The following is a 143,514-nucleotide window of genomic DNA, read 5'->3' on the forward strand; positions in this document are numbered from 1 at the left end:
CAAGTAGAGCATTCAGAAGGTAATGCTCGTCACCCAAATGACGGAAAGCCTCTTCTAAAAAGGTCCTAATATTGACTGCACGACTTTCCACTGAGGAAGCAAGATTGAGGACCAAGTTTTGCACCAGTTTGACATCATGGCTGCTCATCTTGTTTTCAATCGTCAAGCACTTCCTCCTTGGCTAGACAAGGTGCATACATCAAAAAATTAGGGGCACTTCGGTTACTATTTGGGTAAATTCAAGTGTTAATGTCAGTTAGGAAACAAAAGTTGGTACCAATGCAATAAACAAATGTGAAACAGTTACAAACTAAACAATTGTTGCAATTTACCAACAATTGTTGGTTGCAATGTGTATGCCCTGTAAATTAATTGATCACAGTATCTGTCGGGGACCATAATTAGGGGTACCCTCAAGGCGCCTAATTCTCAGCTGGTAACCCCCATCAGCATAAAGCTGCAAAGGCCTGATGGGCACGATTAAGTCAGGGATCAGTCCACACGAGTGACTCGATCACGCTTCACCCGAGCCTAGCCTCGGCCAAAGGCAGCCGACCTCGAGAGACTTCCGTCTCGCCCGAGGCCCCCTTTTTATGGCGGACACATCACCGGCTCGCCCAAGGCCTTGGCTTCGCTCAGAAGCAACCTTGACTAAATCACCACACCGACTGACCAAACTGCAGGGGCATTTAACGCAAAGGAGGCCTGACACCTCTATCCTGACACGCGCCCCCGGCAGAGCCGAGGTGACCACCGTCACTCCACCGCTCCACTGGCCAGTCTGACAGAAGGACAGCGCCGCCTGCGCCACTCCGACTGCAGTGCCACTCGACAGAGTGAGTCTGACAGGCAATCAGGCCTTGCCAAAGGCGCCACGGCGAACTCCGCTCCGCCCGACCCCAGGGCTCGGACTCGGGCTAAGACCCGGAAGACGGCGAACTCCGCTCCGCCCGACCCCAGGGCTCGGACTCGGGCTAAGACCCGGAAGACGGCGAACTCCGCTCTGCCTGACCCCAGGGCTCGGACTCGGGCTAAGACCCGGAAGACGGCGAACTCCGCTCCGCCCGACCCCAGGGCTCGGACTCGGGCTAAGACCCGGAAGACGGCGAACTCCGCTCCGCCCGACCCCAGGGCTCGGACTCGGGCTAAGACCCGGAAGACGGCGAACTCCGCTCCGCCCGACCCCAGGGCTCGGACTCGGGCTAAGACCCGGAAGACGGCGAACTCCGCTCCGCCCGACCCCAGGGCTCGGACTCGGGCTAAGACCCGGAAGACGACGAAACTCCGCCTCGCCCGACCCCAGGGCTCGGACTCCGCCCTGGCCTCGGCTGAACGACTTCCGCCTCGCCCGACCCCTTGGCTCGGGCTCGGCCACGGCAACAGAAGGCAGACTCAACCTCGGCTTCGGAGGAAACCCCACGTCGCCCTGCCTAGGGCACAGACCGCCACGTCAACAGGAGGCGCCATCATCATCCCACCCCGAATCGACTCGGGTCACGGAGGACAAGACCGGCGTCTCATCCGGCCAGCTCCGCCAGAGGGGCAATGATGGCGCTCCACAAGCTCTATGACGACGGCGGCCCCCAGCTCTCTTACGGAAGCAGGACAACATCAGCAGGGACTCGACCGCTCCAACAGCTGTCCCTCCATCAGGCTCCGCCGCACCTCCGACAGCCACGACACCACACCAGCAGGGTGCCCAAATCTCTCCGGCTGCCACATTGGCATGTACCTAGGGCGCTAGCTCTCCCTCCGCTAGACACGTAGCACTCTGCTACATCCCCATTGTACACCTGGATCCTCTCCTTACGACTATAAAAGGAAGGACCAGGGCCTTCTCAGAGGAGGTTGGCCGCGCGGGACCGAGGACGGGACAGGCGCTCTCTTGGGGCCGCTCGCTTCCCTCACCCGCGTGGACGCTTGTAACCCCCCTACTGCAAGCGCACCTGACCTGGGCGCGGGACGAACACGAAGGCCGCGGGACTTCCACCTCTCTCACGCTCGGCTTCGGCCACCTCGCCTCTCCCCCCTTCACGCTCGTCCACGCGCTCGACCCATCTGGGCTGGGGCACGCAGCACACTCACTCGTCGGCTTAGGGACCCCCCTGTCTCGAAACGCCGACAGTTGGCGCGCCAGGTAGGGGTCTGCTGCGTGCTGACGAACAGCTCCCCGTCAAGCTCCAGATGGGCAGTCTCCAGCAACCTCTCCGGCCCGGGACGGTGCTTCGTTTCGGGACTCTCGAGTTCATGTCCTTCGATGACAGCTACGACATGATACTTCTTCCACCGCCGCGCGACTACGACAACGGCGGCCGACAACCCGCCCGCAGGCGGCGGAATCGACGACGTCTTCCCCGCGTGGTGGAAGAGCAATATTCGGGCTCGCTCCGTTCTCTCCCCCGCCGACGGAGGAGGAGGCGGAGCCGTCAAGGCCAGACGGGAGGCCGCGCTTCGTCGGCCGTCGAGCGAATCGACGCCCCCGACGCCCCGACGGAAGGCACGCCGGACGTCGACCTCGCGTTCGAGACGGAGGCGAGCGCCGTCCCCCCGCGGCACGCTGACCTTGAGCGAGAAGACGACGCCGGAGCGCTCGCGGAAAGCCTGCAGGACGTCGCCCTCGAACCAGGGATGACGGCGCAACCAGTCCCCGGTGTGACTACGTCGCTCCTCGTCGACCAAAAGGTAACGACTAACTCCCATCTTGCGTCATTTCGACTCGGCCTCAACCCGCCAAACGACCTCGTTTTGGCGGGCGCTCTCATTGAGGCGAGTGCAACCCCACTGAGGTTCTGTATGCGGTCACCTTGGGACCGACTGACGGACGTCTCGACCTACGGGCCCTCTGGGTCCGAGGAAGATGACGATCCCAGCATCGGTTGGGATTTCTCCGGACTTGGCAACCCCAGTGCCGTGCGGGACTTCATGACCGCATGTGACTACTGTCTGTCCGACTGTTCCGATGGAAGCCACAGCCTTAGCGACGAGAGCTGCGGCCCAGGCCGCGAATGTTTCCACATCGAGCTAGGGGATCCCACCGAAGGCAACCATCTTGGCATGCCGGAGGATGGTGACCTCCCCAGGCCGGTGCCTCGCGCCGACATCCCACGGGAGCTAGCTGTGGTCCCCGCTCCGGCGGGGGGTTACGACCCACAACTCGAGCAAGTCCGCGAGGCGCAGGCCAGGCTCAACGAGGGAACAGGAGCGCTTGAGCCGATCCGTCGGGACGTCGGACAGGCATGGGTGGGCCAACCCCTGGCCGGAGAAATACGTCATCTGCCCCAAGGTCTCCAGCACCGCGTCGCCAACGATGCCAGGATCAGGCCGCCGCCCGCATCCAGCGGGGTCGGTCAGAACCTGGCAACCGCAGCGATGCTCATCCGCGCGATGCCGGAGCCGTCAACCACCGAGGGTCGGCGAATCCAGGGAGAACTCAAGAATCTCCTGGAAGGCGCTGCGGCCCGGCGGGCCGAGAGCACTGCATCCCGGAGGCAAGGATATCCCTCGGAACCTCATGCCGCGACTTCCCGATTCATGCGGGAAGCCTCGGTCTACACCGGGCGCACGCGCAACACCGCGCCTGCGGCCCCGGGCCACCTCGGCAACGAGCACCATCGACGCGACCGTCGGGCTCACCTCGACGAAAGGGTGCGCCGAGGCTACCACCCCAGGCGTGGGGGGCGCTACGACAGCGGGGAGGATCGGAGTCCCTCGCCCGAACCACCCGGTCTGCAGGCCTTCAGTCGGGCCATCCGACGAGCGCCATTCCCGACCCGGTTCCGACCCCCGACTACTATCACAAAGTACTCGGGGGAAACGAGACCGGAACTGTGGCTCGCAGACTACCGCCTTGCCTGCCAACTGGGTGGAACGGACGACGACAACCTCATCATCCGCAACCTCCCCCTGTTCCTCTCCGACACTGCTCGCGCCTGGTTGGAGCACCTGCCTCCGGGGCAGATTTCCAACTGGGACGACTTGGTCCAAGCCTTCGCTGGCAATTTCCAAGGCACATACGTGCGCCCCGGGAATTCCTGGGACCTTCGAAGCTGCCGGCAACAGCCGGGGGAGTCGCTCCGGGACTACATCCGGCGATTCTCGAAGCAGCGCACCGAGCTGCCCAACATCACCGACTCGGATGTTATCGGCGCGTTCCTCGCCGGCACCACTTGCCGCGACCTGGTGAGCAAGCTGGGTCGCAAAACCCCCACCAGGGCGAGCGAGCTGATGGACATCGCCACCAAGTTCGCCTCCGGCCAGGAGGCGGTCGAGGCTATCTTCCGAAAGGACAAGCAGCCCCAGGGCCGCCCATCGGAAGAAGCTCCCGAGGCGTCTGCTCCGCGCGGCGCCAAGAAGAAAGGCAAGAAGAAGTCGCAATCGAAGCGCGACGCCGCCGACGCGGACCTTGTCGCCGCCGCCGAGTATAAGAACCCTCGGAAGCCCCCCGGAGGTGCAAACCTCTTCGACAAGATGCTCAAGGAGTCGTGCCCCTACCATCAGGGGCCCGTCAAGCACACCCTCGAGGAGTGCGTTATGCTTCGGCATCATTTCCACAGGGCCGGGCCACCCGCCGAGGGTGGCAGGGCCCACGACGACGACAAGAACGAAGATCACCCAGCAGGGGGGTTCCCCGAGGTCCGTGACTGCTTCATGATCTATGGAGGGCATGCGGCGAATACCTCGGCTCGGCACCGCAAGCAAGAGCGCCGGGAGGTCTGCTCGGTGAAGGTGGCGGCGCCAGTCTACCTAGACTGGTCCGACAAGCCCATCACTTTCGACCGGGCCGACCACCCCGACCATGTGCCGAGCCCGGGGAAATACCCGCTCGTCGTCGACCCCGTTGTCGGCAATGTCAGGCTCACCAAGGTCCTGATGGACGGGGGCAGCTGCCTCAACATCATCTACGCCGAGACCCTCAAGCTTCTGCGCGTCGATCCGTCCTCCGTCCGAGCAGGCGCTGCGCCCTTCCACGGGATCATCCCTGGGAAGCGTGTCTAGCCCCTCGGGCGACTCGACCTCCTAGTCTGCTTCGGGACACCCTCCAACTTCTGAAGGGAGACCCTGACGTTCGAAGTGGTCGGGTTCCGAGGAACCTACCACGCCGTGCTAGGGAGGCCATGCTACGCGAAGTTCATGGCCGTCCCCAACTACACCTACCTGAAGCTCAAGATGCCGGGCCCCAACGGGGTCATCACTGTCGGCCCCACGTACAAACACGCGTTCGAATGCGACGTGGAGTGCGTGGAGTACGCCGAGGCCCTCGCCGAGTCCGAGGCCCTCATCGCCGACCTGGAGAACCTCTCCAAGGAGGTCCCAGACGTGAAGCGCCATGCCGGCAACTTCGAGCCAGCGGAGACGGTCAAGGCCGTCCCCCTCGACCCCAGTGGCGACACCACCAAGCAGATCCGGATCGGTTCCGGGCTCGAACCCAAATAGGAAGCAGTGCTCGTCGACTTTCTCCGCGCAAACGCCGACGTCTTTGCGTGGAGTCCCTCGGACATGCCCGACATACCGAGGGATGTCGCCGAGCACTCGCTGGATATTCGGGCCGGAGCCCGACCCGTCAGGCAGCCTCTGCGCCGATTCGACGAGGAGAAGCGCAGAGCGATTGGCGAAGAGATCCACAAGCTAATGGCGGCAGGGTTCATCAAAGAGGTATTCCATCCCGAATGGCTTGCCAACCCTGTGCTTGTGAGGAAGAAAGGGGGAAATGGCGGATGTGCGTAGACTACACTGGTCTCAACAAAGCATGTCCGAAGGTTCCCTACCCTCTGCCTCGCATCGACCAAATCGTGGATTCCACTGCTGGGTGCGAAACCCTGTCCTTCCTCGATGCCTACTCGGAGTATCACCAGATCCGGATGAAAGAGTCCGACCAGCTCGCGACTTCTTTCATCACGCCGTTCGGCATGTACTGCTATGTCACCATGCCGTTCGGCTTGAGGAATGCAGGCGCGACGTACCAGCGGTGCATGAACCATGTGTTCGGCGAACACATCGGACGCACAGTCGAGGCCTACGTCGATGACATCGTAGTCAAGACACGGAAGGCTTCCGACCTCCTCTCCGACCTTGAAGTGACATTCCGGTGTCTCAAGGCGAAAGGAGTCAAGCTTAATCCTGAGAAGTGTGTCTTCGGGGTACCCCGAGGCATGCTCCTAGGGTTCATCGTCTCTGAGCGAGGCATCGAAGCCAACCCGGAGAAGATTGCGGCCATCACCAGCATGGGACCCATCAAGGACTTAAAAGGGGTACAGAGGGTCATGGGATGCCTCGCGGCCCTGAGCCGTTTCATCTCACGCCTCGGCGAAAGAGGTCTGCCTCTGTACCGCCTCTTAAGGAAGGCCGAATGTTTCGTTTGGACCCCTGAGGCCGAGGAAGCCCTCGGTAACCTGAAGGCGCTCCTTACAAAGGCGCCAGTCTTGGTGCCGCCAGCGGACGGGGAAACCCTCTTGGTCTACGTCGCCGCGACCACTCAGGTGGTTAGCGCCGCGATTGTGGTCGAAAGGCAGGAGGAAGGGCATACATTGCCCGTTCAGAGGCCGGTCTACTTCATCAGCGAAGTGCTGTCCGAGACTAAGATCCGCTACCCACAAGTTCAAAAGCTGCTGTATGCTGTGATCCTGACAAGGCGGAAGCTACGACACTACTTCGAGTCCCATCCGGTAACTGTGGTGTCATCCTTCCCCCTGGGGGAGATCATCCAGTGCCGAGAGGCCTCGGGCAGGATCGCAAAGTGGGCGGTGGAGATCATGGGCGAAACGGTCTCGTTCGCCCCTCGGAAGGCCATCAAGTCCCAAGTGTTGGCGGATTTCGTGGCCGAATGGGTCGACACCCAGCTGCCAACGACTCCGATCCAACCGGAGCTCTGGACCATGTTTTTCGACGGGTCGCTGATGAAGACGGGGGCCGGCGCGGGCCTGCTCTTCATCTCGCCCCTCGGAAAGCACTTGCGCTACGTGCTGCGCCTCCACTTCCCGGCGTCCAACAATGTGGCCGAGTACGAAGCTCTGGTCAACGGGTTGCGGATCGCCATCGAGCTAGGGGTCAGACGCCTCGACGCCCGCGGTGATTCGCAGCTCGTCATCGACCAAGTCATGAAGAACTCCCACTGCCGCGACCCGAAGATGGAGGCCTACTGCGACGAGGTTCGGCGCCTGGAAGACAAGTTCTTCGGGCTCGAGCTCAACCACATCGCTCGGCGCTACAACGAAACCGCAGACGAGCTGGCAAAGATAGCCTCGGGGCGAACGACAGTCCCCCCGGACGTCTTCTCTCGGGATCTGCATCAACCCTCCGTCAAGCTCGACGACGCGCCCGAGCCCGAGGTACCCTCGGCTCAGCCCGAGGTACCCTCGGCTCAGCCCGAGGTACCCTCGGGTCAGCCCGAGGTACCCTCGGCTCAGCCCGAGGTACCCTCGGTTCAGCCCGAGGCACCCTCGGCCCAGCCCGAGGTACCCTCGGCCCCCGAGGGCGGGGCATTGAACGTCGAGGAAGGGCAGAGCGGGGCCACGCCAGACCAGGATTGGCAGGCCCCGTACCTGCAATATCTCCGTCGAGGAGAGCTACCCCTCGACCAAGTCGAGGCTCGGCGGGTAGCGCGACGCGCCAAGTCATTCATCTTACTGGGCGACGAAGAGGAGCTCTACCACCGCAGCCCCTCGGGCATCCTCCAGCGATGCATCTCCATCGCCGAAGGTCGGGAACTGCTGCAAGAAGTACACTCGGGGGCTTGCGGCCACCACGCAGCACCCCGAGCCCTTGTTGGAAATGCTTTCCGGCAAGGCTTCTACTGGCCAACGGCGGTGGCTGACGCCACTAGAATTGTCCGCACCTGCGAAGGGTGCCAATTCTATGCGAAGCGGACACACCTGCCCGCTCAGGCTCTGCAGACAATACCCATCACCTGGCCCTTCGCTGTATGGGGTCTGGACCTCGTCGGTCCCTTGCAGAAGGCGCCCGGGGGCTACACGCACCTGCTGGTCGCCATCGACAAATTCTCCAAGTGGATCGAGGTCCGACCTCTGAACAGCATCAGGTCCGAGCAGGCGGTGGCATTCTTCACCAACATCATCCATCGCTTCGGGGTCCCGAACTCCATCATCACCGACAACAGCACCCAGTTCACCGGCAAAAAATTCTTGGATTTTTGCGAAGATCACCATATCCGGGTGGACTGGGCCGTCGTGGCTCATCCCATGTCGAATGGGCAGGTAGAGCGTGCCAACGGCATGATTCTACAAGGGCTCAAGCCTCGGATCTACAACGACCTCAACAAGTTCGGCAGGCGATGGATGAAGGAACTCCCCTCGGTGGTCTGGAGCCTAAGAACGACGCCGAGTCGTGCCACGGGCTTCACGCCGTTTTTCCTGGTCTACGGGGCTGAAGCCATCTTACCCACTGACCTGGAATACGGCTCCCCGAGGGCAAGGGCCTACACTGAACAAAGCAACCAAGCCAGCCGAGAGGAATCGCTGGACCAGCTGGAGGAAGCTCGGGACAGGGCCTTGCTACACTCGGCGCGGTACCAACAGTCCCTGCGACGCTACCACGCCCGAGGGGTCCGGTCCCGAGAACTCCAGGTGGGCGACCTGGTGCTTCGGCTGCGACAAGACGCCCGAGGGAGGCACAAGCTCACACCCCCCTGGGAAGGGCCGTTCGTCATCGCCAAAGTTCTGAAGCCCGGAACATACAAGCTGGCCAGCAATCAAGGCGAGGTCTACGGCAACGCTTGGAACATCAAACAGCTACGTCGCTTCTACCCTTAAGATGTTTTCAAGTTGTTCATATACCTCGCACCTACGCAAAGTTTAGTTGTCAAGGAAGGGTCGGCCTAGCCTCGGCAAAGCCCGACCCTCCCTCGGGGGCTAAAAGGGGGGAGACCCCCTCTGCGTCGAATTTTTCCTCGAAAAAGGATCTCTTTTTAGCAGGATTTCTTTCGTGCTTCTTGGCCACTTCGGAAAGCGGATCCTGGAAACGACGAGGTACACGTAAGCAGCCAAGGCTGACCGAGCCGAGGGACTCCTACGCCTCCGGGATACGGATACCTCACTCGTCCCTTTCTGTGATAAGTAACTTGCGCTCGGATAAAGCGACTCCGTGGACCGAACGAGTCATCACGTTCGGAAGCTCCCCTGCCGAAGCAGTCCTTCAAGCTTTCTCGACTAAGTCGGGGACAGGGCCTCATGGACGGGTGAAAGTACGCGTAAGCGGCAAGGCCGACCGAGCCGAGGGATTCCCACGCCTCTGGGATACGGATACCTCACTCGTCCCTTCCGTGAAAAGCAGCTCTTGCTCACACAAACATCCCTGTTACCGACGAAGTCCAGATGCTCGAAACAGGAGGAAAAAAGACGCAGCTTCGCAAGCGTGGCGAGGGTGTGTTCTTCTGGCCTCGGCGGCCGCAGAAAGCACACGCTACAAGATGATCTGATCCTGCAGGCTCGGGTCTTCACGCCGAAGGGAGCCATAGCACCCTCGGCATCGACGACGTCTTCAGCAAAGCCCGACCCAGCCTCGGGCGGCGCCGCGGTCCAGGGGCTCCTCTGGGAATCCGGGCCGAGCAGGCGGCTCAACCGGTTACCCCCGGGGCCTCGGTCAACCGGCTTCCAAGGGCGCCAGCCCGATCCGAGGCCTCGACTGACCGACTCTGGCGTCGGCTCCGCTGACGGACAACACGGCTAGGCTCCGGCCAACCAGGTTCCCCATTCTCGAGCCAACTCCGCCTCTGTTCATGCTGATATCGCTACCCCTGGCCTCGGTCCACCGAAGGGCGGCCGAGGGGTCTCTTCAACTAAGCTAGAGGAGCCCCAGACAACAAGGCCGAACGGGCCGAGGGATTCCTACGCCTCCGGGATACGGATACCTCACCCATCACCTTGACACGGGGCAACTCATGCTTGGTAAAGCGGTTCAGATAATCAAACAGGCGAGACTTAGTGCTCGAAAATGAGGAAAAAACACGGCTCCGTGCCAAAATTACATACACGTTCAGGCCTCGACAGCCACAATGAACGAACTCACTGGCATTCGAAGTGCCATTACAAACGGAACTCCGGTTCCCCCTCCGCAGGCACGAACAACCCCACTCCGAGGGGGAAGGCCTGCGGAGCAACGGAAGGCCGACGAACGGCGCGCCGTCACCTGCTCCAGCAGTGGCGACGACGGCGACTTCTGCTCCGGGGGGCCGAACAGCGGCAACGCTGACCTCAGGGTGGATGCCGCCGCCAGGAGGCCCCCGCCCGTGCCAAAACTCGTGAGGCAAGGACGGGCAGAAGGCCGTAGAAGTTGGAGGTCAGCCCGTGGCCGGTCCCGGCCGCCGCGCCGGCGGAAGAACCTCTTCCGGCTGCCGTGGCAGACGCCGACGCCGCAAGTGGCCCCGAAGCCACACGCGGCTGAAGACCAGGCACGCTGCAGCTGCCGGACGCCACGGGCAATGCCCGCTTCTCCCCCCATCACTGAGTGAAGGAGCGGGCCACCGCCCACGCAGGGGCCGACCCCAACTCGGCACTCTCCCCTCCCCAGCCTTGGTGATGAAAATCCTTGAGGCTGAGGAAGGGGCAGAGGCCGCAGCCCGGCTCGCTTTCCCCCACCGTCAAGCTGGAGGTCGCCATCTCGGGTGACCGCCAGTGAAGGGGTGCGACCGGGCTGCGTGATGAAAATCCTTGAAGCCGAACGATGGCCGAGAGGTGCCAACTCCCATGGAGTTGCGTTCCTCCAACGAGGAGGCGGAAAGGCGGCGGATACCCCCCATCCGGGGGCTTGGAAGACGGGAAGACCCGACGCTTAAGGGAGGAAGAAGACATGGTTGCCTTACGAAAGGAGCCTCCCTCCTTTTAAAGGCAACTCCCCCTACGTGCGCCCCCAGGCGCCGCGGGCCGAGTCTTCTCCAACACGCTCCAAGGCCCTCCCCTGCGACTCGGGGGCTGGGTCCCGCATGTCATGCAAGCCGGCTCAGGGCAGAAGAAGCCAAACCGCCGCGCATGGTGCGCACGACCGTCCAGCGGTTACAGGCGACCCCCCATTTTCGCCCAGACCAACGGGCAGAAGGGGCGGGCAGCCATGCAGGCGGCATGCAACCGCGCCAGATGGACGCGCTTCTCCGACTCCTGACACGCCAGCCTGGAACCCAGGCCCACGCGTCGAGCAACCGGCGCGCCAGTTGCTGCATGCAAGCAACCGCACCGCCACTTGTGCCACCATCGCGCCTCTTCGGTTGCGAAGCCTATGCCACGACTCGAGGCGACCCAACAGCGCCAGACTGGCGCGTCGGTCAAAGCGACCGAAAGTGGGCCGGCAGTAATAGCGGTGGCAGGCGGGCGGGCGCAGCGGTCACGTCGTCAGCCAGGCTCACGTCCCATCCTGAGACAGCAAGAGAGCCTCCTCTCACGGCGTGAAGACGGTGCACCCGTGACCCGTTCCTCAAACGGCTCGCGCACACGTAACGGCCGCCCCGCCAACCACTCGCCCCGTCGCATTAACTCCGCGGCGGGACACGCGGCGCTTCTGGCAGGAGGAGCGCGCGACGCCTCACCTTCGCCGTAATAACCGCGTCAGAAAAGGTACGCCACGTCGTCCGATTTCGTATCCTTTTCCGTTTTCCTCTTTCTCTATCTCTTGCAACAGGGACCGGGAAAGGGGGATACCCCGAAAGGGATCCTTCTCCGCGAAGGAACCGGGCTCCGAGCCCCCCATTACTGATCAGGGGTTCGAAGGCTGGCCCCCCGAGGGTTCAACAGTCGCCTCAGATCGCGTGGGCCCGACACCCACTACTGGTCAGGGGTTCGAAGGCCAGCCCCCCGAAGGGCTCCATGGCCGCCTCAGGCTACTCGGGCTCCGCGCCCATTACTGATCAGGGGTTCGAAGGCTGGCCCCCGAAGGGTTCACAGTCGCCTCAGACGCCGAGCGAGGGATGACCAGGGGTACGTTCGATACATAACCGAGGCTCGGGCTGCGCTCCCGAGGTACCCTAGGACATTTCCGAGACCAGCGGGAACGATCTTGTAACGGAATCCCATCGGAGGGAGGCATCGAGCCCTCGGACCCCGTCGCCAGGGGACCGGGTCCGGCAAATCACCCGCAGGTACTTTTGGGCGTGCCTCTGGGCCCCTAGCCGACCCCCAACGAACGGGGCACGGACGTCCACTCGGATTACCCGCTTGCAGCTCACCGGAGACACCATGTTCGGTGCCCATCGAGGGTAACATGGCGCACTCCCCCCCTCCTCCTTGCGGAAAGGCGACGTAGGGGCGTATGTAAAAAGCCGAGTCTGTCCCTGATCGTCCTCTCGCCCTGTGCAGAGGCTCGGGGGCTGCTCTCGCAAAAACCGGCTCCGGCCAAATCGTTGACAGCGTCAACATACCAGCCCGAGAGCTTGGGCCCCGACCGTGCACCCGGGCTACGGCCAGTTCGCATGAGGGAACGACCAGACCAGCCGAAGTATTAAGACCTCGAAGGAGTGTAACCACTCCTCCGAGGCCTCGGGGGCTACACCCGGCGGGTGCGCTCGCGCGCACCCACCGGAACGAAATGCAACCGAGAAAGGCTGGTCCCCTTGCAAAAAAGTGCAACAAAAGCCTCCAAGCGAGTGCTAACACTCCCTTCGAGGCTCGGGGGCTACTGTCGGGGACCATAATTAGGGGTACCCTCAAGGCGCCTAATTCTCAGCTGGTAACCCCCATCAGCATAAAGCTGCAAAGGCCTGATGGGCACGATTAAGTCAGGGATCAGTCCACACGAGTGACTCGATCACGCTTCACCCGAGCCTAGCCTCGGCCAAAGGCAGCCGACCTCGAGAGACTTCCGTCTCGCCCGAGGCCCCCTTTTTATGGCGGACACATCACTGGCTCGCCCAAGGCCTTGGCTTCGCTCAGAAGCAACCTTGACTAAATCACCACACCGACTGACCAAACTGCAGGGGCATTTAACGCAAAGGAGGCCTGACACCTCTATCCTGACACGCGCCCCCGGCAGAGCCGAGGTGACCACCGTCACTCCACCGCTCCACTGGCTAGTCTGACAGAAGGACAGCGCCGCCTGCGCCACTCCGACTGCAGTGCCACTCGACAGAGTGAGTCTGACAGGCAATCAGGCCTTGCCAAAGGCGCCACGGCGAACTCCGCTCCGCCCGACCCCAGGGCTCGGACTCGGGCTAAGACCCGGAAGACGGCGAACTCCGCTCCGCCCGACCCCAGGGCTCGGACTCGGGCTAAGACCCGGAAGACGGCGAACTCCGCTCCGCCCGACCCCAGGGCTCGGACTCGGGCTAAGACCCGGAAGACGGCGAACTCCGCTCCGCCCGACCCCAGGGCTCGGACTCGGGCTAAGACCCGGAAGACGGCGAACTCCGCTCCGCCCGACCCCAGGGCTCGGACTCGGGCTAAGACCCGGAAGACGGCGAACTCCGCTCCGCCCGACCCCAGGGCTCGGACTCGGGCTAAGACCCGGAAGACGGCGAACTCCGCTCCGCCCGACCCCAGGGCTCGGACTCGGGCTAAGACCCGGAAGACGACGAAACTCCGCCTCGCCCGACCCCAGGGCTCGGACTCCGCCCTGGCCTCGGCTAAACGACTTCCGCCTCGCCCGACCCCTTGGCTCGGGCTCGGCCACGGCAACAGAAGGCAGACTCAACCTCGGCTTCGGAGGAAACCCCACGTCGCCCTGCCTAGGGCACAGACCGCCACGTCAACAGGAGGCGCCATCATCATCCCACCCCGAATCGACTCGGGTCACGGAGGACAAGACCGGCGTCTCATCCGGCCAGCTCCGCCAGAGGGGCAATGATGGCGCTCCACAAGCTCTATGACGACGGCGGCCCCCAGCTCTCTTACGGAAGCAGGACAACGTCAGCAGGGACTCGACCGCTCCAACAGCTGCCCCTCCATCAGGCTCCGCCGCACCTCCGACAGCCACGACACCACACCAGCAGGGTGCCCAAATCTCTCCGGCTGCCACATTGGCATGTACCTAGGGCGCTAGCTCTCCCTCCGCTAGACACGTAGCACTCTGCTACATCCCCATTGTACACCTGGATCCTCTCCTTACGACTATAAAAGGAAGGACCAGGGCCTTCTCAGAGGAGGTTGGCCGCGCGGGACCGAGGACGGGACAGGCGCTCTCTTGGGGCCGCTTGCTTCCCTCACCCGCGTGGACGCTTGTAACCCCCCTACTGCAAGCGCACCTGACCTGGGCGCGGGACGAACACGAAGGCCGCGGGACTTCCACCTCTCTCACGCTCGGCTCCGGCCACCTCGCCTCTCCCCCCTTCGCGCTCGCCCACGCGCTCGACCCATCTGGGCTGGGGCACGCAGCACACTCACTCGTCGGCTTAGGGACCCCCCTGTCTCGAAACGCCGACAGTATCCATGCCTGGGTGACTATGTTCGTGGCTTCTAATAAAATGAACTTGCACAACAAACATGGGAGCACAGACTTCAGACATGGACAGTACACTTAACAAGTTGATTATAAACAAATAACTAAAGCGAAAAAGGATTTAGAACCTCAGTTAGTTGAAGTGGACGTCAAATAATGAAATAAATATTTGAAGCTGCATAATAAGTGAAGGTTTCGTTAGTTGCATGCAATGTTTACTGATGTATCAAACAAAGGGGTTGTATGTTAACTAAGTGGAGTTCATAAACAGAGTAACTTATTAGAATGCAAAAAAAGGGATATGCATCAAACAAAGGGGTTGTCATGAGGAAATGAACGGTAATTCGTGCTTAGTTGTTGGCATTCCAATATGAACAATGAATTGTGTACCAGCAAGACTGAGCAATGAACATACAACTGACATGAGCACATATTATTTGAGCTGATCGACTTAGGTGCTTGAACAAACAATAAGCACGCCACGATGACGACTATGAAAATCACACCCGACTCTTCGTGTTGTATCGTATGCTCGAAAAACTATTAGGCTTGCACATGCTCTACAAGATAACGACGGATCAGGTAAGTGTAAAAGCCTAACAATAGGCGATGGGGACAACCAGTAAACCCTAACTGGCCAAATCGCCATGAACAAATTAATCCAGCTACTAAATTAAGTACATGTACATGTAAACGGTACGGTTTAAAGACACGGAGATGTTTTTGGGTCACGGATTGAATCCGACATGAAAAACTGGGAGGAGAGAAAGGGGCGTACCTTCGACGTCGCAGCTCGAAAGAAGCAGATCTGGTGAGCGTCGATGTGTCGCCGATTGGAATATGTCGCCTTGACGTGAGTCCCGCAGACGACGAACTGGCGTGCGAACACGACCGACGGCGGCGTCTTCGCACGGATCGACCGGGTCGCCGCTCGGCGAAGCTGCCGAGGGGATCCGCGTGGACGACGGCGTCTGCTGCTCGCCGCCCGGAGCAAGGCAAATCAATCGCGGCGGATGGCGGATCCACGGCAAATATCTCCGGCGGTGGTGCGGTGTCCGTGGAGTCGCCTGGAGCTCGCTCCTCGGAGTTTTCCGACCGCGCGGGCTTCTCTGGGAAGCTAGCAACCGGAGGGCACGCGAGCGCCGTAGCGTGCCCATCCATTTAGCGGGAGAGAGAAGGAATCGGGAGGGGAGAGGAGGAGGAGGAGGAAGGCGGTGAAGAGAATAGGGGCGCACTGTAGCCCCTAAAACGGCTACAGTTTTAGGGGAGGGGAGTGGTAGCGGCGTCCGTTGAACACAGTCTAAGGCTAGGGACATGTTTCGGAATCTGGCAGCATTCTGACCAGTCAAAGACTTTCCTTCTCCGTTTATGTAAAAATCACTCATATCAACGTCCGCTAAATCGTCGTGATGAAAGGATTATGTCCCTTTCTAAACTATAAACCGTGCAGCTCCTTCGTCTTCCTCCATATTTTCGAATTCTCGTGACACGGAGCTAAACTTTAGATTCAGGAAACCAAACCCTCTGGGCTTGTTTGGGTATTTTATCCATGTGTATTAATAATATAGTACCTAAAAATCTTAGCTTTTAGGGTATGTTTGGTTTGTTTAGTTCATAGACTAAAGTTTAATTAGGAGACTAAAGTTTAGTATAGTATCTAGCATGTTTGGTTTCAGAGGCTTAAAAATATTTAGAACACATTAGATGATTCATAAGAAGGCCAAAATATTCGTTTAACATTTTCTCACTGTTAGGTGTTGTTTGGTTCGCGAAATGTAACGTAAATGGTAATGGTAACGATTTACACTCAAATATCGGCGGTAACAAATTTGAATGAGGCGGTATCCATTTGTAGTGTGGTATCAATTACTGTTGAACTTAAACAAAAATGATTTAACGTTATCGGTTACCCATTGCGTTACCAATATGTGAACCAAACGGTACCACTTGTAACTGAAATAAATGAGAGACAAAAGGTTGAATTAATATGGATTAATCCTTTTTAGTCACCATTTGAGTGACTAAAGACTAAAACAGTTTACTTCTTGTTTTAGTCTCATCATTTAGTAATTTAGAGACTAAATATGATTAAAACGGAGAGACTAATTTTTAGTGCCTCGACTCAAACATGCCTTAATACCAAGTGAAACAAGGACCGACAGAAAAAAAATAGACTTCATCAGGGACAAAACCTGAGGGCAAGGACAATCTGGGGATTACCACGAAGTCATGGCTGAAACATCTGCTCATCGACAAACGAAGGAATCAAGAAGGTTGTGACTATATGTTAGTGTTTTGAAACCCAATGCCCATAAAAGTAGGAGCTCTGATGCACTGTCATCAGATCTCATGGGAAAAATAGACAAAGCAAAAGGTTAAAACACAAGATGACAGTGAAGGTCGAATATTCGAATATGACATGAACATTCAAATGGGTATAGTGGTAAAAACTACAAAGTGTTATCAGAAAAGTTCACAACTAGTTTAGATAATCAGCCATGGCCTTAATAGTCGTTTGATGGATATTGTCAGCTTCGGAAATGATGGATCGATCTTCAACATTCATGCTAGTTACCACTTGGTTATTACACAGGGTTTGTAGCTCGAGACTTCCTTCTTCAGTTGTTCTGGTGAATAATACATGACACTTGGTGAAGCCTGCCTTCGAGTTTAGATTTCTCTTTTTCTCATTTTTTTAAGTTGGATTGAAATAGCCGACGTTTCAGCTTTAAGCTTCCAGAATGGCTTTTGCTTGGTTTAGCCAGATACAATGATTTTCTATGTCAGTTCTTAGAGGAATTTGGACTTGCCTGGTGGCTATGCGATTCAAAGCTATTTTTACCTTGCCTTTGAAGAAGCCAAAATGTCCTACAGACCAAAGTGCGCTCTAAATTCTCTGAGTCTTTTACAGAAGTTATAGATTGCTCAGACTAGGTAGCAGTTCATCCGGCCGGTCTACAACTAAACACACCACACTTAGGCTGAGTCCAGTGCACAGCCTCTCTCTCGCCCCTGCCACGTCAGCTCTCGCCTCCACTCTCGCCTCTGCTGCTCCAGTGCACAAGCTGTAGCAGGCTATAGCCTCGACCCACATCCACATCAGCTTTTCTATTTCAGGATTAAATAATTCACACAGATTTGTTTCAACGTTTACAAATCACACAACATAATATTTTTTATTGAATTTAAAATTACAAAGTGTATAATAATTAAAAGAAAAGTACATGACAATTAAAAAATTACATAACAATTAATAGAAAATTACATAAATCTAATTATGACCTCCAACAGGTAGGGATATTTACAGATGGATTGGGAATGAAATTTGTGATTTTTTGCAATTTTTTTCGAATTTTTTGGACTCCAAACGGTAAAAAACGGCTAGTCCACGTGGCACACATGGACCAATCACGTCGCGCCACCGCACTCTCGCCCGCCTCACTCTCGCCCCGTCAGTGCGTCGCCCCCCCTCTCGCCTCCCTCTTGCCTCCCTCTCGCCCAGACGCGCGCGCCAACGCGGGCGAGAGCGGGGCGATATCGCCCGCTCTCGCCGAGCGTGAGTGTCGTCGCCCTCTCTCTCCCTCTCGCCTGCCTATCGCCTCGCGCGGGGCGGTAGAGGGCCCTTCTCGCCTCCCTTCTAGCCCCCATTGCCACCAGCCTTACATGCCATGAGCCTGGTCGCTCTGTAGCTGGACATCATGTAGTGTAGGCACACAAGAAAGATCATTCAAACAACGGAAAAATGGACAGTATAACCTTTTTTATTGTCTCGGTCTCATATCAAATGGTGTAGTACAAATTAAGATCGAATTTGCTTGCTGTGATCTAATGTGGTACGTATTGACCAAGATAAAGTGAACCCCAAAAAAAATACAACCAAAAGTAACAACAGCATCAACGAAACAGAAGCATGTTTACGTCACCATTCATCATCTCCCTGCAGCCAGGGCTCAGGATGATCATCAGCAGTATATAATAAGCTAGGAAGAACAAGTTCAGGGCAGGTCTTCCTTCATGCCACGGGCGAACTCCTCGGAGTGTTCCTTGGTGACGCAGCTGGCGAGCATCCTGGTGCCGTCGAGCGGGAGCGGCGCCTTGAGGAAGACGACGGAGGCGATGAAGTCGTTGTTGACGAGCGGGCCGGCGAAGATGGGCGGGCCGAAGCCGTAGTCGACCTCGGAGAAGCCGAGCTTGCTCCAGTCGGAGACGTAGATGGACTCGTAGTTGAAGGTCATCTGGAACGGGTCCTGGTCCGTCTCCTCCCCAGCGAAGCGGGAGAACTCGACGGCCATCCTGTCCTTGGCCTCCCGGATGATGTCGACCACCTCCACGAGCGAGGAGGCCAGCACCTTGTCGGCCGGCGCGGACATCTTGACGGGGAAGATGGAGTTGCCGTAGTACCCCCGGTCGAGCTTGAGCAGGTGGCGGACGCTGGCGAAGAAGCAGAGCTTGACCTCGGCGGCCGGGTCCAGGGCCAGCGCCCGGGTGCGGCACTGCCAGAGCTTGGCCGTGAGCACGTCGAAGCCGGAGCAGAACCTGCCGCTGTGCGCCTTGTACTCCCGCTTGAGCCCGTCGATGTAGGCCGTGGGGAAGTCGAGCACGACGTAGTCCAGCGCCAGCACGGGCAGCTCCGGGAGCGGGCCTGGCTTGATGCTCGGGTCCGGGAACTTCTCCCGGTGCCACACGGGCAGCACCCTCGGCTCCGCCAGCCCCCGCGCCATGTCCCCCACCGCGTTGATGAACTGCGCCGCGCCCATGCCGTCCGCCGACGCGTGGTTGAACCGCAGGCCCATCACGAAGCCGCCGCAGGTGAACTTGGTGATCTGAGAGCATGCAATTGACGTTATTTTTTTTTTCTTTCTTTCTACACAGGTTTATTTTGTTCAGATCCGAAGCGTGCGTCTTAATTAATCGTCTCTCGGTGGCAAATCAGTCGCACGCAACCGTGAAGAAAGGAAAGGGTGTGCAGTCGGTGGCAACCACTGGCAGCAGTATGAAAGGTGCAGTAGTTGCGAAAGTTGTGATCTATACTGACACGGCTCTTGTCCAACTACCCCCCGCAAAGATGTCGGTGGGCCGTGGACGAAAGCAGGAAAAGAAGCTAAAGCCATGGCTGATCCCTGAACCCTGATCGCAAAGGCAACATCCACGTACGATCGAGTAAACTACCGGCAACGACAACGACAACAACCGGTCAGCTACTGGTCATGCCCGGTCGGCACTCGGCACCAACACCACGGGTACAATTTTGTGGCTAAATATGGGTGTATGGCAAGATGACCACTACCAGCATCTACTACTGTCATAAATATATTGAAAACTAGGACATGGCAAGATGACCACGGGTACAGTTCGTCGTGCCTTTATAAGGGCAGGGCAATATATACGGCAAGATGACCACTACCAACATGTACTACTACCAAATGGCAAATTGGAGCGTCGTGGACAGAGCAAGCCCAGTTCAGCACGCCTCTTCTCCCCGCTTCTTTGTCCGGGGTTCACATCGTGGCGCTGGCACCGCTTTCGGGCACCGAGTTCGCGGCAGCCGTCTACGCCAGCGCGGACCTACCTACCAGCCGCCCACCCTACCCACCCACCCACCACCCAAGGTCACGTTGGATAGTCGACGCAAGGTCACGCTGGAGTGTGACGTAGCGGCTTCTGTCGGCGGAATTGAGAATTGGCCGCAAGTTCTCCACTGCTGACCTCAGACGCCATGCGTGTCAGACGACCAACCTGGGCTCGTCTGCCGGAGCACGGACGCGAGCACGGACGCTCACGCATATCCAGATCGGCGCGGATCAGCCTCACCGCCCGCATTCAGTACTGTACGGTGGCCATCCGCTCCCACCGCCACCGCGGCGTCGAGGGAATCTCCCTACAGCCGCTGCTAGTACTACTAGTAGCCGTTAACCCATTAATCGTTCTCGCTGCCTGTCCGGTAGTCCCTCCCTGCTTTTTACCTGACCGTTTGGTTTCTAGGATTTTGTCTCACTATTTTATTTCGGAAACTAAAACTATGTTTTAGGCATTATTTTTTTCGATTCAAATGCAAGAAGAAAATAATAAAAAAAAAACAGTACTATGGAAGCACGATGTGCGTGATTATGCGACGGCGGGAATCTGGCAGCGTTGGTCCCACTTGCCATCCTGATTAACCGACACGGTCAACCTCCCTAGGTGGCCGTGAGCGCGCCTTCTCTGACCCTGGGCTTTTGACCCCTCGCCAGGCTGCAGCTCCCCAGATCTACCGCGCGCGCGTGCCCGGATCTGGCCCGACGAACAACGGATCCCTCTCCAAACAAAGCGCGCGCGCTGAGCTGAGCTCGTCGGCCGTCGGCGGGTCGTATGGTCCAAACAAAGCTCGCTGCGGAATTGACTGACGGGATGAGGTGAGGCGAGGTGTGGTGTGGTCTAAGATACCTGCATCATCATGATGGTGTTGTGCGGCTCGACGGGCCAGCGGTCGTCGCCGGGGTAAGGCACGAGGTCCTCCTTGGGCAGCAGCAGGGGCCGCTCCAGGAAGCGCACGTCCTCCAGGCTGCAGTCCGCCTCGGCCTCCGCGAAGTAGACGCCGTCGGCGGTGCAGCGGATGGCGGGGCGCCCCGGCTGCTCCCCCTCCACGATGCGGCCCGCCAGCGGGTAGAAGAAGGCCAGCGCCTTGGCCAGCGCCGCCCGGATCACGGCCGGGGCCTCGCCCGCGCCCGACCGGAAGATGTGCATCGACTCCACCAGGCCACGGTGCGTCGGGTACCGGTCCACCCAAGCCAGCGGCAGCGTCTCCTCGGGCGTCGCCGACGCCGGCTTCACGGGGCCCTCCGAGATCCGCGTCACCTTGAACCCCGCCATGCCCGACGACGACGACGACTCTGCTCTTGGGCTGTGGCTTTGTGTGGATGGTGAGAATGGCGTCTCGGGAATTTGTTGGGTGGACTGGAGGCACCAGGCAGGCGGCTTAAATGGAGGAGGAGCTGGACGGAACTTGCCTTGCAGCTTGCAGGCTGCACAGCGCGTCGTGTACTGGTTGTAGTGCAGAAGGGGCCTGTCGGCGGGGCCCGTGGGATAACGAGTTGAATTTCCGGTGCCAGCCGGTTCGGTGGCTGCGACGACGGCCGAGATGGACCGCCGATTGCGCGGATCGGAATCGGGTGGATGGATGGTGTTGAATTAGTAGTACTAGTACGTAAATAATCCAAGGAGTAATTCAAGTTTATGCCAGAAACTCCGCCACCAGCTACATAACTGCAAGGGAAGAAAAAAAAACTGCACGCTCAACCAACCAATCAATCAATCGTCTGTATGTTTAGTAAGTAACCAATGGTTTGTCCGCTCTAACGCTAAAAAATAATAAAGCAGTATTCAATCAATTAATCATGATCGCAGAGGGCTCGAACCCTAACCTGGTTGGGATGCTCCTGTTTGAGCTTGTGGGGGACGCCAGGAACGATGACAGCTATGGTGGCTCGCGGGTAATGATGACAACCTCGATGACCATGCAGGCATGTGCATGAGGTGACGGCGGTAGGAATGGCGTCCGGCCGTCCGCGAGGATGGGGATGGCGGTTTCCTCTCGTAATTGTTTCGACCAACAATCCGTAACAAAGGCCTAAGGGTTTTTGGTTCTGATTGTCGTCCTGCATCGTAACCTATTATTCGGTTACTATAAGCCAGACTCCACACGTGCAAGAGGTGTTTCGTCTGGTTGATTACTTGTATATAGATGTAGAACAAGACTTGCACAATTCTTAGAACACCTTAGGCTATACTCTGCAGAAACATTTATTGTGGTCTCTTGTAGACAAACAACTGTTGGCTGAATTTGAAGAAGATTTGTTCTCACTGCCTCTGACATTCCAGCTTAGAAAAGTTGTTTGTAGACTCATATTTGAAATAGAGGAACAACACACAGGGGGGTCTCCAAGAACAGACCCGCCTGGCAAAACAAACTGGGAAGAACGTTCTTGCCAAGACAATAAAGGAGAAACAACTAAAGCCGCAACATTGCTAACGAAGACGCTAATCATCTGGAACAGAGGAAAACTTGACACATATTGGGGACAAGGGTCGCCATGGCCGCCGTGGCATCCGTCACCGCACCATTGGCCAACTTTGAAACAACCCGTAGTGCCTGCATTGCCCTCTTGTTTGGGTAACTGATGTTTGAACATCTCGGAGAGTTCCTTGACTGCTTCATCACCAACTGGTTCCTCGTTGCCAGCCAGATCAAGCTGACGAATGACACGCTGCTTCTCTTGGCGCTCACTTCGACGGGTTGGTTCCACTGATGATGCACGCTGCCTTGGTGGTCGACGCTGGCCCGATGGCAGCGGCAGGAGGGCAGGGGTCGTGCTCTTGAACACCGTGGACATAAGCACTGAAGCCGCAGTGGAGCAGCCTTCGGCAGGCGCGCTGATGCTTCCGTATCCAATTTGCGGACCCTATACCTTATCATCATGTCTATACATCGCCTCCTCTGGAGGCCTTCACGGCGTTGTTTGGTTTTGTCCAATCTAGCCACACCGCAACATACCTTCCAATTCCACGGGCTCTGACATCGATTCCAAATGCCATCCCTCTTCTGAGAACTTGAACCAACTTCTTACTGTCACGACCTAGCCATGCTGGGCTGCTGTATACCTGTGTTGGCAAAATACGGGCTACGTTAGTATTTCGGGTCTGTTGTATGGTCGACTGACTACCGGCTTGCTTCCACGTGCAGACATAAGACGCGGCAACAAATAACCCAGCTGCTGGTCAAGGACACATCAGACAAGCTTAAACAAGCTAGCGAGGCCGACCATCGTGTCCAAGTCAGCGTATCTCTCCTACACTCGCATCATCTTCGTGCTCCTTTCGTTCAATACCGCTTGTTTTATTCTCCTCCTCATGGTTGCTTCTCATTGTGTGGCGAAATGAAGAGCTGCCAGTAAACCTTGGATTCATGGGTTGTTGTGACCTGAATTTATCGTGTTGGCTGTCGCATTATTCATCATTCTCTTCTTTTATTTCGATAACTCGCGTAATCACACATGTGTTGGTAGTCCATCTTCTTTTCTGTTTCATGAAATTGGGTTCATAACCATGCCTCCAACTGCAGGCTACCAAGAAGATTGCTAAGGATTTCCAAGCAGTCCTAAAAGAATTCCAGAAAGCTCAGCGATTGGCAGTATGCACCGTTTGTTTCTCAAGCGGGTCTGCCACAGAGGTGATTTTTTTTTGCTCTGCTTTGCCTTTGCCTGCACATCTAGTCATTATTTCTCATTCCTACCTGTTACCTAAATTTTTGTTGTTCTAAATGAAATGTGTATCTTGTAATATTCTGATGATAGGATGTCTGTAAATTATACTGCGTGTACCATCTATCTCTCATATATATAGGCTAACAGAAGTGTATTGAATGAACTGTGAAGATTTCTGAGTTTGTATATGAATTGTGCTTGATGACCTTTCAGAACCTTGTGATTTTTTTAATAAAAAAAAACACCTTCAAAATGTTCAAACACACTTTTTATTGGACTATCTGTTTCCTTCAGTCTTGATGTACCTTTATTTTGGGGCGCTTTAAGTTGCTCTGGAAAGTTGTTTATAAAGAGTAAAAAAAATAATCCAACTTTGGTATCGTCCTCAAAATAAGAATCTGTATGAACAACTGTAGCCTCTCTCTAATCCAACTCTGGTAATATGTCTTAGATATTATCAGTTACAAAAATCATTAAACTATCAAAGCTGCTGCACTTTGTGGCTACCAGTTAACTAATCTAGTGTGGATCGTTGTTTGCAGTTATAACTCAAGCGAGTCAAATAATGGTGCTGATAAGTTGGCCGAGCAGCGCACTCAGCTCCTTGAGTCAAGAAGGTGGGATGATTGTCTTGTGCATGCTGTTACTTTGTATAGATTTATTTATTTGCTCTGCACTTATATCTGTTTTTTACTGTGCACGGGAATACATACAACCTTCATTTTCCATGTCAAAAATCAGAACCTTCTTTTACCTGTTATCCTTTTTGTCTGTATTCCTGTAAGGTGCTAACTTTGTACTCCTTGCTTCAACCATAGTCTTCTTGGATAATGCGACAACTTGTTGAGGAGAGGGATCAGGGAATACAAGAGATTCAGCACCAAATTACTGAAGTAAACGAAATTTTCAAAGATCTTGCTGTGCTAGTTCATGGTCAAGGAGCAATGATTGGTATGTGACCTGACGTATGAAATTTCTGCAGTTTGATGGGTTTGAGCACTTGATTTTGTTATTTCATCAATTTATCTAATTATATTTCTTCTTGTTTGGTTCAGATGACATCGACTCCCATATAGATAATGCTGCGGCATCGACTATGCAGGCCAAAGGCCAGCTCTCAAAGGCTGCTAAAAACTCTTCTCTGGTACATCACGAGCTCTTTGATACACTGCTAATATCTTTAAATCTTCCATTATTCTTAATCAGTAACCCTCCGTCTTGCTTCTTGCAGATATGCTTGTTGCTGTCCAGCTCATAGTGATAATAGTCCTTGCAGCCTAAGCTTGGAACACCACTTGAGGCTCCGGAATCTGACCAAGCTCAAAGAATAAGTTATTTTTGCTGTGCAGTCAGGAATGTCTCCTGGAGGTTGGCGTTCTTGTTGTGGTATGGTGGTGATTTGTCTGCAATGCATGGTTTACATCTGTACTGGTTCCCTATCCTTATAGTGCTTGTCTCAAATGCCCGCTTTGTTTATATATATATATATGTAATGTATCGAGAATGCGTGCTTTAGAACAAGTAGATTTGGATCTGTGCTATAGGTTCTTGGTTCCATGGTTGATACATATCGACCTGTAGCAATACCTCTCCTTTTTCCTCATTTCCTGTTGCTGTGGGTGAATCAATATCACTAGCTACTACCTATTAGGTCCATTGTTTCTCAATGCACGTATCATCTGAGCGGAAATAATTTTGTGACTCCTTCGGGGCATTCTTTTTCTAGACTGTTTGTCGTTACATATGACTTGGTGCCCGGGTCGCTTTATATATATATATATATTTTTTCCTTTGTGTTTAGATGTAATCAAACCGATAGATGGTGTTTGGGTCTGCCTAGTTACCTATTAGGCAGCAGCATTCATCAAAGTCATCTATTTTTGCGTAGTTACTTACGGAAAGGGTAAACCAGCGGATTCAGCCATCTCTCATTTTTTTTATTGCCGGTAGATAAAATATAGCATTTCAGAGTGTCTGCACATGCGCTTGCGAGAACAATGAGGCCCCGTTTGGAACGCAAGAATTTCAAAAAAGTAAAGGAACAGGAAAAAATTTCCGTTTGGAAAAAGGGTTCAGTATTTCAAGCTGAATGTACATGCGCTTGCCAGAACAATGAACTTTCATGATTACTATTATACATGTATAAAGCAATAACATACAGCTTGTACGACAGTAAAAAAACATACAGCTTGTACAACACAACAAATCAGTAAAAAATGGGAAAAAAAAAACAATACACGCCACATACAGTATTCCGGTTTCTTTCCGAAATTTACCCCTCTTCCGGCCAGCTCACAGGAAAGCAAGGAACTAGCCGCTTGGTGTGGGTATCAACGCCAACATTTGATTCTTTATAATGCCCATGCACATCTCAATCTCCCTGAAGATCGGGATGTTCTGGGAGCTGCACGGTTGTAGGCGTGACAGGGCCGAATCAAGGATGTGTGCAACTTCGGCAGGATGATACTGCTTTTCCGTGCAGTTCTACGAATGGAAGCAGCAGCTGTAAGATCACTAGACGTGGGAGCGCTGAGGTATTCTCAAATCAAACAGTGCATGAGTCTTGGGCGATTTACCTGAATCATAAGTATCGTGGCTACGCAGGACGAAATCAAATCAGTAGGAACCTGAGCTTCAGAATCATACCCGTTGGGCAATCTTGGACCTGAAGAGTTGATTGCTGCAGGGGCAGGCGTTCCGTTATCTTGAAAGGATGTATTTGCCTTCCCTGAATCGGGAGGTATCCGTCTTATTCCTAGTATGCTTGAACCAGAGCCTGTGCCACGACTATCGAGATCATCTAGTGCTTCACCGATTTTAGCAAAGGCGTTCTCTCCTTCCCTCACTTTGCACATCGCCTGGCAAATTGAGTAAGCAAACTAAGGTGAGTTGCACATCACTCACTGTTTGTTCAATTGGAAGAACTTTCTTCGCAAAATACAGAATATAAACATGAGTTGATGAGATCCATGAGGAATCCTAAATCAGATAGCACAAACATGCAAATAATTCTGACATACTGACCTGAACAGCAACATCAACCATCATTTTTGCTTTGCACCTTGAAGTCTCAATAACTTCCATTACTTGGGAACCGGATTCTGGATTAATATAACCAAAACGGTTATATGGATCTGGTGCTCCAGTAATGGTTCCACCATTTTCCATGGAAATAGGATATGACGGTAATTGATTTCCATGATACGTGTTACGTTGCCGCAGAGAAAGCAAAGCTGAGGCTACCTGTTCATGAGAGCACTTTGTGTCATTCACCTAAGCATATGAAAACTTAAAACGAGATATTGGGACAAAGGCAGGTTACTTGATCATTAGAATCTCTTAGCTGCACAAGCACCATAGCATATTGCGTCCTGAAATGCTTCAACTCTAACAGTCTCACCATCCTTTTGCTTTCTGGACACTTCTTCATTCATGTGCCTCAACTCTACCAATAAAGCTTCCTAAAAGAAAATAGCAATTCATTATAGCCAAAACATCTAAAACATATTTAAATCTATATTTTTATGATGCAAATATCCAAAGGATAAATGTACAAACAAACAATAATACCATGCCAATTAGGTTTTTCATAGTGAAATACAAACTGTCGTTTCTGTTGGAAGGTGTAGAGCCGCAAGACTTGATGATTATATTGCAGAAGGGTTACATTTATAGGGAGGAGAACCCTAATGAGGGGCTCCTGGTGGCGGCACACTCAAGACAGGGAGGAGCGGCTTACCCAACCAGGGCTGGTACGTACACCATGGGCTGGGCCCTGCACGCTTGCAGGAGAGGAGCCCAGCTCGGCAATATACGGCTAAATACAGGAGACGCAATATGTATTATAACAGTTTTTTTTAAAAAAAATGCAGCTCCAAAACGCTGCAGGAGAAGAATGTTAGGTGAGTTCCTTGTCTGAAGAACACAGCAGAGGAAATTGGTGCTGCGGCAGCAGCAGCTTTCTAGTTCTTTGATTGAATTTAAATAGGGAAATATATTCACGACATGGCCCTACATGACTAAGTAAAGCCTTAGTGGCCCCTAAACCTGGGCATGACCATGAACCTAGATACATGCGCCGACTACTTTCAAACTGAACAAACTGAAAAACTTGATACGAGACTGCTGACAGGTAACTACTGCATGTGTGCAAAATTATCATTAAATTGTGCAACTGAAATATAGAACACTGATGTAAAAATCAAACACGAGCCAGCTGAATTGTCAGCACTACCATGAGTCAGTTAATAGCACTGCTGTAAAAACCAATGTAAACTCAGTTATGCCAACTGTATTGTGAGTGAATGGATTTTAATCAAATCTAGTTCTTTGTTGCAAGACAGAACTTTTTAAAGAAAGAAACACGGTTGGTATCTAGCCATGTTTTATTTTGTTGCTACTTTCAAACACTACAGAAACAAGAATGAGGCACAGGCCTTTCTGCACTTGCCTTTTTATCAAGGGCACGTGATAGTTCAGCAAGAGCTCTTATATCAGCTTCTCTTTCCTGTATCTGTGAGAGACTGCATGGCTGATTGTACATTGCTTGTTGTGCTGCAATTGCAACCTCATTAACTGTAGCTTTGGCCTGTACAATTGAATCAACTGTGCCAACCTATTATGCAAACCAAAAGGGAAACAGTTAGCATATTCTATATATGAAGGTAATTAGCATCAACATCAAATATGCTACCTTTGCTTGCTTCGTTAAACTATTTACCGGGTGGCTAGAAGGTATTTGGAACGCTGCATCGCCACAATTCACATTCACATTTGATGCGAACCTTGCTGCACCCCCACTACCCAAGTCATTCATCTGATCCTCAAGTTTCACCTCGGATAAGTATTTATTCACGATGTTTTTTTGCCTGAGGGACTCATTTTCCATGGGATGGAGGGGCATACAATCAATATCCTGTAAAACAATTCCTTTCAATAGCAAACCTTATATTTCAAAATAGAGGTGAAACATGTTTTTTTTCTTCTCGAAAGCGTGAAACAAGGTCAAGGTCAATTGTTGAAATAGTTATTAAGAGGAAAAAAATAATCTTCCAAAACTTTCACCTAGATCTATTGCAATACATACATGCAATCATGCATAAAGTAAATTAAAATAGTACAGTGTATACATAGTATTAGAGTATAATGGACTGTGTGTCATTCATGATTATTTATATCATAACGAATATAAGCTGGTAAGTCTCAAGATTACTTTTACATAGCACTTTCATTCAACATTTTTTGATACATAACTAGGAGACAGAAAGCCACAACATTAATGTAGAAACTATAAGTCCCATGGAATAAATTGTTAGAAATAATCCTTGTGTTTCTGTTTTAGTTGTTTCCTTAGTGATTAAGGATGCTATTGCTAGAAAGATCTTCATGTTTCTAGCTAACTAGGAGTAGGAATCCAAGTTGGATTTGGTTACTTGAAGTTTCTAGGTATTTCTTTGGTTGTCTTTAGGTGTGTTAGCCTAAAAGAGATTAAAGTCAAATTGGATTTGCTCTCTAGTTGGCAATGAGTTGTAGAGATGAGTTGTGCTCATGTATGACGGTTTGTAAGTCCTATAAAAGGACATGTACCCCTCCTTTGTAAGTAAGCTTGTGCCTCAATGGAAACCACAAATAGCTTCAAGCTAGAAGGAGTGATTCCTATAGTGTTTGTAGAGCTGAGAAAGTTGTAACCAATTTCATATAAGGAGAGATTCCTATATAAGTGTTGTGTGTATTGAGTGTTTGTGATAATCACTTACGTGAGAGGGAGAGATTTCCAACAATTGGTATCAGAGCCTGTTGATCTTGGAGGAGATTTTTGCTGCCCGGTGCGATGTAGAGATTGGCGACGTCGGTTGTCAAGGCAGCGGTGCAACGCTACAGCAATATTGCAAGTTTTGCGTGACGAGATGCTATGGTGTTATGGCAAGGCCCAGCCATAAGAAGATGTTGCCATGAACTATGGTGTGAAGCCGTGTTCATGCAAATTGTTGTGTGAAGCTGCATGGTGATGTGAAGTCGTTACTTGGAGGAACTGGCGTGAAGTCATCCATGGTTGAAGTGAAGTCATCTATGGCGGACTATCGGTGTGATGCTGGTGCAGGAAGAGTTCGTGTGATGATGACCATGGTGGTGCAAAGCCGTGGTTGTGAAGAGTCGGTGTGAGGCCAACTCCAACGGTTGTGTTGCTGCTATGTTGGTGTGATACCGACAAGAAGAATGGCGAAGGTGACAACATGAAGCTGTCAAGGGGCGAGAGGTCCAAAAAGAAGAGAAACTTCTCATGGCAAGTACACATGATTCGTCGTGAGGGCGAGGTCGTGGTCATGGCCGTGGTGAAAAAGAGCAGTTGATGATGTATACGTGTGATGCGTATATAGCTGCAGGTGATCTTTGATGTCGAAGTGTTGCGTGCTATAGTGCACCATGTGAAGTGGTGCTGGTGCGAGAAGCAACCGAATGGAAATCAAAGATAGGTTATGTCAGCCGAGGGAATCGGTCAGTGCAAGGATTGAAATGGTCCAAATCAAGTGAAGAACACAAGGATTAGGGGGAGAATGTTAGAAATAATCCTTGTGTTTCTGTTTTAGTTGTTTCCTTAGTGATTAAGGATGCTATTGCTAGAAAGATCTTCATGTTTCTAGCTAATTAGGAGTAGGAATCCAAGTTGGATTTGGTTACTTGAAGTTTCTAGGTATTTCTTTGGTTGTCTTTAGGTGTGTTAGCCTAAAAGAGATTAAAGTCAAATTGGATTTGCTCTCTAGTTGGCAATGAGTTGTAGAGATGAGTTGTGCTCATGTATGACGGTTTGTAAGTCCTATAAAAGGACATGTACCCCTCCTTTGTAAGTAAGCTTGTGCCTCAATGGAAACCACAAATAGCTTCAAGCTAGAAGGAGTGATTCCTATAGTGTTTGTAGAGCTGAGAAAGTTGTAACCAATTTCATATAAGGAGAGATTCCTATATAAGTGTTGTGTGTATTGAGTGTTTGTGATAATCACTTACGTGAGAGGGAGAGATTTCCAACATAAATAAGACTCCACAAGACAACAGCACATAAACCAAACAAGATCTTGAGAAAGCCAAGGACATACTTGACCTAAGCATGCAAATACATCAAAGGAGAACACTAAAACAAAACATGAAGATATTTGTTGTTCCAGTATCCAAATTCAGAACAAAATTCTTTTCGTTATGTTCATGGTTGGGCACAGATCTCAGGATCGAGTGCCGGGCACTTGCACTTGCAGTCTTCTTACTATTGGGAAAACTTTCATGGGATCTTGACTATTGAGAGCTGCTAAGACCAAGAGGAGAATAGGAACTCTACTACTATTCTGGGTTGGAAAAAAATTCTAGGCTCAAGGCACACAGCATTGTGTCTCAACACCAAAATTAAACAAATAAGTCCTCTTCCAACTGGGAGCCATTGTTCATGGAATCAACGAGGGAAAGAACAAGACCCCATGGTTAGTCTTGTTACTGTTACTTGTAACTAGTGATACACATGTAACCAGATTTATTGTTACAAAGACCATATATTTAAGAACAGAGGTGGTACAAGCCATGGACATATCTCTAATGCAAGTAATCTAAACAATCAGCAGAAAGCATTGTAAATTGAAATAAGATGAAACTTCAGGTTAAGTACTGAAAAAAAAAGTTAAGAAAGATAGTAAATGGTTACCATCACAAACTCAACACCCAGCTCAGGCCGATCAAACTGAACCCGACAACGATTATTGTCAACTGTCAGAATATTCCCATCATGAAGTTCCCTTGTTCTAGGATGACAGGCTATAACACGCTGTCCAACTGCAAGAGGTCGTGCAAGATCCGTGGGTAGTCCTTCTCTAACACCAGATCGAAGTTCAGCATAGTGTTGCCTGACTGAATCGCGATATTGAGAAAGCTTCTCTCTCTCCTCATGCAAAAATTGTTTAGACAATCGGCGGGGCTTCCCAAGAGAACTGCAAAAGCAGTAAGATTTAGGAAACGATTACAATAAAGCTATAGAGGAACTGAAGATTACAAACCTCCTTATGACACCCCACTCAACACGAGTCAGCCTTGGAACATGACCCAGCTTGACATGATTCAAGTACTCCACAAATTCACTTTTTGCAAACCATGGATAATCAATTGCACTATAGAACCATTCAAACATACACCACCTCCGAAGCAAACGTGAGGACAAGCAGTGAGAGAGTTTGTCCTGCATCAGAATAGATTAAATATCAGTTTTCATTATTGCAGATTACAAAAAACATCCCTATGTGAGTTTAACTAGATAAATGGAAGTAACAGACCTTAAGATCAATAACATTATTCACTGAGTGAGAAAATTTATCACTTCCAGTATCATTGGCAACCTTGGTTGATTTGCATTCTTCAATTAGTGCTTGCTGAATGCCTATTTTACGGCAGCTTTTACCCTTTGATGATAAGTCAGCTTGTGTTGTATCACCTTGTGTGGTTGTCCCTGCGATATTCATGGCTTTTTTCTAAAATCAGTATGAGAATATTCCTGTGTGAACTTACTTAAAATAAATAAAAAATGGGCTAACATGAGTTGCCTACCGATATTAGACGACACCTTCCCTTCTTCAGCAGAAACCTATGGAACAAAATATGCAGGAACAAATATTATGTTGCATTAAGTAAGCAAAAAGAGATATGCAAAAGGTAAAACTTGATCCTTTCTTTTAATCGGAAACCCTTGCGAAAGCTGCTTTCCATTGCACATAGCATGAAACATATATGTTTGTAGCTATGTTATTTATGTATTAAACAGTGAAAGGCAAAGATCAATCACGTAAATATGTAACAACAGCAATAGTTCTAAGTTTATGTGATCTTACACTTTCATTTCAGCTTGCTCATTACAACAACAACAATATTTATGCGATACTAGACACTTATTGTGCAGACAAATTATAGGTTGAGGTCACATATATCACAAGCTGAAGTTGATGTTGCAGATTTAATCCAACATATAGTACATGTTATACTCGTCGATGCAAATCATTAATCCCACATTGGGCATAAATGCAGGTTCACAAGCCAGATCAGGCATCGACCAATTTCCCTCTATTGACCTCCAATTGTAAAGAAAAATACTTTTCCTTACAGAAATGATCAACAAATAATAATTTGGGAATTACCTTTGTCGTGGATGATTTCCTCTTCTTTTTCTCTGTTTTGACACCACATGTACAAGCTTGCTGCTTTACATCAGAAGTGGTGCTCCCATCGTGATGAGGATCTTTAGTAACTTTAGCTTTTTTCCTAGTGACCATCTCTGAATTTGAAATTTCAGGCTGCCTTTTAACTTTCCTTGCAGTGCTTTTGGAGTTAACTTTCTGCTCATACACTGATACTGCCGCAGGCATGCCAGGCCTGTCATCAGAATCAACATCTTTGTTTTCATCCTTAATTTGGGCTGAAGATTCTGGAAAATCATTAGAGCAATTTAGTAACCTATCATTAATAAGAATGTTTCGAAGATTGACAAAAGCTATTTTTTTATACTAATATTAATCAGAATTTTTGTACGATTTCTCAAGTGGCGGGCATGGCTGTTACAAAATATCCATAACTAGAAGCCAGTACATGGATTTAAGGGTTGTGGTACAAAAGGATAATTCATCCCTGTAATAATTGCAAGAGGACACCACCAAGGTAATAAATAATGGGTGATACTATAATACAGCAGGCATTTCTAGAGAACAGGTCGATTAAAATAGTTATCAAGTCGATAAGGTCGACTAGTCATTGACTTGCCAGTATAATGGCTGTTTATTATCATACTTTGGCCTATTTTGGACCTAGCTCTTCTCTTCTTAATGCAATTAAGTGCAGTTCTCCTGCGTTTTCAAGAAAAGATATAATGGCTTATATACTATATACACTTTCAAATTTGCTGGATCTTTACGCTTGGCATTCTCTGATGGATCAATCATAGGATTCAGGTTGCTCACCCACATCTGTTGGGCTGCCAACACTGCAAGAGAGAGAGGCGGGGTGGCGCATGGTATGGTGCCATCAGGCGACACAAGGGAGCAGCGGCATGACACGAGATGGGTGAGCATGGGAAAGAACAGATGTGAGGGAGAGGGTTAGGGTTGCCTATTGTCGCTGGCCATTGGCAGGCAAGTCGCTTGACTTGCAAGGCAGACTAGACAACTAGTCACTGCAGGTCGAGCTGCTTTTGCAAGTTGTGCTCCCCGACGAACTGGACAACTAGTCGACAACTTGCTAAGAGGGTCGATTAACACATTAGTTAACAAACTTTGAAGAGGGATTGTTCGAGACCTGCATGGGCCAGATATTCAAACTTTGAAGAGGGATTCATTTAGAGCCAGGATTTTTTTTTTGTTATTGAAGAAGCAAAGTTGCACATCTATATTTGATCATGGGTTTGTAGCTGCAGAACTTTTTATTGCGAACACAACACATGGGTGCTAGTTAAGATTCCACCCAAATAGGCACAAATGTTAGTAATCCTTGTGTGTGTTGGAGTCTGTTACTGGATAGTCTTGGTGTAAGGCTGGCTGATCATAACAACCTGGCAAGCCCTAGTTTGAGGTTGGATTGGAGTCCTAGTTTGTTTGGAATAGCAAAGTCCTAGTCATTTTGGAGTAGAGAGTCCTAGTTGAACAGGAAGTTTGTGTCCATGTCAGACTGTGAATAAAGTCCTAGTAGAATGTTGTAACTCCTATATAAGCAGAGAAATATAGCTCAAAAAGATGGGCAATCTGCCAGCTCCAGAGTTCTAATCTGTTGCATAAGGATCCACCTTTTTTTTTACTCTGGAACTGTAGGGGTTTCCCCTACAGTGGTACATAAGCATCCAGTTTTCTCTCTGTTGCACTAAATAGAGGCTGTTCTCTGGTGACCGACCTTGCTGGGAACTCCAAAAGCAGCCTCATTCTGGACCCCTTTTTATTATTATTATTATTATGAGAGTCCATTTCCTAGCATATTGTTTGCACACAATCCTCCAGTGACAAGTAATTTTGTTAAAAAAAAATCTTGGCTGAATCCGAATGTTCAAAAAGACAGGATACAGCACTGTCAAGCAGCTTAACGCAGCTGAACATGTGTTCAGAATTTGCTCAAATTTATATTTAGAACAGTCATAGAGCAGACATAAATAAATGCAAAAGAAATCAACAACTGTATCATGCCAAGATAGAGCCATTGCATCAATCTGCCAGCTCACCATTTAGTTTGAGAAGGAACAAAAACAGTAAAGCAATAAAATGATTGAATAAGAATAGTTTAAAGATTAGCAGTAAAATATTACAAACAATAAGGTAAGACTAACCAGATTCCATTACTGATGAAGGTGGTAGGATATTCACAGATAGATCAGCCAATGTATGCAAAACAAGGACATATTTTTTCTCGAACACGCAGGAGAGCTGCGTATCTTTCCATTAAAGATAAAAAGGGAGTACAAAACACCACGACACACACACACAAACACACACCCAAACAGCCCAGCGACCACAAGGTCACCAGAACACAACCCACAAAACACAGCACAACTCACACACAAACCCAAAAACCCAAAAACTCAAGAAAAAACCCCCACCCTGGATCGAACACAAAAACCAGGGCTGACAGCAGGTTGAGACCTTTAGCACCAGCGAGGCTCCACATCCTCAGCTCATCACTAGCAAGGGTGATAGCCGTGGTCACACTAGGTGACATGCCATTGAAGACACAGTCATTGCGGGGACGCCAGATACTCCAAGCGCCAAGGATCACGATAGAATTAAAGCCGGCTTGAAGGTCTCCAGGCAGCTTCTCAGCAGCACTATTCCACCAACTGTCCAGATTGGTGGCATCCAAGTCTGGGGAGAGGTTCGGCAGCCCCCATCTTTTGCAGCAGCGTGAACCAGAATTGTCTTGCAAAAACACAAGAAATGAGAAGGTGTTGGATTGTTTCCGCTTGCTGATCACAGAGAGGACAGACCGCAGGGTGAGGGAGATCCCTTTTTGCCAAACGATCTGCTGTCCAGCATCTGTTATGCATGACCAACCACAAAAAGAACTTGCATTTGGCAGGAGCCCAAGTTTTCCAAATCCTTTCAAAGGCCCGAAGGCAGTGGAGCCAAGGAAGAACAGCTCATAAGCTGCCTTCGCAGAATACTGGCCAGAAGTGGAAAATCTCCAAAAGTGCTTGTCGGTGGTCCCAGCCTGTAGATGAACTTCTGTGACAGCTTCGCACAGGATCAGGAGATCGAAAATAACTGCCCAAGAGATGGTCCCCCTGATATCACTAATCCACGCCATACCCTCAAGGGCCTCCGCTACTGTTCTTTTGTTAGCAATCCTGGTAGGAACAAGAGCAAAAATATTAGGAGCCAGGTCCTCAATCCTTTGTCCCATAAGCCACCTGTCCCGCCAGAATAAGGTGTTACTGTGACTAACCTTGGATTAGGCGAGATAATTACCCCCACGGGTACTGTAGCATATATATAGGCATATAGGCAATATGGGCCTTATGGGCCTTAACACCCCCTGTCAAACTCAAGGCGGAAGTGGAGGATTTGAAGCATTGAGTTTGATTAGATGAAACTGATGTTGTGCCCTAGTTTGTGCTTTTGTGAAGAAATCCGCAAGCTGTAATTCTGAGGGCACATATTGAAGATCAATGGTCTTCTGATGACAATGAGATCTAGTGAATGAGACATCAACACCAATGTGTTTTGTGAGTTCACGCTTCACTGGATCATGACAAATTTGTATAGCTCCAGTGTTGTCACAGCGAAGAAGTGTAGGCGAGTCACAAGAAACGCCTAGATCAGCCAAGAGCCAACGAATCCAGATAATCTCAGCAGTAGTAGTAGCCAGGGCTCGAAGTTCTGCTTCAGTACTAGATCTAGATACAGCAGCTTGCTTCTTGGATTTCCAAGCAATAGGGGATGATCCAAGAAGAATACAGTAACCAGTGATGGAGCGACGATCTGTAGGATCACTGGCCCAGGTAGCATCAGAGTAAGCGTGAAGCTGAAGTGGGGAATTTGAGTCATAAAATAAACATTGTGTTTTGTCCCCCGTAAATATCTAAGCACACGAAGTAAGTGCCCATAATGAACTGATGTAGGAGCAGAGACAAACTGACTCAAGATCTGAACCGCATGAGCAATATCTGGCCTGGTGACAGTAAGATAAACTAAGCTGCCAACAAGATGTCTGTATCGAGATGGATCCTCCAAAGGTGTCCCATCAGTCGGACGAAGAGATAAGTGTAGATCCATAGGCGTGGCAACAGTGCGAGTATCACTAAGACCAGAACGATCAAGAAGATCTTGTATGTACTTGGCCTGAGAAAGATAAATACCATTTTGAGTCTGCAAAACCTCAATGCCCAAGAAATAACTGAGTGCCCCCAAGTCAGACATTTGAAATTCCTTACTCAGAGACGCCTTCACATGAGCAATATGGTCTGGATCATCGCCTGTAATCAACATGTCATCAACATATAGTAATAACAACGTGCGTCCTCGTGAAGAAACATGAATGAACAATGCAGGATCATGATCACTAGAATAGAAACCACAAGCCTTGATGACAGAAACAAATCTCTCAAACCAAGCACGAGGAGCTTGTTTGAGACCATACAAGGCTCGACGGAGACGACATACATGCCCTGATGGAACCTCTATCCCAGGAGGTGGATGCATATAGACTTCCTCATGTAAATCACCATGAAGAAAAGCATTTTTGACATCCATCTGAGAGATAGTCCAAGAAGATGAGGCTGCAACAGCAAGTAAAGCTCGGACAGTAGTCAGATGGGCCACAGGTGCAAAAGTCTCATCATAGTCAATACCCTGTGTCTGTTGAAAACCTCTGGCCACAAGACGAGCTTTATATCGCTCAATAGACCCATCAGATTTGGTTTTAACCTTGAATACCCATTTGCACGTGATAGGTACAACACCAGCAGGTAACGGAACAACATCCCATGTACATGTGCGATGAAGGGCATTTAATTCATCAGTCATAGCAAGCTGCCACTCAGGTATACCAGACGCCTCTTTATAAGATGATGGTTCAGCAATGACTGCACCAGCACGGGAAAACCCATAACGTTCTGGAGCTGCAATAGTGCCACGGTCACGAAGATGATACCCCTGATTAAAAACAACATGAGAGTCATCATTGTTAGTACAAGTATCAGCAACAGGATCGTCATCAGGACTGGCCGTGGGAGTAGAGCGAGGACGACGAATGTAAGTCTGAGTGACAGGTGGTTTGGAAGAGTAAGACGGAGATGTTGTGGAAGTGGAAGGTGGTGTGATGGGAATAAGGACATCTGGAGTAGAAACAGTAGGTGGTGATACTGATGAAGTTTCAGAAATGGGAGGAAGGCTCATGAAGGAGGTAGACTCTGTGGAATAAAAAGAAGAATGAGTGGAAGAGTTGTAAAAGAAGGGACGATTTTCATTGAAGCTCACATCTCGAGAAATACGCATGCGACGAGAAGATGAATCATAACATCGATAGCCTTTATGTTCAGGGCTATATCCAAGAAAAACACACTCAACAGATTGAGCAGTCAATTTAGTACGTTCACGAGGTGATAATAGTACATAACACGTACATCCAAAAACTCGAAGGTGGTCATATCGTGGAGGAGTTCCGAAAAGAACTTCACCAGGTGTTTTGCCAGAGAGTTTGGATGACGGTTGTCTATTGATGAGGTAAACCGCAGTAGAAACTGCTTCACCCCAAAAATGTGACGGGACAAAAGAAGATATCAACAAAGTGCGAGCAGTTTCTATAATGTGACGATGTTTGCGTTCAGCCACACCGTTCTGTGCATGAGCACCAGGGCAAGAAAGCTGAGCAAGAGTACCCTCTGAAGTCAAAAACTGGCGGAAATTATCAGATAAATATTCACCACCAGAATCAGAACGAAAGGTTTTAATGTGAGTGGAAAATTGAGTGTGAATCATACGAGCAAAGGTTTTATAAATAGAAATCAGCTCAGAGCGGCGTTTCATGAAATAAATCCAAGTGTAGCGAGAATGATCATCAATAAAAATAACATAGTATTTATATCCACCTTTTGACACAAAAGGTGCAGGACCCCAAATATCAGAGTGAACCAAATCAAAGGGTTGAACAGAATGAGAATGACTAGTAAAATATGGAAGTTGTATTTGTTTTCCAAGATGACAACCCTTACAATGAAAATCAGACTCAACCGAAGTATGACCTAAGCAACCTGACTTTATTAGAGTAGACAATCTAGATCCACACAAATGACCTAGACGATGATGCCACTGGGCAAAAGACGCAACAGAAGCAAGGGTAGCTGAAAGCACATGCGCTGGAGATGTAGCCAAGGAAGGAAGCCGCAAAGAGTCCAAGATGTAGAGGCGAGGAGCAGCTCTACGGCGACGGCCAGTCCCAATCACTTCCCCTGTACGAAGGTCCTGTACAAAACAAGATGAGTCATCAAATCCGACAAAGCAATTATGATCCGTAATTTGGCCTACTGAAAGAAGGTCCATAGATAGCTCAGGAACAAAGAAAATATTAGGTACTGTAAAGTGTGGATCTGAAAGATAACCCTTATGAGTAATGTGGCATACAGTACCATCAGCTGTCTGCACTGAAGCACCATCTGTGACAGGTGTAGTAGAAGCCAACTTTGACTGATCAGATGTGACATGAAAGGAAGCTCCTGAATCAAGTACCCAGGCCGACTCTGAAGTACAAGCGGACGAAGTGGCAGCAACAGCAACTGAGCCTCTATTAGATGGTCCTGGACCACGACCACGAGCAGCACGTCGTGCACGGAAATCAGTCAACTTCTCAGGAAACTTGACAAAGCAAAGCTCAGATCGATGATTGGTCTTGCCACAATGATCACAAGGCTTAAAAATATTCTTAGGTTTCTGGGCAGCAGCCAACACACTGTGAGGATTACCACCATTAGAGGAAAGAGAGTTAAGACGAGTCTCTTCAGCAAGTAAATCAGACAGCGCCTTAGCCATTGTGAGAGTGTCAGAACCCTGAAGTAAACGAGCACGAAGAGAATCAAACTCGGCCCGAACACCCATAACAAATCTGTAAGTGAAGAACTTCTCAATAAACTTATGAGCCGGACATGGATCAGCAGTACAAGCAGGCACCATTGATGTCAAAGCACTCATCAGGCGATCAAAGGCTGAGTAGTACTCATCAATACTCATATCATTTTGCTCAATAACATGTGTCTGCTGCATAAGGGTGTGTAATAGAGCACCACTATCCTGAACAAAACGCTCCTTCAAATGAGACCAGATGGATTTAGCAGTTTTGAATTTAGACAAACTCATAATCATAGACGGTTTGACGCTGTTCACCATAGCAGCCATCACTTTACCATCATTAAGCTGCCATGTTTTGATATCAGCAGCATTGCGACGATCATCAGCAAGAACAGGTGCCGCATCAGTCAAATGGAAGAGTAATCCATGTCCCCGGAGTGCAGTCTCAACACAGAAAGCCCACTCCGGATAATTTTGACCATCGAGAGTGATATTAACCACAATAGCATTTGTCGTCATATTGAATTCAATGGAAATAAGTGAAACCAAACAAACCAGAGGAGCCGCAACTGAAAGCAGCTCGAGTTGGACGAGTTGACGGAGGTCCTGGTCGCGGAAGCCGAGTTGGACAGTCTGCCCGCAATGGCAGCCACCGGCGCACGGCGCAGATGGCGACGAGGCAGGGCACAGCAGACGGCGGCGCAGATCCGGATCCGCAGACTGTTTGCGGCGTGATTATCGGGTCGATGGCAGTTGCACAAATCTTCTCCTCTGCAATGACTGTTTGTGCGTGCAGCAGCCAGCAGGCGGACGACGGCTGAGGACGGCAGCCGGGCGTAGCAGGCAGGTGCGGACGGCAGACGACGGCTGCCGGGGATGGAAGAAATCGCGGCTGGGCGCAGCAGGCAGGTGTGGACGGCGGAGAGCAGCGGCCGGGAAGCCCAGATCCGCACGCGGCAGAGGCGGGAAGGGGCGGGATCCACCCAGATCCGCACGCTACAGAGGCGGGAAGGGGCGGGATCCGCCTAGATCCGCCCGCGGCAGAGGCGGGAAGGGGCGGGATCCGCAACGGCGGACGGGCAGCAGCCGGGATCCGCGAGGACGGCCGCGGATCTGGATGGTTTCCGCGACGGCGGAAGGGCAGCGGCCGGGATCCTCGATGACGGCCGCGGATCTGAACGAGAGCGGCGCAGATGAGCCCGCAGCGACGGGATCCGCGACAGCAGACGGGATCCGCGATGGCGGATGTGGACAGGGGCGGCGCAGATGAGCCCGCAGGCAGGAGGAAGGTGGAGGGAGGGCCGCGACGAAGCGGCGGCCAGCAGGCCGCGACGGCGGCCAGGAAAAGGGACCCGCGGCCGCGACGGCGGGCGGGAGTGGAAGGACTGCGACAGCAGCCGGAGAAGAGGAAGGAGCTGGCCGCGAGGACAGCACAGCAACGGCGCGACGGCGACGAAAAATTGGATCAGGGTGGGCTTAGACGTAAACCCTAACCCTAACCTCCTCTGATACCATGTGACTAACCTTGGATTAGGCGAGATAATTACCCCCACGGGTACTGTAGCATATATATAGGCATATAGGCAATATGGGCCTTATGGGCCTTAACAGTTACAACCATCTCCAACATCTGAAGACATGGCTGCATAAAGAATAGACTTCAACATGCCGGAGCTTTGAATAGGAAGATGAGCCCATGGCTTAGAGGGGTCAGTTTTTTCCAACCAAAGCCACCTGACCCTTAGAGCCCAATTTAAACGTTGCAGGTCGGATATACCAAGACCTCCAAGCTCTTTTGGCCGAGTCACTTTACCCCAAGCAACAAGACAATGACCACCTTGGGCATCCTTACGCCCTCTCCAAAGAAAATTGCGCCGAATTCTATCCATGGCTTTGATCGCCCATCTAGGCAAATCCAATGCCATAGCATGATATAAGACATATGAATTATGAAATGTTTGCAGAAAATGCAAGCAACAAATGGAATATAGATACAATTTAGCAAGCATCACCCGAAAAGGATTACAGTATATGAGTGTATAGCAAAGTAAAAACATTGAATTAGAAAGAACAATAAATCATCAACTAGCAGAAACTTTTCTGAATATGATAGCTGGTAGCAATGTACTCCCTTGTCTTAAATTGTTGAAGAACAACAACAACAACCAAAATGACAAGACCAATATTCTACAAAATAAATTGGATGCCAATAAATGTCTATGGAACATGTTTATTTCTGTGTTATGCAAATAGAGAAAATGCTGTGCTGAAACTTTCCCATTGCACTAGATGGCAGAGATCATTTGCACTTTCATAACATTGGTCATAATCTATAGTCTATACTCTATACACAAATGAAACGCATGTTTTTTGAGTGGTTTTCCCCCACATGTGTAAACCTTATGACATACTCAATGCAAATAAAGTGTGGTGATATACCTCTAAAATATCCACCTTCTATCAGATGTTTACATTCATGCATTATATTCGTTTAGAGATAACAATTATGACTAAAATAGTCATTCAAAAGTCTGATTAATCTATGTGCCATGACAAAGGGCTTAAATTTGTGGAAGGAGCTATGTGGTGTGCAGCTTCACTAAACAAATTTACCCATTACTTGACTTTCAGATTACTTTCGTGAACAACATTATTGGAATATGATAGTTTGGTATTGCTCAACAAAATTAAGACTAATTAGAATATGGACATACCACCAAAAAACAATTGACGACTTCTTTTATTTGACGTGCTAGACGGCCATCCCAATGACTCCAGCTCTGAGTCTTCTTTAATCTTTATCGACCTATGCCCTTCATCAGTTCCACTACAAGCCTCTCTGTCATCCTCGAACTGATCACCTGTTTTATGTGCAGCTTTTTTCCTCCTCTTCTGAGACTTTTTTCCCTTCTTCAGAGGCTTACCAGAACCTTCATTTTTCGTCAAAAATGATGAACCTTTGCAATATTCACCAGTCTCGGCCTCCCTGCTTCCTAAGCTACCTTCGGGGTAATCAGCATCCAAATGAAACCCATGCAACTTTGAGCTTCCCATCTCTGAATCAGCATTCTGCAAGTGCATTGTAAGTACCTTGTAATAAAGTTACTTTACCAAGTGTAGGAGCAAGAAAAATGGGGGAACACGTATATTCTAGCTTCTTACTTTTCTGTCACTACTTTTAACAGGAGACAGGAACATGTGATCACCATTTGGATGTTTCAGAAACCTGAGGTGAGCCTCCTCTTTGAAATACCTCTGCCAGAGCAAGCGCAGCTACATGAGCTCCTTCATCATCACCATTGTTAGCAACTGTTTTTGCACGCCTATCTGTTACACCCCTGTCATCTCGATAGTATATACTTGCACCAGGTACTCTTGGAGTCCTTTTTCCAACAGCACGAGGCCTGTTCCCTACAAGCAGATCTGGGAAGATTCCACGGCAATGTTGAGAATGTGAAATTACAACATATTTCGAACTGCAGTGCTAGGTACTATATGTTACAAAGAGGAGATTGTTACATAATATCAGATAGTGGATGCAACTGCATGAACATAAGGATCAAATATGAACAACCTATTAATGAAAAACAGAAATTGAAGGTTAATGGTTCTGGATGGTAACCCAGATTGTGTGTATAATTCTTCCTAGTTGAACAATAACTTATTTCGCAGAATATGTGTTAACTGTCAAAGATACAGGTTACGATATTCGGATCTTGAGGTTCGGAGTAACTCAGAGTATGAATACAATTCTCCACAGGTGTACCAAACATTATTCATGCCCTGTTCATAAGACAGACGTCACAGACCATATGCATATGGGAATGTCTCAAATTACCTCCAGCACATTTTTTCGTCAACAACGAAAGGCAGCCATAGCTTGATGAAGAAGGCTGAGATTGCCCTAGATCAGCATAACGTGCATCAGATGTCTTAGAAACAGATTGAAACCTAGCACGACCACGCTTCTGTGGCTTCCTTGAAGCTTTTGGTGAATCATTGCTTTCATGATCACTGTTACTTCCATCCTGTAGTTCAGAACAGGATGTCCTTGTGAGTATTTTCAATAAATGTCATAGAAATACATAACACGATTTTAAAGTGTAAACAAAGACTACTCAAGTAGCATATGCCACTACATAAGTAGACCTACCATTCTGCAACCACATCTCAAATAATGAATCAATGTCTCAGCAAGTGTCAAATGTTTCAGAAACCAATTGAAATATTATTGCTAATAAATGCACATGCAATCTGATAACTGCCAAGCATTTCGGTATATCTACACTGATGAATACCTCAACAAAATATAATTCTGGATATATTTTTTTCTCTAACAGGCAGTAGACCCGTGTATGAGTCTTTTTGTATATTAAAGGAGAAAGGGTAGAACCCACACAGAACACAGCCATAAACACTCAAACCATCAGTTATTCAACACAAACACAACTGAGATTGAATCGAAAATAACCATGAACTAAAAACCTAACGCAAGCGCTTGACAGGTTGGGGATAGCGGCACAGCACCATCGAAGACAACAGTTTTGATTTCTCAAATTGTAGTTCTGGGTCTAAGAACTTATGCTTGATGCCAACTTAGTTACAACTTTCCCATGGACTAATAATCAAATAATTTAGTATATCAGAAACACTCTTTGACAATGCATTTTACTTGATACTCACAAAAAGGTAATCAGGAAAGATATTACTTGCTCAAGCTTTAACTTTAAGAGATGCAGGTTTTCGAATGTGGTCATTCAACGCATAAAGTTCTATAAATGATATATGTGATAGGCCTGTGGTACCATTAATTCAAGAAAACTAATCCAATAATGCATGAGATGGTTGAGACATCTAACAAAGGCCTCCAGAGGCAGCAGTGCATTGCACAATTATAAGGTGTGTTATAATAATGTAAGTTGGCTACAATGTAAAGAGACAGGGTCATAGTTTTTAAGGCGATAAAGCGAGGTGGGGCGTTCAACCCCCTTCCAGCCTTTTAAGCATATAAAGCGTGAGGCGAGGCGAGGCCATACACATATACTGATTAGCACAAATAAAACAAAATACACCCTTTCAGCATAGCAGTCCAGACCAAGAAGGCCACTATCCCAATAATTATGTAGCCAGTAACCAAAAGCCCTAGGTCATTCCATGCTAGCTGTTTCTCTCCCGCAACCGCCACAGCACCAAGGCTCTCTCCCAACGGTGCTAGCTGATGAGAAGCCTTGCAGAGGAGAAGAGGACCAGACTACAGAGGAGAAAGAGAGGAAAAGGCAGGGGGGCACAAGGTGTGCGGTGGCCGCAGGAGCAGGACACGTGGAGGCAAGCAAAATGCGTGCAGTGGTGAGGTGCGGCGCGACAGCTCGTGTGAAAGACTACGGCGGGTTCAGGTCGCCTTTCTCCTCTGTGCGGCGTCCAGGGCAATGCTTTTGTCGCAAGGCAGACGCCATCCGACGCCATATCCGGCTGGACTAAGAAGGTGTCGATGCTCCAGTTTTCTGAGCGCCCCGATGCCTAAGCGTCGCTCCACGGACGCCTTAAAAACTATGGACAGGGTCACCAAATCTCACCTGTAAATAGAGACTTGAAGGAATGGAATAACCCCAAAGACATATCCATGTATAGGCTAGGACACTATATACCTAGCCACCAGAATCATGATTTAGGCATTACATTTAACCCTATTACTATATTTAGTATCAGTCATATGTTTAAAATTATCTTGCAGCCATTTTTTTATCTGGAACTAATTGCAGTTTAACTGTAGCCTACCCTAACTTTCTTGGAGGTAAAAGGTTTTGTTGTTGTGTCAGAATTCAACCAAAGAACAGTTCATAAAGTTTTCTAAGTGTTTGATAAGAGAATTACATAAGCTGAGATATAGTAAATCCTTAAGTGCGTAAACATTTAAAATATGATCTCACCAGAATATTGTAGTGATCGGTCATCATTGCTATTAACCCCGCAGCAGTAGCTGTTCCCTCTGGAAGAGATAAATATGCCTGTATAGGTCTCACAGCTTAATTCAGTACAACAAAACACATGTAGAATACAAGCTAATAAGTGGTTTATCAGACTATGACATAGAAATTTAGGTTATTATATGGAAAAGGAAGTTGGTTACAGGATTTACCTTATTAATGTTGTAAAGAGCCTCCACCATTTCAGATGTCCTATCACGTATTGCACCAGCAACCTAAAAAGTAAATGAAAAATCAGTATAATGAAAAGTCGCAAGCTATATACAAATTTGTTAGGGTATCATACTAAATGTATTTTTATGTCTCGGTTCTGTCTAGAAGGGCATAAAAAAAACTTTCTCCAATCTTTTCCATATTTTCTGTAGGCTCCATAGAAGCGCTCGAGCTCATCTTTGCTCCATTGAGACCCAAGCATGTCAGATAACTTTTTCTTCTGCAAATGAGTTTCACTTGGATCAATATTCAATGATGAAGTTAAGGAACTTAGGTACTACTCAACTGCATTAGCAGTATCAAAATTCATTCGTAAAACAGTTTTTCCGTTGAAGTCATAAGGCATCCCAAAAAATGGCAATTTTGTGACACCTGACAGTTCCACTTATAAATACATAATACAGCATTATCATTTTAACAAGAAGTCAATTACGCCATTTACATAACGATGATGACAAAGCAAAGAGATTGAATGAAGGCTAAATTTACAGACTTACTCGCACTTTACTTTTATGTACATTTGTCTCATCTTTATCCTGCCAATCTTCGTTGATTTTGGTGTAGCGTTTATTTGCATTCCTCACTTTTCGCGACGAAGCCATTGAGAATTGAACAGCCTACCTGAGAACACAATTAACTCGAGATCATTGCTAAATTTCATCACAGGATCTTTAGTGAGCAATGAAACAAGGAGAATTTCAATTTCAATAATATAAGTGGACTGTGAGCCTTATTAAATAAATGAAGATTCAATTTTTCACGTGTACATGTTGCTACATGTACATTTACAAACATAGCTCAACATTGATCCAAACTTTCGATGATCAGAGCATCATACCATCTTGTAATCGTTGATCAAGCAGAAAAGAAACATGCTGTTTGGAATTTTTACAATAATCTCCTTGGGGTTGCTGTTTCTAGGGAATTTACCCTCAATTTGGGAGTCTTCCACCGACCAGCCAGCAATCTTGAAGTACTGGATCATGGATTTAGTGAAGAAGAGGTCTGGAATACTATCAAGTCTATTCCTTCGGACAAAGCCCCGGGCCCAGATGGTTTTACTGGGCGTTTTTATAAGTGTGCCTGGACGGTTGTCAAAGGGGATTTCTTGGCAGCCCTGTCAGTAATTCTCCAGGGGGACTCTTCCAAGCTTTATCTCCTTAACTCGGCGTATGTGACTCTCTTACCAAAAAAGGCTGAGGCTGTGGAGGTAAAAGACTTCAGACCGATTAGTTTAATTCACAGTTTTGCCAAGATTCTCACCAAGATTCTGGCCAATAGGCTTGCTGCAATCCTCCCTACTTTGGTCTCCCCCAATCAGAGTGCATTCATCAAGGGAAGAAGTATTCATGACAATTTTATGATGGTTAGAGAAACTGCAAAAGCGATTCACAGGCAGAAAATTCCTAGAATCTTGCTGAAGTTAGACATTGGCAAGGCCTTCGACTCAGTTTCGTGGCCTTTCCTCCTTGAAGTTCTGGAACATGTGGGATTTGGTCTATTCTGGCGTAATTTAATTGCTAAGCTATTGTGTTCCTCCTCTACTCGAGTGCTAGTTAATGGGGAACCAGGAGATCTCATTTGTCACCAGCAAGGCCTGCGGCAGGGAGATCCTCTCTCCCCAATGCTCTTTATATTAGTAATGGATGTGCTGAACTCTCTTTTTCAGAAAGCAAATGAGGTTGGGCTCTTGGGACCTTTATTAAGAAGGGGAGGGGGCCAGCGGGTCTCTCTTTACGCCGATGATGTTGTATTATTTGTTCAGCCTAACAGAAATGAGCTGAGTGTGGTCAAGGAGCTGTTGAGGGTGTTTGGCAAGGCATCAGGGCTGATTACAAACATAAATAAGTGCAGTATGACACCTATTCAGTGCAACGAGCATATCATTGCTGCTGCTCGACAGATGTTACTCTGCAATGTTGTTCCTTTTCCATGTAAATATCTAGGTCTTCCTCTCTCTGTTAAAAAGCTCCCTAGAAGATCCTTTCTGGAGCTTATTGATAAGGTGGCAGCAAAGCTTCCTGGCTGGAAAGCTGCTAATCTTAACCTGGCCGGAAGGGCAACTTTGGTTAAAGCTGTGCTCACTGCTATTCCCATTTATCATCTAATTGCTTTGCAATGTCCAAGGTGGGTAATCAAGGCAATAGACAAGATTCGCAGGGGTTTTCTTTGGAATGGAAGAACTGACATTAGAGGAGGACATTGTGCCGTTGGGTGGTCCAAGGTCTGTCGTCCCCTCTCTCTTGGTGGGTTGGGAATTCACAATTTGGAAGTTATGGGATGGTCTTTAAATTTGAGATGGCTTTGGCTCCAGAAAACTGAACCAGCTAGGCCTTGGGCAGATTTTAAAATAAAGGTGCACAGATTTGCTTCAGCTCTCTTCGCAGCCTCTGTGTGTTCGGTGGTTGGTAATGGGGCAAACACTCTCTTCTGGACAGATAAATGGCTTCAGGGCCAATCTTTGCTCCAGATTGCCCCCGCTCTAATAAATCGGGTGCCCGCGAATATAAGACGGCGCAGATCTGTCCAAGCCGCCTTAACAGCCAATGGTTGGGTGCAGGATATCTCTGGAAGCCTTACGGCGCAGGTGCTGTTTGAATTTTTATTGGTTTGGGATTTACTCCAAGAGGTGCAACTGTACCCTAATGTGGAGGATCAACATCGGTGGTTGCCATCCTCCTCGGGGCTGTATTCCGCCAGCTCTGCTTATTTGCGCTTCCATGGTGGTGCAACAACCTTTGAGCCTGCTACAAGAATCTGGAAGACTTAGGCCCCCCCGCGCTGCAAGTATTTCATTTGGCTTGCATCTCTCAATCGATGTTGGACGGCTGATCGACTGGCACGTCATGGAATGGATCATCCAGATAGTTGTCCCTTGTGTGATCAGCAGGATGAGTCAGTGCATCACTTGCTGGTGGATTGTGTTTTTACGAGGGAAGTTTGGTTTACAACACTAAGCAGGCTAGGTTTGCAACATCTTGCTCCCACGTCTGATGCTACAGGGTTTCAAGATTGGTGGAGTGAGGCAGAAAGACAAGTGTCTAAGCATAAGAAAAAAGGTTTCAACTCTATTGTAATTTTAGTAGCTTGGCAGATTTGGAAGCATAGAAATGCGTGTGTGTTTGACAATGCTTCCCCAAACATTCACGCAATTTTGCTGTCCATCCATGATGAGGCTTTATTATGGGGTCTTGGAGGGGCTGCTGCTCTTAGGCAGGTTTGGTTGTAGTTTGATTTTTGGTTTTTTTTTTTTTTGGGGTGCTTCCTGGGCACCTTTGTACTGGGTCTTTTCTAGACCCTTTTTCTTATCTTCTTAATATATATTGATGCGTGGTTCTCCCACGTGTTCGAGAAAAAAAAATGTCAATGCGCAGATCTTAAGACATTTCAGAAGGCTAAAACTGGTTCTTGGAATTTTTCCAAGCATGTATGCAATGGATTTAACAAATCAATGGCCAAAGGAACTGGCTAACAAGCCTAAATGCTTGAAATTTCCAAGCATTTGGTTGCATCAGACAAAAGATTCCTTAACTCCTCATGGTTTATAAAACATATGAATTGAAGGGGTATATTATGAGAAATAGATAAGGGTCAACGCATATTATCAGAAGATAAAAGAACACTAGAGACAAATTTTATGTCAGTAACGATCTGCACATGAAAATATCTGCTTCCCTCCACAAAGTTGTTGTACAGATATAGTTTATATAACACATAGAGGATGACAAAAAGGAATAAACATAGCAATAAACCCTCGGGTGCAACATGCAACGTTAATAGCTTTTCTGCTGCAATCTCAGCATTTTTTTTTCACCTTCTCACTATCAATCTACAATTCTACATTCTCTAGACCTCCCTCAATCTATAGTTAGGACCTGTTGCATCTGTCATGGGAATGGCATTGTAACTTGTAAGCAGTATAACATTTTATGTATTTGTTTACACATTCAATAGATGGCAATGTACAGGTGCCATTTACAAAGCGAGTGTACCAACAGTAAAATCAATGATGGAAGGTTTTAAGTAGGGTAGAATCATGAATAGTAGTACAGTTTTTTTAATTATCATCCACAGCACAAGTAATAAGCACTTCCCTTCCATGGATTAGGTGCAGTGACATTAAGGGATGTTACTACAGATCTAACGAAGCAATTGGATTTTAAATTTAGGAATAGGATAACCATGTGACTAATTGAATACAAATAGCATATGTGCTTGCCTAGAAGATTTCTTACTTCTGTAGAAGGTGATAACATGATGATGACAAATTATTTAAGAGGTCCTCAATCCACATAGTGTCTTTAAACACTTTTTGGTTTGTTAGTTTCAGTTTGCTTTTAGAACGGACAGGCACACACAACAGATGAGAAGAACAGAAAGTTTATTGTTGTCACATTGTTACAATAGGGAAGACATTCCACATCGAGGTACAGGTACTTAGGACTAACCGTGGTGCCTTCCTAGCATGACTACTCCCAACAACCAGAATCATCAAGGATAAAGTGTTGCCATTAGATTTAGCCCCGAGAATGAGTATCAGCTTCAGACATGTTAATATTCAAAATATAACAGCTAAAATCTTTTTACATGCACTATTCTCAATTATGTCATTTAGGCACTTCCAAATAATTTTCAAATCAAAGACAGACAGATAGGTTAGAAATTGAATTTGAATGAGAAAATTCAAAAATTACAGCACAATTACTTCTAGGTTCTAACACATTTATCCGTTTTGAGAAATTCTTTAGATGGAGATCATTGAAATCTAATGCATGTAAAATTTTCACGCAATGTTCAAAAGGCATACTATTCTCAATTATGCCAAAAAGGTGATTTGCTACCTTGTGACCAGAAGAAAGGTTCTAAATTCTAATACCAGAGACAAGCTGTTATGGTTGCTAGATCGGTGAGGGATTAGAGAGGTGTATCGATGGGCAGGAACACCGGCCGGGGGCCTCTGCCCACGGCCGAGCAAGAGGAGGGTTTCTCCCTTCTAATTCTTGCCTGCTTTATTTCTCATCCATTGATTACATAAATAGGCCGGCTGACCGTCCCTATCTAACTAGAGATCCTTATCTCCTTAAAACTCTCCTAAAAACTCTCAACAAACTAACTGATAACCTTCCTAGATAATCTCAACTAATCTCCTAATTAATCTCAACTAATCTTCTAATCTTATCTCTAACTATCCTTATCTAATCCCCTTGGAGGGCCCATGGTTGCTGCTGCTGCAGCCTCTCCGTGGGCCTCCTTAGGCCCTAACACTACACCCCTCCTGGACAAGCAGCTCGTCCTCGAGCTGCAGCATGACGGGTGCTCAAAGATCGAGTCTACTTGACCCAAAACTAGACACCTAGAAGACAAGCCTTTTATATCTCGGCTTACCTTATTATTCGAATCTGAATTTTTTTTACCCCATAAGATAAGGCGGACACCCTCCGCGTATTGGACTTGCACGTGTGCAGCCACCTGGATCCCATGGACGCCATCTGGACGAAAGGGGAGCGCATGGACGGCCATCTGGAATAGGTCGCAACAATAACCAGCGGAGGCACCCTCGTGGTGGCCGGTAGCGAAATGTGGTGGCGCTAAATAGTGCGCCTTTGCCTATGACGAGGGGAGTGCCTTCCCTACCGCCGCTGCCGTAGAGTTGAAGTTCGTCGCCCGCGGGACTTGTACCATGCTCGCACTTGGAGATAGCGGCCCGGTGCCGCTGCTGATGGTCGTTCGACAGGGCGAGGTCGCGCCCCCGTGTGCCGAGGTCAACCGTCACCAAGGCTGCCTCGAGCATCTGCCGGCGCATCTCCCGCACTCTCCGTCGTGCAAGGAAGCCACGAGCAGCAGCTTGTATGCCCACAGCCGCGGACGTCTGGAGCCGTGCGGACAACACCAGCTGGTGCTGCTCATGTTGCACTGCTGCCTTGATTTGCAGCAGCCCTTGCTCAACCTTCTGGAGCGTGGCTTGCATCTTTGCGAGATCAACCCTTATGTTGGTCCACAAGTCCCCCATCGATGGAGCTGGTGATTGTTGAGCCATGGCTGCCCTTAGTGGCGTTGTCCATGGGGACGGAGACGCCGTCAACAAAGATGATGTGACGAAATTTGGCATTGTCCCTGGAGATGGGCACGCCGACGTCCAGGATGTGTTGACAAAATTGGCAGGCGATGTTGCCCATGGAGATGGGGACACCGGTTGCCAGGATGGCGTGACGAAGGTGGCATGCGGCGCAGCCCATGGAGATGGGGACGCCGGTTGCCAGGACGACGTGACAAAGGTGGCATGCGGCGCAGCCCATGGAGATGGGGACGCCGGTTGCCAGGACGCCGCCGCGAAATTGGCAGGAGAAGCCATGGGATCGGATCGAAACCCAAGCTATCTGATACCAGATGTTATGGTTGCTAGATCGGTGAGGGATTAGAGAGGTGTACCGGCCGGGGGCCTCTGCCCACGGCCGAGCAAGAGGAGGGTTTCTCCCTTCTAATTCTTGTCTGCTTTATTTCTCATCCATTGATTACATAAATAGGCCGGCTGGCCGTCCCTATCTAACTAGAGATCCTTATCTCCTTAAAACTCTCCTAAAAACTCTCAACAAACTAACTGATAACCTTCCTAGATAATCTCAACTAATCTCCTAATTAATCTCAACTAATCTTCTAATCTTATCTCTAACTATCCTTATCTAATCCCCATGGAGGGCCCATGGTTGCTGCTGCTGCAGCCTCTCCGTGGGCCTCCTTAGGCCCTAACACAAGCCATATTCAGTTCCTATCCAGCTGGATTACGATTTACAAGGCAATGGGTTCGAATGGTCTATCCCTAACAGCTCGGTACAAGGTGCATAACAGGAAAGTTAGCAGGTATGATATTGTTTAACCAGATAATAACATGTATGCTTTTGTGCGAATGCCGAATGGCATGGCTTGTTTGTTTGATTGGGGATGATGCTTGGGTAGATGGATGATAGGCAAGGGTATATTACATGTTAATTATTTAGTCAATAGCAGGTATACCCATTCATCAAATAATAGTGCGTTCTTAAAGGCAGGCTAATAGACATAATTAAACTGGTAGTCGAAACTAATATTCGACATGACAAAACATATGGTAAAAAAACTTATATCTCATTCTTGAAACAAACAACCGGTGAAACTGATATTGTTTTATTTTACTGATCATTAAACAATAGAGAAACCGGTGAAGTAAATAGAGCATAAAACTTATATCGTGGAGAGTAAGTACACTTTACCATGCTCATCTCCTTGATCCATCTCCCATTGGCTTCCCCCTCATCCCAACCGCCCCAGCCTGAAATCAAATGAAATTACTCAAGATGTGGTGATGTGTATAGCGAAGCATGCGATTGTAGAGCACAAACTTTATTTAGCTCTGCTGTCCGGCCAATGATGAAGATAGGTTGACAGACCTGAAATTCTCGGATTGGAACACATGTTCCATCGCGGCAAAGCAGAACAGCGTCCCCGACTTATCCTTGTTCTACAAATCACTGCAATAATAAGAAAACTAAACATAAACCGTTGATAAGAGAGAGTAAGCTGAATCGTAGATAAGGGAGAGTATACGGTACCGCAGACAGGGGAGAGTGCTAATCCACTTGATCGATCCGGCGTTGACTCTTCTGGATCTCCCGCATTGGGAAGCTGGGATCCCCACCGTCTCTCGTGTGCATCCAACTCATGAAGCGGATCCTCTCGGCCTCCCTTGCTCCCTCCTCACGTAGGCACACGGCTCAATCTCGGCATCCCGTATGAGCTCGAGCTGCGCGCCCCCCGTCTCGAACAGCGGGATCATAGCGTTCTCCGGCGCGAGCCCAATGACCACCTCGCTCGCCCGCCTCACAGTCGCCGCCACCAAATCCGCCCTATACCACTCCGGAAATATCGGAAGCGAATGAAGCTAGGGTTAGGGCATGCCGAAATTTTCATTTATATATGCGATTTCGGTAAATCGTGGCCATTCAATCGAAATGGATGGCGAAGATAAATTGGGCCAGCTCCTGGGACGTCTGTGGGCTACGAGCCCATGCGGGGGGGGGGGGGGGGGGGGGCAGGCAGCTTTAGTGGACCAGGCAAAATTCGGTATGAATTTGTAAGTTTATTCGGCCCCCACTGGTCATTTGTTTTTCTTTTTAGTTTTTAATTATTTTGTGCAGCATAAAATTGAATAATTATGTGCATTAATCATTGGGTTGAAACATGCTTAATCTTTCTTTAACTTTCATAAAATATAAATAAATTAGTGTTAACTAATTTTCAACATTAATTAATTATTGCTGGTCAATAATATTGTACGAAGGCAAAATTTGCTCGTAGAGGTCCTTCAAGTACGCTATTTGCCGTTGGACACTATAGATATGTGTATTTAACAAAAACACTACTTAAGTGGGTTAATTTGCTAATAGATTATGATTGAATAAATTTTAATACACAAAGAGTTTATGTTTTCAAAGGCAATTAATATAGAAGAAATATTGCTTTATTTTTGCCCAATGATGATTTTATATTATATTATACTATAATATTTACATAATGTGTTAAAATATTATTTAATATTAAAATTATGTATCTTATTATTCTAATATTATACATGTTTGATGAACCTTTTCGTTCAATATCTATTTTCCTGTTGCAACGCACAGGCTCACAACTAGTTCTATGGGAAAAAGTACTCTTTTGGTCCTCTTAAGTGTTGTGCGAATCTATTTTTGTGTCTGCTGCACAAAACCAGGTACAACTACTAGTTTTTTAACTTTCAAAACCGTCTGATTTTGATCCCTCAGACGATTTTGCAGGCAGTTTCGCCTAGGTGGCATCCTATGTGGCGTTGTGAAGAGGCTGACAAGTGGGTCCTATCAATTTTTTTAACTAAATATCTGGTCCTTGTTGACTGATAGAACTATTCATTACAATTTTACTTTTGAACACTTTTGCTAGTTTGGTATGTATTTTGAACTAAAATTTAAATTCGAATTCTGCTCTCAGAACTTCAAAGGTCTAAGAGCTGAATTCGAATTTAAATTTAGTCAATATTCCTAGAAAATTCACCAAATATTTTATATTTGAATTCAAATTTAAATTTTAATTCAAAATATAGAAAATACATGAGTTTTAATTAACTAATCTCACTCCTTAGCCACCCCTATATGAGTAAGACGTTCAAACATAAAATGCAGTGTCATTTCTTTATGACTGGATCACTATCAATTTTTATGCAATAGTGATTGTATTTTTATTGTTTATTTCAGGGATTCGTAAAGAAATGAAATTATCTGGTCAAACCCTTATACTTTGTAAGGTGACTCACTTATTAAGGAGGTGGGGGGCTTTGCCCTTGTGCTAAAAAAAATCTGGTGAAACCCTTCTCTGATCTGAGTCCGAAAAAATCATGCTCGGGATCATTTTTCTGGCACTAAACTGACTACAAAACAATGACAATAACAGTAAAAAATCGTGTAATATTCAAGGAAAAGGCAAACGAATCGATCCCAATAACACAGATAGGAACGGACGATCCATAGAATCAGGAATGAATCAAATTATCATACCACGTTAATCACTTGTTTCATAGACTAGCTTAAAACCCGTGCGATGCACGGGACCGATAGACGAAAACATGTAACTAATTATTTTAAGCTTATCAACATAATGTATAATTACTTTGTCATATACTAATGCTGTTCAGATAAAAAATCACATGCATTTGGGGCTAGTTGATTTAAATGCTGAAAAGCCATCACCAATAGGATTTTGAATATGATCATTGTCAATATCAATCAACAAAACTTTCTCCTGATTTACTTGCATTAAATTGACAAAGACGCCCTGCTCCTCCAAAAGAACAAAAAAGAACATACAGAACGTGAAGGGAGAGAGGACTCTTCTTGTTAGCATTATTACTAGGATGGCAGGCGCGCTTCGCCGCGCCCGTATAATTCTACATTTTTTGGACTTGATTATCTCATATCAACAATGTATTGTGTAATTTTTTTTTATTGTTGTTAAATGACACTAATTAAGAGTCTTAAATATAATATAATATACAACAATATTTGCATGAACACTATGTAGACACAAATCTATAAAAGTTAATTTCATTAAGTAACCAAGAAAAGTGGAAAGTTAACTTATACATCAACATTATTCGAATGAACACTATGAAGTCCTCTATCTGTCCCACCATGTGAAAATATACAGTTAATATAGTTAATGGTTGCAACACAACATAGGAACTATCCAAAAATGTCACATAAATGGTCTAAACTTTTTACTGATTTTCGAATAGTGAAGCATTATCACTGCTAAACTTCTCTAAGCATTATCCAACACAGGAACACAAGCCTGATGCATTAAAGCCTTTTCTAGCACCAAAACATTAGCTTGAACACTGTTACAAACAATGAAAGGTATGCTTGTTAGAGATGGGGAATGCAATATATATTGGGACTTGCTCTTTGTGCTCTGAAATTGTGTATTCATTCACCGTCAAACCATATTGTGCCTATTTTAAGTTTTTTTTTGTTGTTGTGGACAATAGGCTGCTCGTATGGTCCAAACATTTCTAAAATAGTACTCTATCCGATCTAAAACACATGTTGACGATTAGCTCAAATCTAAACTAACCGGCGACATGTATTTCAGACCAGAGGCTTACAAATGATATGCCTTACATTGAAATAGATACAGGTACCCAGGGTAACATAAGTCGAACTTACCTCTGTTGCTTTAAGTTTTTTGCCAACCTAGCAAAGCGTTGAAGCTCAAAATTGTCGTTTTATCACTCCTCAGTTACTTTCTGGAACCACAGCAAATGATTGATTTAGGAACAAAAAGTGGCAATAAAAAAATATCACAAACACTTATCTTCCGATCATCTTCAATTGAAGTAGTCATCTTCTCAATTTGATCGATCTGCTGTAGCGTTCACAAGATAAGAAAAGTCAATTCAAGAATGGAAGTAAAAGTATTCCCCAACAGGTTGACTTATAAATGCAATTTGTGAGTTTGAGGGTGAAAATAAATCTATTCCCCAAAGTATTGATTTATAAATGCAATGTTAAACGTTACCATTCACTCATGGAGGGAAAATGTTGATTGAACTTCTTATACCCTGAAAAGGTTATATATAACTGACAAACTGTAAAAATAGTTGCACATTAAGTCTCGAATAATCGATGGACCTTGCTTTTTACCAACCTATTATGTAAAGATCATACAAAGGCAAAATTAGCATCTGAATAAATTGCAATTGACATTCCATAAAACAGATGGGTAGCCCTTCTCAAATGCCTGAATGGTCATTTTTCCACATCAGTTGGAAAAAAATTCTCCCAAAGTTTAATTAGCATGAAAACAGTACATACATTAATGAGGGATTAACGGAGTAAATTAACCGGCTAGTAAGAATTTAATTCAAATTTTCATTATTTTTTAACATACAATAGGAAAAATGTAAAACCTAAATGTTACATGATCTGTTGAACTTTGAACCTGGAAAAAGTAATTTTTGATGTTTGGACCATGTGGTTATCCTGTGCGAGTATAGACTTTTTTTAATCAAAACTGACATCAACATGCAAAACCAAGGTACTGAAGAATAATATACTTGTGTATCGTCGCGGTTGCATTGTCCTCCACGTGAAGATCAATAAGCGCCTGCATCGCTGCATCAACTTGCATCTCAAGGTCAGTGAGCACTTGCATCGACTTGCATTTGAAGATTAGTGAGAAAGAATAATAATTTTGAAATCAAATAAGTCAAATATTGCATTCATAGGTGTCCCGAATTTTTGTTTAAGAATTTTACAGCTGATTGTAAAAGGATCAGAGAAACTTGAGCTCGCCCACACATCAAGAGGCGTAGAAAAGAGAGACTTTTGCTCGTCGTCCTTGACAACCGATGGAACAATACTTCTTTCGTGAAGTTCTTGGACTTAGTGTATTCATTCAGATTCATTTATGTTTTTCAGCAGCTGAAGACTTCTTTTCTGCTATGATTGATTGATGGGGCTGTGTCTTCACCCAGTTCTGCCTGTGGCTTGGGCTATTTTATCTTCCTCTGCGCATTATGTTTTTCGGCTCACTTTCGAGCTTGTATCCCCGGTATTGTAATAACATTATTCAGACTCTGTAACTATTTGAAGTAATGAATGTGGTTAGTAGCCTCCTGGGACTAGTAATTATATCACATTTGAGTCCCAAAGGATCGGGACGCTTCAGGTGGTATCGGAGCCTATAGGACTGGCCGTAGACCACAACCCTGACCTTAAAAGTTGCCTTAACAAGAAAACACCTCTTACCTCCAAGAAACACTCTTTCCCCTTTTCCCCGATATTAATAGACCTTTCCTTTCGTCTACCAGATGGAAAACCCCTGGGTGATTAGGACTTCCTATTGCTCAGAGGAGGAAGGCTTTCCTCACCTTCTTCGAAGCTGCGCACTGCGCTTGGGGATCCGCAAGAAGCCCGAATATGTCTGGAAAGAGTACCGTGAAAATGGAATGGAAAAGTGCTCTATGGGGGTCTACTTGGGAGAAAGCCGGAACTACCCAAACCACCCTCCTTTCCAAATTACCTTCATCGGGCACCGCTTCCCAGACACATGCCAGAGCGTTGCTCGAAAAGCCCTCAAACAACTATGCCAAAACTATAGCCGAGAGACCTTTGAAACTCCCCTCCGATATTTCCCACCCAGCAACAAAAACACCCCAACCTGGAAGAAAAGACTCCAGGCTCTGTCAGGAGGAGATTCCATAGAAGATGATCCCACTATCGTCTACATGGCCGGATACCTCCACACCCCCGACAACCACTACGATGAGCTCTCCTCCCATTGTACCCACCTAAACTCCCGAGTGGAAAGCCTAGAGCAGCAAGTCAAAGAGCTTACGCAAGAGAAGGTATCCCTCCAGGAGAGTCTCAGCATAGTGGAAGGCGAGGAAGCCAACACCCGTGAGGCCTATCGGACCTTGAAGATAGACTTTGACAAGAAGCTAAAGGCACTCGCCCCCAAAAAGAAGATCCAGAAGAAGACCACTAACCAAGGATGACAGACAGAGAAGAAGAAGGCCCCTCTAGCCCTACCTCCCCCTAGAATCGATGACTGGTCCGACGAAGAAGATGTATCCCTAGCTAGCCTCGATGATCTTCTCAAGGCATTTGGGGACACCTTAGACAAGGAACTCGCTAGCACCTCGAAGAACGCCCTCGTGTAGTCTTCCCCTGTAGTAGTCTTATGCTTGTAATGTGATGGTGTGATGAATAAAATAACTTGGTTGAGAACAATTTGCATGTGCATGATAGTGACTCTCTTCCCTGGCAGATGGCTTCGGATAAAACCACGCCTACCGCCTCAGGGATTGGAGCAGGTTTCCCCCGAAGAGCTGAAGGGGAAGTCGTTAGAGAGGAAAGTGAAACCCACCTCCCCGCACCTCCACCCCTACCCTTAGACCTAGCCCAAGTTCTAGCAAATCAGACCCGACTCATCGAGGTCCTCACTCGAAATCTGAAAAATCAACGGCCAAATGGTGGAAGACCGCAAGACAGAATGAGAGACTTCCTGAGACTCAAACCTCCCACGTTCGCCGGATCAAGCAACCCTCTCGATGCAGACGATTGGATGCGCACGATCAAAAGGAAGCTGGAAGCCATTGGTTGCCCAGAAAACCAGCGTGTTCAACTGGCTGCCCACCAACTCTCTGGTACTGAGGAGAAAATTCAAAAGATATGTACCTATGGTTCAAATATTTAGAACAGAAAATCTGAGAATAAGATGAGAAAATCTGAGATCAATAACAGCAATGAAATCATTAGTTACCTGAGGTTCAAATATTTAGAATAGAAGGTATGGGCTTTAAGCGGTTCAGCCCAAGCTTATGAAGCAGACCTTCAGTCTTGAAACCTTCAAGAGCATATTGAGCATAATTTGGGAATATATAGCGAAGTAGGCGAATGACTTCCTCCCTGGTGTACGTGTCAAGTAAAGGGTCCTTAACACCTTTGAAGCTTGCCTTACAAATATCGTTGATCAACTTGTTTTCAATGGAATGCATGCAACCAATTCGCATAGTATCCACCAAAGCTGACCCTATCGGATGCAGAACTGAGGGGGGTCGATATGGCAATATGTTCAAAGAAGGATTGTTATGATACTGCCCAGCAATTGGCTTCCCTTTAACCAATTTGGAATGTACCCCAAGAAAATTGGATAACATGAAGTGACCCTGGCAAGTAAAGATAACATCTTGGTCATAATATGCCACATTTAGATGTGCACAGATTGAACATGCTTCAGTTCCTTGATTCCTCATCAACATCTCATGACGAACGAGACGGTGAGTGTGAATGCATAGATTAGAGAACTCTTCATCTGAGAGAAATGCTGGATGGTATATGGCATCATGCAACTTATGGGCAGGATTTTTCAAGGTCTCAAAAAGCGAATCCCGATGCTCAGGTAGACTTGAGATACTACATGACAACTCCTTCTGCAGAACCATCTCCATAAAATCTTCAAAGAGAGACTCTTGTAAAGGAGAGCTTGAAGAATCTTCTGAAGGAGAACTTGTGGACAAAGATAAATTTTTCAAGCACAGCATGTTCAGTCCATTAATAACTTCTAAGTTATCATAACTAAGAAGGCCCTTCAGTGAAATCTTTCTTGATTTTGCAAACTCTATCTGAATTAGTCCTGTCCAAAGCACATGCCTGTTGTCATCTAACATCTGATACTTTCTGTCAGCCAGCACAGTTGTTATCAATCTTTGTGTTGGAATAAGTTCCATGACAGGCCTTGCTTTGAACCAATCCTCCAGCGGGGTACAGTGTCGAGCAGGTCTCCCAAGGTGAGTCCTTGCCTTTTTTTCGTTGACGGGTTGTAATTTCTCTGTCCCTGTGCGCATCCTTCAGAGCCGAGGAGCAACCCTAATACCCTATCCTGTCACATTGAAGCTGAGGAGGAGTCGCCGCCCTGTCACCAGAAGCAGAGGAGCCGCCGCCCTGTCACCCAGAAGAACCGAGCAGACACAGAGGTACTCTCTTCATTCTGCTTGTATTCTGGAATGACGAAAATGAAATTAAAAAATTTTGTGTGGTAAACACCATCTCTTCCTCCATTCTGCTTGTATTATGTAATGACGAGAATGAAATTAAAAAAATTTGTGTGGTAAACACCACGGTTACACAATGAGTTAGCCCTTGTTATGATATCATTCTTTTAGTTTAGCAGTTTTCTGTTAATATGGAAGATTTATTGTTGTCCCTGCTTTTGTAAATTTTGTACGTTTTTGGATGATGTCCCTATATTGGTTCTTTTTAATGAAGTTGTATATTAGTCTGATGGATAGCTTATTGCAGAAAATGGGCCTTTTTGCAATTGTGAGGGCGTCGAGGCGGTTTACTAGGAGGTTCAGTACAGTCAGTTGTGACTCCTATACCTTAATGTGTGTTTTTTATCCTTATTACTCATAATTTGCATTTAAATCTTCTTTTTACTTATTAATGTATAACTATCATATATGCAGCGGCCGCAGCATGAATATTGGCATCCCTGCTCGACACTGTACCCCGCTGGAGGATTGGTTCAAAGCAAGGCCTGTCATGGAACTTATTCCAACACAAAGATTGATAACAACTATGCTGGCTGACAGAAAGTATCAGATGTTAGATGACAACAGGCATGTGCTTTGGACAGGACTAATTCAGATAGAGTTTGCAAAATCAAGAAAGATTTCACTGAAGGGCCTTCTTAGTTATGATAACTTAGGAGTTATTAATGGACTGAACATGCTGTGCTTGAAAAATTTATCTTTGTCCACAAGTTCTCCTTCAGAAGATTCTTCAAGCTCTCCTTTACAAGAGTCTCTCTTTGAAGATTTTATGGAGATGGTTCTGCAGAAGGAGTTGTCATGTAGTATCTCAAGTCTACCTGAGTATCGGGATTCGCTTTTTGAGACCTTGAAAAATCCTGCCCATAAGTTGCATGATGCCATATACCATTCAGCATTTCTCTCAGATGAAGAGTTCTCTAATCTATGCATTCACATTCACCGTCTCGTTCGTCATGAGATGTTGATGAGGAATCAAGGAACTGAATCATGTTCAATCTGTGCACATCTAAATGTGGCATATTATGACCAAGATGTTATCTTTACTTGCCAGGGTCACTTCATGTTATCCAATTTTCTTGGGGTACATTCCAAATTGGTTAAAGGGAAGCCAATTGCTGGGCAGTATCATAGCAATCCTTCTTTGAACATATTGCCATATCGACCCCACTCAGTTCTGCATCCGATAGGGTCAGCTTTGGTGGATACTATGCGAATTGGTTGCATGCATTCCATTGAAAACAAGTTGATCAACGATATTTGTAAGGCAAGCTTCAAAGGTGTTAAGGACCCTTTACTTGACACGTACACCAGGAAGGAAGTCATTCGCCTACTTCGCTATACATTCCCAAATTATGCTCAATATGCTCTTGAAGGTTTCAAGACTGAAGGTCTGCTTCATAAGCTTGGGCTGAACCGCTTAAAGCCCATACCTTCTATTCTAAATATTTGAACCTCAGGTAACTAATGATTTCATTGCTGTTATTGATCTCAGATTTTCTCATCTTATTCTCAGATTTTCTGTTCTAAATATTTGAACCATAGGTACATATCTTTTGAATTTTCTCCTCAGTACCAGAGAGTTGGTGGGCAGCCAGTTGAACACGCTGGTTTTCTGGGCAACCAATAGCTTCCAGCTTCCTTTTGATCGTGCGCATCCAATCGTCTGCATCGAGAGGGTTGCTTGATCCGGCGAACGTGGGAGGTTTGAGTCTCAGGAAGTCCCCCATTCTGTCTTGCGGTCTTCCACCATTTGGCCGTTGATTTTTCAGATTTCGAGTGAGGACCTCGATGAGTCGGGTCTGATTGGCTAGAACTTGGGCTAGGTCTAAGGGTAGGGGTGGAGGTGCGGGGAGGTGGGTTTCACTTTCCTCTCTAACGACTTCCCCTTCAGCTCTTCGGGGGAAACCTGCTCCAATCCCTGAGGCGGTAGGCGTGGTTTTATCCGAAGCCATCTGCCAGGGAAGAGAGTCACTATCATGCACATGCAAATTGTTCTCAACCAAGTTATTTTATTCATCACACCATCACATTACAAGCATAAGACTACTACAGGGGAAGACTACACGAGGGCGTTCTTCGAGGTGCTAGCGAGTTCCTTGTCTAAGGTGTCCCCAAATGCCTTGAGAAGATCATCGAGGCTGGCTAGGGATACATCTTCTTCGTCGGACCAGTCATCGATTCTGGGGGGAGGTAGGGCTAGAGGGGCCTTCTTCTTCTCTGTCTGTCATCCTTGGTTAGTGGTCTTCTTCTGGATCTTCTTTTTGGGGGCGAGTGCCTTTAGCTTCTTGTCAAAGTCTATCTTCAAGGTCCGATAGGCCTCACGGGTGTTGGCTTCCTCGCCTTCCACTATGCTGAGACTCTCCTGGAGGGATACCTTCTCTTGCGTAAGCTCTTTGACTTGCTGCTCTAGGCTTTCCACTCGGGAGTTTAGGTGGGTACAATGGGAGGAGAGCTCATCGTAGTGGTTGTCGAGGGTGTGGAGGTATTCGGCCATGTAGACGATAGTGGGATCATCTTCTATGGAATCTCCTCCTGACAGAGCCTGGAGTCTTTTCTTCCAGGTTGGGGTGTTTTTGTTGCTGGGTGGGAAATATCGGAGGGGAGTTTCAAAGGTCTCTCGGCTATAGTTTTGGCATAGTTGTTTGAGGGCTTTTCGAGCAACGCTCTGGCATGTGTCTGGGAAGCGGTGCCCGATGAAGGTAATTTGGAAAGGAGGGTGGTTTGGGTAGTTCCGGCTTTCTCCCAAGTAGACCGCCATAGAGCACTTTTCCATTCCATTTTCACGGTACTCTTTCCAGACATATTCGGGCTTCTTGCGGATCCCCAAGCGCAGTGCGCAGCTTCGAAGAAGGTGAGGAAAGCCTTCCTCCTCTGAGCAATAGGAAGTCCTAATCACCCAGGGGTTTTCCATCTGGTAGACGAAAGGAAAGGTCTATTAATATCGGGGAAAAGGGGAAAGAGTGTTTCTTGGAGGTAAGAGGTGTTTTCTTGTTAAGGCAACTTTTAAGGTCAGGGTTGTGGTCTACGGCCAGTCCTATAGGCTCCGATACCACCTGAAGCGTCCCGATCCTTTGGGACTCAAATGTGATATAATTACTAGTCCCAGGAGGCTAGTAACCACATTCATTACTTCAAATAGTTACAGAGTCTGAATAATGTTATTACAATACCGGGGATACAAGCTCGAAAGTGAGCCGAAAAACATAATGCGCAGAGGAAGATAAAATAGCCCAAGCCACAGGCAGAACTGGGTGAAGACGCAGCCCCATCAATCAAGCATAGCAGAAAAGAAGTCTTCAGCTGCTGAAAAACATAAATGAATCTGAGTGAATACACTAGGTTGGGGGATAGAGAGGGAGATGGGCTTCACCTTGGGTGTATGGAGATGGGCCACGGTTGACACCCCGCACGAGTTGGCATCGAAGAGGAAACCGCGCCCTGACTGGTCCATGCAGAAAACTTTGCAGTCCGAAAACGGGAAGCAATCCAACTTCCATTCTTTGCTTTCAAATGACGCTGAAGATCGGAAGCTCATTACCGGCGTGGGGAGCCGAATGATATCCAACGCGCGGGGCCGCACCATGTAGTCTTCTTGTCCTGCTGCGGACTCCAATCGATCTCCGTTTGGTATTGGCGCTGGCGTTGAGTTAAAGATGCGACCCAGGCCGATGCGGTGCAGCGACTTGACGCCAGGGGAGTGGTTGGCCGCGATCAGATTCAGAAACCGCCGAGAGAGACCCGTCGTCGATTTGAAGGTCCGAGACATATTGAACTACACAGTAAAAACCAGTGGGGGTGCATTATAGTTACGAAAACTGAAGAGTAACGGGCAATTATTGAGAGGCAATCCATCCCCTCGACTAAAGAGATTACTAACTAGCACCAAGATTCAGCACGATCAAGGAAGAAAGTATGTATACCTCTCGCAGCTAGCAGCAAACAGATCGCTGGAATCCCTTCTTCCGCCAATCAAGCGAGAAACGTTTCAGCCTGCAGCAGTGCCTTCAATCCCGGAGAAAACCCTAACAAATACTGCCAGAAAGAAGGATTAGAGGAAGAAAAGGAGTCGGCTTTGGATCAAACAGGATGAAGGTACTGCAGATCCGCATGGCGGCGGGGAGATTCTGATGAGTTCTTGTATCTAAGTCAAGCCGTCAAGGTCATCTATTTATAGAGTATATGTTCGTCGCGCTCTATTTGGGCCGTGACAAGGAGACGTAATCTTCCGTCTGTGGGCTTCTCAAAATAGGCCTCGAAATGGTTATGCAGTTGCTTAGGTCCGTCAATCTCTTTACTCCTTTAAAGCGTCACTTGTCGTCCCGTCGTGCGTCCCAGTGCGAAGCGCGCGTCCACCCGCCAACTGACGCCACCACGCGACCGGTTTTACTCCTGACCCGGTGCCAGTCCACCCACGTTCCCACGCAACCGGTTTCTCCTGAACCGGTGCCAGACCACCTGATCCGATTTTAATGCACACTCTGACAATAGGGCCTGCCAACCAGATTTCACGCTTTCCACACCCCCCACCTCACTCGAATTCACTCGGTTATGGCAATTTTTTAATCGGATCTTGCCGCTCTCACAACGCCTCACGTCCCTCTTTATTCTTTACATATATTTTGTTTCACTATAAATTACATACGATGTTCCTTTTCTTTTCGGTTTTGTTCATTTGCCTTTGGTGAGAACTCTTCTATTTGTCACATACATCCCCTATTATATTCATCTACTAAACCCTTCACCGTTATATGTTATGTTGAAATTGTGTTCATCGCCGTCTTCATTGCAGCGGGTTGAAGCGTCATGAAAGTTATGGTCTGTTGAAGCTACCTTCACCAGGAAGTCGTCTAGCCCTGTAAGGCCTTGTTCGGTTACATGGGATATAATCCCACCATGGATTTAATTCGGGTATGGATTGGGTGAATCCATATCTCACACCCAATCCCATGGTGGGATTAAATCCATCAACAAATCAATGCAACTTTCAAAGCTAGTTATTCTTTTGATCCATGGATTCTAATGTAAACTTGTGCAATATCTCATGGATTTGTTCCATACCTAATGGGCTATGGATAGAATCCATGTCTTCCATAGTTTAAAAAATTCTCAAACCTTTGGGTTATATTCCATGATGGGTTTAACCGAATAAAAAAAATTAACTAGTCATGGATTATTTTGGGGCATGGATTGAGGCATGGATTTAATTCCAATCCATGCTAATCCAGAGCGGGATTGGTGTAAACGAACAAAGCCTAAAGAGGCAATTTTCCAAACAAGTGTTAGTAATTACAATTCTACATAGATTGACAGCATGCTTAGTTAATTAACAATAGTTTAATAGACTTTTTTAGTCTTGACCTTGTTTCACTCTTAGACTGCACAACATTCATTTAGAATAGGGATCTTGGTTTTGCTAATTTCTTAGCGTGCATGTTTATTAGCAGTAGCAGATAATGCTTAACATTACTTAGGAAATGATTAATAAACAGCATTATAGCAGTAGCAGGTATGATATTGTTTAACCAGATAATAACATGTATGCTTTTGTGCGAATGCCGAATGGCATGGCTTGTTTGTTTGATTGGGGATGATGCTTGGGTAGATGGATGATAGGCAAGGGTATATTACATGTTAATTATTTAGTCAATAGCAGGTATACCCATTCATCAAATAATAGTGCGTTCTTAAAGGCAGGCTAATAGACATAATTAAAATGGTAGTCGAAACTAATATTCGACATGACAAAACATATGGTAAAAAAACTTATATCTCATTCTTGAAACAAACAACCGGTGAAACTGATATTGTTTTATTTTACTGATCATTAAACAATAGAGAAACCGGTGAAGTAAATAGAGCATAAAACTTATATCGTGGAGAGTAAGTACACTTTACCATGCTCATCTCCTTGATCCATCTCCCATTGGCTTCCCCCTCATCCCAACCGCCCCAGCCTGAAATCAAATGAAATTACTCAAGATGTGGTGATGTGTATAGCGAAGCATGCGATTGTAGAGCACAAACTTTATTTAGCTCTGCTGCCCGGCCAATGATGAAGATAGGTTGACAGACCTGAAATTCTCGGATTGGAACACATGTTCCATCGCGGCAAAGCAGAACAGCGTCCCCGACTTATCCTTGTTCTACAGATCACTGCAATAATAAGAAAACTAAACATAAACCGTTGATAAGAGAGAGTAAACTGAATCGTAGATAAGGGAGAGTATACGGTACCGCAGACAGGGGAGAGTGCTAATCCACTTGATCGATCCGCCGTTGACTCTTCTGGATCTCCCGCATTGGGAAGCTGGGATCCCCAACGTCTCTCGTGTGCATCCAACTCATGAAGCGGATCCTCTCGGCCTCCCTTGCTCCCACCTCACGTAGGCACACGGCTCAATCTCGGCATCCCGTATGAGCTCGAGCTGCGCGCCCCCCGTCTCGAACAGCGGGATCATAGCGTTCTCCGGCGCGAGCCCAATGACCACCTCGCTCGCCCGCCTCACAGTCGCCGCCACCAAATCCGCCCTATACCACTCCGGAAATATCGGAAGCGAATGAAGCTAGGGTTAGGGCATGCCGAAATTTTCATTTATATATGCGATTTCGGTAAATCGTGGCCATTCAATCGAAATGGATGGCGAAGATAAATTGGGCCAGCTCCTGGGACGTCTGTGGGCTACGAGCCCATGCGGGGGGGGGGGGGGGGGGGGGGGGCGCAGGCAGCTTTAGTGGACCAGGCAAAATTCGGTATGAATTTGTAAGTTTATTCGGCCCCCACTGGTCATTTGTTCTTCAATTACGTCACCACAAAATTTGTTTCAAATTTATCGTTGATGCGTTGTGTCATGTTGTTCCATGCTTCTTTTGTCCAACCATTTTGGGCACGATATCTTGGTGAATTGTACTCCTTCAGTAAGCTCACAAAAAAACAAGTTCTTGTTTCATTCCATTCTGCCCTCATTTCTATTCTTCCTACAAACAAATAGCAATCAACGAATTGTTAAAAACCTAATGTAGCCACTGGAGCAAACAATCAAATCTCAAACCTAACAAATCTAAACTGAAATCTAAACTAATCAAATCTGAAACCTAGAGCAGTCACAAACTAATCCAAACTGAAACCTAAACAAATCCAATTTGAAACCTAGAGCAGTCACAAACTAATCCAAATTGAAACCTAAACAAATCCAATTTCAAACCTAGAGCAGTCACAAACTAATCCAAACTGAAACCTAAACAAATCCAATTAGAAACCTAGAGCAGTCACAAACTAATCCAAACTGAAACCTAAACAAATCCAATCTGATGAAGCAACAGCAAAATCTGAAAAAGAAATAGGAGGATGTGGGGAGGGGCTGCTGCAGCGGCATGGAGGGAGCAGGGAGTGGAGGCCAGGGGGAGGAGGTCACGGGATGGAGGCCAGGGGGAGGAGGTCACGGGAATGGAGGCTAGGGGGAGGGTGGTCGCGTGGAACAGAGCAGGGAGGGAGGTCGTGGTGGGTGGCAGGATTGAGGCCGGCGGGATGGAGGCCGCAGGAAGGGAGGGGCCGGCGGGATGGAGGCCGCAGGAAGGGAGGGGCCGGCGGGATGGAGGATGCAGGAAGGGAGGCAGCGGCGGGAATCCATGGGGAGGACAACATGTACGTGAAGGAATGGTGCCATGGGGGAAGAAAGAAGAAGGATCCGTACCTGACTTGGTTTGCTTCATCTCTCCACGCATCTCCCGTGGTGGTGGCGGCGCTGCTAAGGGCCTTCCGTCGGTGGTGGCAGCGCTGCTATGGACGGGAGTGGAAGGGAAGGAGGAAGCTAGGGCGCGCCGCACGCGGGAGAAGGAAAAAATACGCGCGCTCGGAGGTATCCACGCGCGCGAGCGACCGACGCGTGAGAAAACAGAGGTATGGACTGCAGTATTGAATACTGCAAAAATACCATGGTATTGACAAAACTGTATTATTGAAAACTCTGTTTTTTTTTTTTTGAACAAACGCAGGAGAGCTGCGTGTCATTATATTAAGAAGAAAAAAAGAACATAGGAGAGACAAGACTTGTCAACCCCTAATTACAAAGGCCCCTAGGCCGAGACCCCTCCGGCAATAACACAACGCACCACACACACAAGGTAACAACCCGACCAATAACGACTACCAGCAGGAAAACTGCTAAGGTCCCCTAGGGAGCTGGCGCAGCAGGAGGTCCTGCAGAGCTGATGCACCAGCCAAACACCAGACGTTGCCCTCCTCAATCACAGCACTCTGAACTCGCTGGGTGCAGGGCACAACCCCCTCAAAAACACAAGCATTACGATGCTTCCAAATCTCCCAAGCAACCAAAATGATCAAGGAATTAAGACCTTTTCTTAGACTCTTCTCCACTTTCTTGATACTTTGGCACCACCAATTTGAGAAACGAGTGCATCCATGCTGAGGCACAATGGCAAGGAGGCCTAAATTGTGTAGCATGGACGTCCATATCTGCCGAGCGAACACGCAGGAGACAAGAGTATGCTGGATGGTTTCCTCGGCCTGATCACACAGAGGGCAAGCAACTGGATGGGGCAGACCTCTTTTTGCAAGTCGATCAGCTGTCCAAACCCTGTTTTTGATTGCCAACCATACAAAGAATTTGCATCGTAAGGGGGCCCAGGTCTTCCAGACACGTCGCCAAGGGCCAAAAGGGATAGAGCCAACAAAGAGAGCATCATAGGCCGATTTGCTACAATAAGTACCATGAGCAGAGAGGCGCCAGATGTGTTGGTCTGCGATGTCAGGTTGCAGAACTACCCCATCAACCAAGTTCCATAGCTGCAGATACTCTACTAGGACCGTTACAGACAATCCTCCCCGAATATCTGACACCCATTGACGATTTGTGAGCCCCTCAGCTACTGTTCTTCGCTTTAAAGCCCTTCTAGAAATCACTTGGATAAGGGTTGGACAGTGTTCAGCCACAGTTTTACCAAGGAGCCAACGATCAGTCCAGAACTTCACAGATTCACCACTGCCTACCACTGAGGTAATAGCCACATCAACGAGGGCCTTTGCATTACGGTGCACTCGGATAGGGAGACCAGCCCATGGCCTTGACGCGTCAGTCTTTTGTAACCAAAGCCACCTGGCACGTAGGGCCCATCCAAACATCTCCAGGTTGAGAATACCCAGACCACCATACTTGAGAGGCCGCTGGACAGCTTCCCAGGACACAAGACAGTTACCTCCATTTGCATCACCTTGCCCCTTCCAAAGAAAGCCTCTTCTCCTCTTATCGATTGCCTTAAAAACCCATTTAGGGAGTTCTAAAGCAAGCATAAGATAGATAGGGACAGAAGACAACACTGTCTTAACCATGACAAGACGACCAGCCCGGCTGAGAAGATTAGCTTTCCATCCTGGAAGTTTATCAGCAACTTTATCAACAAGCGGCAGGAGATCAGAGTTAGCAAGCCTACGGATTGATAGAGGAATCCCCAAGTAAGTGCAGGGAAAATTTTTTGTAGCACATGGTAATAAGGCAGAAATGGTGGTCAGCTCATTCGCTCCACATTGAATGGGCGTAACAGAACTTTTGGAGATGTTCGTTTTTAACCCAGTAGCATGACCAAAGATGTCTAAAATGCTGATAATTGCTGAGATATCCTGATGAGAGGGCCGCATGAACAAAACAACATCGTCAGCATAGAAGGAGATACAATGTTTGACATGTTGATTTGCAATCGGCTGCAGCATATGTTCCCTGAAAGCATAACTGACCATAGCATTCAAAGCCTCCATGACAAGGATAAACAACATGGGGGACAAATGATCGCCTTGCCGAAGACCCCTATGATGCAGAATGTATTCCCCAGGCTCGCCATTGACAAGGATCCGTGTAGAGGAAGTGCAAAGCAACAGACTAATAAGGTTGCACCAGCTTCGACCAAAACCCAAGTGTTGTAACATGTCAAGCAGGAATGGCCAGGATATCGAGTCAAAGGCCTTGGAAATATCCAACTTCAGCAGGATGTGAGGCTCTTTTGAGTGGTGTAATGATCTGATAAGTTGCTGCACCAGTAGGAAATTGTCTTGTATACTCCTTCCTTTGATAAAGGCACTTTGGTTGATAGAGACCATACTTGGCAGGTGGGGTGCCAACCGAGCTGCTAGCACTTTGGTCACCAACTTAGCAAAGCTGTGAACAAGGCTTATTGGCCTGTAATCCTTGACCAGCAGGGCATCCACCTTCTTAGGCAGGAGGGTGATAAAAGCCGTGTTGAGGAGTTTGAGTTTGGAGACATGCCCACATTGCACAGCAAGCAAAGCACCCATCATATCCTCCTTGATGATATCCCAGCAAACCTTATAAAAACGACCTGTGAAACCATCTGGCCCAGGAGCCTTGTCCAAAGGCATATTTTTAACAACTGACCAAACCTCCTCCATAGAAAAAACAAGCTCAAGATCCCCCAAATCATGTTGTTGAATGCCCAGGCTGTGTAGGTCCAGGGTGTAGTCCCTATGTTCAGCTGTACCTAGCAGGTTATCATAAAAATCCAAGGCTGCTTGCTGTTTTTCTTCCTGTGAGGTGACAATACGTTCCTCAACCTGGAATTTTGCAATAAAGTTCTTTTTCTTGCGGTAGCGGGCTTGCTGATGGAAGAAAGAAGTATTTGCATCACCCTCTTGTAGATACAAAATGCGAGAGCGAAGCCTCGCAATAGTGCGCTCCAATGATGCCAAACCGAGGCAATGCAGTTTCAATTTTTTTCTAAGTCATTCCTCCCCGGGTGAGAGCACTCTATTGTCCCTGGCAATCTCAAGGCGGTGCAGAATTTCCTTAGCAGTAGCAAGTTGCAGCTTTACATTACCAACCTTGTGATGGCTCCATTTTTGCAGCCCCTTGCTAAGTCGCTGCAGTTTTAAGAATATACCCTCAACAGGGCAAGCAGTGGAGACCGGAGCATTCCAGCTATGGCTGACAGCCTCAAGGAAACCCGGCAATTTGGGCCAATAACTTTCAAAGTGAAAACGCCTCTTCTTATGGGTTTGGACATTAAGGCTGAGAATAAGAGGACAATGGTCCGACACCCCCGAGGATGCACTTTGCAAGAGCGAATTAGGAAAGAAATCTTCCCAATCATTGCAACAGAACACCCTATCAAGTCGTACAAGAGTTGGAGAAGACCTTTCATTTGACCATGTAAATTTGCGACCATGCAGTGGAATTTCCTTAAGAAGGCAGTCATCAAGAAACCTTCGAAATCTGCCCATCAAAGCTCTATTCAGTTTAGCATTATTTTTGTCAGCAGCTTGATAGATCATGTTAAAATCCCCAGACAACAGCCAAGGACCACTGCAGAGGGTTCTGAAATCAAGAAGCTCCTGGAGGAATTGAATTTTCCTATCATCTTCCTGCGGGCCATAAACACCAGTGAACCACCAATTCATACCATCCATCCTAGCAAACTGAACTGAAACCGAGAAATTATCAATACGAGAGGAGATGACTTGACAAACTGCTCCCTTCCATGCAATTAGAATGCCACCACGAGTACCAACAGCAGGCAGGGTCAAGAACTTATCAAAATCTGAACCACACACAGATAGGAGCAGATGGGAAGAAAACGACGCCACTTTAGTCTCTTGGAGGCAAATAATATCAGCTTTGGAGGATAGAATTGTGTCTCTTACATAATCTCGCCTAGCCTTATTATTAAGGCCACGGGCATTCCATACAAGAATGTTTGATAGATTCATTGAAAAAACAAATAAACACGACCAAGGACAGCAGGAATTAACAGCCTGCCAGGAGAACTGGGCTGCTGGAATCATCAAATCGCTCAGCCTGCCAGCCAAAAATAGCAGCAAGTGCAGCAAGATGAGAGTCCGTCAGGCGCCCCTCGAACAGCTTAAAATAGTTGTCTTGAGCTTTTTGATCAATGGCTTCTTCCGTGGCTGCGAGACCCAAACTCCTGATGACTTTCTTTTGGGCTTCAGTGATGATCGGACCTGGAGAACAAGGCTTGACACCAGCCACCCTCCTACTCCGACGAGGCACAGCAACAACAGTCTTACTGCTTCTAATCTTGGCAACCGGCATGGGCAGCAGCTGTACCACTGGCTTGATGATTTTCTCCAGGTCATTGAAAGAAACAGCAGGCGCATCCGGCGCAGAACATTTCTTAGAGTGACGCTTTCGCCTAAAATATACCTGAAGGTTGGAAGGGAGGCCACCTCTGCGATTAATGGCAGCATCCTGCGGCTCAACAGACCTATGCCTCTCAACAGGGTGAGGAATACCCTGGTTAGACACAATGTCTGGAACCACAGCAGCACCAAGTCTATCCTCTTCCCAAGTAAGCAGAGGTAAATTTGCGGAAGGAATAGAGGTGACAGCTATAGAATCCTCAGAACTGGGCGCCAGCTGCTCCACGGTCCCTGGCTCATCAACAGGGTCCAAGGGACCCTGGATATGCTCAGGGCCCGGAGCCATGGCCCCCAACATAGCAGTAGTAGACATGACAGCCTCAACCGGAGGAGACAATAATAATAAGGCCTCAGACGGAGTCCATGGGACTTCCACATCCAAGGCCTGAAGAACCGCAAGGTGCTGGTCCGCGCTCGCCTGAGGTGGGGAGGAACCAAGCATTGAATATGCCCGAACAGCAGCCAAGTCTTCTTCCCTAGGCTGAACCGCAGACCCTGGGCCTAGACGTTGAAGAGCAGATTGTCTGCCCTTATGCACACCGTCATCTGCAGAGCCCCTCCTACCATCACGGTCCCCAGGTGGCGAACGTGAACGGAAGCGCCTCCTCCGCCGTGCAGAATCATCCAAATCAGATGGGACCTGGGTGGGATCTGGTACAGCACGTTGTCCCACCAACACTTTAATCTGAACATGATAGGCAAGAGCTAGCCTACCAACACCTGGTCCAATTCCCAGAGGGTCGGTAATCCAAAGGTCTCTAGTCTGAGGGATTAAAGCCAAGTCATAACACCAACCGTAACAACGAAAGACATCCAAATTCTTGAGTTGTAAAGTATCATCATGCACCTCCTGGACCCAAGCAAAAGGATTTAAAAGCTGTTGGACAGTGGTCAGCTCCCAGGCATGCATTGGAATGCCACGTAGCTCGAATTCCACAGGGATAGGCAAACTTGCACTCGAAGACCCAAAGAACTTGGACCACTTTTTACAATGCAGGGAAAAAGCGCCTGCACGAATAGTGTTCCATCTCACTGTCAACTGGTCAGCAAACTGCAGGGAGGGAAGCATGAGCAGGAAATGTCCATGGGCCAGTTTCCTCAGAATTAGCGAATCAGAACTGACTTCAAGCTTTTGAGCAACCGCATCTGCAATATCAGCATCTGACACAGGCACATCACTGACCACAAAGATAGATACTGCAAACTTCAAGTCCTCCTCTGCTTTTTCCATCAAACTGTTCCAACCAATCACACAAGGTTGCTGATGATGCGCTGACCCAGTTTCAGTCAGAAGCGCCTCCTCGTCTGTTTCACAACAAGCTATCAAACACATACACCCTCAAAACTGTAGTATTCTAGAATACTACAGTATTTGACAAAAACTGAAAAAATACTGTACTAACAAATAGGCACTACGTGTTTTCCAACAGCACACTCTAAAATGTATTGCAGGGTTTATATTTACTCATGCGCAGTACAATATGAAGCCCATAAATATATTAAATTCTTTATCTTCTAGTAGTAAATAGATCCCCTCACAATGCAGTCTACTTTTGCATATTCTCTCTTTTGCAATGCAAAATGGAAAGGGTATTTAGACTGTGTGTTGGAGATACTTTCTAAGTACTACAGGACATGTTATAGTCTATTTTTTGAAATAAACTTCACTTGACACTATGCATTGGAGTCAGTCAACCTACAGTAATGTACGGAGTACTAACTCTACACAACTTGCAACAGCAACAACAGCTCACGCTGCTGATTCCATCAGGGTTCAGGCCACCTAGGGCCTTGTTCGTTTGTGTCGGATTGGTGGGTCGGAACGATTCCTAGACGGATTGCTTCTCTAATTTATATAAACTTTGATTAGCTGGATCGATTCCGAGTGCAATCCGACGTAAACGAACAAGGCCTAGGGCTCCTTTGGGAGCACGGAAACCGACCGGTTTCCTCGGGAGCCCGTCACACCGTGGCCTAGAATGCCCGTGGCGGTCATTGGGCCATTTGGGAGATCAGTCCGCGTGGTAGTAGGCCCTGGGCGCGACGGGTTTCGCTGGGTCGCGCACGTCTCGCCTCCGGAGGCCGGGCACACATTCCCGTCGAGCGTCGTTCCCGTCCTTGACTCTTCGCTCCCACCTCCACAACAACGACATCGCTCGAGCAGATAAAACAGCCGAGGGCAGCAGGGCCGGGGCTGGTGTCCCAAACGGCAGCAGGGCAGGGCTCACCTGCGGAGGACGCACTCCCGCGGGCAGCCAGGCGAGCGTGGCGGGGGATGCCTGGGTTGGCCTGCCCCGGCGTAGCCTGTCCTGGCTGCCAAAGGAGCTCTTTCCTCAACCCGCGCCATCCTGGGCCGCGTGCATTTCGCCGAACGCTGCTTGGCCTATTAATAGTCCAATTTTCAATTGATGTTGTACAACATTTTTCATTCAAAAATGAAATAAAAATTGCTGTCCCAACATCATCATGAAAACCAGAGGGGTATAAAATAAGGGGAAATGTTGAGAGACAAGGATACAGTTATTTGGACTTACCATGAATAAACTGCCTAGCTTGTTCTGCTATGTCCTGTTTACCATATGCAAGAACCTAAAATCCAAAAATAAATGTACTCATAACAAAAATGGGAAATAAACATGAAGCTCAAATTACTAATTTGACGTTACTCACAACAATCTGTTGCCTCAAGTTCATCAGGCAGACCACTGACGATGTATCCATGGAGAAGGAAGACAACCTTCTTTTCATCTGCATGCAAACTAAACGAGATAAGTACGTACTCCGTACCATTCATTTTGTACATATGTTGCAAGATTCAAACACATGGAAACAAATGGAATCCTTGAAAGTGCAAAATTCAAAACAAGGAAACAAATCGACTCCTCATAGTACGAGAGTGAAATGCTGCATCTATGTATAAGAACTTTGACTTTACCTTTATATTGAAGAAGAATTTCAAAACTATTTCCAACTCCTGCGAATTTTGTGAACTGTAGGGTGCCGGAAGGGCGCCAAATATTCTAGTAGGGTAGATTTGCCACTCTAACAAAAAGTCATTAACCAATTGCAACTCTTACAAACAGTATTAATTATTTGCCACTCTTATCGTTAACTTCTTAAATAATTGCCATCTAATCCCATTTAAGCATCCTAATCCAAGTCTTAGCCTCTAAGATGGATCCAAACAAATAGACAACAGGATTGTACGAGCAGCAACACACGTACGAGCAGCAACACACGTACTAACTGCAATTTGAACCATTGTTAGCTGTCAAGCACTCCTTCAACTAGCAGACACCTCCGCAGGACACTCCACAACATGCTAGTCAAGCCTCGTGAATATCTGGCTGACCTTTTCTTCACCTCTTCATTCACTTACATATTCAAATGACAACCAGACAATATTATAATGACAACTCAATTTATTTCAAAAAGTATCCTTACATTAACTTCAATGATAACTCAATTTATTTCGCAAATCATCCTTACAGTAACTTCAATGAGAACTCAATTTATTTCAAAAGCATCCTTACAGCACTGAAAGAACTGTAATTACAAATATCACCAAATAAATGAAACAATCCAAATATTGACAACACAAATATGTAAACAAGATGCATCCCTTCAGAATCATTAACAATTTTGTCCACCACTTGCAGTTCTTGCATGTAACTCCTCAAAGGTATCACCATCCGACGGTCGTCTTTCACCTGCCCAAACATCAACAAGACAAGAACAAAAGTGTTGTTGCATCAACATGAACTTATTAACATGAACAAAAAAAAGGTGATATCAACACCACACCTGACTTAGTATCATGTTCAACTTGGACAATCGGTTTCCTCCTAGGTGTTAGCTTCTTTCCAGAAGATGAAGCAAATTGAGCCCATTCTTGGGACTCATTAGTTCCCTCATGTAGTTGCAAGTCATCTGGTGTCGTGCTTGCATTTTCAACTTGCTCTACAAAAATAGGTCATCTACGTCGTTTTGGTACAGAAGACTCCCCGCGTTGATCATCGTCATCAACATAGATTTTAGGTTTTGCTCCAACCTTTGCATTTACTTTCCTGCACCTCTTCCTACAAAAGTTCAAAATTCACTAACATGTATGTCATTTAAAATAGATTAAGAAGAATTGTTGAGTACCTTGTCTTCGCGCCTGTGTATCGACACTTTGCACTTCCTGTTCTGTGGCCATACTCACCACATACACCACACTTTGACTGTCTTGTAGCTTTTACTTTTCCCTTATCAAGCCTGCATTGACAATCACATCTTATCAAGCCTGCATTGACAATCACACTCACAGTCAGTTCAGCATTGTTAATAAGACTAATTGACAATCACACTCACATATTTTAACAACTCACCCAGGTGGGAGATGTTCAAAAAAAAATATCATCAGGCAATTTGCCCCATTTGCTAGAAGTGACACCCTCCAATGAGATATCCTATATGCACCACACAATATGATAAAATACATATGAATCAATTCATCATAGAACCAAAGCAACGTTGAATTCAGTGATAGAAACCTGCACGTTGCTAGTGGTGACATTTGCAGAACCAGAGAATTCTTCATCAAAGTCCTTCTCATTGCCATCTGCCATCTGTGGCACTACAAAACATAATCAACAATAATCGCATTAAACTATGCCCAAGTACTCTATATGTTGAAATATCATAGTCCAAATATGATATGCAGCTTGACCGTGAAACAAAAACAGATGCATCTCTTTGTGATAAGCTAATAAACCAAAACGAAATGATGCGTCCTTGCCAAAGTATCCTATGCATCAGGCTGACCTAAGACATGAAGAGGCTCATGCATCATCTGTCATGGATCGATGATTATTTGCAAGGTTTCCTCTTACGATCAACATTGAAACATTAACAGTAGGCAGACCAAAACGCATTTGCACAACAGAACAAAAATCTCTTCTTCTGCCTGCAACATCCATAAGAACAACGAGGCTACAACCAAGAACAGATGAAAGAATCCAGGAGCTGAATCTTCCCAGACAGATCCAATCCAAGCACAGGAGAAGATGGGAAAGCACGAGGACGCAATGAATCACCTGAGTGGGGCGGGTGCGGGAGGAGCTGGGTGCCGCCTGGGGGTGGGGGGTGCGAACGGAAGTGGACGCCTTGTCTCCGGCGGGCGCAGCGCTGGGCGGAGACGGATGGCTCCAGTCACTGAACTAACTTTCGATTTGTTTGGATCTAGTGATCCTATTCTTACGGTGAGATTCAATTAGGATGGTTAAATGGGATTAAATGACAATTATTTAAGAGGTTAACGATAAGAGTGGTAAATATTTAATACTATTTGTAAGAGTGGCAATTGGTTAATGACTCTTTGTTAGAGTGGCAAATCTTTAGGGCTCGTTTGGCAGCCTGGTTTCCCTCCGGGATCCCGACCCAACCCCCTGGTCACGAATCCACGGGCTCAAATCTCCCCCGGGGGGAAAATTTGCATTTGGCTGCCCATTTCCCGGGCCCGATTCGCGTGAGGTCGGGCAGGAAACCCTCGCCCATCGCGGCGTCGCGGATAATGGCAAAATTGCTAATGGCTCCTCGCCCAGCCGCCGCCTCCGCCCCTCACCCAGCCGCCGCCTCCGCCCCTCACCCGCCGCCTCTCCGCCTCTTCCTCCCCTCCCCCTCCCATCGTGATCGCCCCCCTCGACCTCTCCCACCTGCCGCCATACGGCACTTCCACCCGACCGGCTTGTAGTTGGAGAGCGCCGCCACGAGCGGCACCGACGACGACGACATCGTGGGCATCTGCACGGCCGTGCACGGGCTGCACGCGTAGCACAAGCCGCGGCAGCTCGGCGGGCTCGACCCCAGCCGCACCTTCTCCTCCTCCTCCTTCGCCGCCGCCGCTCCGTCGTCGCCCTGCTGCCGCACCATTGATCCGTTAGCGTGGCACAACATTAACTCCGGCCAAGCACCCACCTGGACTGTAAGTCCCGATCCAACTCCTACCGCCTCTCCCGATGACTCTATCCATGTGATTACTTTTCTTGATGTTGTTTAGGCGCTGTAAATTTTGCACAAAGTGCTACCTGATGTTGTTTAGGCGCTATAAACTCTTTACTAATGAGTTAACTATTCATGAAAGAGCTGAGTGTCGTAGCTTATGGTATGAAAGAGCAAGAAAATTCTGTATTATTCTGGTTTTGGATGTTTTGCACTCATGAACAGCATCATCATCAGTAGCTTCAGTTCCAGATGATATGTAACATGAGTTGATTCTTGCAGTGCCGCTTTATATGTAGCTTTCGTGAAAACGTGAAAAAATTTGGACAGCTCTGCTATGTAACATGAGTTGATTCTTGCAGTTCTGATATGTAACACGAGTTGATATGTAAAGGACAGCTCTGCTATGTAACATGCTATGCAAGAATTCTGATATGTAACATGAGTTGTTAACTTTGCACAAAGTGCTACCTGATATTGACAATGTGAAAAAATTTGGACCATATTTATTAAAAAGCTGTGCAAGTGTTAAACACTAGCTCATATTGTTTGAAGTAGGGTACTCATTTATTTACTGTCCTGACATAGAACTCTACTCTATGACTGGTTTTACTTGAAGTTGAATTCTTAACCAATGTGGTATACTCTGGAGTAGATATAGAAATAGAAAAGCTGCTTAGGTATTTAAATATTGCTCATGTGTTCGTTTGAAATGGGCTGCTCACCAGTTATGCGTTTCATGTGTTTCCATTCATTCATGTGTTTCCTCGTTGATTAAAAACTGCATTTGTATGAAATGGGCTGCTCACCAATTATGTGTTTCATGTGTTTCCATTCATTCATGTGTTTCCTTGTTGATTAAAAACTGCATTTGTATGATTAGTTGGTTTTCTGGCCTTAGATTTGAAGTTAAGAATATGCTGCATTTCTATTTAGTCATGCCCTTGCACTTGGTAATAGATCATAATTTAATGGATCACAAAATTTAATGGATAGGAGCACTTATTAGTTCTATACAGGTGTGCTGATTTATTGTCTTATGTACAGGTTGAAACAATCGCTCACAGGCAACATTATCAGGTAATGTTGATTCTCACTAATGTTGCATAAATCAGTTGTTGCATTTGGTGCTGTTCTCTCACTCCACCAGAAAATGGCACATGAGTAGATGCATTTGGTAGAACTGTGTGGTGACCTTGCATTCCAGAAAAAGATTTTCTAGTGGAGTGAGAGAACAGCACAATCACTTTACCCCTCAACCATACCATGTATGAAATTTTTTATTCTTTCACATTTGAGAATTCCTTGATATGAATCAGCGATGACATTTAATATCTATGGGCCAATTGTGCTTGTATTGATCTGCCAAAATTATACTTAAGGGTTATGTGTTCAAAAGTGATGTAGCTTGTATTGATCTGCCTTGTATTTTACTCACCAGTTTATATATCTTGTGTGATCTGCCAATTATGCTTGTATTTTACTCACTAGTTTATATATCTTGTGCGATACAATGCTTTTTATTTTACTCACCAGTTTATATATCTTGTGTGATCTGCCAATTATGCTTGTATTGATCTGCCTTGTATTTTTAATATATTTGTTCTGCCTTGTATTTGTGTTTTATAATTATCTGTAGTCCATATATATTTCTAAAGTCCATATAATCTGTAGATATTAGATAATGGGCTCAAGGAATGAGATTATGGAGTGTAGAAGGAAGAAAATTCTGAAATTCATGGAAATGGAGGAGGAAGAGGATGAGGAACTATTTTTTATCATCATTCCTAGCATACTCGAAGGACTTAATGAAGAAAAAAGGGCAGTACATACTTCTGAATATACTGGTGCTAAGAAGATTAGAGAAATTTTAGAAGGCCACGAGAATTGGTGTATGAGCGAGTTTCGCATGGAGCCACGAATATTTAAGGCAATAGCTAATTATCTAGGCGGGAGAGGCTTTTGCGCGATACACGCGGAGTCACAATTGAGGAACAATTAGGAATATTTATGTTCATGATATCACACAATGCTAGTAATGGGAGGCTACAGAAGACATTTCAGCATAGTGGCGAAACAATCCATAGACATGTGAAGGCCGTCTTCAATATAATTCCTACCCTCACATGTAGATTTGTCAAACTTCCTACTTCCTTGGAACCTCATCCTAAGATTGCCTCGGACTCCCGATTTTGGCCATTCTTTCAGGTAATACACCATATCAATCAATTTCCTTGACTCTTTCTTCCCATTACCTTTGTCACCCAACACTTTCTTTCCTTTATGTGCAGAATTGTATAGGTGCTATTGACGGTACTCACGTCCCTATCACAATTTCAGAAGAGAAAGCCCCACCATATAGGAATAGAAAAGGAACATTATCCCAGAATGTGATGGTAGCGTGTGACTTCAACTTGAACTTCACTTTTATCTCATGCGGCTGGGAAGGATCCGCATCAGATGCTGGGGTGCTTAAATCCGCTATTAGCAAAGGTTTTCATGTCCCAGAGGGCAAGTTTTACCTTGTCGACGGTGGATACGCAAACACACCATCATTTCTTGCTCCATATCGTGGTGTGAGATACCACCTTGGTGAGTTTAGGTGTAGTATGATGGAATAAGTCTTGAGTCTTGAGCATCTAGAGGACAGCCTGCTTTTGACTGTCCTCTGTAGTCCTTTAGCATCTAGAGGACAGCTTGACTGTCCTCTGTAGTCTCTTTAGCATCTAGAGGACAGCAGTCGCTTTTTGACTGTCCTCTGTAGTCGCTTTAGCATCTAGAGGACAACAGTCGCTTTTGACTGTCCTCTGTAGTCTCTTTAGCATCTAGAGGACAATCCTGTTGTGTAGTGTGTGTGAGAAGGTGTGGTAGTGCAGCCCCTAGGGCTATAAATATGTGTCCCCAACCCCTCTAAGGGTATGGCATTGTGTAGAGTTTGATGAAATAAACAGAAAATTGCCCCAACTCATAGTGTCATCCTCTTGATGAGAGTTAGAGTCCCTCTACTTACAATTGGTATCAGAGGCAAACTATCCTGCAGCCTAAACATCTCGTGCTCATCTCCTTCCCGTGCCTCTCCCCACACTCAGTCGGCAGCAAGAGCTCCAACTGTTCCTTCCTCCCCTGCTCAGACGAGCAGCCTTTCGTCTGAGACAGCCTCTTCCACACGCAGCGACCCCTCACTAGCCCACCATGTCCCTACGCTTGGCCACTTCGAGTGCGCGGCGCCAGCAGGAGGCCGAGGTCGCCGCGGCACAAGAACGCGAGCGAGCAGCAGCAGCGGCTGCAGCGACAGCGGCGAGGGCAGCACGGTTGGCGGCGGCGGAACTGGCAGCGGCGAGAGCGGAAGTAGAAGCAGCGGAGGCGGCGGATGCTGCACGTGCGGCGGCAACAGAGCTCGAGGTTCTGCGCGGCAGTAGAGCTGGCAGCTCTGCTTCTGTCGACGACAACACCGACGACGAGCTCAGGCTGGCGAGGGAAGCAGCGCGAGAGCAGGCGGCACAGTGGGCAGCCGCGCATCCCCATGGGGGCGCGCGTGGCGGCAGCCCGGATAGGCGCCGACACGCTGACGGCGCTCCAGGCGGGGGCGCACGCGGCGGCAGCCCAGACGGGCGTAGACGCGCCGGCGGTGCTCCCGGCGGCGGCGACCGAGTCGACGGAGATCGCGGCCTCTACAGGCGGCGCGGTTCTCCCTCCCCGGATCGGTACCATGGTCGCCGCATGGCCCAAGCCATTGTCAGGGACATCGGTCCCGGCGGTGGGTGGCCTACCCTCACCAAGACCAACTACGTCGAGTGGGCCGCGGTGATGAGGGTACGGCTCCAGGTTCGCCACATGTGGGAAGCAGTTCGTTACGACGACGTCGACTACCACGAGGATCGGCGGGCGCTGGATGCCCTCATTGCTGCAGTCCCGCCCGAGATGCAGTTTTCGCTTTCCCAGAAGCGGACTGCCAAGGAGGCCTGGGACGCCATCGCTGCGACCCGCATCGGCAGCGATCGTGCCCGCAAGACCACACTGCAGGCACTTCGCAAGGAGTGGGAGAACCTGGCCTTCAAGCCAGGTGAGGATGTTGATGACTTTGCTCTCCGCCTCAACACTCTGTTGCAGAAGATGGTGCAGTTCGGCGACGACACCTACGATGAGGAGAGAGCTGTTGAGAAGCTCTTCCGTTGCATCCCCGAGAAGTACAGGCAGATTGCTCGCTCGATCGAGTCTCTGCTAGACCTCTCCACGATGACGATCGAAGAGGCGATTGGTCGCCTCAAGGTGGTCGACGGCGACGAACCACAGGCTCTCTCTGGGCCTATCACTATCGGCGGGAAGCTACATCTCACTCGGGAGCAGTGGGAGGCCTGCCAGGGTGACAAGAAGCAGGGGGAGTCCTCCTCGACACGAGGCCGCAAACGCGGCAAGCCGCGCAAGGCGCGTGGAGGCGCCCAGGCCGGGGCGCGAGGACATGCTGAGGGTGGTGCACGTGGAGGTGCCCAAGGCGGCGCCGTCGGCAACAAGAAGCCGGCACGAGACGACGGCTGCCACAACTGCGGCAAGCTTGGCCACTGGGCCAGGGATTGTCGGCAGCCACGACGTGGCCAGGCCAACGTCGCACAGGCGGAGGCGGAGGAGGAGGCCCTGCTCCTGGCACATGCAAGCATCGAGCCATCTCCAGCGGCACCGGCCGCAGCGGCACTCCTCCACCTTGATGAGTCGAAAGCACGCGCTTTCCTCGGCGACGGCTCCAACAAGGACATGATCGAAGGATGGTGCCTCGACACCGGCGCCACTCATCACATGACCGGCCGACGGGAGTTCTTCACCGAGCTTGACTCTAGCGTCCGAGGCTCCGTCAAGTTTGGGGACGCCTCCGGCGTAGAGATCAAGGGCGCCGGCTCAGTCGTCTTCACCGCCGCGTCTGGTGAGCACAGGCTGCTCACCGGAGTCTACTACATCCCCGCGTTGAGGAACTCTATCATCAGCTTGGGACAGCTGGATGAGAACGGTTCGCGCGTGGAGGTCGAGCACGGAGTCATGAGGATCTGGGATCCCTCTCGTCGCCTTCTTGCCAAGGTACGCAGGAGTGCAAATCGGCTTTACATCCTCAATGTGAAGGTGGCACAACCTTGCTGCCTTGCTGCTCGTCGAGACGACGGGGCATGGCAGTGGCACGAGCGCTTCGGGCACCTTAACTTCGAAGCCCTGAAGCGGCTCAGTGCCAAGGAGATGGTACGAGGCCTGCCGTGCCTTGACCATGTGGAGCAATTCTGCGATGTCTGCGTGTTGACAAAGCAGAGACGACTCCCCTTTCCCCAGCAGTCGAGCTTCCGAGCCAAGGAGAGGCTCGAGCTCGTGCATGGGGACTTGTGTGGCCCGGTGACACCAGCCACACCAGGAGGACGACGCTACTTCTTGCTGCTCGTCGACGATCTCTCCCGCTACATGTGGGTGATGATCCTTGGCAGCAAGGGAGAGGCTGCGAACGCCATCAGGCGTGTGCAGGTCGCTGCGGAGGCGGAGTGCGGCCGCATGTTGCGCGTGCTGCGCACCGACAACGGCGGCGAATTCACGGCGGCTGAGTTCGCGTCGTACTGCGCGGATGAGGGCGTTCAGCGCCACTACTCCGCGCCGTACAGCCCGCAGCAGAACGGCGTCGTCGAGCGGCGCAACCAGACGGTTGTGGGGATGGCTCGGGCTCTCCTCAAGCAGAGAGGAATGCCAGCTGTCTTCTGGGGAGAGGCGGTGGTGACAGCGGTTTACATCCTCAACCGCTCGCCCACCAAGGCTCTCAACGGGATGACACCGTACGAGGCTTGGCATGGGCGCAAGCCGGCGGTCTCCCACCTACGGGTCTTCGGCTGCCTCGCGTTCACCAAGGAGCTTGGCCACATCAGCAAGCTCGACGATAGGAGCACCCCGGGGGTGTTCATTGGCTACGCGGAGGGCTCGAAGGCCTACTGCATCCTTGACCCAAGAACACAGCGTGTGCGCACGGCGCGCGACGTAGTGTTCGACGAAGGGCGAGGATGGGCGTGGGACAAGGCGGTGGACGACGGCACGACTCCGACGTACGACTTCACCATCGAGTACGTCCACTTTGAGGGAGCTGGGGGAGTAGGCAACTCTTCTCCGAGCAGGTCTACCCCAGCCCCCAAGTCTCCGCCGACTCCAGCGCCACACTCTCCAGCTCCTGCTACAACGAGCTCTTCACCACCACGCACTCCAGCCACGACTCCGGCTACAGCGAGCTCTTCGCCACCACGTACTCCAGCACCGACGGTACCCTCTCCGGGAACGTCCTCTCCGACACCAGCTCGTGTCGAGCACGACCCAGTGGAGCTCGTGACCCCTCTGTCCCGCGACGAGGAGCGCGTCGACGCGTGCTACGACGGCGAGCCGTTGCGGTATCGAAGGGTGGAGGGCCTTCTCATCGACCCGTCCGGTGCCAGGCCCTGCATCTCGCATTCTGGCAGGAGAGTTGCATCTTGCATGCGACGATGGTGAGCCTCGGTCTTTCGCGGAGGCCGAGAAACATGCGGCTTGGCGTGCCGCGATGCAGTCGGAGATGGACGCGGTTGAGACAAACCGCACTTGGGAGCTCGCTGACCTCCCTCATGGTCATCGCGCGATCACCCTTAAGTGGGTGTTCAAACTGAAGAGGATGAAGCCGGCGCCATCGTCAAGCATAAGGCTCGCTTGGTGGCACGCGGTTTCTTGCAGCAGGAGGGGATCGACTTCGACGATGCCTTCGCCCCTGTAGCACGGATGGAATCTGTGCGACTCCTCCTCGCGCTGGCAGCCCTGAAGGGCTGGCATGTTCATCACATGGATGTCAAGTCGGTGTTTCTTAACGGCGACTTAAAGGAGGAGGTCTATGTACACCAGCCGCCAGGTTTTGCGATCCCTGGCAAGGAGGGCAAGGTGTTGCGCCTGCGCAAGGCTCTCTACGGCTTGCGACAGGCACCAAGGGCGTGGAATGCCAAGCTGGATTCCACGCTCAAGAGGATGGGCTTCATGCCAAGCCCGCACAAGGCGGCCATCTATCAGCGGGGCAATGGAGAAAATGCCCTGCTGGTGGGTGTCTACGTCGACGACTTGGTGATCACCGGCGCCAAGGATGCAGAGGTGGCAGCGTTCAAGGAAGAGATGAAGGCCACCTTCCAAATGAGTGACCTGGGGCATCTCTCCTTCTACCTGGGGATTGAGGTGCACCAGGGAGACTCCGGGATCACACTTCGCCAGACCGCCTACGCCAAGCGCATTGTTGAGCTGGCTGGGCTCATCGACTGCAACCCAGCTCTCACTCCGATGGAGGAGAGGCTGAAGCTGAGTCGCGACAGCACGACGGAGGAGGTGGATGCTACACAGTACCGGCGTCTTGTGGGGAGCCTTCGCTACCTCGTCCACACACGGCCTGACTTGGCATACTCCGTCGGCTACGTTAGTCGGTTTCTGCAGCGACCGACGACGGAGCATGAGCAGGCTGTGAAGAGGATCATCCGCTATGTTGCGGGGACTCTCGACCACGGTCTCTACTACCCGAGGTGCCCTGGGGAGGCACACCTTGTCGGGTACAGCGACAGCGACCACGCCTGCGACATCGACACTAGCAAGAGCACAAGCGGGATCCTCTTCTTCCTCGGCAAGTGCCTCATTAGCTGGCAGTCGGTCAAGCAGCAGGTGGTGGCCATGTCCAGCTGCGAGGCCGAGTACATAGCGGCGTCCACTGCTTCGACTCAGGCGCTCTGGCTGGCTCGACTGCTCGGTGATCTCCTCGGGAGAGACACTGGAGCGGTGGAACTCAGGGTGGACAGCCAGTCCGCTCTGGCATTGGCCAAGAACCCCGTGTTTCATGAACGGAGCAAGCACATCCGGCTGAGATACCACTTCATCCGAGACTGCTTGGCAGAAGGGAGCATCAAGGCGCGCTACATCAACACCAAGGATCAGCTTGCAGATCTGCTCACCAAGCCCCTTGGGAAGATCAAGTTTGTTGAGCTTTGCTCCAGGTCCGGGATGACCCAACTTTCTCACAAGACGACGACCAAGACTTAGGGGGAGAATGATGGAATAAGTCTTGAGTCTTGAGCATCTAGAGGACAACCTGCTTTTGACTGTCCTCTGTAGTCCTTTAGCATCTAGAGGACAGCTTGACTGTCCTCTGTAGTCTCTTTAGCATCTAGAGGACAGCAGTCGCTTTTTGACTGTCCTCTGTAGTCGCTTTAGCATCTAGAGGACAACAGTCGCTTTTGACTGTCCTCTGTAGTCTCTTTAGCATCTAGAGGACAATCCTGTTGTGTAGTGTGTGTGAGAAGGTGTGGTAGTGCAGCCCCTAGGGCTATAAATATGTGTCCCCAACCCCTCTAAGGGTATGGCATTGTGTAGAGTTTGAAGAAATAAACAGAAAATTGCCCCAACTCATAGTGTCATCCTCTTGATGAGAGTTAGAGTCCCTCTACTTACATAGTAGGCGATCATCTCGAAGAATCGCATATGCAGATTATAAGGAGCTTTTCAACCATCGTCATGCTATTCTTAGAAACCATATTGAGCGGGCTATTGGGGTATTAAAGAAGAGATTTCAGATTCTCATAGTGGGTACTCATCATCCCACTGAGTCTCAAAGTAAAATCCCAGCTGCAGCAGCTGTGTTTCATAACATAATTAGAAGATTAAATGGAGATGATATGTGGCTAGAACAACAACCAAGTCATATTCAACCAGCAGATTTTATTGATTTGCCCGATGGAGATGACAACTATCAGAATGATGTAGAGTCAATGAATTTACAAAGCAGCCAGGGAAATATTCTTAGAGATCAAATTGCAATGCAAATGTGGGACCAATACATCCAAGATCGGGCATGAAAGCTGGTTAGTAGTTGGTTGTTTTGAAAGCTGCATATTAGTTATTAATTTTCAGAATTGTTTAGTAGTTTTTGTTGTTTTTCTTGATTGCTTTTTAGTTAGTTTTCAGAACTGTTTAGTAGTTTATTATATTGAAAGCTGCTGATTAGTTGGTTATTTTCATAGAACTGTTGATCAATTATGGCAAGAGCTTCTTGGAATATGAATTATGAGAAGAGTCTTGTTGACATCTTGCATGAGCATAATAATCCAAGATTTAGGGGTCAAAATGGTTGGATTCCGGAGGGCTGGCGTAGTATAACTCAAATGTTCAATGAGAAATTTCCTCTAGCTCAATTTTCGAAAGCGCAAATCCAAGAGAAAGAAAAAGAGCTCAAAGCAAATTACAAGTTAATAAAGGAAGCCCGGAAACAAAGTGGGGCTGGATGGAATGACAGCCTTGGCATGATAAATGCATTGCCACCAATATGGGACAGAATAATTAAAGTAAGTTCCTTTTTTCGTACTTAGTTTGATTGCTGTCCTAATATTTGACATAGTTTGATCCTAATCTTAACCTTTTGCTGCAATAACTAGAACCATCCAAAGATGAAGAAGTTCCAATCAAAGCCATTTCCTCTCTACAACCAATTGGAATTGCTATATCAAGGAAGCTGTGCAACCGGAGATCTAAATTTTACATCCACGCAACAACTAGCACCGGTTCAGCAGGTTTCAAACCCTCAAGATGATGCTGTAAATGAAGCTGTAAGCTCTTTTAGGAATGATGACCTTGAGCTCGATTCCGGTTTAAATCCATCCTCCTCAAATGTTCAAAGGCACGCAGTTTCAAGTACTCATGCTGATCTTGGCACAAATGACCGGACACCGGCATCTTCGGATTGTAGAGAGGATAGTCATGGAAGGAAGTGCAAGCAAAACCAAATCGCTGGGGTTCTTGAGGATTTTTTGCAATTCAAGAAGGAACAAAGTAACAAGTTTATTAGTGAGGTCAATCAACCATCAAATGAAAGAAGCAAAGAAGAGTATTCCATTGGAAAGTGTGTTGCTATTTTGGAGTCAATGGAAGATCTAAGTGAAGAAGAAATGGCAAAAGCATTAGGAGTGTTTAAGTGTGAAGAAAACCGGGAGATCTTTATGACTACCAAGAGGGCACGTGTTAGGTTGTTGTGGCTTAGGGATGAGATTAACAAACAGGTATTTCAAATGAAGCACTACTCAATTCAGTTTGATAAATATTTTGCATTTCTTCAGTTTGATAAATCATTTTGTAACACAATTTTATTCAATTGCAGGTGCTATCTCCACGAGTGAGTGGTGTATGAGGATTCCTGTACTTGGTAACAATTTTATTCAATTTTAATTTCTGTCGAGAATTTAGATTGCCTATAAATCTTGCTGCTGCAATGTTGAGATTTTAGATTGTGTACGTATTTAACCCGTTAACTCTCTATGAACTGCCAAATTGGTTCTAATGATAATGTTGTACTGATCTCTATGAGCAGTCATCTCTGAATTGGCTTAACTTCCTATCATGTGTCATGTGACCAAGTATGCACTTCATGCTACTAGATGTTATTACAGTTTTGTTTGGAATTCATCTTTTCCATTGCCTCTGAAGTTCTATATCCATGATGTACTAATTAGATAATACAACAAGCTCTATTGTGACTCCATTTGTTGTAACTTACACCACTGTATCCTATGATGCGAAGTTTTCTGTTCGGTTTACATGCCATTAGCCTTCTGCAGCATAATAGAATACTACTTTTAGACATAAGTATGAATATGATGTGTGCGAAAAAATGTAATTATAATATTTTATTAGTTAGCAGTTTCATGTATCAGTATGAACTGATTTGACTTACACTATTGTATACCATGTTCTCACCCTATTCACTTGTTGATGAACAGGAAGTGTGTAGAAATATTGATGTGAGATGCTAAAGCTACTGAAGTAAGAAGTGCAATTGTTAAGAAAACTGAAGTAATGAGATTGTTAAGAATATTGAGATCTCTTGTGCTTGATCTAATGTAATAGGACCTATTAGCTTCTATATTTGGATGACATTGTCTTTGTATAATTTGAGCACTTGGTACTTTCTATAGTCTGGAATGATCTAATAATTTAGCACTTGGTACTTTCTATACCTGGATGGCATGTCTCTATGCTGTGGTGGTGTTGAACTGAAGTTGAGCATGCATAATGGAGAACCAGGAGAATCAGATTGTGGTGTTGTATTGTTGTTGCTATAATTTTTCATTTGTGAGCTTTTGTCAACAGTGGATCGATAAACTTGTAAAACCAATGTGATATTAAGTGCTGTTGAAAACTTTATTTGAAGCAACAAAATGTTGGATGAAAAATATTCTATTTCATTGCATTAACATATTTTGTTTCCTATTGTCTTCATGTGCTCTACTTGATCAATTTCTAATTTTTTAAATTGTTTTCAGTGATGTTAAATCCTTTTTTTATTCACTTGACACTCATAGTTGCAGCAGAATTTTTATGGGATACAAACATATTGAAAATGTAAATGGATAGTGTAAGATACTTGATAAGTGTAATTAAACTGTAAAATACAGCTGGTCAGCAGACTGGGAGGAAACCCCGGAGCTCCAAATAGCAGCCGGGGAGCTTGACCCTGCCAGGTGCTGCCCACCCAGGGATTCGTGGTGGTAGGGATTTGACCCTCGGGTGTTGGGTTCCCTGGGGAAAAACTGGTCCGACTGCCAAACGAAGCCTAAAAGGTTGTACATTTCATCGATACATACGCCTCTTATGCAAACTCCATCTTTATACGTGACTACATGAATAAAAAGTACCCGTGATAGCGCGAATAAATTGGCTTGATTTGTACCACTAGCTAGCTAGTCCAACATGTTTTATAAACGTCATATTCCTTGTTGCATATAACCTTGTATTAGCACTACAGGAAAATAGTTAATTCCCGTCGGCCAGGAACCGACGAGAATAAGCATTAAACCGACGGGAATAAGTAATTCCCGTCGGTTTAGGGCTTATTCCCGTCAGTTGTCAGCCTCCAGGCGTCTCTTGTCGGGATAAGGTTATCCCCGTCGGCCGTCGACGGTAATACTTAATCTCTGTCGGCCAATAACGAGCCGACGGGAATTACGGCTAATTCCCGTCGACCACCACAACCGACGTGAGTTACTAATTAATCCCCGTCGGCCAGGTCAGCCGATGGGAGTTAACTGGGCCGACGGGAGTTAATAGTTAATTCTCGTCGGCTATGGTCAAACCGCCGGGAATTAACTGGGCCGACGGGAGTTAACCTATAATTCTGCAACAGCAACACCAAATTAGATATTTCTCCACAATTGCACACATAACATACACAAAACATATATATCACAAACATATGACAAAACATATCACATGAACATATAAATCACAAACGCATTGACATCACACATCACAAACGCATTGATAGAATTCACACATCACAAACATTTCAGATACGAGAGTGTTTACACAAACATAACGTCCACGAGTTAAAATACATAACGAGCACGAGTTCAAGTGTTTAGAGATAACCACCACTTGGGTGGTTAGAGCTTTGACCGCTGCCGCCACCACCACCAGGAGGAGGAGGGAACACGAAGAGCGAGTCAACAAATCCAGTCCCTGCTACGGGATCAGAACCACTACCACCCGCTTCGGGTGTAACCTATGCAAGTTAGCAAATATCAACACGTTAAATGCAAATATCAAAAAGTATACAAGTGTATAAATTAATCGACAGTTATCAAACGTACCCTATCTCTAGGTGCAGGTATATGTGTCAGAGGGGTGTTGAACTGTGGTGGCGGAGCTGATGTGTTTGCAAACTGGCTCCATTGTGGTGGCAGTCACTACAGGAATCAAGAAGATTCCCGTCGGCCATTTTAATTCTCGTCGGCCTTTGCTCGGGCCGACGGGAATTAAGCAACTCCCGTCGGCTAAAAGCTAGCCCACGAGCTTTATTTTTACTCCCGTCGGCCCAGCCGCCAGCCGACGAGCTTTAGTTTAACTCCCGTCGGCCCAGCCGCCAGCCGACGGGAATTAGTTAACTCCCGTCGGCCCTGACGCCAGCCGACGGGAATTAATGCTTTATGTGCCGGCGGTCACCCGCGCGGCTCATTTCCTCTCTCTCGGTTTCCAAGCCTCCTACGCCGCCGCCGGAGAAACGCCGCCCCCGACGCCGGCCGCCGCCCACCACCGCCCCGGCCAGCCGCCCCGCGGCCTAGGAGCGCGCCCGCCGCCCACCACCGTCCCGGCCGCGCGCCCGCCGCCCACCACCGCTGTCACACCCGGTTTTAGAAGGCAAACCGAATGCGAACCATGTACGTGCCAGGATCAGTTATTCACGTACACAGCAGTTACATAACATGGACATCATCACACAATGCTCAAAATAGTATTAAAAGGGAAATAATAGTCGATTACATCATACGTCTGAGACGTCCTGTAACGCCCTGAATTTGGGGGTAGAATTTTTTTTCTTCTTTTCTCTCACCAAATTCAGGCGTTACCCTTTTCTTTTCTCGTTCCCTCGCTAAACCTTGATCTTTTCCAAAGTTATAGCGGGGTTTGGCTTGGAATTCCCGTGTAAAGAAAAACCCTAAATTACTTTATGTTGTTTGATGCACCATGCCGAACTATGCATTCTTTGATTGCTTAGAGATGTAAGTGCATTCATCTAGGAAGATCGGATTTCGAAAAGGAGAAAAACATTTTCTTTCTTTTTCTTTTTCTTTCTCTCTCTCCTCCTTTTTCTCTCTCCCGCGCCGTGGGCCGCCCCGACCGACCCAGCCGCCCCTGGCCGGCCCAGCCGCCCCCCTCGCGCCCCCTTTGGGCCCAGCTGGCCCAGCCGCCCCTCCCTCTTCTCCCCCAAATCCCTCTCTCTCCCTCCCTTTCTCCCATTTTCTCTCTAGCCGCCGCCCCCTGCCCTAGCCGCCGCCCCCTGCAGCTCGGCCGCGCCGCCGCTCGGCCGCCTCGTCCCCGTCCCCGGTGAGCCCTCCTCTCTCCCTTCCCTCTCCCCTCCTCTCCCCCTCCCCGGCCCAACCGCCGCCCAGCTCGGTCGCCCCATGGCCGGCTCGGCCGCCGCCGCCCCTGCGCGCCCTGCCCCGCCCCCTGGCCGGCTCGGCCGCCCCTGCGCGCCCTGCCCCGCCCCATGGCCGGTTCAGCCACCCCCCGCCGGCTTGGCCGCCCCCGCCCCTGCCCCAGGTCGGTTCAACCGCCCCCCCTTTTTTATTTATTTTTTTATTTTATTTTCTTTCATTACTATTACTTATTTTATTTTAGGCAGAATAATCATTGTTCATGTTATTGAAATAGGAAACTTAATTTAGAATTCCGTTACGCTAGTTAATTCATATAATCAATTGTTTATCCAGTTCAATGTTGATCAACTAAAAATGACTAGGCTTCCATTAGTGCATATAACTAAATTCTTTTGTTAGAACCAATTGTAACCAATCATTAGTGCATAAGCTTTAACCCCTCCCCGCGAGACCTTCTCCCGTTTCTTTCTAACCATAATGAATGCGATATCGAATGTCATACTTGATGCATATTCACTTTCTTTGTTCCCTTGTATGATGTACTGTTTGTTTCCCAATTTGAATGGATGAATGTATGTATGCTTGCAATCGCATAGAGAACGATCCGGTTGAAGAGCCCGAGGAACTCGCAGGAGAAGCCCCTGAGCAGCAGTCGGTTGGTGGAGGCAAGTGTCCCTTGACCTATCTCTGTCCTATTCATTATTTAATTCACCTCCCGCATTACACATTTATGCCTAAGGATTGACTAGCTTTTGTTATCCATGTCCTTGTTTACCTATCTGGGTTGGATTATTATTGTTTAGCTTTATGCTATTGCTCAAACTCTAATCAATGAACATGATGAGATTATCTATGATACGTTGTTTTCCCTTCTCTTATTATGATGTTGTACTTGTGGTCATCAAGGGGGCTCGAGCGGTTTCTCGAGTGCCTCTCCGTAAGGACCTGTTCTATGGATGACCGCCCGGGAAAACAGTGCAACCATGAGGGTGGAATGGGATGCCCTTAGCTGAATAATTAGAGGATCCAGGGTGTAGTTCACTTAGCCGTCGTGCCGTCAATGGGGCTCGGTGTATGCGGCTCGCTCTGCCAAGTTTGGGTTCGCCCCTTGGGGAGGAGTGCGGTGCATTTAGGAAACCTAACGGGTGGCTACAGCCCCGGGGAATCTTTGTAAAGGCTACGTAGTGATGCCCTGCTAGGCCACCTAGGTAGTGGTCAATGGGGAGTAGCTCTCTCCGGGCAGAATGGGAATCACGGCTTGTGGGTAAAGTGCACAACCTCTGCAGAGTGTTTGAAAACTGATATATCAGCCGTGCTCGCGGTTATGAGCGGCCAAGGGAGCTCCAGTGATTAGTGGTACTTGATCAGAGATACTTTGGTACAGGTGGTTATGAGATTGATGGTTCTGGTTATGACTATGGTGCTGGTAAGTGGTATTCTTTCCGTTTGGAAAGGGTACATCGGGTTAATAACTTGGGTTAATGCTAAAACTTGGCTTTCTACTAGTAAGTAATAATCTGACCAACTAAAAGCAACTGCTTGACTTATCCCCACATACAGCTAGTCCACTACAGCCAAACAGGATACTTGCTGAGTATGTTGATGTGTACTCACCCTTGCTCTACACACCAAACCCCCCCATCCCCAGGTTGTCAGCATTGCAACCACTGCTCAGGCGAAGACGAAGCTGTGGAAGGAGACTTCCAGGAGTTCCAAGATTACGACGAGTTCTAGGTGTGGGTTAGCGGCAACCCCCAGTCGGCTGCCTGTGAAGGCCGCGGTTATCTACGTTTCTTTTCCGCACTTTGATTTATTGTAAGGACTATATGGACGTCTCAGACGTATGATGTAATCGACTATTTCCCTTTTTAATACTATTTTGAGCACTGTGTGATGATGTCCATGTTATGTAACTGCTGTGTACGTGAATAACTGATCCTGGCACGTACATGGTTCGCATTCGGTTTGCCTTCTAAAACCGGGTGTGACATAAGTGGTATCAAAGCCGTGCTGACTGTAGGACCGCTAACCTAGAGTAGAATGGTCGTTCTAAGGACTATAGACCTCTGTCCCTGCCTTGACTTTGATATCCCTTCAAAAGTTGGTCATACCGACCAAACCTATGTTCTACTATATATTATACCTTGCTGAAAATCATGTTTTATTCTAATCCTTCATTTACTTATGATTCATTATTTGCTGGTCATATTAATTCTGTTCTCACCCTTTTGCTTGTGATGTCTTTTGTAGATGGCTCGACTTAGACACACTGCACGGAAGTCAGTCATCCCCTTCTTACCCTCCCGCCTTGCTGAGCGTCCGCTTCGCCGTCCCGTGGCCGGACAGTCCAGCCACTTGGAGAGACTACACCACCGCCTGCGTGAGGAGCAGGAGCGTCGACGACAGGAGCAGCAGGGCTCTTCTTTCTCGCTCCACCAGGAGATAGAGTCTGTGAGGAGCTGCTCCCCTGTGCTTCCTCTGGAGGCGCCCCCTGCACCACCACTGGGCGTCCCAGTCTCTGGAGTAGCTGCTGGAGGAGACCCAGACGACGGAGGTGGCGACGACAGCTCGAGCCACGACACCGACTTCTCTGCTAACCCTGAGCCGGAAGGATGGGTTGCTCGACCCATCACTCGCGACGCTGCTCGCGGGTGTCACTTCCACGATGCGCTCGACACCCTGCTACGTCGAGCATTTAACCGGCATACTTGGTCCGTCGAGTATCGCTGTGTGGTCTACCAGCACAGTCGCGGGGTCTACCCGGACCGCTGGGAGACAACCTGCTTGGTGCGCTGCCCGGAGAACAGTCTCCAGGGTGCGGAGGCCTGCTCAGAGCACTATTCTATCTCTGAGCGGGACTCAGCTGAGGCAGCCATGCAAGATGCTGCACGGCGTGCGCTTTCGCACTACTGCTCGGTTTTCGGTGGGGCAGCTGATGGTCTTGACCTGAAGTATTACCCCCGCCGTCCATCTGGCAGCACAGGAGGCGTGATTGTCTCACCTGTCGGTGAGGGCAATCCCAGGTTGAGCAGCACAGTCAACCTAGCCGCCGTGCTAAACACGGGGCTGGACCATGCATTAGACGAGCTGAGTAGGGCTCGTGCTGAGATCGCCCTGCTGCGGGCTGAGCGCGCGGAACGTCGTCACCTGGATGGTGGTTCCCCCACTCCCGTCGGGACTCAGCACCCGTACCGCTCACCTCGGCGTGGACCCCAGTCTTATGGCAATCCCGACTGCAAGACCAAGATAACTCTAGAACCATAGATCGTTAGAGTTGGATCTTGTAATTAATACGAAATATATACATAGAAGCTACAGTCTTAGCGTTAGTCTCGGTCTTAGTTAGTCTTAGTTAGACAGGGTAGTTTGCTATATCCTGTGCATTTATGTTTGTCATGATGAACTATGTTTGGTTTGGATCTTTGTAATGACTGTCACCAGAGTGTGGGTATCCCCTGCATTTTGGTTTACCTATTATGTTAATGGAGTTAGTTATATAGTTGGGAAACCTTTTATTCCACTTTCCTCTTTATCTGAGAAGCTGTGTGGTCTGTGTTGGAGATCAGTGAAGATGCTCATCTGTTCAGTGCTGTTGAAGAATTCTATACTCTTTTCTTATGCTGCAAGATTTGCCAGATCAGTTCTGATGTGTGGTTGCATTCTGCAGATGTCAGAGAATAGGCGCAGAGGAGGAAGGCGTGCTCAGCAGGAGCGAGCCGCTCAACAGGAAGAGGTGCCTCAGCAGCAGCACCTGCCGCCCCCGCCCCCGATGTCCATCGAGCAGATGTTTCTGATGCAGACTCAGGCAGTTCAAGCCATCGGTCAGACTTTGGCCGCCATTCAGCAGCAGCAGCAGCAACAGCAGCAGGCCCCACCTCAGCCTCAGATGCCTCAGATGCCTAGAGACAAGCGTGCTGAATTCATGAGAGGTCATCCACCAACGTTCGCTCATTCTTCTGACCCCATGGATGCTGAAGACTGGCTGCGCACTGTGGAGCGGGAGTTGCATACCGCTCAGTGCGATGACAGGGAGAAAGTCCTGTATGGTCCCCGTCTGTTGAGAGGAGCAGCCCAATCATGGTGGGAGTCTTACCTCGCCACCCATGCCCACCCTGACACCATCACCTGGGAAGAGTTCAGAGGTAGCTTTCGTCAGTACCATGTTCCTGCAGGTCTGATGACAGTGAAGAAGGAGTTCCTGGCTCTCAAGCAAGGGCCAATGTCTGTCAGTGAGTACCGAGACAGGTTTCTGCAGTTGTCTCGCTATGCTCCTGAAGATGTCAACACCGACGCCAAGCGGCAGTACCGTTTTCTGAGAGGATTGGTTGACCCTCTGCAGTACCAACTGTTGAATCACACCTTCCCGACATTCCAGCACCTGATTGACAGAGCAATCATGACAGAGAGGAAGCGTAAGGAGATGGAGGATCGTAAGCGCAAGATCAGTGGACCCCAGCCTGGAAGCAGCAGTCGTCCTCGTTTCTCAAGCAATCAACCTCAGCAGTTCAGGCAGAACCAGCGTCCACCTCAGCAGCATCAACAGTTCCAAAGGCAGTATCCTCAGCACCAGTACCAGAACCGTCAGAGCAATCAGTCAGGAGGTCAGTTTCAGAGGCAGAATCAGCAAGCACCTCGTCTTCCTGCCCCAGCAAATCAGCAGAACAGTCAGGCAGCACCAGCTCAGGTTGGAAACAGAGCATGTTTCCACTGTGGAGAGCAAGGCCATTGGGTGATGCAATGTCCGAAGAAGGCAGCCCAGCAGCAGTCAGGCCCCAATGCCCCAGCAAAGCAGAATGTGCCTCAGTCTGGAGCAGGCAATCGCTCTCAGCCGCGCTATAATCATGGAAGGCTGAACCACTTGGAGGCTGAAGCAGTTCAGGAGACCCCCGACATGATAGTAGGTATGTTCCCAGTCGACTCCCATATTGCAGAAGTGTTATTTGATACTGGAGCAACACATTCTTTCATTACTGCATCATGGGTAGAAGCACATAATCTTCCAATTACTACCATGTCAACCCCCATTCGAATTGACTCAGCCGGTGGTAGAATTCGAGCCGATAGCATTTGTTTGAATATAAGTGTGGAAATAAGGGGGATAGCGTTTCCCGCCAACCTTATAGTAATGGGTACTCAGGGAATAGATGTCATCCTAGGGATGAATTGGCTAGATAAGTATCAGGCAGTTATCAGTTGTGATAAAAGGACAATCAAGTTGGTGTCCCCACTAGGAGAGGAAGTGGTGACCGAGTTAGTCCCGCCTGAGCCAAAGAAAGGAAGTTGTTATCAGATAGCTGTTGATAGCAGTGAAGCAGACCCAATTGAGAGGATCAAGGTTGTGTCTGAGTTCCCAGATGTGTTTCCAAAGGACTTACCGGGTATGCCACCAGAGCGGAAAGTTGAGTTTGCTATAGAGCTCCTTCCTGGAACCACCCCTATCTTCAAGAGAGCTTACAGAATATCCGGACCAGAGTTGGTTGAGCTTAAGAAGCAAATTGATGAGCTGTCAGAGAAAGGTTACATCCGGCCAAGCACCTCGCCTTGGGCCGCCCCTGTCCTATTTGTGGAGAAGAAAGATGGCACCAAGAGGATGTGTATCGATTACCGAGCTTTGAATGAGGTCACGATCAAGAACAAGTATCCTTTGCCTAGAATAGAAGATCTGTTCGACCAGTTGAGAGGAGACAGTGTGTTCTCCAAGATTGATCTGAGGTCAGGTTATCATCAGCTCAGGATCCGACCTTCGGACATTCCGAAGACGGCATTCATTTCCAAGTATGGTTTGTATGAGTTCACAGTGATGTCTTTTGGTTTGACCAATGCGCCAGCGTTCTTTATGAACTTGATGAACAGTGTATTCATGGATTACCTTGATAAGTTTGTGGTGGTATTCATTGATGACATTCTGGTTTATTCTCAAAGCGAAGAAGAGCATGCAAGTCATTTGAGGATGGTATTGCAAAGATTGCGAGAGCACCAGTTGTATGCAAAGTTGAGCAAGTGTGAGTTCTGGATCGGTGAAGTCCTGTTCTTGGGTCATATAATCAACAAAGAAGGATTGGCCGTGGATCCGAAGAAAGTGGCAGACATTTTGAACTGGAAAGCGCCAACAGATGCCCGAGGAATCAAGAGTTTCATTGGAATGGCCGGATATTATCGGTGATTCATTGAAGGGTTTTCGAAGGTTGCGAAACCAATGACAGCGTTGCTAGGCAACAAGGTTGAGTTCAAGTGGACCCAGAAATGTCAAGAGGCCTTTGAAGCGCTGAAAGAAAAGTTGACTACAGCGCCTGTCTTAGTCTTGCCTGATGTGCACAAGCCCTTCTCGGTGTATTGTGATGCTTGTTACACAGGTTTGGGATGTGTGTTGATGCAAGAGGGAAGAGTTGTGGCTTACTCGTCCCGACAGCTGAAGGTTCATGAGAAGAATTACCCAATCCATGATTTAGAGTTGGCAGCAGTGGTTCACGCACTGAAGACATGGAGGCACTATCTGTATGGACAGAAATGTGATGTTTACACAGACCACAAGAGTCTGAAGTACATATTCACTCAGTCAGAGTTGAACATGAGGCAACGAAGATGGTTAGAGTTGATCAAAGATTATGAGTTGGAGATTCATTACCATCCAGGCAAAGCAAACGTAGTGGCAGATGCTTTGAGCAGAAAGAGTCAAGTCAATCTGATGGTCGCTCGTCCGATGCCTTATGAGTTGGCCAAGGAGTTTGACAGGTTGAGTCTCGGATTTCTGAACAATTCTCGAGGAGTCACAGTTGAGTTGGAACCTACCTTGGAGCGCAAAATCAAAGAAGCGCAGAAGAATGATGAGAAAATCAGTGAGATCCGGCGACTGATTCTAGAAGGCAAAGGCAAAGATTTTCGAGAAGATGGAGAAGGCGTGATATGGTTCAAAGACCGCTTGTGTGTTCCCAATGTCCAGTCTATTCGGGAGTTGATTCTCAAGGAAGCTCATGAGACAGCCTATTCGATTCACCCTGGCAGTGAGAAGATGTATCAGGATCTGAAGAAGAAATTCTGGTGGTACGAAATGAAGAGGGAAATCGCAGAGCATGTGGCTATGTGCGATAGTTGCCGAAGAATTAAGGCAGAACACTAGAGACCTGCTGGATTGTTGCAACCGTTGCAGATCCCTCAGTGGAAATGGGATGAAATTGGTATGGATTTCATAGTCGGATTGCCTCGCACTCGAGCCGGCTACGATTCCATTTGGGTAGTAGTGGATCGCTTGACCAAGTCAGCCCACTTCATACCTGTCAAGACCAACTACAACAGTGCAGTATTGGCAGAATTGTATATGTCTCGGATCGTTTGTCTTCATGGTGTGCCAAAGAAGATAGTGTCAGACAGAGGAACGCAGTTCACCTCTCATTTCTGGCGGCAGTTGCATGAAGCCTTGGGCACGCATCTGAATTTCAGTTCAGCTTATCATCCGCAGACAGATGGCCAGACCGAAAGGACCAACCAAATTCTTGAAGACATGTTGAGAGCCTGTGCGTTGCAAGATCAGTCCGGATGGGATAAGAGATTGCCTTATGCAGAGTTTTCCTATAACAACAGTTACCAGGCCAGTTTGAAGATGTCACCATTTCAGGCGCTCTATGGAAGGAGTTGCAGAACTCCGTTGCAATGGGATCAGCCTGGAGAAAAGCAAGTGTTTGGGCCAGACATTTTGCTTGAAGCCGAAGAGAACATCAAGATGGTCCGAGAGAATCTGAAGATAGCGCAATCAAGACAACGAAGCTATGCAGACACAAGAAGAAGAGAGCTGAGTTTCGAAGTCGGAGACTTTGTCTATCTGAAAGTGTCACCGATCAGAGGAGTCAAGAGGTTCGGAGTCAAAGGCAAGCTAGCACCCCGCTACATTGGTCCGTATCAGATCCTTGCAAGACGTGGAGAAGTGGCCTATCAGCTCCGTTTGCCCGAGAATTTGTCTGCTGTGCATGATGTCTTTCATGTGTCTCAGTTGAAGAAGTGCTTACGTGTGCCAGAAGAGCAGTTGCCAGTGGAAGGTCTTGAAGTCCAGGAGGACTTGACCTATGTTGAGAAGCCAGTGCAGATCCTTGAGGTTGCAGACAGAGTCACCCGAAGGAAGACCATCAGAATGTGCAAGGTCAGATGGAATCATCACTCTGAGGAAGAAGCAACCTGGGAGCGTGAAGATGATCTGATGGCTAAATACCCTGAGCTCTTTGCTAGCCAACCCTGAATCTCGAGGGCGAGATTATTTTAAGGGGGATAGGTTTGTAACGCCCTGAATTTGGGGGTAGAATTTTTTTTCTTCTTTTCTCTCACCAAATTCAGGCGTTACCCTTTTCTTTTCTCGTTCCCTCGCTAAACCTTGATCTTTTCCAAAGTTATAGCGGGGTTTGGCTTGGAATTCCCGTGTAAAGAAAAACCCTAAATTACTTTATGTTGTTTGATGCACCATGCCGAACTATGCATTCTTTGATTGCTTAGAGATGTAAGTGCATTCATCTAGGAAGATCGGATTTCGAAAAGGAGAAAAACCTTTTCTTTCTTTTTCTTTTTATTTCTCTCTGTCCTCCTTTTTCTCTCTCCCGCGCCGTGGGCCGCCCCGGCCGACCCAGCCGCCCCTGGCCGGCCGAGCCGCCCCCCCGCGCCCCCTTTGGGCCCAGCTGGCCCAGCCGCCCCTCCCTCTTCTCCCCCAAATCCCTCTCTCTCCCTCCCTTTCTCCCATTTTCTCTCTAGCCGCCGCCCCCTGCAGCTCGGCCGCGCCGCCGCTCGGCCGCCCCGTCCCCGTCCCCGGTGAGCCCTCCTCTCTCCCTTCCCTCTCCCCTCCTCTCCCCCTCCCCGGCCCAACCGCCGCCCAGCTCGGCCGCCCCATGGCGCGCAGGGCCGCCGCCGCCCCTGCGCGCCCTGCCCCGCCCCCTGGCCGGCTTGGCCGCCCCTGCGCGCCCAGCTCGGCCGCCCCCTGGCCGGCTCGGCCGCCCCTGCGCGCCCTGTCCCGCCCCATGGCCGGTTCAGCCGCCCCCCGCCAGCTCGGCCGCCCGCCGCCGGCTTGGCCGCCCCCGCCCCTGCCCCAGGCCGGTTCAACCGCCCCCTGGCCGGTTCAACCGCCCCCCTTTATTTATTTATTTTTTTTTATTTTATTTTCTTTCATTACTGTTACTTATTTTATTTTAGGCAGGATAATCATTGTTCATGTTATTGAAATAGGAAACTTAATTTAGAATTCCGTTACGCTAGTTAATTCATATAATCAATTGTTTATCCAGTTCAATGTTGATCAACTAAAAATGACTAGGCTTCCATTAGTGCATATAACTAAATTCTTTTGTTAGAACCAATTGTAACCAATCATTAGTGCATAAGCTTTAACCCCCCCCGCGAGACCTTCTCCCGTTTCTTTCTAACCATAATGAATGCGATATCGAATGTCATACTTGATGCATATTCACTTTCTTTGTTCCCTTGTATGATGTACTGTTTGTTTCCCAATTTGAATGGATGAATGTATGTATGCTTGCAATCGCATAGAGAACGATCCGGTTGAAGAGCCCGAGGAACTCGCAGGAGAAGCCCCTGAGCAGCAGTCGGTTGGTGGAGGCAAGTGTCCCTTGACCTATCTCTGTCCTATTCATTATTTAATTCACCTCCCGCATTACACATTTATGCCTAAGGATTGACTAGCTTTTGTTATCCATGTCCTTGTTTACCTATCTGGGTTGGATTATTATTGTTTAGCTTTATGCTATTGCTCAAACTCTAATCAATGAACATGATGAGATTATCTATGATACGTTGTTTTCCCTTCTCTTATTATGATGTTGTACTTGTGGTCATCAAGGGGGCTCGAGCGGTTTCTCGAGTGCCTCTCCGTAAGGACCTGTTCTATGGATGACCGCCCGGGAAAACAGTGCAACCATGAGGGTGGAATGGGATGCCCTTAGCTGAATAATTAGAGGATCCAGGGTGTAGTTCACTTAGCCGTCGTGCCATCAATGGGGCTCGGTGTATGCGGCTCGCTCTGCCAAGTTTGGGTTCGCCCCTTGGGGAGGAGTGCGGTGCATTTAGGAAACCTAACGGGTGGCTACAGCCCCGGGGAATCTTTGTAAAGGCTACGTAGTGATGCCCTGCTAGGCCACCTAGGTAGTGGTCAATGGGGAGTAGCTCTCTCCGGGCAGAATGGGAATCACGGCTTGTGGGTAAAGTGCACAACCTCTGCAGAGTGTTTGAAAACTGATATATCAGCCGTGCTCGCGGTTATGAGCGGCCAAGGGAGCTCCAGTGATTAGTGGCACTTGATCAGAGATACTTTGGTACAGGTGGTTATGAGATTGATGGTTCTGGTTATGACTATGGTGCTGGTAAGTGGTATTCTTTCCGTTTGGAAAGGGTACATCGGGTTAATAACTTGGGTTAATGCTAAAACTTGGCTTTCTACTAGTAAGTAATAATCTGACCAACTAAAAGCAACTGCTTGACTTATCCCCACATACAGCTAGTCCACTACAGCCAAACAGGATACTTGCTGAGTATGTTGATGTGTACTCACCCTTGCTCTACACACCAAACCCCCCCCATCCCCAGGTTGTCAGCATTGCAACCACTGCTCAGGCAAAGACGAAGCTGTGGAAGGAGACTTCCAGGAGTTCCAAGATTACGACGAGTTCTAGGTGTGGGTTAGCGGCAACCCCCAGTCGGCTGCCTGTGAAGGCCGCGGTTATCTACGTTTCTTTTCCGCACTTTGATTTATTGTAAGGACTATATGGGCGTCTCAGACGTATGATGTAATCGACTATTTCCCTTTTTAATACTATTTTGAGCACTGTGTGATGATGTCCATGTTATGTAACTGCTGTGTACGTGAATAACTGATCCTGGCACGTACATGGTTCGCATTCGGTTTGCCTTCTAAAACCGGGTGTGACACGTCCATATAGTTCTTACAATAAATCAAAGTGCGGAAAAGAAACGTAGATAACTGCGACCTTCACAGGCAGCCGACTGGGGGTTGCCGCTAACCCACGCCTAGAACTCGTCGTAATCTTGGAACTCCTGGAAGTCTCCTTCCACAGCTTCATCTTCTCCTGAGCAGTGGTTGCAATGCTGACAACCTGGGGATGGGGGGGGTTTGGTGTGTAGAGCAAGGGTGAGTACACATCAACATACTCAGCAAGTATCCTGTTTGGCTGTAGTGGACTAGCTTTATGTGGGGATAAGTCAAGCAGTTGCTTTTAGTTGGTCAGATTATTATTACTAGTAGAGAAAGCCAAGTTTTAGCATTAACCCAAGTTATTAGCCCGATGTATCCTTTCCAAACGGAAAGAATACCACTTACCAGCACCATAGTCATAACCAGAACCATCGATCTCATAACCACCTGTACCAAAGTATCTCTGATCAAGTACCACTAATCACTGGAGCTCCCTTGGCCGCTCATAACCGTGAGCACGGCTGATATATCAGTTTTCAAACACTCTGCAGAGGTTGTGCACTTTACCCACAAGCCGTGATTCCCTCTTGCCTCGGGCCGATCAAACCCTTAAACACTACCAAGGTGAATAGGCAGGGTTTCACTACGTAGCCTTTACAAAGATTCCCCGGGGCTGTAGCCGCCCGTTAGGTTTCCTAAATGTACCGCACTCCTCCCCAAGGGACGAATCAACCTTGGCAGAGCGAGCCGCATACACCGAGCCCCATTGACGGCACGACGGCGAAGCGAACTACACCCCGAATCCTCTAATTATTCAGCTAAGGGCACCCCATTCCACCCTCATGGTTGCACTGTTTTCCCGGGCGGTCATCCATAGAACAGGTCCTTACGGAGAGGCACTCGAGAAACCGCTCGAGCCCCCTTGAAGACCACAAGTATAACATCAACATAAGGAAGGGGAAAACAGCGTATCATAGATAATCTCATCATGTTCATTAATTAGAGTTGAGCAATAGCATAAAGCTAAATAATAATAATCCAACCCAAATAGGTAAACAAGGACAGGGATAACAAAAACTAGTCAATCCTTAGGCATAAATGTGTAAAGCGGGAGGTGAATTAAATAATGAATGGGACAGAGATAGGTCAAGGGACACTTGCCTCCACCAACCGACTGCTGCTCAGGGGCTTCTCCTGCGAGTTCTTCAGGTTCTCCGACCGGATCGTCCTCTATGCGAGCGCAAACACACATATATCCACACATTTAATACAAAAGAACAGTACACCATACAATAGAATGCAGTAAGTAAACAGACGTTCCACGCGGGTTCGCGAGTACGGTTAAGAGAGAAAGAGGAAAAGACAGTCGAGAAACGATCACGTTACATGATTATAAATTAACCACTCGCCTAATGGAAGGAAATTTAATGTAGACACTATGTTTAGCGTAAAGTAAAGTCATGTTTCATGTCTAATCATTATAAGCAGGTGGAGTTAAATAAAAAGGATGGTCGCGCGGCGAGACGCGCGACAGCACTCTAAAACAAATTAAGAAGTTGACGACTCGTCGCGCGACCGAGCAAGCAACGAGACACTTCGCCTTAGTTATGAAAAGACGTTAAGCGTCGACTAAACTGAGCCTAAAGTGGAACGTCGCGTGAATACACGCGCGACGTTACACTTTAAACAACCTGAAATTAAAATGGATCGTCGCGCGACGAAGCGCACGACTCAACACATAGATAGAATCTGAATTTAGACAATCCGTCGCGCGGCGAAGCGCGCGACGCAGCACGCTAACTAACGGAGTTTGACATTAACTATCGACTAACAAATAATCATCGCGAGCGCGAGCGAGCGGGGACACGGTCGGGCGAGGCCGGGACGGGGGCGGGGCGACCGGGCCGGGGCGCGACGGGAGCAGCCGAGCCGGGGCCGGGGCGGTTGAACCGGCCAGGGGCCGCGCCGGGGGCCGGCGCGCGCGGGCGAGCGGGGCTCGCCGCGCCGCGGGAGGGCGCCGGGCCACCACGACCGGCCGAGCCGAGGGGCGGGGCGGGGCGGGGCGGGCGAGCGCCACGTGCAGGGGCCGGGGCAGGGGCGGGCGCCGCCGCGCCGGGGAGGGGCAGGGGGCGGGGCCGCGCCGCCGCGAGGGGAGGCCGGGCGGGGCCGAGCGCCGCCGGGGAGGGAGGGGGAGGGGCCGAGCGGGGGGCCGAGCGCCGCCGGGGAGGCCAGGGCGGGGCCGAGCGCCGCCGGGGAGGGAGGGGGAGGGGCCGAGCGCCGCCGCGCGGGACCGGGGAGGGGCGGGCAGGGGCGCCGCCGCGGGCCGGGGTGGGGGGGGGGGCCGCGCCGCCGCGCGCAGGGGGAAGGGCGGGGGCGCGCGCGGGCAGGGGGAGAGGGAGGGCGCGCGCGGGGGGAAGAAGAGGAGGGAGAGGGAGAGGGAGAAGGGAAAGGGAGGGGAGGGGAGCTCACCTCGGGGTCCAAAATCCGGTGATCGCCGTCTCCAAATCCTAGGGCACCACGGGGAGAGAGAGGTGGAAGAGGGAGAGGAGAGGTTGTTGCGCGGGAGATCCAAATGAGAGAGGGAGGAGAGGAGGGGGCGCATGGGGGGGGGGGGGTTGGGTGCCAGGGGCGCGCAGGGCCGGGTCGGACCGGGCCGGCTGGGCTGGGCTGGGCTAGGCTGGGCCGGCCCACTTCGCGGATCGAAAACCCACGACGAGCGCGGACCACTAAATGGAATTAAATCGCGAATCGAAATCCGGAACGGAACGAGACGAACACTCAACATCAGACAAAGAAATGTGCTTCGGCATGATGCAACACCCATGACACTTAGGTTTTGGTTTATACATGACACGGACACCTGTCGCTATACTGGTTTGAAATTGGGAAGGAGGAGCGAAACAAGAAAGAGAAAAGAGAGTAACGCCCGAATTTGGTGAGAGAAAAGAAGAAAAAATTCTACCCCCAAATTCAGGGCGTTACAAACCTATCCCCCTTAAAAGAATCTCGCCCTCGAGATTCAGGGTTGGCTAGCAAAGAGCTCAGGGTATTTAGTCATCAGATCATCTTCACGCTCCCAGGTTGCTTCTTCCTCAGAGTGATGATTCCATTTGACTTTGCACATTCTGATGGTCTTCCTTCGGGTGACTCTGTCTGCAACCTCAAGGATCTGCACTAGCTTCTCAACGTAGGTCAAGTCCTCCTGGACCTCAAGACCTTCCACTGGCAACTGCTCTTCTGGCACACGCAAGCACTTCTTCAACTGAGACACATGAAAGACATCATGCACAGCAGACAAATTCTCTGGCAAACTGAGCTGATAGGCCACTTCTCCACGTCTTGCAAGAATCTGATACGGACCAATGTAGCGGGGTGCTAGCTTGCCTTTGACTCCGAACCTTCTGACTCCCCTGATCGGTGACACTTTCAGATAGACAAAGTCTCCGACTTCGAAACTCAGCTCTCTTCTTCTTGTGTCTGCATAGCTTCGCTGTCTTGACTGCGCTATCTTCAGATTTTCTCGGACCATCTTGATGTTCTCTTCAGCTTCAAGCAAAATGTCTGGCCCAAACACCTGCTTTCTCCAGGCTGATCCCATTGCAACAGAGTTCTACAACTCCTCCCATAGAGCGCCTGAAATGGTGACATCTTCAAACTGGCCTGGTAACTGTTGTTATAGGAAAACTCTGCATAGGGCAATCGCTTGTCCCATCCGGACTGATCTTGCAACGCACAGGCTCTCAACATATCTTCAAGAATTTGATTGGTCCTTTCGGTCTGGCCATCTGTCTGCGGATGATAAGCTGAACTGAAATTCAGATGCGTGCCCAAGGCTTCATGCAACTGCTGCCAGAAATGAGAGGTGAACTGCGTTCCTCTGTCTGACACTATCTTCTTTGGCACACCATGAAGACAAACGATCCGAGACATATACAATTCTGCCAATACGGCACTGCTATAGTTGGTCTTGACAAGTATGAAGTGGGCTGACTTGGTCAAGCGGTCCACTACTACCCAAATGGAATCGTAGCCGGCTCGAGTGCGAGGCAATCCGACTATGAAATCCATACCGATTTCGTCCCATTTCCACTGAGGGATTTGCAATGGTTGCAACAATCCAGCAGGTCTCTGGTGCTCTGCCTTAATTCTTCGACAACTATCACACATAGCCACATGCTCTGCGATTTCCCTCTTCATTCCGTACCACAAGAATTTCTTCTTCAGATCCTGATACATCTTCTCACTGCCAGGGTGAATCAAATAGGCTGTCTCATGAGCTTCCTTAAGGATCAACTCCCGAATAGACTGGACATTGGGAACACACAAGCGGTCTTTGAACCATATCACACCTTCTGCATCTTCTCGAAAATCTTTGCCTCTGCCATCTAGAATCAGTCGCCGGATCTCACTGATCTTCTCATCATTCTTCTGCGCTTCTTTGATTTCGCGCTTTAAGGTAGGTTCCAACTCAACTGTGACTCCTCGCGAATTGTTCAGAAATCCGAGGCTCAACTTGTCAAACTCTTTGGCCAACTCGTAAGGCATCGGACGAGCGACCATCAGATTGACCTGACTCTTCCTGCTCAAAGCATCTGCCACTACGTTCGCTTTGCCTGGATGGTAGTGAATCTCCAACTCATAGTCTTTGATCAACTCTAACCATCTTCGCTGCCTCATATTCAACTCTGACTGAGTGAATATGTACTTCAGACTCTTGTGATCTGTGTAAACATCGCATTTCTGTCCATACAGGTAGTGCCTCCATGTCTTCAGTGCGTGAACCACTGCTGCCAACTCTAGATCATGGATTGGGTAGTTCTTCTCATGAACCTTCAACTGTCGGGACGAGTAAGCCACAACTCTTCCCTCTTGCATCAACACACATCCCAAACCTGTGTAACAAGCATCACAATACACCGAGAAGGGCTTGTGCACATCAGGCAAGACTAGGACAGGCACTGTAGTCAACTTCTCTTTCAGCGCTTCAAAGGCCTCTTGGCATTTCTGGGTCCACTTGAACTCAACTTTGTTGCCTAGTAACGCTGTCATTGGTTTCACAATCTTCGAAAACCCTTCAATGAATCGCCGATAGTATCCGGCCATTCCAATGAAGCTCTTGATTCCTCTAGCATCTGTTGGCGCTTTCCAGTTCAAAATGTCTGCCACTTTCTTCGGATCCACAACCAATCCTTCTTTGTTGATTATGTGACCCAAGAACAGGACTTCACTGATCCAGAATTCACACTTGCTCAACTTTGCATACAACTGGTGCTCTCGCAATCTCTGCAATACCATCCTCAAATGATCTGCGTGCTCTTCTTCGCTTTGATAATAAACCAGAATGTCATCAATGAATACCACCACAAACTTATCGAGATAGTCCATGAATACACTATTCATCAAGTTCATGAAGAATGCTGGCGCATTGGTCAAACCAAAAGACATCACTGTGAACTCATACAAACCATACTTGGTAATAAATGCCGTCTTCGGAATGTCCGAAGGTCGGATCCTGAGCTGACGATAACCTGACCTCAGGTCAATCTTGGAGAACACACTGGCTCCTCTCAATTGGTCGAACAGATCTTCTATTCTGGGCAAGGGATACTTGTTCTTGATCGTGACCTCATTCAAAGCTCGGTAATCAATACACATTCTCTTGGTGCCATCTTTCTTTTCCACGAACAAGACAGGAGCGGCCCAAGGCGAGGTGCTTGGCCGAATGTAACCTTTCTCTGACAGTTCATCAATCTGCTCCTTAAGCTCAACCAACTCTGGTCCAGATATTCTGTAAGCTCTCTTAAAGATGGGGGCGGTTCCAGGAAGAAGCTCTATGGCAAACTCAACTTTCCGCTCTGGTGGCATACCCGGTAAGTCCTTTGGAAACACATCCGGGAACTCAGACACAACCTTGATACTCTCAATTGGGTCTGCTTCACTGCTATCAACAGCTATCTGATAACAACTTCCTTTCTTCGGCTCAGACGGGACTAACTCGGTCACCACTTCCTCTCCTAGTGGAGACACCAACTTGATTGTCCTCTTATCACAACTGATAACTGCCTGATACTTATCTAGCCAATTCATCCCTAGGATGACATCTATTCCCTGAGTACCCATTACTATAAGGTTAGCGGGAAACGCTATCCCCCTTATCTCCACACTTATATTCAAACAAATGCTATCGGCTCGAATTCTACCACCGGCTGAGTCAATTTGAATGGGGGTTGACATGGTAGTAATTGGAAGATTATGTGCTTCTACCCATGATGTAGTAATGAAAGAATGCGTTGCTCCAGTATCAAATAACACTTCTGCAATATGGGAGTCGACTGGGAACATACCTACTATCATGCCGGGGGTCTCCTGAACTGCTTCAGCCTCCAAGTGGTTCAGCCTTCCATGATTATAGCGCGGCTAAGGGCGATTGCCTGCTCCAGGCTAAGGCACATTCTGCTTTGCTGGGGCATTGGGGCCTGATTGCTGCTGGGCTGCCTTCTTTGGACATTGCATCACCAGTGGCCTTGCTCTCCACAGTGGAAACATGCTCTGTTTCCAACCTGAGCTGGTGTTGCCTGATTGTTCTGCTGGTTTGCTGGGCCAGGAAGACGAGGTGCTTGCTGATTCTGCCTCTGAAATTGACCTCCTGACTGATTGCTCTGACGGTTCTGGTACTGATGCTGAGGATACTGCCTTTGAAACTGCTGATGCTGCTGAGGTGGACGCTGGTTCTGCCTGAACTGCTGAGGTTGATTGCTTGAGAAACGAGGACGACTGCTGCTTCCAGGCTGGGGTCCACTGATTTTGCGCTTACGATCTTCCATCTCCTTACGCTTCCTCTCTGTCATGATTGCTCTGTCAATCAGGTGCTGGAATGTCGGGAAGGTGTGATTCATCAGTTGGTACTGCAGAGGGTCAACCAAGCCTCTTAGGAAACGGTACTGTCGCTTGGCGTCGGTGTTGACATCTTCAGGAGCATAGCGAGACAATTGCAGAAACCTGTCCCGGTATTCACTGACAGACAATGGCCCTTGCTTGAGGGCCAGGAACTCCTCCTTCTTCACTGTCATCAGACCTACAGGAACATGGTACTGACGGAAGCTCCCTCTGAACTCTTCCCAGGTGATGGCGTCAGGGTGGGCATGGGTGGCGAGGTAAGACTCCCACCATGACTGGGCTGCTCCTCTCAACAAACGGGGACCATACAAGACTTTCTCCCTATCATCGCACTGAGCGGTATGCAACTCCCGCTCCACAGTGCGCAGCCAGTCTTCAGCATCCATGGGGTCAGAAGAATGAGCGAACGTTGGTGGATGACCTCTCATGAATTCAGCACGCTTGTCTCTGGGCATCTGAGGCATCTGAGGCTGAGGTGGGGCCTGCTGCTGTTGTTGCTGCTGCTGCTGGATGGCGGCCAGAGTCTGACCGATGGCTTGAACTGCCTGAGTCTGCATCAGAAACATCTGATCAATGGACATCGGGGGCGGGGGCGGCAGGTGCTGCTGCTGGGGCACCTCCTCCTGTTGAGCGGCTCGCTCCTGCTGAGCACGCCTTCCTCCTCTGCGCCTATTCTCTGACATCTGCAGAATGCAACCACACATCAGAACTGATCTGGCAAGTCTTGCAGCATAAGAAAAGAGTATAGAATTCTTCAACAGCACTGAACAGATGAGCATCTTCACTGATCTCCAACACAGACCACACAGCTTCTCAGATAAAGAGGAAAGTAGAATAAAGGGTTTCCCAACTATATAACTAACTCCATTAACATAATAGGTAAACCAAAATGCAGGGGATACCCACACTCTGGTGACAATCATTACAAAGATCCAAACCAAACATAGTTCATCATGACAAACATAAATGCACAGGATATAGCAAACTACCCTGTCTAACTAAGACTAACTAAGACCGAGACTAACGCTAAGACTGTAGCTTCTACGTATATATTTCGTATTAATTACAAGATCCAACTCTAACGATCTATGGTTCTAGATTTATCTTGGTCTTGCAGTCGGGATTGCCATAAGACTGGTGTCCACACCGAGGTGAGCGGTACGGGTGCTGAGTCCCGACGGGAGCGGGGGAACCGTCGTCTAGGTGACGACGTTCCGCGCGCTCAGCCCGCAGCAGGGCGATCTCAGCACGAGCCCTACTCAGCTCGTCTAGTGCATGGTCCAGCTCCGTGTTTAGCACGGCGGCTAGGTTGACTGTGCTGCTCAACCTAGGATTGCCCTCACCGACAGGTGAGACAATCACGCCTCCTGTGCTGCCAGATGGACGACGGGGGTAATACTTCAGGTCAAGACCGTCAGCTACCCCACCGAGAACCAAGCAGTAGTGCGAAAGCGCACGCCGTGCAACATCTTGCATGGCTGCCTCAGCTGAGTCCCGCTTAGAGATAGAATAGTGCTCTGAGCAGGCCTCCGCACCCTGGAGACTGTTCTCCGGACGGCGCACCAAGCAGGTTGCCTCCCAGCGGTCTGGGTAGACCCTGCGACTGTGCTGGTAGACCACACAGCGATACTCGATGGACCAAGTATGCCGGTTAAGTGCCCGACGTAGCAGGGTGTCGAGCGCATCGTGGAAGTGACACCCGTGAGCAGCGTCGCGAGTGATGGGTCAAGCAACCCATCCTTCCGGCTCATGGTTAGCAGAGAAGTCGGTGTCGTGGCTCAAGCTGTCGTCGCCACCTCCGTCGTCTGGGTCTCCTCCAGCAGCTACTCCAGAAGCTGGGGCGCCCAGTGGTGGTGCAGGGGGCGCCTCCAGAGGAAGCACAGGGGAGCAGCTCCTCACAGACTCTATCTCCTGTTGGAGCGAGAAGGAAGAGCCCTGCTGCTCCTGTCGTCAACGTTCCTGCTCCTCATGCAGGCGGTGGTGCAGTCTCTCCAAGTGGCTGGACTGTCCGACCACGGGACGGCGAAGCGGACGCTCAGCAAGGCGGGAGGGTAAGAAGGGGATGACGGACTTTCGTGCAGTGTGTCTAAGTCGAGCCATCTACAAAAGACATCGCAAGCAAAAGGGTGAGAACAGAATTAATATGACCAGCAAATAATGAATCATAAGTAAATGAAGGATTAGAATAAAACATAATTTTCAGCAAGGTATAATATATAGTAGAACATAGGTTTTGGTCGGTATGACCAACTTTTGAAGGGATATCAAAGTCAAGGCAGGGACAGAGGTCTATAGTCCTTAGAACGGCCATTCTATTCTAGGTTAGCGGTCCTACAGTCAGCACGGCTTTGATACCACTTATGTCACACCCGGTTTTAGAAGGCAAACCGAATGCGAACCATGTACGTGCCAGGATCAGTTATTCACGTACACAGCAGTTACATAACATGGACATCATCACACAGTGCTCAAAATAGTATTAAAAGGGAAATAATAGTCGATTACATCATACGTCTGAGACGTCCATATAGATCTTACAATAAATCAACGTGCGGAAAAGAAACGTAGATAACTGCGGCCTTCACAGGCAGCCGACTGGGGGTTGCCGCTAACCCACGCCTAGAACTCGTCGTAATCTTGGAACTCCTGGAAGTCTCCTTCCACAGCTTCATCTTCTCCTGAGCAGTGGTTGCAATGCTGACAACCTGGGGATGGGGGGGGGGGTTTGGTGTGTAGAGCAAGGGTGAGTACACATCAACATACTCAGCAAGTATCCTGTTTGGCTGTAGTGGACTAGCTTTATGTGGGGATAAGTCAAGCAGTTGCTTTTAGTTGGTCAGATTATTATTACTAGTAGAGAAAGCCAAGTTTTAGCATTAACCCAAGTTATTAGCCCGATGTATCCTTTCCAAACGGAAAGAATACCACTTACCAGCACCATAGTCATAACCAGAACCATCGATCTCATAACCACCTGTACCAAAGTATCTCTGATCAAGTACCACTAATCACTGGAGCTCCCTTGGCCACTCATAACCGCGAGCACGGCTGATATATCAGTTTTCAAACACTCTGCAGAGGTTGTGCACTTTACCCACAAGCCGTGATTCCCTCTTGCCTCGGGCCGATCAAACCCTTAAACACTACCAAGGTGAATAGGCAGGGTTTCACTACGTAGCCTTTACAAAGATTCTCTGGGGCTGTAGCCGCCCGTTAGGTTTCCTAAATGTACTGCACTCCTCCCCAAGGGACGAATCAACCTTGGTAGAGCGAGCCGCATACACCGAGCCCCATTGACGGCACGACGGCGAAGCGAACTACACCCCGGATCCTCTAATTATTCAGCTAAGGGCACCCCATTCCACCCTCATGGTTGCACTGTTTTCCCGGGCGGTCATCCATAGAACAGGTCCTTACGGAGAGGCACTCGAGAAACTGCTCGAGCCCCCTTGAAGACCACAAGTATAACATCAACATAAGGAAGGGGAAAACAGCGTATCATAGATAATCTCATCATGTTCATTAATTAGAGTTGAGCAATAGCATAAAGCTAAATAATAATAATCCAACCCAAATAGGTAACAAGGACAGGGATAACAAAAACTAGTCAATCCTTAGGCATAAATGTGTAAAGCGGGAGGTGAATTAAATAATGAATGGGACAGAGATAGGTCAAGGGACACTTGCCTCCACCAACCGACTGCTGCTCAGGGGCTTCCCCTGCGAGTTCTTCAGGTTCACCGACCGGATCGTCCTCTATGCGAGCGCAAACACACATATATCCACACATTTAATACAAAAGAACAGTACACCATACAATAGAATGCAGTAAGTAAACAGACGTTCCACGCGGGTTCGCGAGTACGGTTAAGAGAGAAAGAGGAAAAGACAGTCGAGAAACGATCACGTTACATGATTATAAATTAACCACTCGCCTAATGGAAGGAAATTTAATGTAGACACTATGTTTAGCGTAAAGTAAAGTCATGTTTCATGTCTAATCATTATAAGCAGGTGGAGTTAAATAAAAAGGATGGTCGCGCGGCGAGACGCGCGACAGCACTCTAAAACAAATTAAGAAGTTGATGACTCGTCGCGCGACCGAGCACGCAACGAGACACTTCGCCTTAGTTATGAAAAGACGTTAAGCGTCGACTAAATTGAGCCTAAAGTGGAACGTCGCGTGAATACACGCGCGACGTTACACTTTAAACAACCTGAAATTAAAATGGATCGTCGCGCGACGAAGCGCACGACGCAACACATAGATAGAATCTGAATTTAGACAATCCGTCGCGCGGCAAAGCGCGCGACGCAGCACGCTAACTAACGGAGTTTGACATTAACTATCGACTAACAAATAATCATCGCGAGCGCGAGCGAGCGGGGACACGGTCGGGCGAGGCCGGGACGGGGGCGGGGCGACCGGGCCGGGGCGCGACGGGAGCAGCCGAGCCGGGGCCGGGGCGGTTGAACCGGCCAGGGGCCGCGCTGGGGACGCGCCGGGGGCCAGCGCGCGCGGGCGAGCGGGGCTCGCCGCGCCGCGGGAGGGCGCCGGGCCACCACGGCCGGCCGAGCCGAGGGGCGGGGCGGGCGAGCGCCACGCGCAGGGGCCGGGGCAGGGGGCGGGCGCCGCCGCGCCGGGGAGGGGCAGGGGGCGGGGCCGCGCCGCCGCGAGGGGAGGTCGGGCGGGGCCGAGCGCCGCCGGGGAGGGAGGGGGAGGGGCCGAGCGGGGGGCCGAGCGCCGCCGGGGAGGCCGGGGCGGGGCCGAGCGCCGCCGGGGAGGGAGGGGCCGAGCGCCGCCGCGCGGGACCGGGGAGGGGCGGGCAGGGGCGCCGCCGTGGGCCGGGGTGGGGGGGCCACGCCGCCGCGCCGCCGCACGCAGGGGGAAGGGTGGGGGCGCGCGCGGGCAGGGGGAGAGGGAGGGCGCGCGCGGGGGGAAGAAGAGGAGGGAGAGGGAGAGGGAGAAGGGAAGGGGAGGGGAGCTCACCTCGGGGTCCAAAATCCGGTGATCGCCGTCTCCAAATCCTAGGGCACCACGGGGAGAGAGAGGTGGAAGAGGGAGAGGAGAGGTTGTTGCGCGGGAGATCCAAATGAGAGAGGGAGGAGAGGAGGGGGCGCATGGGGGGGGGGGTTGGGCGCGAGGGGCGCGCAGGGCCGGGTCGGACCGGGCCAGCTGGGCTGGGCTGGGCTGGGCTAGGCTGGGCCGGGCCACTTCGCGGATCGAAAACCCACGACGAGCGCGAACCACTAAATGGAATTAAATCGCGAATCGAAATCCGGAACGGAACGAGACGAACACTCAACATCAGACAAAGAAATGTGCTTCGGCATGATGCAACACCCATGACACTTAGGTTTTGGTTTATACATGACACGGACACCTGTCGCTATACTGGTTTGAAATTGGGAAGGAGGAGCGAAACAAGAAAGAGAAAAGAGAGTAACGCCCGAATTTGGTGAGAGAAAAGAAGAAAAAATTCTACCCCCAAATTCAGGGCGTTACAACCGCCCCGGCCGCACGCTCGCCACCGCCTAGGAGCACGCACGCCACCGTCCCGGGAGCGCCGCCCGCAACCGCCACCGCCCCGGAGCGCCACCCGCCGCGCCGCCTCCGCCCCCATAGCGCCGCCCGCCGCCCGCCCACGCCCCTGGAGCGCCGCCGGCTCCCGGAGCAACGACCGCCGCCCACCCCGCCTCCGGAGCGCCGTCTGCAGCCCGTCCCCGTTGCGCCGCCCGGCCCCCGAAGCGTCGCCCGCTGCTCGCCGCCACCAACGCCGCCGCCGCGGAGCGCCGCAGCCGCCCCGGACCGTTAAGATATATTATTGTTTGAATTATTTAATGTAAATGCGAGTGTTATTGTTAAATGTGTGTATAAATGTTTATTTTCGTCGGTTTTTTATGGCCGACGGGAGTTAACTTTCATGTGATTAGAGTTAGTTTAGGGTGTGATTAGAGTGTAATTAGAGTTAGTTTAATATAACATGTGATTAGAGTGTGCATAGAGTTAGTTTAATATCACATGTGTGCCTTGATGTTACGTATAAGTATTAATTCTATTATTATAATAAATTTAACTTATTATATTAAATTGTTGAATTTGATGTTATTTATTGAATAGATTTAACTTATCATATTATGTTGTATGAAGGTTTCGCTATTGATAAATTTAATGTTATTTATGTATATAACTATATATTTATGTATATATATAGTTTTTATGTATATATATAGTTATTTATATATATATATATAGTTTTACTACTTACCTATAGATGTATGTGTTACGTTTAGAAACGTGATATTGTCTCACACACTCTTTACTCGTACACACAGCCGCAATAATGGGTGATAGACGTGATTGGATGTATGAAGGTTTCAAGAAGGGTGGGTGTCACACAAGTGAATGGTTTGCCAAGACGCAGATGTTTCTGGACCATGCAGCTGCTTTGTCACAAATAGATAATATTAGGTGTCCATGCAATAAATGTAGAAATATGACGAGCCACACCAAGAGACAGGTCACACTACACCTGTGCTCGCATGGTTTCGTGCCAGGCTATAAGGTCTGGTATCTCCATGGTGAAGATGCTGAATGAGCAGCAGAAGTAGAAGTTGATGACGGTGAAGATGATGTTGATAGGATGGACCAGATGCTTGAGGATCTACAGCCTGAACTGGCACCAGATCATCATGATTCACCTACACCGGAGGTTCAGAAGTTCTTCGACCTACTTAAAGCGTCAGAAGAGCCTCTTCACGGGCACACTAACGTGACCGTGCTCGAATTCGTGACCCGACTGATGTCAATCAAGTCCAAGTTTGCATTTTCAATTAATTGTTACAAGGAGCTTGTGGATTTGATTAGCGAGGTTCTTCCTACGGGTCACAAGATGCCCAAAGACATGTACCAGTCCAAAAAATTGCTTGAAGGTCTTGATATGGAGTATGAGAAGATTGATGTTTGCCAAGACAACTGTATGCTTTTTTGGAAGGAACATGGCAGAGAACAGAAATGCTTAAAATGTGGGAAGTCGAGGTACGTGGAGCTTGTAAATGAAGATGGGGAGAAGGTGGTGACCAAGGTTGCACATAAACAGCTTCGGTACATGCCTCTCACTCCTAGAGTGAAACGTTTGTTTCTCTCGAGGAAGACTGCTATGCACATGAGGTGGCATAAAGATTGTACGGACAAACAAGATGGGTTAATGGTGCACCCGTCAGATGGTGATGCATGGAAGGCTCTTGACAAATTTGATCCAGATTTTGCCAGCGATGCAAGAAACGTTCGTATCGGCTTGGTAACTGATGGTTTCACGCCGTTCAATATGACCGCTGCGTCGTATTCATGTTGGCCTGTCATTGCCATACCGTACAACCTTCCACCTGCTCTTTGCATGAAATATGAGTTTATGTTCCTATGTCTTGTTATACCTGGGCCTGAGCATCCTGGCGTACGCCTCAATGTGATGCTTCAACCACTGATTGAAGAGTTAAAGAAGCTATGGCAAGGTGTGGAAGCCTATGACTGCTTCAAGAAGCAGAAATTCAATCTTCGTGTTGCATATCTGTTCTCGGTTCATGATTTTATGGCGTATGGTATTTTCTCTGGATGGAGCGTGCATGATAGATTGACGTGTCCTTATTGTGCTAAAGATACAGATTGTTTTCGTCTTAGTGCTGGTGGCAAGATATGTTACTTTGATTGTCATAGATGTTTTCTACCCTTCAATCACCCCTTCAGAAGGCAGAGAAAGGAATTTAGGAAGGGCACCATTGTCACGAAGGGACCGCCCAAGCGACGTGGTGGGATAGAAATTACAGAAGAGCATATGAAACTTGTCCTAGACGAGAGTGGGAAAAGGTATCAAGGTTTTGGTGAGGAGCATAACTGGACTCACATATGTGGCTTGTGGGAGCTTCCTTATGCTAAGTCATTGATTTTGATGCACAACATCGATGCCATGCATCAAGAGAGTAACTTTTGCCAAGCCCTCATAAATACATGCATGGATTTCCCTGATAAAACGAAAGACAATGACAAGGCACGCATGGACTTAACAGTGATATGTGATCGTCCAACCCAAGTGCTTAGAGAAAACGGAGGCAAACCAAAAGCTGACTATTGTCTGAAATCTAAGCAACGGAAAGAAGTGATGAAGTGGATGAAGGATATTAAATTCCCCGATGGTTATGCCGCTGGTTTTAGAAGATCTGTGAACTTGAAGACAATGAAGATGAATGGACTGAAGAGCCATGACTTCCACATAATTATGGAGAGGCTCATGCCTGTAATGTTTCGTGGGTACATTTCCGAAGCTGTGTGGAAAACGTTAGCTGAAGTTAGCTATTTCTACAGACAGTTGTGTGCTAAAGAAATCAGAAGAGATGTGATGGAACAGCTGGAGAAAGAGGCACCGGTGCTTTTGTGCAAATTGGAAAAAATATTTCCACCGGGTTTCTTCAATCCTATGCAGCATCTCTTTATACATCTTCCATATGAGGCTAAGGTCGGTGGTCCTGTTCAGTATAGGTGGATGTTTCATATAGAAAGAGCATTAAAGAAGCTTAGAGCAATGGTGGGCAATAAGACAAGAGTTGAAGGATGTATTGCGGAACAATTTAAACTAAAGGAGGTAGCACACTTCATAAGTTGTTACTTTGCAGAAGAACATAATGTATTTGCTCGAAAGAAAAGGTACCATGATGATGAACTAGAGATGCCTCCGTGTAGTGATCTTTCGATTTTTCAGACAAACGGCAAAGCCGTTGGTCCACCCAAGGCATATCACCTCAGTATGGAAGAACAGAAGTCTGCTTTACTGTACATGTTCACGAATATGCCTGAGGTGGAGAAATACTTTGTGTAAGACTTGTTTTCTTAAACTGTTCATATGTGAATTAGTTTATGTTATCAAATATCTCATGTCATACAATAATATTTGACAGCGAGTTTGATGAACAAAACATGAGGTGTCTCGGTAGGCCAACAGCGAGAGACATAGACAAATTGTGACGCGATGGTATGCATGGGCGACCTAATTTCATTATGTGGCTTCGGGAGCGTGTAAGTCTTAATTATGTGGCTCCGAGAGCTAATTTCATTTAACTAATATTACAGAATTTGCTAATGCTTTGTGGCATGATTGACAGTTTGGGGAGGAAATGAATTTGAATGATGACTTACGTCAGTTATCTATTGGAAGCGTAACTGCCAAAAGCTATGGACGTTATGATGTCAATGGATATCGCTTTCGTTCAAGCATTTTCGAATCAAGTCATCCTATGGCCACCACTCAAAATAGTGGAGTCGTTACTAGGGAAACCGACATGGAAGGACACGAAGCCTGCTATTACGGGAAAATCAAAAATATAATCGAGATTACATTTGCTGGAAATAAGCCTTTAGCGCTAGTTTTCTTTGAGTGTAAATGGTATGACCCGAAGTATTATAGGACCGAATTTGGGATGACACAGATCCAACTTGAGAAATTGCTTCAAGGACACGATACGTATATCCTTGCCCATCAAGCAGACCAAGTTTATTTCTCGACATATCCATGCAAAAAGTTGTCTACATGGAGGGTTGTGTACAATGTAAATCCCCGCGAACGCCTATACACTCCTGGTGAGGACGAATATCAAATTGGTCACCTTGAGCAGGTTGATGAGGTGTTTCAAGAAAAAGAGTTGCCAACTAGTTTTCATATTGATCCTGCACCGGCATTAGATTCACTAGTTGCAAACGTTAACGACTTAACTTTTCCCGAGAGACGGAGAAGACAACCTGTTAGGAGAAAAGTTACATGGCGACCTCTGCATAGAAGAGAACAAATAGATCCTGATTTTGATGATATTTAACAAGTAAAGTTGTTTTGTTATTTCATTTGTTTATATTTTAAGTATTATGTCATTTTTGATGCACTAATGAATAATTTCTTATTTTTTATGCAGGATGCCGCCAAAATCAAAGAAGTCAGTGAAGGGGTTGTTCAAGGGCCTGGGCCTTTTTCAGGGCAGTTCTTCGAGCAGCAGCAGACGTCGAGAGCTGTTGAGCGCGGTACATGGAGATGAGGTAACATATCTTGTACAAATAAATTTGTTTACATATTTACAAATAAATCTTGAGTTGTATGTACCAGGATGAGCAGCACACTGAGGAGCAGCACAATGAGGCTGAGCAGCACAATGAGGAGGTGGAGCATAATGAGGATGTGGAGCACGAGGCATGGGACCAGGCCGCACAGCATCACCAGCCATGGGACCAGTGGGACCACCACAGAGAGCAGCAACAGGCGTGGGACCAGTGGGGCCAACAGGGCGAACCGGCTGACAACCCGATGGATGATGGCTCGGGAGGCTCTTCAGCGACACGCACACGTCGCTCAAGAAAAAGCCACTCAGTAAAGCCTCGTCACGCGATAGAGCGAGAGGCTGATAGGACTTTAATCATGCCACATGGAGATCGGTGAGTGTAATATATTAACTTATCTAATATAACTATTATGTGTATTGTTAATGTTTTTGTGTAATGCAGGAATTGGGAGGACCTGTCCTTTGACGGCAAGGGACACCACACTCAGGTTAACCTTACGTTGGGTTCTCTTTGCCGCCTTCACTACCCTAGTATAGTGAAGGTGTCAAACGGTGATACCGAGGATGAGGTGCTCGTCAGTACCTGGGATGAGTACAAGTTTAAAAAGGAACGAAACCACACCGACAGACAAGGACTTGTGCGTAATGACTTTTGGGTATGAATTCTTTATTGTTTTTGTTATGTTTCTTAATATTGTAAATCTATGACTTATACCATTGTATTTGTATTCTTTATGTTGTACCTTCGATATCGGTTGCCTGACGGAGAGGATTACATGGGGCACGCTGAACGTGTCTTGCAAAACAATGCAAAGAAGCTGGTGAAGGATGCCATATACTATGCGAGAATTCAGGCTACAAACTTGTATTTTCAAAAGCATCCGGAAGAAGCAGGCCCCTTGAATAAAAAGGAAGGGTCCTCAAAGATATATTTGACTGAGGATCAATATCGTGAGGTTAGTATTCAATTTGTTTTACCTTTTATATTTATTGTTGTGATTGATATAATATGTAACATTGTGTGTGTGTGCAGGTGATGGTTCCATGGATGGCGCCCGTGCCTCATGCGTACTATGCTTGGTGTCGATATTGGGCTTCCGAAGGCTTCCAGAAAGCGTCAGCGCATCACAGACAATGTCGAGGAACCAATCCTAACCACAAGTTTGGCGGTGACGACATGATACGAAAAGCTAAAAGAATGGTAAGTTTGATCTTTCTATGTCGATCAACAAATAATACGATTGCTTATGAATGTTTTTTGTTTATACATGAAGCTACGAGTGGCCAAAAGCCTAGTGACATTGAGGTCTACCAGGAGGGCCACAAAGGACCAGACCCGAACAACCCTGACCAGCTCTGCAGCCAGACAGCCACGGATCGCTTGGTGAGTTTTGGCTCAAAAGTTCAAACGTTCAAAGTATATAAATTCCTGCATTTGTAAGGTTGTGAATGATGTATAGGCGGCATATGGGGAGGAGATGGTTCGTCGCCATGGCCCTGACTTCGACTGGCGCCATGAACCGGTGGATCCCTTGGTGGTCTACGCAAGTGGTGGTGGCAAAGCGCATGGACAGTAAGCTCTAACTTATGAAATTATATGGTTGACACTAAATTGATTATGCAGTAATCACATTTTTTGAATCACTTACAGATACGCACTCTTCGACGGATTCATTGACTCGTCGTCGGTGAGATTTCAGAGGACGGGTTCATCTTCCCGTAGCTCATGCTCTCATCGACCGAACGAGCAGGAGTTGGAGATTATGAGGATGCGTGAAGAGATAAGACAACAACGCGAATTTATGGAGGCTTGCAATGTATCAAGTGAGTACACATAATCCGAACTCTAAATTATTATATTTCAATACAACATCTTCAGTAGTAACACATATGTGTTTAACAGTTAATGCAGCAACAGGACATGGCAACAAATTTTCCACCGCCACCACAATGGAGCCAATTTGCAAACACACCAGTTCCACCACCACAGTTCACCACCCCTCCGACACATATACCTGCACCTGGAGATAGGGTACGTTTGATAACTTTCGATTAATTTATACACATGTATACTTTTTGATATTTGCATTTAACGTGTTGATATTTGCTAACTTGCATAGGTTACGCCTGAAGCGGGTGGTAGTGGGTCTGATCCAGCAGTAGGGCCTGGATTTGTTGACTCGCTCTTCGCGTTCCCTCCTCCTGGTGGTGGTGGCGGCAGCGGTGAAAGCTCTAACCACCCAAGTGGTGGTTATCTCTAAACACTTAAACTTATGTTTGAAATGTCGTACTCGTTGGTGGATGTTATGTTTCAATACTATGTCGTACTCGTTGTTGGATGTTGGTGGATGTTATGTTTCAATACTATGTCGTACACGTTGGTGGATGTTTTAATTATAAATGCAAGTGTTTATGTCTAAATGCATGTGTTTGTGGATGTCGTATCTCTACATGTGTTTGTAATGTGGCTGTTATATGTGATTTATGTTATATATGTTATGTGTGCAGAAATAGTGACATAATTTAGTGTTGTTTTTGTAGCAGTATAGGGTAATTCCCGTCGGCCCAGTTAATTCCCGTCGGCTATGGTCGAACCGACGAGAATTAATTACTAACTCCCGTCGGCCCAGTTAATTCCCGTCGGCCACGTAGGGCCGACGAGAATTAATTAATAACTCCCGTCGGCCTGGGGAACCGACGGGAATTAATATGTGACGCCCGTCGGCCAGCAAATCCGACGGGAGTTAGCCTTAATTCCCGTCGGCTAGATAGTGGCCGACGGGAATTAATTATTCCCGTCAGCCGCCGACGGGGATAACCTTATCCCCGACAAGGGACGCCTGTCGGCCTGAAACCGACGGGAATAAGCCCTAAACCGACGGGAATTATTTATTCCCGTTGGTTTAGGGCTTATTCCCGTCGGTTTCAGGCCGACGGGAATTAAGTGAATTCCTGTAGTGGGTGGAAAATTTGTTGCCATGCCCTGTTGCTGCATTAACTGTTAAACATATGTGTTAATATTGAAGATGTTGTATTGAAATATAATAATTTAGAGTTCGGATTATGTATATCACTTGATACATCGCTTGGTTATGTGCATTGCATGCCTCCATAAATTCTCGTTGTTGTCTCATCTCCTCACGCATCCTCATAATCTCCAACTCCTGCTCGTTCGGTCGACGAGAGCATGAGCTACGGGAAGACGAACCCGTCCTCTGAGATCTCTGCCATGTTCCTTCCAAAAAAGCATACAGTTGTCTTGGCAAACATCAATCTTCTCATACTCCATACCAAGACCTTCAAGCAATTTCTTGGACTGGTACATGTCTTTGGGCATCTTGTGACCCGTAGGAAGAACCTCGCTAATCAAATCCACAAGCTCCTTGTAACAATTAATTGAGAATGCAAACTTGGACTTGATTGACATTAGCCGGGTCACGAATTCGAGTACGGTCACGTCAGTGTGCCCGTGAAGAGGCTCTTCTGACGCTTTGAGTAGGTCGAAGAACTTCTGAACCTTCGGTGTAGGTGAATCATGATGATCTGGTGCCAGTTCAGGCTGCAGATCCTCAAGCATCTGGTCCATCCTATCAACATCATCTTCACCATCATCAACTTCTACTTCTGTTGCTCGTTCAACATCTTCACTGTGTAGATACCAGACCTTATAGCCCGGCACGAAACCATGTGAGCACAGGTGTAGTGTGACCTACCTCTTGGTGTGGCTCGTCATATTTCTACATTTATTGCATGGACACCTAATATTATCTATTTGTGAAAAAGCAGCTGCATGGTCCAGAAATATCTGCGTCTTGGCAAACCATTCACTTGTGTGACACCCACCCTTCTTGAAACCTTCATACATCCAATCACGTCTATCACCCATTATTGCGGCTGTGTGTAGAGTAAAGAGTGTGTGTGAGACAATCACGTTTCTACACGTCACACATACATCTATAGGTAAGTAGTAAAACTATATATATACATAAATAACTATATATATACATAAACAACATTAAATTTATCAATACCGAAACCTTCATACAACCTAATATTATAAGTTAAATCTAATTATTAAATAACATCAAATTCAACAATTCAATAGCATAAGTTAAATCTACTATAATAATAGAATTAATACTTACCTAACATCAAGCCACACATGTGATATTAAACTAACTCTAATCACACTCTAATCACATGTGATATTAAAGTAACTCTAATCACATGAAAGTTAACTCCCGTCGGCCATAAAAAACCGACGAAAATAAGCATGTATACACAAATTTAACAATCGCACTCGCATTTACATTCAACAATCGCACTCGCATTTATATTCAATAATGCATAAAGTCATATGAAAACTAAGAACACTATAAATTAACAATTTTAAACTAACTCTAATCACATGAAAGTTAACTCCCGTCGGCCACAAAAAACCGACGAAAATAATCACATATTTATTTACATATAGATAGGATTATACCTCAGTGGCTGACCGGCGCGTCGGGGCACGAGCGGACGGTGGACGACGGCGGGTTGGGGACGGCGACGCTCGGGGTACGAGGAGCTCGGGAGCTTGGGCTGGCACTCGGGCGGGGGCGGCGACGCTCCGGGGCGGGCCGAGGGTGGCGGCGGCGCTCGAGCAGGGCGACCTCGACGCTCGGGCGGGGCGGCCTTGGGCAGGGCGGCCTCGGCACTCCGGTGGCGGCGGCTGCAGCGACGCTCGGCCTGGGCGCCGCTCGGGCAGGGCGGCGGCTCGGGGGCGGCCTCGACGGCGGTCGGGCAGGGGCGGCGGTCGGGCAGGGGCGGCGGTCGGGCAGGGGCGGCGGCGCTCGGGTCGGGCAGGGGCAGGGGCGATTTGAGTGAACGGAGAAGAATGAGCCCGCGCGTCCGTGGCCTGGCTCTAAAAAGATTAATCCCCGTCGGCTAGAATACGGGCCCGACGGGAATTAACTAATTCCCGTCGGCCAGAACACAGGGCCGACGGGGATTAGTTAATCCCCGTGGGCTTGGGACGTGGCCGATGGGAATAAATATAATGCCCGTCGGCTATTTGGTGGCCGACGGCAATTAGTCTATTCCCGCCGGCTTTCGCTCTGGCCGACGGGAATTACCCTGGCCGACGGGAATCAGTAGAATTCCTGTAGTGTAGGGATAACATTAGTTCAAATGTTTTAGATACCAAAGAGATCTACAATGTGTAATTTACATGTCTAAAGCCATCTTGATACCCAAGAACTTTCACTACAGTCTCTGTATCTACTACTACTCTATAAGGTTGTAAGGAGGGCGTCCACAGTGGGTACACCATGCCCCCGCTCCGCACATCTCGCCTGCGCTGCCCCCGCCCGCGATAGCCTGTAAGGAGGGCGACGTCATGCCCCCTCCTCCGCAGATCTCGCCTGCGCTACCCTGCTCGTGACAGCCGGTAGCTCGCGCCCAGCCTCGGCGCTGCCCTCCACCGGTGTCGTCTCCTCCACGTGCTCCGCCTCCTCGACCTCCTCCACGTCGCCGAGATCCATGAAAGCATCTAAGCCCCTGGTTGGTTTTAGTGATTAATGACAACGTAATGTTATATGCGACTAACGTGTGTTTTGCAGAGATAAATGGTAAGTTAGGACACATTACAGGTAGATATACTACAACGGTGAAAACAATCCCGGCGATAAGAACTTGAAGCGACGGCTAAATCGACGAAACAAAAAGTGAAGGTCTACGTAGTCCGAGTGTCAAGGAGTTGCGGACACTCGTAATATAGTTAGGTCTTCTATTTTGTTTTAGCCGTACTATAAAGAGGGGTTGTCGATGGGTAGTTTGACCAAGAGAGTTCTAGTGTAGTGTTGGTGCATATTCACACTCACATATAGTGCTAGGTGACACTCTAGAACATACTCACGAGTTAGAACGAAAACCGATTTAAAAAACAGCAGAAAATAGAACTTAGGGTTTCTGCCAGTGGGGCACCGGACTGTATGGTGCGCCCTCTGTCAGGTGGGGCCAGGTTGGCCCGGGGAAGGTTTTTCCCCCGCGCAGAAACCCGAGAGCGGAGGGTTTGGAAGTTGAATTATAGTGGCACACCGGACAGCGCACCGGACTGTCCGGTGCGCACCGGACAGTGACTGTTCACTGTCCGGTGTGCCATCTGCCCAACGGCTAGCTATCAGAACTAGCCGTTGGAGTCGACCATTGGCGCACCGGACTGTCCGGTGCGCCCATGCGCAGCACATTGCTGGTAACGGCTAGTTGGTGGGTGAGGGCTATTTATACCCCCTCCAGCCACCATATTCATTGTCTTGCTGCCCACATTTACTCCTACACATTGGTAGAGCATTACAAACACCAAAAAGCCTAGTGAGCTGATTAGATAATCTTAATCCCGCATTTGGACCTCATTAGCGCTAGCGAGAGCCACCTAGAGCACACACCACTTGCATTAGGCTTCTCTTGGTCAAGCGAAAGTCTACGACTTGTTACTCTTGGTGATCGGCATCACCTAGACGGCTTGGTGGCGTTGGGAGCTCGGTGATCACCGTGGAGATCTTGTTGGTGACCCGACTCAAGTTTGTAAGCGGTCGTGAGGGATCCACCGCGCCGGAGTGGCAAAGGATCATCTCGTAGTGAGCACTTGGTTCTAGCGAGGACCAAGGGGGAGCGATACCCTTGCGCGGGTGCTTCAACGAGTACTAGTGGAGAGTGTCGACTCTTCGATACCTCAAGAAAAATTGGAGGAGTCTTCTAAACCTTGCTTTACATTCCGCACTTAATTTAAGCATTTTACATTGTGTATTTGTTTAGCAAGTATTTGAAGTATTGTCTTAGCATTATTGTATTTCTAGCATTATTCTCTTAGTGCTAGTTGTTGGGGTGAAGTTGGGCTCTTGCTTAGATTTTAATTAGTGTTGATTTTTAGAAAAGCCCAATTCACCCCCCCTCTTGGGCATCGTGATCCTTTCAATCCGCATGCGTCATAGCCTCCGAGTATGCCCTCCTCGTCGTCTTCGACCTGGAGAAGCCGAGCCTGTCGCCGCCTCGCTCATCCCCAGATCCACGCCCAGCTATGTCTCCTACCTCGTCACCAGCGTCTGTCGCGTCGACACCGACCAACGCCTCCATTCCATGCACCGCCGCTTCCGCGACTTCGTCACACTCGCAGACCACCTCGCCGAGGCCTTCCGTGGCCATTTCGTGCCATCGCTCCCGGACAAGAATGTCGGGCGGGGAGCAGAGGACGAGGGAGATCACGCGAGGCAGCCACGACGATGGCATGAGCAGGCTAGCCATGGGGACAGCATGGGCGAGGCTACCTGATTCCGGCGAGGAGTGGTTTGTGTTCGTGGACGCATGTTTGATTTCGGCCCCCTGTTCTAATCCCTTCTATCCCCAATCCCCTTCCCAATGTTGTTCGCCACACGCTCTTAGGCGGTGAGGATTGACTGGTTCTGAAGTCTGTATGCGAGCATTCACTTTACATTTTGAGTGGATTGTCCACACGTCCCTAGATGCGAATTTATGTTGCTGAATCGTGTTGATATCTCCAACTTTTATAAGTTGCTAAATGGGTCAATTGGTTTAATACACTGTTGAATTGCCTTAGCACACATGGTAAATAATCCATTTCTTCATTACCTATAGTATGTTGTTGGTAAGTGCAATAATAGGGTTGCATCGTGCAACTCCTCTCCGGTCTTAGATTCACGGAGGAGGAAGCGACTTGCCCACTCTCTAGGAGTCGCTCCCAACCATCACCGTCGTCGGCGGCCAGGTGTTGCCTGTCTCAATTCGTCTCTGGTCCTACATCCTCCCATACCTCTTGATGGATATACTATTTATCACTTTCTTTTTAGTGCAACAAGGATTTTATAGCATTAGTTCCTTGGATTACCAAGTAGTTGCCCACAACGTGTCCCATTATAAGTTGTATAGTACCAGACCATATCACGTAACTAAAGAAGCCAACGTCGCGTCGCATCCATGATCATTGGTTAGTCTAGCTATGAGTTTTGGTCTTGAACTCAGGTTAGGCGGTAGCATCATGAGACCACGTATGTACAAGAATTTGATAGGTTTTTCTCGTATATGAGGAAACACGAGAATGGAGACACCAGCACAGTTTGGTTTTTGCTCTGCATACTTCATTTATTTGTTCTTAATTATATGTTAGAGCTTAAAACAGACACATATTTACCCAGCTGTGTAATTCATGTGATTATTCTTTACCAAACGTAGCATTGTTCCTGTTTGTCATGTAGAATCCACTATTTTCCCATTTGGCAACTCGGATATGTAATTCTATTAGAGGTTTTTTCACGTAACTCAAGAGGCCACTACAATGAACCCTTCATGTAAGTAAATCAGTACATATAACCTACTAGGTGAGTACCCGTGCGTTGCAACGGGAACATATAATACCATGATAACTTATATACAAAATGTGTCTTATATTGTTATAAGAAAATATTTCATAATCCATTTGTGATCTAGCCATACATAAATTTTGTTATTTTAATTTAGTTGTTTCACTACTACATTACAACCATCAGTATCATGCAGACTTCAATATATGTCATGATTTGCATGGTCTCATCATTGGAGAGCACGTGCCACACATGCCGGTAGAACTGTAGAAGTTCCGTCGTACATCGTTAGTCATCAGGCACGCACCACGATACACGCTTGCTTAAACAAAAAATGCAAGTGTGTGTTTGTGAAGAGAATTAAAGGCAGACCGGCACAAAAGCTACCTCGACGATGGCGAGTGGTCATTGTTGTCGGTCCTCCTCTACTCACCTCCGGCGCCGAGATGATGCCACAATCCTTGATATAGTAGTCGTCAAACGCGCGCGACATGGTAAGTACCGATGACTCTTGGCTGGGCTGCCAAATAAAGTGCACCCCGGGCTCATCAGCGAGGTAGTACACCTGGTCATTGCACCACCGGATGTGCTACTCCTCTACATGCATCTTGTTCGAGGATACTCACACAACAGCAACAATGGCCATCATCCCAGCGCACAAGAATTCATGGTCGGTCAGTAGCTTCTTACGTGGCAGGTTAGGCTTCAGGTGGATGATGAGCTGGATGGCGTGATGGCGCCGTCGTCGGTTGCGGTGCCCAGAACAACCCGAGAGTCATCGGCATTTGGCAACGACCATGGGGTCTCCATGTTTGACGATGGACAGCGCGGTGCAGCCGCTCTGGACCGCGTCCAAGCGCCGGCTGCGCCGGAGCTTGCCGTACACATCAGCGCATGGGCCACGTAGGACTGCTTCCAGAGGTCAAACTGGCAGTCGCCAAGTCTTCTCGTCGTTGATGAGCGACGCCAACGCGAGCGCTTCGTGCTAGTGGTGTTTGTTCGGGGTTTCCAAGTAAGAAACATGGATTCATATTTGGCATTGGTTTATGAAAATGACTTATAAGTCAGATCCATGGAAAATATTACGGAGAATAAATGTCACACATGCAAAAAAGAAATTTAAGTTAAAAACATTATTCAAACAAAAGAAATTACATGCAAGGCTCTTCTTTAAATACTACTCTCCCAATCCAAAAATATAATTTAATAATCTCGGTGATACTTATCTACTACTACATATTGTGCAAGGGTAGCAGGTAGGCTTTGGGAGAGATGTACTATATGTTTTTACTATAATATATGTAGACATAAACACACATGTGGTGTAGTGGTAGCTACGAGCACATTTACTTGAGGGGTCGTGGGTTCGAATCCCCTTGGGCCTGTTTTTTAATTTAATTTTAATTAGGCGTGGGATGTACGTGGGAATGTGAATGGGCTTTGTGGGGAGGGGAGAATAAGAAAGAAAACAGGGAATGGTGACCAGACATGAGAATGGACTGTGCGCGGAGGGGGGAATTGGAATAGCATAATAGGGAATGGTGAGAATGGACTGTGCGCGGAGGGGGGAATTGGAATAGCAGAATAGGGAATGGTGAGAATGGACTGTGCGCGGAGGGGGAATTGGAAAGGCAGAACATGGAATGGTGAGAATGGACTGTGCGGGGAGGGGGGAATCGGAAAGTGTCGGAGAGTAAATCTCCGGCCGGGTGGCGGAGTGCACCCGCCCTAAATCCTGAGATGAGGAGGGGCTTAGGCGTTTTGCTTGATCGTTGGAATGAATAGGAAGAACTCAATAACACACAAGGATTTAGAGTGGTTCGGGCCGCCGGAGCATAATACCCTACTCCACTGTGAGATGTATTGCTTGTAAGCTTGTATGAGCTTGCGAGTCTAAGGTGTGATCTAAGATTGCGTGTGTGTGTAATGTCGCATGCCTCCCCTTTTATAGCTGAAGGGGGCATGCACAAAGGTACTGGGCCCCGACATGTGGGCCCAGGGACATAAAGAATATAGCGCTTGGAGCCACTAATGTCTGTTGCCGAGACAATCTTCTTGTGCCCTAACGCTCGAGATCTGCGTATCCTCGGCATGCAGGGGAAGCTTCTTGTAGAAGGGAAGATGAGTACAGCGCGCCGCTCGGCACGGGCGCACTGTTTGCCAGTAGACTGATCAGACGTGCCGTCTGCTGGACGGGTCTGACACCGTCTGCCAGCGGATGGAACAGGGCGCATTAAATGCCGAGAGGGCACGTCGTCCGTCAGCGTGGTGGCAGGCGGCGCGTCCTCTCCGCAATAAATGCAAAGGATGCATGACTGTATGGACCTTGCATCAGGCTCGGTCTGCTGGCTTATGTCACGGGCCACATGCCACGCGGCAGCAGCGGGCCTTCGCCTGAGCGGGAAGCGTAGGGCAAGGCCTGGACACGTGCCGGCACCGGACCCCTACCCATGCCGGGGTCCTCCTCGTCTCGGGACCTTGCCAAGACCCGAACCTTACTGGGGGGAGCCTGGAGCTTATTCGAGGGACCCGTCATGTCCTTCTGGGAGCTCCGGACCCGTTCGTACAGGGGTCCGGTGTCCCTTGGAGGTCCGGACCCATCGATGCACCTCGGGATGTATTATCTTTCCTTGCCACGTGGTGCTCCTGGTCCTGCCCATGTGGTGGGGTCGGGAGCCGCTCTCCGTATGACCTGGAGGTACGGGTGCAGCGCCTTCATACCATAGAAGAGGGTACCCCTGATTCAGGGTACCGACAGTGGCCCCCGGGCCCGCCTCAGGGGAGGATGCGAGCCTGTAGGTGGGACCAGAGTCTGATTGGTGGTTGGACCGCTGCTCCTGCGTGCCTGTTGCTGCAATTATTGCCGGCCCGCCTATGGCCAATCCAACTGCTATGCCTATTCCCACGACTGACTGGCCCGTGACCATTGTACTTAATGTCACTGTTGGGCCATGCGCGGGGGCGCCTCGAGTCGCTGCACTGGTTCTGAAAAATTTACCTTTTCAGACTCCCGTGATGGCCCCGAGAAGACGTGGCATTGGCGCAAGCGGCGGTGCGGTTTTTTCGCACTTGGTAACCAGCACGCTGGTTGCATGACATGTGGGCCTGGCCCCCGTGTTGGACCGCCGGTTGCAGCGAAGCTGAGGGGGCGCACAGCCGTGCGATGGTTGTATGCTTCCTGCCCGGCGGTTCGCCTCTTTGACCGCTGGTTACGATGAAGATGAAGGGGCGCTTAATCGTGGGGTGGTTGCATGCCCCTTGCACGGCGGTTCGCCTTCCTGACCGCTGGTTGCTCCAAAAATGAAGGGGCGCGTAACCACGGGGTAGTTGCACGCTCCTTCGGGTCAGTCTGTATGACATGTGGGGCCTGGCCCCCGTGTCATAAGGTGGGATCCTTGGTGCACGCCGGGGGAGACTTCACCCGTGACACTTCAGGGGCGCGAGTGGGGGATCTACCTTTAAAAAGGGGTCGATCTCCCGGGCAGTAGACATGCCTCGCTCCTCTTGCGACCATCGTGCCCTTTCGCCTTCCGGGCCTCCAGATGGGGTATAATAAGGTGCAAGGATTGAAGAGCGCAAAGGAGATTTGGGACGTGCTCAAGACCGCGCACGAAGGAGACGAGGTGACCAAGATCACCAAGAGGGAGACGATCGAGGGGGAGCTCGGTCGGTTCATGCTTCACCAAGGGGAGGAGCCACAGGCGATGTATAACCGGCTCAAGACCTTGGTGAACCAAGTGCGCAACCTCGGGAGCACCAAATGGGATGACCATGAGATGGTCAAGGTTATTCTAAGATCACTTGTATTTCTTAATCCCACTCAAGTTCAATTAATTCGTGGTGATCCTAGATACAAGCTAATGTCTCCCGAGGAAGTGATAGGAAAATTTGTGAGCTTTGAATTGATGATCAAAGGCTCCAAGAAAATCATCGAGCAAGGCGCCTCCTCCACACCCGATGTGCAACCCATGGCATTCAAGGCAACAGAGGAGAAGAAAGAAGACTCTACATCGAGTAGAGTCCCCATCGACGCCTCCAAGCTCGACAACGAGGAGATGGCGCTCATCATCAAGAGCTTTCGCCAAATCCTCAAGCAAAGGAGGGGGAAGGACTACAAGCCCCGCTCCAAGAAAGTTTGCTACAAGTGTGGTAAGCCCGGTCATTTTATTGCGAAATGCCCATTATCAAGTGATAGTGATAGGGGCGACGACAAGAAGGGAAAGAGAAGAGAAAAGAAGAGGTACTACAAGAAGAAGGGCGGCGATGCTCATGTATGCCGCGAGTGGGACTCCGACGAGAGCTCCACCGACTCCTCCTCCGATGAGGACGCCGCAAACATCGCCGTCACCAAGGGCCTTCTCTTCCCCAATGTCGGCCACAAATGCCTCATGGCAAAGGACGACAAGAAGAAGAAGGTAAAATCTAGATCCTCCACTAAGTATGCAACATCTAGTGATGAGGCTAATTCTAGTGATGATGAGGATGATTTATTGACACTTTTTGCCAACCTAAACATGCAACAAAAGGAGAAACTAAATGAATTAATTAGTGTTATTCATGATAAGGATGAACTCTTAGATAGCCAAGAGGACTTCCTAATTAAAGAAAATAAAAGGCATGTTAAGGTTAAAAATGCTTATGCTCTAGAGGTAGAAAATTGTGAAAAATTAACTAGTGAGCTAAGCACCTGCCATGATGTTATTTCCAACCTTAGAAATGAGAATACTAAATTAAATGCTAAGGTTGAGAATTTAAATGTTTGTGATGATTCTCTTGTTAATCTTAGGAATGATAATGCTAGTTTAATTACTAAGATTGACAAGTTAAATGCATCACTCTCTAGCCTTAAAATTGAGAATGAAAAATTGATTGCTAAGGCTAAAGATTTAAATGATTGCAATGTTTCTATTTCCAATCTTAGAGATGAAATTGCTATATCTCCTGACCATTCTATTTCCAATGTTTTTCTTGTAGATTCTTTAGATTACAATTTGCTTTCTATTTCTCAATTATGCAAAATGGGCTACAACTGTCTATTTACGGATATAGGTGTTACTGTCTTTAGAAGAAGTGATGATTCAGTAGCATTTAAGGGAGTGTTAGAGGGTCAGCTATACTTAGTTGATTTTAATAGAGCTGAACTCGACACTTGCTTGATTGCTAAGACTAACATGGGTTGGCTCTAGCACCGCCGACTAGCCCATGTTGGGATGAAGAATCTTCATAAGCTTCTAAAGGGAGAGCACATTTTGGGACTAACCAATGTTCATTTTGAGAAAGACAGGGTTTGTAGCGCATGTCAAGTAGGAAAGCAAGTTGGTGTTCATCATCCACACAAAAACATCATGACGACCGACAGGCCGCTTGAGCTACTCCACATGGACCTATTCGGCCCGATAGCTTACATAAGCATCGGTGGGAGTAAGTATTGTCTTGTAATTGTGGATGATTATTCTCGCTTCACTTGGGTGTTCTTTTTGCAGGAAAAATCTCAAACCCAAGAGACCTTAAAAGTATTCTTGAGATGAGCTCACAATGAGTTCGACTTAAGGATCAAGAAGATAAGAAGCGATAATGGAACGGAGTTCAAGAACTCTCAAATTGAAGGCTTCCTTGAGGAGGAGGGCATCAAGCATGAGTTCTCTTCTCCCTACACACCACAACAAAATGGTGTAGTGGAGAGGAAGAATAGAACTCTATTGGACATGGCAAGAACCATGCTTGATGAGTACAAGACTTCAGATCGGTTTTGGGCCGAGGCGGTTAACACTGCTTGCTACGCCATCAACCGGTTATATCTACACTGAATCCTCAAGAAGACATTGTATGAACTCCTCACCGGTAAAAAGCCCAATGTTTCATATTTTAGAGTCTTTGGTAGCAAATGTTTTATTCTTGTTAAAAGAGGTAGAAAATCTAAATTTGCTCCTAAGGCTGTAGAAGGCTTTTTACTTGGTTATGATTCAAACACAAGGGCATATAGAGTCGTTAACAAGTCCACTCGACTAGTTGAAGTTTCTTGTGACATTGTGTTTGATGAGACTAACGGCTCTCAAGTAGAGCAAGTTGATCTTGATGAGTTAGATGATGAAGAGGATCCGTGCGTCGCACTAAGGAACATGTCCATTGGGGATGTATGTCCTAAGGAATCCGAAGAGCCTCCACAAACACAAGATCAACCATCTTCCTCAATGCAAGCATCTCCACCAACTCAAAATGAGGATCAAGCTCAAGATGATGATGAAGATCAAGAGGAGCCACGTCCAGAGGAGGACAATAATCAAGGGGGAGATGCTAACGATCAAGACAAGGAAGATGATCCAAAACCGCCACACCCAAGAGTCCACCAAGCAATCCAACGAGATCACCCCGTGAACACCATCCTCGACGATATTCATAAGGGGGTAACTACTCGATCTCGTGTTGCTCATTTTTGTGAACATTACTCTTTTGTTTCCTCTATTGAGCCACACAGGGTAGAGGAAGCACTTCAATATTCGGATTGGGTGCTGGCGATGCAAGAGGAGCTCAACAACTTCACAAGAAACGAGGTATGGCATTTAGTTCCACGTCCTAACCAAAATGTTGTAGGAACCAAGTGGGTCTTCCACAACAAACAAGATGAGCATGGTGTGGTGACAAGGAACAAAGCTCGACTTGTGGCCAAAGGATATTCACATGTCGAAGGTTTGGATTTCGGTGAAACCTATGCACCCGTAGCTAGGCTTGAGTCATTTCGTATATTACTTGCATATGCTACTTACCATGGCTTTATGCTTTATCAAATGGACGTGAAAAGTGCCTTCCTCAATGGACCAATCAAGGAAGATGTCTATGTTGAGCAACCTCCCGGCTTTGAAGATAGTGAGTACCCTAACCATGTCTATAAACTCTCTAAGGCACTTTATGGGCTCAAGCAAGCCCCAAGAGCATGGTATGAAAGCCTAAGAGATTTTCTTATCGCTAATGGCTTCAAAGTCAGAAAGGCCGATCCTACTCTCTTTACTAAAACACTTGCAAATGATTTGTTTGTATGCCAAATTTATGTTGATGATATCATATTTGGGTCTACTAACGAATCTACATGTGAAGAGTTTAGTAGGATCATGACACAAAAATTCGAGATGTCTATGATGGGGGAGTTAAAGTATTTCTTAGGATTTTGAAGCGTCCCGATCCTTTGGGACTCAAATGTGATATAATTACTAGTCCTAGGAGGCTAGTAACCACATTCATTACTTCAAATAGTTACAGAGTCTGAATAATGTTATTACAATACCGGGGATACAAGCTTGAAAGTGAGCCAAAAAAACATAATGCGCAGAGGAAGATAAAATAGCCCAAGCCACAGGCAGAACTGGGTGAAGACACAGCCCCATCAATCAAGCATAGCAGAAAAGAAGTCTTCAGCTGCTGAAAAACATAAATGAATCTGGGTGAATACACTAGGTATTCCGCAAGCCCACCCGACTCCCGTAAAGAGAAAGTGACCTATATTGTACATGCTTCATATGGTGGAGTTGAAGTCACTCATACTTTTTCATAGAAAGGCGGTACTCAATGTTTAGGGTTTTCCCAAGACAAAAGAAGTAACTCTTGCTTGGCTACCACTGAGCTTCCCGCTCCCGTGGTACCATTTTCTATCCAGAACATACACACGCAATTCCCTGTTCCCAGTTGTAGTAGAAACACTAATTGTCATACCATACCAGACTCGTCCATACCAGTGGACACGGACTATTCGAATAGGTTTAGACTCTGCGCAGAGGGGTACACTTTACCCACTAGTCCGGCTCTGCGATCTCATGGCCAATGAGACCCGAATCCGAAACTCTTTCCTTCCTTGTACGTCCGAACCTTAACGGTTATACCGGAAGGAGTCAGGCCACCACCATGTCCAAACCGGACAAAACATTCCCCTTCCTTATCCTCCCGGTGCTACCCCAGCCTTCATAACCCTGGGGTGGGACCGTACGAGTTCAGATTGAGTGGCTGCCCACACAGCCTCGAGTGGTTGTACTTTTTGAGAGTACAGGTAATGAAAGATGACAAACCAGTCCTTATATGAGAGGACGGTCCTTCTGCTCACGCCTAAACCAGCTGAGCCAACACCTTAGGCCCTCCCCTAAACCAGGGAGTCCCTGATCATCCTACTCCACCAGGTGATGAGGGTGAGTACCCTTCATCGCACTCTTTTGGAAAACATTTCACTTATACCCCCTTTTTACTTGTCCCATATCTTTTAACGAAAGTAATAGTTAATGCGGGCTCTCTCATGCTTACCATGCAATTTTGATTCCCATCCCATAATCCAGGCTTAGGCAGTGGTAGAGAGAAATAGGTAAATAATGCATCAAGGGAAGGATGGACTTGCCTTCGTCGAAGCTTTCCTGGCACAAAAGGTTAATCTCGGAGGGGTCGGGTTCCTGCCCTCCTTCCGGAGCTAAGAGTTCCGGAGGATCAGATCCCTCTTCCGCTAATTAAACAAGACAATAACAATACATCAAACATAGTGACCTTTGTGGGGTGTGCAAGTTATTATACTTTATTATTTTTGTGCCCTAATAATTCATTTAGACAATTTTTGGTGCATAAAATATTAGTATCTAAATATATATATGAAAATGGGAAAGAAAAATAGGAAAAAGAAAAAGAGAAGGGATTCTCCACTTAACCGGGCCCGGGGGGGGGGGGGGAATTTGGCCCACAGGGCGTGCGGGCGCGGGCGCGCTTTGCGGCCCAAATGGCCCAGCAGCGAGGGGACGGCGGCGGGGACGGCGCCGTAGCGTGGGCCCACCAGCCAGGGAGAGAGGGGGGGGGGCTGACGACGCTACTGGTAACGGAGGGGAAGGGGGGGGCTCGACCGGGCCGGTCGGCGGCGAGCTCCGCGGCGGTTCTCCACCGTCGGTCCGGTCCTCTGGCGGGGAAGGGGTGGCGAAGCATGGGCGGTTGGAGTGGGTCACGATGGTGGGGCGAATTTGGCCTGCGGGGGCCTATGGCGGCTGGTCCACGGCGCAGTGGCGGGCGCCCGCGGCGGCGAAGCCGCCGGTGAGGTTTCCGGCCATGACAGGGGGGCAAAGTGGCGTCGAGTGATCGCGAGTGTGTGGTGGAGCTTTGGCCATAGCTTAATTGAACAGAGAGATGCTAGAGAGGGGGAAAGGAGCTCACCGGAGCAAGGCAGGGGCACGACGGCGCTCGCTTGAATGGCTCGGGGAGGAGGGCAGTGAGTATGGCTGGTGTTGTGTGGCGAAGACGGTGCTCGAGCGGGCCCTTTTATAGGCGCTCGGGGAAGGGAGGGGGATGGGGGAGATGGCGAGCACCGGCGAGCTCACCATGGGTACGGGAATGGTGCTAACGCCGATTGGGACGGCTCGGGCAGGCCGGGGGTGAGTGGTCGGCTCAAGCACAATGGCGGAGTTTGTCGCGGGGGCTGGCGGGCATTAATGGCGAGGTGACGAGGCGAGGGGCGCTCAGCGGCGATCGCGCCAGTGAGGGATGGGCGAGGGAGAAGGAGCTGACGGGTGGGGTCGGGCTGTCCGCGAGAGAGGTTCGCGCGAGAGAGAGAGGTGAGGTGCTGACAGGCGGGGCCCAGTGGTCAGGGGGTGGGAGCGGCGCGCGGGTTGGGCCGCCTGGGCCGGAAGGGAGTGGGGGGGGGGGGGGAGCGCGCACGCGAGCTGGGCTGAGATTCGGCCCAGCCGAGGGAGGGGAGAGGATTTTTCCTTTTTCCTTTTTCTTTTCTTTTCTACTTTTGTTTCTTTTTCTCTTATCAAAATTTCTCTAAATGAACTTGGTGATAAATATGGTCTATGTGAGGTGCTTCAAGTCATTTTAAGTGCATGCAAATGATGGGGGTGACCTAGGGGTAGGGTTAAGGGAGAAGAATAAAATGAGGGGGGGGGGAAATTTGGGGGTTAGGGTTTCAAACCTGGGTTGGGATTTTTGGGATGTTACAGATTTCAAGTGAAGCAACTCCAAGAGGGCACCTTCATTAGCCAAACGAAGTACATTCAAGACATACTCACCAAGTTTGGGATGAAGGATGCCAAGCCCATCAAGACACCCATGGGAACTAATGGGCATCTCGACCTCGACACAGGAGGTAAGTCTGCAGATCAAAAGGTATATCGGTCGATGATAGGTTCTTTACTCTACTTATGTGCATCTCGACCGGATATTATGCTTTCTGTATGCATGTGTGCAAGATTCCAAGCCGATCCTAAGGAAGTTCACCTTAGGAAGTTCACCTTAGGAAGTTCACCTTTTTCTTTTCTTTTCTACTTTTGTTTCTTTTTCTCTTATCAAAATTTCTCTAAATGAACTTGGTGATAAATATGGTCTATGTGAGGTGCTTCAAGTCATTTTAAGTGCATGCAAATGATGGGGGTGACCTAGGGGTAGGGTTAAGGGAGAAGAATAAAATGAAAGGGGGGGGGGGGAATTTGGGGGGTTAGGGTTTCAAACCTGGGTTGGGATTTTTGGGATGTTACAAACCTACCCCACTTAAAGGAATCTCGCCCTCGAGATTAGACTGGATTTGGGAAAAGATAAGGGTATTCCCTCCTCAAGAAGTCCTCACTCTCCCAGGTGGCTTCCTCTTCTCCTTCTCTGCTCCACTGAACTTTACAGAGCTTTACTTCTGAGGTGCGGGTCTTTCTGACTGCTGAATCAAGAATCTTCACTGGTTTCTCACGATATTGAAGATCTTTTTGAATCTGCACTGTCTCTTCTTCGAGGTGACTTTCTGGTGCTTGCAGGCATTTGCGGAGCTGGGATACGTGGAACACATTGTGGATGTCGGACATGGATTCTGGTAGTTCCAGGCGGTATGCTGCGGGTCCTACCTTGCCAATAATGGGATAGGGACCTACAAAACGTGGGGCTAGCTTCCCTTTGACTTGGAACCTCCTGACACCACGCATTGGAGAAACCTTAAGGTAGACGAAGTCTCCTTCCTCAAATCGGAGTTCCCTCCGCCTGTTGTCTGTGTAACTCTTCTGTCGACTCTGAGCTTCAAGCAACCTTCTGCGGATCAGTGCAACTTTCTCCTCTGCCTCCTTGACAAAGGCAGGTCCTTCTAGTGCTTTTTCCCCCACGTTGGACCACATGAGAGGGGTCTGGCATTTTCGTCCATACAGTGCTTCGAATGGTGACATCTTGATGCTGGACTGATAGCTATTGTTGTAGGAGAACTCTGCGTAGGGTAGACTGGACTCCCAACTTCTATCAAAAGCTAAAACACATGCTCTTAACAGATCTTCAAGGACTTTGTTGACCCTTTCTGTCTGCCCATCTGTCTGAGGGTGGTACGCGGTGCTGAAATCTAGCTTGGTGCCCATAGCTTTCTGAAGGCTTGTCCAGAATTTGGATGTGAACTGGGTTCCTCTGTCTGACACTATCTTCCTTGGGATGCCGTGGAGTCTGACTATCTCTTTGAGGTAGATCCGGGCAAGGGTGGCTCCTCCAAAGGTAGTTTTCACTGGAATGAAATGGGCTACCTTGGTGAGGCGGTCTATTATTACCCAGATGGAATCATTCCCTTTTTGCGTCCGGGGTAGTCCGGTTACGAAATCCATGCCTATTTCTTCCCACTTCCATTCAGGTATCGGGAGGGGTTGTAATAGGCCGACAGGTTTTTGGTGTTCGGCTTTTGTTCGTTGGCAGATGTCACATCGGGCCACATACTGAGCTATTTCTTTCTTCATCCCCTTCCACCAGTATCTGGTCTTGAGGTCCAGGTACATCTTGGTAGTTCCGGGGTGGATGGAGTAGGCCGAGTCGTGAGCTTCCTTGAGTAGGACTTCTCGGGCCTCCCCTTTTGGTACACACAGACGGTGTTTGAACCAAAGGACTCCTTGGTTATCTGTCCTGAGGTCCGGGAGTTGTTCCTTGCGGGCTTTCTCCACAAGCCTTGCCGTCTCTGGGTCTAGATGTTGAGCTTTGCAGATGAGGTCTTCTAGCATTGGCTTGACTTCGAGACTGTCGTTGTTTCCTAGACATGCATTTAGTTGTGCTGATTCTTCCTTCCAGTCTTCTAGAAAGTTGGTCCCTTTTATTCCGAATGGTTTTCGACTGAGAGCGTCGGCCACCACATTGGCCTTCCCGAGGTGATAGTGAATTTCGAGGTCATAATCCTTGATCAGCTCTAACCATCTTCGCTGACGGAGGTTGAGATCAGGTTGAGTGAATATGTACCTCAGACTCTTGTGATCGGTGAAAATATGGCATTTGTTTCCGATTAGGTAATGCCTCCATATCCTTAAGGCATGCACTATGGCTGCCAATTCCAGATCATGGGTGGGGTAATTCTGCTCGTGCGGCTTGAGTAGGCGTGATGCGTATGCAATGACTTTCTCGTTCTGCATTAGCACACACCCTAAGCCTTGCCTTGAGGCATCACAGAAGACGACAAAATCTTGATGAATATCTTGCAGTGATAGAACGGGTGCCATTGTAAGTTTCTCCTTTATGATTTGGAAACTTCCTTCACATTTTGGGGTCCACACAAATTTGTGGTCTTTCTTGAGAAGTTCTGTCATTGGTCTTGCTATGCTGGAGAATCCTTTGATGAAGCGGCGGTAATACCCTGCCATTCCTAGGAAGCTTCAAACTTCACTGACGTTGGTTGGTTGCCTCCATTTTGACACTGCTTCTACCTTGGAAGGGTCCACTTCTATCCCTTCTGCGGTTAAGATATGCCCAAGGAAGGCTATCTTTTCCAACCAGAATTCACATTTACTGAGTTTGGCATAAAGTTGGTGTGCTCTGAGTTTTCCAAGGACGATCCAAAGGTGACGCTTATGGTCTTCGCGGTTCTTGGAGTAAATAAGGATGTCGTCAATGAAGACTACGACAAACTTATCTAGCTCTTCCATAAACACTTTATTCATGAGGTTCATGAAAAAGGCGGGTGCGTTTGTCAGTCCGAACGACATTACTGTGAATTCATATTGCCCGTACCGGGTGACAAATGCAGTCTTTTGGATGTCCGCTTCCTTGATCCTCAATTGGTGGTAACCAGACCTCAGGTCTATCTTGGAGAAGTACTTGGCTCCTTGAAGCTGATCGAAGAGGCCGTCAATCCGAGGAAGTGGGTATTTGTTCTTGATGGTAACCTCATTTAACGATCGGTAATCAATACACATTCTCATGCTTCCATCCTTCTTGGAGACAAACAGGACTGGTGCTCCGCAAGGTGATGAGCTGGGACGAATGTACCCTTTTTGCTGAAGATCTGAGATTTGAAGCTTTAGTACTGCTAACTCGGTTGGAGCCATGCGGTACGGTCTCTTTGCGATGGGTGCTGTTCCAGGAATAAGATCTATGTAAAACTCCACTTCTCTTTCTGGTGGCATTCCTGGCAATTCTTCTGGAAATACGTCCATGAATTCTTCCACTACTGACATACTTTCCGTTGTTATATTGAACATCATTGGGTCACTGGCGGGTGGCTGTGCCTGGCAAGAGACTGACTTTCCCTGCTGGTCGGTGAGGAGGACTGTCTTGTCTGCACAACTGATGATGCCTTTGTGTTTAGTTAGCCAATCCATCCCTAGGATTACATCAATTCCCTTGGATGGCAAGACGGTTAAGTCTGCCAGGAATACTACCCCACTTAAAAGGATTCTGACTTGGGAACATTTTAGCTGGCATAGGAGGTCGGACCCTGGGGTTCGGGTGACCAAGGGAATCTCTAGGGGAGTAGAGGGAATGCCATATTTTTTCACAAAGCTAGTGGCTATGAAAGAGTGGGATGCTCCAGAATCGAAAAGTACGGTAGCGAGAGTAAATTCAACAAGGAACTCACCGAGTACTACTCCCGGAGCCTGCTGAGCTTCCTGGGCATCGACGTGATTTACACGTGCCCTTCCTTGGTACGGAGTCTTGTTCTGCTGGCTGACGGTGGAGGGCGCCTTGGGGGCGGGTGCCGAGGTATTCTTGGGGCCATTCACCGAGTTGGAGTAGGCGGGTCCCTGTGGCTTCAGCTGCGGACAGTTGTTCTTGAAGTGACTTGGATCACCGCAGTGCCAACATGCATTTGCCGGAGGTTGGTTGCTTGCCACCGAGGGAGAATGGAAAGAGCTCTGACTCTGCTGGCTGAATCGTGACGGAGTGGGTCCAGCTGGCCTACTGAAGTTGGGCCCCTTGGGTGGAAACCCAAATGATCGAGTCTT

The 143,514-nt window shown here is 48.3% G+C and overlaps 5 protein-coding genes and 2 pseudogenes across 10 annotated transcripts; 3 read left to right on the forward strand and 4 right to left on the reverse strand.

Moving 5' to 3' along the window:
- Positions 1–18,110: 18,110 nt before the first annotated feature.
- LOC100283536 (uncharacterized) lies at positions 18,111–21,386 on the reverse strand. The gene is made up of 2 exons (NM_001156436.2): positions 20,794–21,386; positions 18,111–19,193 (listed from the first exon to the last, which is right to left on the reverse strand). Exons 1-2 carry the CDS (start codon positions 21,217–21,219, stop codon positions 18,366–18,368), a joined length of 1,254 nt encoding a protein of 417 aa, NP_001149908.2. The 5' UTR covers positions 21,220–21,386; the 3' UTR covers positions 18,111–18,365.
- A 1,053-nt stretch (positions 21,387–22,439) lies between these two features.
- On the forward strand, positions 22,440–24,867 carry LOC103651733 (syntaxin-22-like; annotated as a pseudogene).
- Positions 24,868–25,690: 823 nt separating this feature from the next.
- LOC103649654 (LOC100272535-like pseudogene) lies at positions 25,691–68,865 on the reverse strand (annotated as a pseudogene). The gene is made up of 31 exons (NR_156758.2): positions 68,674–68,865; positions 67,217–67,957; positions 67,055–67,135; positions 66,878–66,936; positions 64,903–65,014; positions 64,353–64,754; positions 57,482–57,539; positions 57,073–57,165; positions 56,944–56,986; positions 56,592–56,787; positions 53,448–53,749; positions 53,286–53,366; positions 53,109–53,167; positions 46,359–46,482; positions 45,935–46,081; positions 45,801–45,863; positions 45,592–45,669; positions 43,503–43,692; positions 42,827–43,087; positions 42,379–42,733; positions 32,771–33,057; positions 32,187–32,223; positions 31,916–32,088; positions 31,643–31,821; positions 31,294–31,576; positions 28,303–28,524; positions 28,060–28,224; positions 26,932–27,070; positions 26,634–26,852; positions 26,186–26,467; positions 25,691–26,093 (listed from the first exon to the last, which is right to left on the reverse strand). The product of NR_156758.2 is annotated as a protein-like pseudogene (transcript).
- On the reverse strand, positions 59,447–61,276 carry LOC118476628 (uncharacterized). Of its 2 annotated transcripts, XM_035966141.1 has the most exons (3): positions 60,830–61,276; positions 59,692–60,781; positions 59,447–59,606 (listed from the first exon to the last, which is right to left on the reverse strand). In XM_035966141.1, exon 2 carries the CDS (start codon positions 60,773–60,775, stop codon positions 59,699–59,701), a length of 1,077 nt encoding a protein of 358 aa, XP_035822034.1. In that variant the 5' UTR covers positions 60,776–60,781; positions 60,830–61,276; the 3' UTR covers positions 59,447–59,606; positions 59,692–59,698. The 2 variants fall into 2 exon arrangements, with proteins under 2 accessions (XP_035822034.1, XP_035822033.1); XM_035966140.1 differs by having other exon boundaries at positions 59,692–61,276.
- On the forward strand, positions 61,359–62,592 carry LOC118476629 (uncharacterized). Its single transcript, XM_035966142.1, has 2 exons — positions 61,359–62,439; positions 62,525–62,592. Exon 1 carries the CDS (start codon positions 61,374–61,376, stop codon positions 62,430–62,432), a length of 1,059 nt encoding a protein of 352 aa, XP_035822035.1. The 5' UTR covers positions 61,359–61,373; the 3' UTR covers positions 62,433–62,439; positions 62,525–62,592.
- A 7,719-nt stretch (positions 68,866–76,584) lies between the features above and the next one.
- On the reverse strand, positions 76,585–78,405 carry LOC103649655 (uncharacterized). Of its 4 annotated transcripts, none has more exons than XR_563635.3 (6): positions 78,242–78,405; positions 77,699–77,781; positions 77,534–77,614; positions 77,310–77,448; positions 76,968–77,242; positions 76,585–76,873 (listed from the first exon to the last, which is right to left on the reverse strand). XR_563635.3 is itself a non-coding variant. In XM_008675388.3 (5 exons), the coding sequence occupies exons 2-5, from the start codon at positions 77,764–77,766 to the stop codon at positions 77,137–77,139; spliced, it is 366 nt and encodes a 121-aa protein (XP_008673610.1). In that variant the 5' UTR covers positions 77,767–77,781; positions 78,242–78,405; the 3' UTR covers positions 76,585–77,136. The 4 variants fall into 4 exon arrangements, 1 of the variants encoding a protein (XP_008673610.1); XR_563637.4 differs by having other exon boundaries at positions 77,310–77,420; positions 77,970–78,388; XR_563636.4 differs by having other exon boundaries at positions 77,970–78,388.
- A 314-nt stretch (positions 78,406–78,719) lies between these two features.
- Positions 78,720–90,117, forward strand: LOC100273925 (uncharacterized). Its single transcript, NM_001148317.1, has 6 exons — positions 78,720–79,128; positions 80,193–80,225; positions 88,172–88,492; positions 88,583–89,203; positions 89,302–89,346; positions 89,921–90,117. Exons 3-5 carry the CDS (start codon positions 88,187–88,189, stop codon positions 89,329–89,331), a joined length of 957 nt encoding a protein of 318 aa, NP_001141789.1. The 5' UTR covers positions 78,720–79,128; positions 80,193–80,225; positions 88,172–88,186; the 3' UTR covers positions 89,332–89,346; positions 89,921–90,117.
- Positions 90,118–143,514: the final 53,397 nt, after the last annotated feature.

Source organism: Zea mays, chromosome 3 (genome assembly GCF_902167145.1).
Source record: "Zea mays cultivar B73 chromosome 3, Zm-B73-REFERENCE-NAM-5.0, whole genome shotgun sequence".
NCBI lineage: Eukaryota > Viridiplantae > Streptophyta > Magnoliopsida > Poales > Poaceae > Zea > Zea mays.

Excerpts from the sequence above, each read along its gene's own strand:
- LOC100283536 (NM_001156436.2), bottom strand. The coding sequence starts at position 21,219 with ATGGCGGGGTTCAAGGTGACGCGGATCTCGGAGGGCCCCGTGAAGCCG. Across the intron at positions 19,194-20,793 it reads ACACCATCATGATGATGCAG|ATCACCAAGTTCACCTGCGG; the intron begins GTATCTTAGACC and ends GCATGCTCTCAG.
- LOC118476628 (XM_035966141.1), bottom strand. The coding sequence starts at position 60,775 with ATGCGCACAGGGACAGAGAAATTACAACCCGTCAACGAAAAAAAGGCA.
- LOC118476629 (XM_035966142.1), top strand. The coding sequence starts at position 61,374 with ATGTATAACTATCATATATGCAGCGGCCGCAGCATGAATATTGGCATC.
- LOC103649655 (XM_008675388.3), bottom strand. The coding sequence starts at position 77,766 with ATGGCAATGAGAAGGACTTTGATGAAGAATTCTCTGGTTCTGCAAATG. Across the intron at positions 77,615-77,698 it reads TCACCACTAGCAACGTGCAG|GATATCTCATTGGAGGGTGT; the intron begins GTTTCTATCACT and ends TGGTGCATATAG. Across the intron at positions 77,243-77,309 it reads TACACAGGCGCGAAGACAAG|GAAGAGGTGCAGGAAAGTAA; the intron begins GTACTCAACAAT and ends GAACTTTTGTAG.
- LOC100273925 (NM_001148317.1), top strand. The coding sequence starts at position 88,187 with ATGGCAAGAGCTTCTTGGAATATGAATTATGAGAAGAGTCTTGTTGAC. Across the intron at positions 88,493-88,582 it reads TATGGGACAGAATAATTAAA|AACCATCCAAAGATGAAGAA; the intron begins GTAAGTTCCTTT and ends TGCAATAACTAG. Across the intron at positions 89,204-89,301 it reads GGGATGAGATTAACAAACAG|GTGCTATCTCCACGAGTGAG; the intron begins GTATTTCAAATG and ends ATTCAATTGCAG.